We start from the raw sequence: 107379 nt of genomic DNA on the forward strand, positions 1-107379 counted from the left end.
TGAGAAGCCATTAATCATTGAGTGCATATAAAAATCTGTGTCTTTAAATAGGCAGAAGTGGATAAGGCAAGCCCATTATTGGCATGACATGATTTAGAATCACAGAATCTTAATAGGGAAAGCAACTTGAGAAAAATAATGTAGTCCAACCTCATCTTACAGATGACATTCAAAATTGCGAGGGGAGTAACATGTGGCTTAGTGATTGAAGACACAATGGGAACACGAATGGGGGACCAAGTTCTAATCCTGAACCTGGCCCTAAAGAACAATGGCGCAAACCAACCTGACTTCCTCATGCATCCTTGTTTTCAAGGATGATGGATGGAATCCAGGGTTTGCTGAGGTGCCTCAGGGGCCTACCTAAGGAGGAGAAAAGAGGGACACAAAGATAGACCATGACACCCACCTCCTACCCATTCAATTAGAGCAGTTCTACTTGAATCTGGTAATGATTTAAAAGGGAATTCATTGGCTTTGTTCCCCCACTTTTTAAAGTTTAATGTTTACTGATGTCCTCTCTCCAAGTCTTAGGATTGGAGTGAATTGATGAAATCTCTTATCTGCGGCTTGCTGTGTCCCTTTTTTCATGCAGCAACTCTTCACTGAGCACCTTCTGTGCTGGTTACTGAGTATGCAGTGGTTATAAACAACAGGCTCTGCACTCAAAGAGCCCACAGTCTGTTGCAGAAGAGAGTGGTGATCACTCTGGAGAGTTAAGCCCAGGGAGCCCTGGGAACAGATAGGAGGGGCAATCAACCTGTCAGAGATTGGAGGAGGAAGAGAGGGTAGGCCTTCCTTTTAATGTTCTTTACTTTCTTTTCTGTCTTTAATAAAAGCTACCAGGAACTTCTTTTAGAAAAAGATGAGAAACTAAAGATTTTTTTTAATACTTTATCTATTTTTAAAAAAATAGGCTCCTTACCCATCATGGAGCTTAAACTCACAACCCCAAGATCAAGAGTCGCATGCTCTACCCACTGAGCCAGCTAGGCACCCCAAGAAACTAAAGTTCTCAGAAAATTGTTGAACTCTTGTCACTCGCTGACTGTAACCCTAAGCAAACTGCATAATCCGTATGAAACTCCACGCCAATATCTGGATATACAAGACTAGTAATAATAGAATGTACCTCAAAGCATTGTCACAAAGATTAAATTAGATGATGTATGAAACAGCACTTAGGGGCGCCTGGGTGGCGCAGTCGGTTAAGCGTCCGACTTCAGCCAGGTCACCATCTCGCGGTCCGGGAGTTCGAGCCCCGCGTCAGGCTCTGGGCTAATGGCTCAGAGCCTGGAGCCTGTTTCCGTATCTGCGTCTCCCTCTCTCTCTGCCCCTCCCCCGTTCATGCTGTGTCTCTCTCTGTCCCAAAAATAAATAAACGTTGAAAAAAAAATTAAAAAAAAAAAAAAGAAACAGCACTTATAAAACCATAAAGCACCATAAAAATGTTGACTGTTATTGTTGCTAGCACTTGGCTGAAGGCTTTAATTCCAATTAACCTACATGATCTTTCTCCACTAAACCAAGATTCTGGTCCTTCAGAGATTTGGCTCATGGTGAGCAACTGGGGAAAATGCCATTTCACAATATGTCACAATTAATAGCAATAACACTTTTGAAATCTTCACTAAAAGCAGATCGTCTTGAGTTTTAGTACAAAGAAAATGTGTTCGATTTCTTTCAACCACCATTATATCCAACTCTTGGCTAACTTATGATCAAATGGTTGGCATAACTTCTCACTGTTTGTGGGTCTATTTAGAGGGTTCCTCGTGTTCTTCCTTCCTTTTATGTTGGGGTTCTCCAGACCTCTGCCCTTGCTCAAACCCCACCAAAGGTCAAAACATCAGAATACATTAAAGATAACTAAAACAAGTGAAGTGGGCAGGCCAGTGAAGGGGGAGTACATACCTCACCTGATGCAGGAGGTCTTGCTCAATGCCAGCCTTCCCTTGAAGGGCCTTGGTATCATGAGATCGTCTGTATTTTTCAATGGAATCTAATTTTTTTTTGATGTGGGTGTGAATTATCCCAGTTTGTAAATGCTCCACCTTTCGTCCACTTCCTAACTCAAGTCTTTTTCACTTAAAGGATTTGGATCAACTCAAAATTTAAAATCACTCTTGTGCTTAAATCCTGTGCCTCCCTCTTGCCTAGGAATAGAGTTCAAGTTCTTTAATTTGACATCTTGGATCTTCTGGACATACAATGTCCAGACCACTAGCCAGGCACAGCTCCTTCAAGAAGCTCTCAGTCTCTTTGGGAGAACCTGGTAGAAACAGGCCCCAGCACAGAATTCCCAAAGCTGCCTGTGGGGTTCTCCCCTTGCCCACTGCATAAAGATTGCAGACATGTGTGTTGGTGGACTCCTTGAGGAAAGGGACTGGTGTTTGGAGCACAATACTTGCTCAAGATTTGCTGAATGAATGAATGAATATGATAAAGGTTAATTATAAGCCACCCCTAGAGTTGGGTTTTTCAGGCTTCATCTGGGTTTAAAATAAATCCAGTCAGGGGTGCCTGGGTGGCTCAGTCAGTTAATCATCTGACTCTTGATTTCGGCTCAGGTCATGATGTCACAGTTCGTGGGTTCAAGCCCCACATCAGGCTCCATGCTGACAGCACATAGCCAGCTCGGGATTCTCTCTCTCTCCCATTCTGTCTCTGCCCCTCCCATGTTCTTCCTCTGTCTCTGTCTCTCTCTCTCTCAAAAATAAATAAAATAAACTTTAAAAAATTTCTTTAAAAATAATATCCAAGTAACCACACTTCACACCAGTTTTTTTTGTTGTTTTGCTTTTTATATTCAAACCTAAGAAAGAAAAAAATTCAAGACAAAACAAAAGACCAAATACCAGTTCTACCTCTACTGTTACTATATCTCTGGTATTTCTACCAGGGTTAAATCAGGTCCCATTCATTGTCTTAACATTCTATAATTTCCAAATTATAGGAGAACTGACACTCCTTATGAGGATCCTTAAAACATAAGCTGTTTGAATAAAGGATGATAAAATCTCTTATGAAACATGAAATTAGAAATAAAAGTGGAGGAGCGCCTGGGTGGGTCGGTTGGTTAAGCGGCCGACTTCGGCTCAGGTCGTGATCTCGCGGTTTGTGCGTTCGAGCCCCATGTCAGCTGGGGTTGACAGTTCAGAGACTGGAGTCTGCTTCAGATTCTGTGTCTCCCTCTCTCTCTGCCCCTTCCCTGCTCACGCTCTGTCTCTCTCTGTCTTTCAATAATAAATAAACGTTAAAAAATAAATAAAATAAATAAATAAAGGTGGAAAACATTTGATAAAGGTTAAAAGATTTTCTAATCCATTTCCTTTTCCAAATTCCAGAATATCCTTTCCTTGAGTGCTGAAATTTAACCGTTCTGTACTATGCTACAGCACTTACTTGTTAGTCATGATCCTTCATACATCAAACTAATGAATGGAAACAGTCCATTTAAGAATAAGTTAGATTTGGTGGTCATTACGGTGACATTTTCCTCAAAAAAAAAAAAAAATAATAATAATAATAATAATAATACGTATAGCATACTTTGTTAATCGTATGTTCAAAGAGGATTCCTGGAAGATTTTTCAAAAGGAATGGTGTTGCTACATGTGGTTTGTTTGTTTGTTTGTTTTTCACTCTGGAATACCAAAATTAATATGATTCCCTGGTTCTGTGTCTCCTACCCAGAGTAGCTTTAAATGAAGTCTGGCTTATAGAGGTTTATTCATAACTTCTTGATCTTTCACTTATTGCATATTTCTATGAAGGAAAAAGCTGTTTTAACACTTAAGGGTCTTATTTATGAAATATGGGAAAAGGTAGAAATATGTGCTGAGGAGACCCAAGTTGCCCCAAGGGCATTATTGCTGCAGATTTCCCAAAGAGAAAGTGGGACTTAAAAGAAGCAATTCTCAATATTTCCCCCAGACTTAAAACCTTGTAATTCAGATGAACTCTGAACTGAGACTCTTTGCATCTCATTTTCTCATTAGGTTTTATTACAGCCAACAAAACTTTCAGTGGTGAATTACTTCCTTCTCAGGGGTATACCAGACTCCCATCATGTCTGCACAAACTAAAATAATGAAATGGTTTATAACCAAGCCTTAGGGGAAAAAAAAAAAAAAAAAGAAGAAGGAAAAAAAAAAAAGAAAGGGCAGTAGGGCCTTCTTATCTCTATGCTAACCTAAGTGTGGTTTTTCTAGTCCTTTCACTTGCCTATTGAAAAAACAGAATTAAAAAATGGAAATGCCACTTGGCTTGAAACACCATTTAAAATCATTTAAAGATTTCTCTTTTAAGTTCCCTTAAAAGACAAGTCACTTCCGCAAGAAATATGGACAAATTAGTCTTAAACCCATGGCTCAGATAGGACTTAAGGTAGTAAATACATGCTTTCAAATGTGGTCATGGTGTTAAGAAATGATGTCTGTTCCACGCACCTAGGTCGGAAGCGCCAGCATAAAAACAAATACTTTTGTTTTAACACAGAAGGTTGAAAAGCATTTTGTTTCATACTTTTATGTTACGTTCTGCATTTATAAGAGCTATTTCATGTTTACTATGTATCAAGCATAGGACTGGTTCTTGCCCTCAAAGAACTTATAATTCAGTTGAGAAGCCAAAGCTTAACATGATTTTAAAAAGAAAGGATTAGCAGAAAACAGAGTGTAATTAAGCGTTAAACAATGTGGTACAGATGCTAAGTGACCTAGGAGATCAGAGGAAGAGAAAGATGGCTGTGGGCTGGGACTGTCAAGAGTATATATTTTCCATAAACTCTTAAAATTATGCCACGTTTAGAAGTTGTTATGATTGCTGCTCATTTGTAATTTTAAATCATTTGCATGATTCACCATTGCTTTCCAACCAGTAGCTGTTCAAAAGGGCTTAAAAGAAACAGTTGATGTTGGCAGGAGACGTATCTTTAGCAAATCTCCTGGATTTGCCAATGAGGGAAAAACATACCTTCCTGTTGGATAACAGACTCAAGAACTAAGCAGATCTTGCATGGAGAATATGCGATTCAATGAGCAGGAATACAGAACTCTGGCTGCAATTTTTGGTATGCATTTTTGTCTCTATTAAACTTTTTTTTCTTCATGCTAAACAACTTCTAAGTTTTGGAGCTGAGTTGAGCTTTTTCCTTGTTTAGATCTATTTTCACAATATATTTTTCTTTCTAAGAAAAGTGAACTAAAACTGCAATGAGAATTTTCTAATTCCTAAAAATAATGGCACTTGCAGGGACGGGGGTGGGGGGAGTGGGGGGCGTGGGGGCAGTGGGGGGGCGTGGGGGGGCAAGGAGGATGTTTAGCTTCCTTTAAAACTGAAGCATCAATATGCACAGGAACTTATCTTTTGAAATCACAAACCTTCAAGTGTGCATTTACACTCTTGGTCCTAAAATGCTTTTTACTTTATAGTTCAGAAAAGATCCTGGTCTCTGTGCGTTGCTTTTTCAGTCTTTGCAATGCAAAGTTGGAGCTAAATTAGATTTGTTATAACAGAATTTAAACTGCTAACATAGAGGCATGTCTCATCTTGTGTTTTGAGTAACTTTAGGCAACTTTAGAGAATAGTAGCAAGCACTTTTCCCCCTCCATACTTGTTGCGTTCTGGGTCTTCCCAAGAAATGTCAGTTATTTCCCCCAATTCTGAAAAGAGGGACTCTTTCATAAGTGTACAACCAGGCAAAAGAGCACTCTCGTGTTTCCTTCAGGGGGAGGAAACCTGTAATAATGCGAGATAATTAAATTTCGTCTTAGAAGAGTCTTCTTTGAAACGTTCTAATCAAGACTTCCAGCTTTCTGAGTGTGTGTGAGCTTTATTTTGCAATTCTTCCTGGTCCCGGTTCTGCATTCCTAATGAAAGTGAACTGACAAAGCGTGAAAGTGGTCTAAGGAGCAAAACAGAGCCAGCAAGCATGCTTCTAGTGAGCCAAGATTAATCAGTATTCCAGAAACCTCGGGTTTGCGCCCTCCTTCCCTGTGGTGTTTTCATTTTTCCCCACTCCCCCTGTCCCGGGCGCAGACTCCTCCCCTTTTCTTAAGTTGCCCCGATAGTAACTTGCAGTTTCAGAGCGCATGCATGCCGGGCTCGTGGCGTTCGTTACTCTTCAGTACCTGCTGCGGAATTCACCTTGTCATTGCCTGGGGTACCTTCCATCCGTTACAAAATCCGAAAAGGTAAGTCTGACGTCCTGTCTTGCCGCCGGGCTTCCCCTCTCCATGCACGTCTCCGCCGATGGATTTTGTTTCGCGAGCAGAGGAGCAGCGAGAGTGAAAAGCTAGCCATTTTGGTAGATAAAGTCCACGTTAGTAATTTAATGTAATGAGCGCATGGTGTCCGCTTATGCCGTGTCCGCTCTTAACTCGGAGTTGAGTCATTCAGGGTGGACTGGGGGTAGATTGTGGTTCGGGAGCTAGAAAAGAATCAAGGCTGAGCTGGTCTGTTTAAAAGTGACTGGAAAGGGAACCAGAGACTAGTTTAAAAAAAAAAAAAAACTGGTCTCTCGTCTGTCCCCTTCCTCACTTCTCCCTAAACTTCTAATCTGCCGTGACGTCTTCAACAAGCCGTAGGTCTTATTATCACTGTCCCCAAGCTGCAATTTTATTTAAAAGTCACAACTGTTAAGACGAGTCTCTTTTTCCACACTTGGATTTGCCAAAAGCTCCGGAGGAGTCTTTTGCTTTCCACTTACCTCCCCCGCGGACGCACACGCTGGCTGTTGGCGTTGCCATATACACACGTCCACAGGCACCACTGATTTTTACTTGGATTGATCTCGGGAAAGATTGTGGATTACAAACCTTATACAACCGGAGGAATCCTTTGATTTTTTTTCAAAAGAACCGATTTCCACCCGGGAGAGATTGACTTAGATATTTGAATAACCTAGGAGCGCTTTAAAGAAACTAGAAACCACACGCTGTAATGTTTGGAATGAAAATTGGATTCGCCTCATCTGTTCTAGAAATTCTAAAATTTTGAAATACCCAGAAGTCGGTGATGGTTTCCTCAGGAGACTCCGATATGATTGCCACAAAGACAAATGCTATTTTGCACTTATACTTGTGATAAAAATGGAAATAAATGAATTACGATTACAGATAATGCGTAGATAGGCTCAGAGAACTTTGCTTGTTTCAGAGAAAAAAATTAAAAAGTTACCTGGCAAAATAGTCAAATATATTTCCCAAGTCCTGTGCATATGTTCTTTTCATTGCATTCTTTTCATGACCATATTTATTAGCTGATATTATCGTGGGTTTTTTTCCTTAATGAAGAAAATCTTTATCATTTAAAACAGAAAGCCCTGAGGATGAAATATCAATATCTTAATTCATTTTATTGACCTGGTTACGCCTTCACCGGGTACACAACATAAGCCAGCAAGTAATTATTGAGCGCTTCCTGTGCATTCAATTCAATTAGACATTTATTGAGGGTGAACATTGTGCAAAAAGCACTTGGCTGGTTCTGGGGGAGACTGAGGGGGTGGGGGCTGCTTAGTCACACTCGGCTCGGATGAACCCTTTTACAGCCTCATTGGAATAGGAAGGGCAAATTTTTAAAAATAGAACACACATTTCTGCTGGTAGATTCTGAATTGATGCACATTTCTCACACGTGGTCCTGTAAAATATGCACCTCCCACCCAGCCTTGAAACCTGGCATTGCGGCTCTCTAGCTCTTGATTCCTACTGAGATTATGCAGCGTGCCAACAGCTTGCCCTGCTGTGGGGCAACCCTGATTTCTCACCCCTGCAGGCTGTAACTCTTGTCTCTCCTCTCCTTGTTCTAGTTGTGTTCTCTAACACCAAAGAGGTCTGGCTTTCCGGGGGTGATTCCGAGACGTTGAAGTGCAAAGAAAAGACATTCCTACAGAAGTACAGTATGACTAAAACCAACGGAGAAGAGCCCAGGATGGGGGGCAGGATGGAGAGATTCCAGCGAGGAGTTCGTAAGCGCACACTCTTGGCCAAGAGGAAAGTGCAGAGCATCACAAAGGAGGATGTTAAAAGTTACCTTTTTCGGAATGCTTTTGTACTGCTCACTGTCACTGCAGTCATTGTGGGTAAGTCATTTGATAACAACCGAAAAAAAAAAAAAAAAAAGATCTTGTTTCTCTGGGGCATCTGGCTCCCTGGGTGTATTATCAGATGGACTGATTGATTGTAGGTATTCAAAATAATAGTCTAGGCTTTTTTCTCCCACTAAATGACAGTCTGTTGGCATGTTTGAAGCAATATATGGTAAACACACCAGAATCTGAAAGAAGCATCATTTGGCATTATGCAAATCAATCGATTGTGTGGAGAAGAGAAACAAATCAAATGCTTTCCCATCTCATGGAAGCATAAAAGAGTGACAATTTAATCATTAGGCCTGAGCAGTTAAATAACAATAAAAACAAGCAAACATATGCTAGATTTGGCCCAAATGTAATCATACAATGTCGCTTTCACTTAAAGCTAATTTATGCAATTAGTACATGAGATACAGGTTCCTAATAGTAATTATATTCTAACCATTCTAATGGGTGCTGACTTGAAACTGTGTATCATGCCTAGAGGTAGAGACTTTTACGTGTTTGCATCTCCCATCCAGTGACTGGAAAAGGTAAATTGAGACAAATGTTAACACAGATCTTTTTCATTCATTTCTTGCCATAAATAACTATCCCTTCTCTGCAACGTTGCAGCCTCTTACAAACTTAGCATTGTTAACAGCAACCTGTACTAATAAAACATTGTTTTGTTTGATTTATTGGAATCTGAAATTATTGTTTATTATTTATGGGTGGCAGATAGCTGAAAAAACTACTTACTGGGAAATTTTGACTGAACAAATACAGAAATCTTTAGGCTGGTAAACATGCAAGCTAATGCCATGTTATAAAAAATTAAATTTCTACTAATCCGACCCAAAAGGGCGAGGGGGCATTAGTGTACAATTTTAATCTCTGTCTTGGAGTTTGCCAAGGTCTCTATCAAATATAAAGAGGTAACGACAATAAAAACTAAGACAATTTTGTGGCATGTAAATATAACTGTATTCAAAAAGATAGGATTCTTAAATTGCAAATAGGAATACGACAGAATAGTTTGTCGCAAGACTTTCAATATATTCCATCTCAATATCTTTTGCTCCTTTTAGAAATTGTTGGTCATCAATGACCGTTCAATTCATTTTAGAGATGTTCAAAGAGAAAATGTCCTGATTGACTCAGGGACATAATGGCTTTCTTTAGTAGGTTCCCAGGTTTAAATACATTCCTGAAGGAAGTATTTCAGTGCTTTGTCGTTGTCTTGGAAGTTGATGTAACACTCGGCAAGCTCAATTCATTTTTTGCTTTGAATTACAGTCGTTGCCAAGCCAAACAATAGCTGCCAAATAATAATAATAGTGAACACTGATGGAGTACTGTTACAGCTGCTTAAGTAGTGTTTTGCCTAGATTAGCTTACTTCATCCTCAAACAAGCCTATGAGTGAATGGGCAGGAATGATTAGTATGATCCTTATTTTAGAGATGAGAATACTGAGCATGGAGAGATCAAACAACTTGCCCAAAGTCATGCAGATAGTAAACGCTAGAGCTCAAAGTCAGACTCAAGCTATCTAGGCCCGGGGCCATTCTCTTAAACACTTTGCCATCCTGCCTTTGTGCTCTGCAAACTAGTTGGCATCTTGTGAGAGATTCCAGGAAGAGAAATGCTGCTATGTCTTGGTAGAGGCCAATTAGCAAGCAGTGCTACATGCATTCACATAGCATTGTCATTTTACTATATGATTTACCCAGTCAGACCCACAGAAAACTTATAATTCTCCAATAAATGATTAAGCCACATCCCTGTCATGCATTTAACAAATACTCATTTATTCTACAATCCTGTACACATCATAATAGAGCTCAGTGATACTGGAGTATGTTTGCAAAAGATGCAGAAACATTTATTCAACATGGTGTTCCAAACACAAGAAGAGTTCAATTTCTAGAACAGAAATGTTTCAGTTAAAGAATAAAGGAATGGAAAGTAATAAAACCTGCACATGGAAAGCAGATTGATGGAGAAGCAAGTTCCTAAGTGATTACAAAGACATATCTCTAATAGAAGGAAGATAATGCCAGGACTTAATGGTCCATTTTCTCTATGAGTTCTGGGATCATTTCCTAGCCCAGCGAGGACTTTCCTAAGATTTGTGAGAATTGCAGTGAGTTGGCTGAGCTGGGGTAGATAACTTGGCAGGATGTCCTCATGGTTGGCTTTACTAATGGAAACTGAAGAGGTAGAAGTAATAAGAAGAAGGCACTAACAAAGAAACAAATAAAAAGAGCTCATTGACAGTCAGAGAGACCACTGAGTCTACACCAAAGACTTGGAATGGCCAATAGACCACTTGGTAGCAAACAGACTTAGGAGAGAAGGAAGAACCCTTCAGTTATCTCTTGGTGTGTCTTCCATTGAGGACCCAATGGAAACAAAGGCTCCATTTAGCTTGTCACTGGGTACCATGTCTACATCAGCCCTAAAAGAATAATAAGAGCATGTCTGGACTTCAGCTGTCTAATTCATTTGCTGCAGCATTGGACAAAAAATGGAAAGATGCTAGCAAGGAAGAAGAAAAGTTCTTTTCCCCAAAGAAGAGATGAGAAGAACCAAATTCTTAGGTTTTAATAATTGTTAATACAAAAAAAAGCCCTATATATTGGGTAAATTCCATCTGTTTTGTCTTTTTGGAAAAAAATAAATGTGCATTTAGTATGTTGAAGTGGAAACTAGAAAAGTATTACAGAGGAGGAGTAGATACATGTGAAACCATATAGTCAGATTAAAGTAGAGAATTGTAAATATTTCAGTATTAATTCCTCTACAAGCACAGGCCTAGAACCATGTGTGCAGTTTGATGTCAGTTCTAAGAAGTGACATTCCTAATGCCATTTCTAAGTGATGTCACAGTCCGAATATGCCATGCTATGTCAAAGCCACGTAATGAAAGCAAATTAGCAACCTGAGAGAAGGCAATGCCAAGTGTTAAGTCTCTTTAAGGGGGTTCATTACTAAAGCATTAGATAAAGTGTCTCCCAGGGCTGTTGCAGACATCTGTCTAACAAAAACCACACTGAGAAGAGTGGTTACTATCTTTCTTCCTCCAGGAAGCACTTTCTCGTTTCAAACTGTGGTAAGTGGTATGAGAGTGACCTTAGACATCTTGCTGAAAGAAAGGGAAAGTCCTTTGTCATGTTTAAGTCATAGAATGCCCATCTTTCCACATCCAGGGAGCAAAAAGCACAATAAAAATGAAATCTCAGGCTAAAAATTTTTGAAGAAATGGGTCATAACATCAGCTACGAGGGGAAGGAAACTAAATAGAACTGCATAGAACTGGATGGTGGTTTTACCTGAGGGAGTTCACAAACAGCAACTAGCATCTTTCTCTACACACACACACACACACACACACACACACACACACACACATGCACGCATGCACCTTTTATGTTTGGGTTGTCCTCTATATGGGTTTGAGAAAAATTGGTGACTTTTCAGAAAAGAAAACATACTGGCTACATGTGTATAAAGCATTGCTCATCATTACCTTATAGTCTTTGGCAATGAATGTAAATGGCACTACAATTCAGCGCAATTCAGTACTATCTCTGAAAGATATACAAGAAACTGGTCATTGTGGCTGCTTCTGGGATGAGAGCTGGGTGTCTGGTAATGGGATGGAAGGAATATTACTTTCCTCTAAGTTTTTGTATGGTTTGAAGGCTTTTCACCACATTCGTATATTATCTATTATCTATTATCTGCTGAATAATTTTTTTTTTTTTTTAAAGAAAGATTCAGTGCTATTCAGCAATTTAACACATACTAAATGTTGGGTATCTGGTCTGTGCTATGCAATAGAGAATCTTTGCCCTCGGGTAGTTTAGTAGAAGAGATAAAAATGGGATGACAAAGGAGTAGACAAATTTCAGAGGTAGTAATAAGAAGGTTTTTGTTTTGGTGAAGTTATGTCACCAAATTATGTCAACATTTTTTAAGTGAGATCATATTATCCATACTGTTGTATATAATATATGATCTTTGTGTTGATACTTTAGAGGTTGTACTTTTCTTGTTAACAACCTAGATGTACCACGTGGGAAAAAAGAATATGGCTTTTGATGAAGCATCGACTGGATTTATATGTGAACTGTATCATTTAATAGCTGTATGATCCTAGAGAAGGCGTTTAACTGCTCTGTGCCTCGGTTTCCTCATCTATCATTACACATATAATATGCATTGCAAACACTAACACTGTACCAAGCACTGTTGTACGTGCTGTTAATACATTGGCTTTATTTAATTCTCAGAACAAATAAGGCAGGGAGGTATTCTTATTCTTATTTCACAGATAAGGAAACAGCTCACCAACTGGGATGCAAATCCACTGTTCTGGCTGGAAGTTTATACTCTTACCCACCACACTCTTCTGAGTGCTGGTCCCTGCCCTTGGGGCATGTCCATTCTTGTTTTATGACATCAGTTAGCTGAGGGTGTGCACTGACCCAACAACAGAAGCGATGGAAAGGACACATGGAATTGAGACCTCAGTCCCAGGGGCACCCTGCATCTTGACGATTGATTGATGGCACGTGAGCATTGACAGAAGAGCCGGACGGCAGCCTGTTGGGTTGGTCCAGTTGCTGACTCGGGTGACTGAGGGTGCCGGTGCTCCCAGTAAAGGTAGAATACAGGAAGAAGATTGAGGGGGAGTGGGAAGGATGATTTCAATTTTTTGGACATGTTGATTTGGGGATGTAAACGTTACAACAGGAATACAGTGCAAGAGGCTCAGGGTACGTAGAGATTTTGAAGGTATTCTTTTGATGTCGAGACTGAACAAGGACAGTTCTGTCTTTGAAGGTTAAATGGATAATGATCCATGAATCGGGTTATCCTCCTGCATCAGCTACTCTGTAAGTGAGACCATTCTCAGAACACAGTTAACTCTTCTTTATGAGTAAAGCAGTAACCTCCCAGCAAGACCAGGTGTTTTGTACCTTCCACACGTACACAGTATCTGGCCGAGTCAGCCAGTTCAGTCAGACAAGTTTACCCATGTGGTTAGCCATCCGCTGCTGCACTCAAGTGATCGGTGATGGGACCAAACGAGCCAAGGGTTTGAATGGGTGCTGTGGGTGTAGAGCGGCACCCATGCACCTGTGCGGGCAGCCTCCCGGCTCACCAAAAGAAGGGAGTCTCCACACAGTTGAACAACAGGAACCCAAAGAACGGTGAATGATTCCCGGGCTGAGATTTATGGTTCCTTCCACACTTCCTGGAAGTAAGAAGAGAGAGAGGGAGCTTCAGGAAGCTTCTAGAAAGGGTGGCTCCTGAGGCAGGCGCTCCCCGGGTGCTGAGCTCCTCTCAGAGGCTCCTGGGGACAGAGGGCTGGGAGGGAAGTGTTAGGCCTAAGGAGCTCAGAAGCAGTGGATTCACAGTGCCATGCTCTGGAGAAGGGACACAAGGATAGGGTGTAGGGACTAGTGATGTTCCTCTGCTTTGTCTTCTCCCCCAGGGAGCAGAAACACAGAAAAATTGTCAGGGGCAGCTATAACAACTACCTGACATGTGCTTACAGCTCACTTGGATCCCAGCCCTCAGTTTCATTCTCAAAAAGCATTCCAAGGAGCTGCCTCCTATCCTGGGGTTTAAGTCTGGCACAGTATAGGGGAGTGGATCAGAGCTATGGACTCTGGAGTCAGACACTTTGAGGTTTATGTCCCAGTTCTGGAACTGAGCCTCCGTTCCTTCATGTATAAAATAGAATAATTGTAACCCCTCTCTGCCAGGATTTATGTTCCAATTCTGCCGCTTACAACCATGTAACTTTTAATAATTTCCCTAAGGGCTTGGCAGGTAGAGTATCCACACAAACTGTAAACCCCTCATCTTTTGCCTGTGCCTTTGCTCAGGCACCAAGTGGAAATGCACACCGATTCGCTGATGCTTTCTGCTACAGGACTGAGACCCAGCGATGGGGGTGGGGGTGGGGGGACAGGGACTAGGAAGGGGAGAAGATGGTCACCTGGTTTACGGGTAGGAGAAGTGGCTTCTATTTCCTTGGCTAGAGAAGAGAGCCAAGCAGAGTTGTAGGAAGAGATTTAGCAGTTGTAAAGGGCTTTGAGAGGCAGAGCTGAAAGCCTCAGAGTAAGTAATACTGTCATTATCTGTCCCTTACCCACCTGGCCTCCGAGCTGAAGCAGAAAGTAATCCCCTGGCACAGCCCTTATCATAATACCGACTGCTCGATGGAGGGAGTACCTGGCAGTAGATGTCTTTCTCAGGAAAGTAAACTTGCTGAGAAAATGTTCTCAGTCAATGTTTGAACCTTCTCGGTAGCGCACTTTGTTCATGCCACTTGGGACCAATCTGAGAGTCAGGCACCTTCCTGGTTTCTCCTTTTTTCCAGCATTTTGGTGTCTGCCACTCCTTAACTGCCACCCCTACCAGAGTTGGGCAGGCCAGATGAAGTCTTCTGGAAACCTGGGAGGAGTGTTGCTGGTTTCTAACAGAGTTGGTCAACATTCTTCTGAAGTATGGGGCAGAGGGCTTGATTTGTTCTAAGATTGTCTCTGGATTTTTACTTTGCTGTCTTCTTCCTGTTCATTCAGATAATGAGGAAACTGAGCAGGCAATTTCAAATCTGTTTCTCTTTCAAGTAGGTGATCAAATAAGCGGGTGTGCTCGGAACAATTACCTGCAGTAATAACACCTTCCACCGCGGCAGTGTTACGGTTTACAAAGCGCTTCCAGGGTGCTCTCTCTAGCACCGCAATCCAGGGCCAGTCCATCCTCCTTCTGAGTAGTGTCTGCACAGGTCTGTGATGCAGCTGAGAAAGCACGGAGAGTCTCAAAGTCCTGGTGACAGAGCCAGCTCTGCCATCCACTCACTCACTTTGTGATTTAGGACAAATCGCTGGGCCTCGTATTTCCTCATCAGCAAATTACATTGGGACTAATGTCTGCTTCCAGCTCCACAGTTCTATCACTGAACATCTGATTTGCCCTTCTCTAAAGCAGAATGAAGGGAATAAGATACATCAGTGTTCCCTGTTCCCTTTCTACTCCTTGATGCCATACAATGGCAGAGACCTTTTTCCTCTACTGTTGACCTCCCAATCCATCCTCGCCAGTCAGCCTTTCCCATCAACAAGCAGCTAAATTCTTGAGGACCCTGGAGTTCCTGAACTCTGGGTGTGATAAACCCGTGTTGGAGCACACAAATGAGGCATGCCGCTGCAGAAGCCACCTCTGCCCAGCACTCTTCTGACCGTCTCTCATAAATCAGAGGAGGAGAGCTGTGAGTCCCTGTCCTTGCTACAGAGACAGCAGAGCTATGAAGAGCCTGCGGTATCTGGAAAAGGCAACTGGAATGAAAGCACTGTCTTTTCCAAGTTGTACATTCCAGGTGTTAGAGTACTTGATATTTATTTATGGAACACTGGGGTGCTATCATTCGTCAACTATTTGGTCTGGCAGCTAGGTGAGCTGTATCATTGCTACGAGATGAGGAAACACACAGAGCACTTCAGGGCACAGAGTTTAGCCATTGTCCTCACCAAGTATAAAAATTAAGCGTTTTAGGTCAAGCTTCAGTGCTGTCAATGTTGCCCAGAGCTTACTCCCTAACCCAAGAATATTTCCATCACTATGCCCAATCAAGAGAGGTCCTGGAGTGGTTTTGAAAACAAAAAGAGAAGAACAAAACCCCCAAGACTAGATAAAGGAAGATATTCCCTTTGAATTAAGACAAGCGGGGAAAAGGCACTCCTTTTTCACTCTGTGTATCATATCAAAGATTCAAAGGTAAATTAAGGAGCAGCTAGTTAAAAGGCACACTTAAGTTTTGAATTTCAAGACTGAGTTTCTGTCTCCAGAAGGGACAACTCCATTCTTCTTGTACCCAAAGAGACTTCTCCAGTTCTCCAACAATGATTCCAGGCCATAAACTGCTTCTGCTTCCCAGAGAGAAAACAATGGGCTATTAGCGAAAGATTTTCTATTCAGAATCTTGTAAGATGAAGCTCATTTGTCCCTAATGAGAGTAGAAATGGACAATTGCTGCCCTTCACATACTGAAAAGAAGGCCCCTGCCTTTAGACACATTGCATCCCTTGAAATTTCATCTTTAAAGCAAGTAAGGCAAAACCCCAGGGATACGTGTGCTTGCTGGCACCTTCAGCTTGTTGATGAACGTGAAGGTAAAGGCATCAAAAAGAAAACTGTGAGTCTTTTAACAGACTGCCTATGACCAAAGTTATCTTTTTGTTTATTTACTTTTGTCTCCTCGAATTTGCTTTTTTAAGGCAAATGACATAGTCATATAAAAAAGCCGAGATTCAGTGAACTTTGTAAATTCTGACACCGCGATGCTTCACACAGTATGTTGGATGATGAAAGAGTATGATGTGAAAGAGCTTTACACAGTATGATGGATGTTACCTTTGTCTGGTAGTTTCCAACGTGACTTTGCCGCTTTGGTGTACTTGTAACTCCAAGGGCTAATGCGTTGAAGCAGACATGATCCTATCATGGTGGAGTTCAAAGTTTTTTCAGATTCACTTCCTTGTCTCCAGGAAAAAAAGAACTGTTTGGTCAGAAAATGATCCACTCACTAGAAATCTGAACGCAACTAGCGACTTTCCTCTCCGTGGCCCAAATGAAATACATTCACTGTTAGAGCAAATTAAAGCAAGGTTGAGGAGAAACCAACCCAGACCCAAAGTGAATTTTTAGAAACATCCAGGCATCCAGCAGAAATGATGTAGTTTAGAATTCAGTCAAAAAATTTTTTTCAAGTCTTATTTTTATTTATTTAAGCAATCTGTACGCCCAACATGGGACTTGAACTCATGATTGCAAGTTCAAGAGTCACATGCCCTTCCAACTGAGCCAGCCAGGTGCCCTGAATTCAGTCAGATTTAAAGATAAAAAATGTGAGCCAACTTTTTTTGCTTATTTATTTTGTTATTTTACTTATGAAATACACTTACATTGCCCAAAATAAAAAATTACAAAAGGATATAAATACCTTGCTATCAGTTTCTTGTGTGCCTTTAGAATTATGAGTATAAAAATAAATACATATCCCGTTTTTTTTTTTTTTTTTGGCTTTTGTATACAAATGCTGGCATAGATTATATAGCCTGCTTTATGCCTTACTTTTTTGACTTTACAATATGCCTTGGACATCATTCCTTATTAGCACAAAAAGAACCTCCTCATTCTCTCTTGGGGGCGCACTCTATGCATGTACCCTCATTTATTGAAGCAATTCCCAATTGATGGCCACTTAGATTGTTTCCAACTTTTAGATATTTGTTAAATGGTATAAAGAATAATCCTGTACAAAAGTGATTTCCCCCAGGTATAGTGTATCTGTGGGGTATATGCCCAGAATTGAAATTGCATTCATGGTTTCTATTTACTCATAACAATATTTTATTTTTTACCAGAAAGGAAAGCAACGGGTGTTAATGATTTTAGTGGGATATTTTTCCAACGACCATGGGGTGGACATTTAAAAGACCTGTAGGATTATTTGTAAGTTTAGTTAGCATTTCGCATAGCCTATGTCAGTGCGCTTTTAGGAAGAAAGCACCAGGCTTTTCAGGGCTCCTCAGGTTCTTCTGATACAGTTGTCTGCCAGAGTTGTATGCCGCGTGGACTTGGGTCTGCGTTAGTTACCCAGAGCTGGTGGTTCGCCTGGGCTCCGCTGGCAGAACAAGGCTGGAGCAGGTATTTCCACCTCCAGCAACAGGAAATACCAAAGGACAAAAGACTGAACGAAGCCAGGGCCCAACACTCTGAAGGATGTGGGAACAGAGGGTGGGGGAGGGTCGAAAGGTTGCCTCAAACCCAGTAGCTTCTCACCAGGAAATGCCTGGAAGTTTGGGGTGAAACGGAAGACCAAGACCAGCAGACCTCTTGGGCAGGTAAATTCACCATTATGCCCTTGCCCTTCTTGTTAAAAATAAACTAATGGGACTTTATGTCCACCAGCTTCGGCAGGTTTGCACGAGACGGACTCACGACTTCTCCAGCTTGGGCTACACGCTAGCCAAGTTCTAAAATAGAAACTTTTATTTGATCTTTAAGAATTATTTATTGTCTACCTGCCGCAATAACTGTAATGGCCAAGTTGACAAAGCATTTTTTGATGTATTAAAAAATGCTGTCCTATGCATTATCCAGGACGTTTGAATTCGTTAGGAGAAACGAGATGAATTCATAGTAAAGCAGTTAAGATTTATAATGCTTTTGGTTTACATGGTTCTTGTAAAATCAGAACCTTTAGACGAGAATATTAAAGGTCACGAGAATTTTATTTTTTTATTTTTTTATTATTTTTTTAATGTTTGTTTTTGACAGAGAGAGAGAGAGAGCGCGCGCGCGCGCACGAGTGGGGGAGGGGCAGAGAGAGAGGGAGACACAGAATCCAAACAGGCTCCAGGCTGTGAGCTGTCAGCACAGAGCCCGACATGGGGCTTGAACTTACAGACTGCAAGATCATGACCTGAGCCGAAGTCAGATGCTCAGCTGACTGAGCCACCCAGACACCCCAAGAGGATTTTAGATATTGCCTTTTCTGACCTATCCTTCCCGTTTTGTGACAAAAAAAAAAAAAAAAAAAAAAAAAGAGGTCCAAAGAGATTATATGATTTGAAGATGTGGGCTGTGGAAATAGGCAGGCCTAAGTTTCAAACCCCATTCTGCCAACATCAGTTACTGGTCATGTCGCCTGGAACAAGTGGCTTACTCTTTCTCGGGTTCAGTTTCCACATCTGTAAGATGGTGATATTAAATCCTGTAGCTTTGATATGAAGATTAAATCTTTAAAGTCCCGACTGACATAATTTGCTGGCAGCGTCAGGCCCAGAACCTCATCCCAGATTCTCAGTCCATGAACTTTCTACCGCCTCACACCCACTGTCTTTTATATTCAAAAAAACAAGCCTTGTGAGAGAAACAGGAATCAGGAGCTATCGCTCCTAGTTTGTGAATCTAAAAACCTAAGCCATATGAGAAATCGTAGCTCCGGTTGAGATCCAGTTCCACAGATCACGACAGAGTAATCACAGTTTGGAGGAGGGGATGTCCCTGAGGGTAGGCTTCTCTGCTCACAGAATGCAGTGGGGAGTGGCATTTGCTGCAAAGCACAGAGCAAAGCGATTCCTCCATTCAGAAATGTGTTCAACACGGTTCAACGCGAGCCAGGCCCAGCGCTGCTGGGCACTGGTCATCTGAAAGAGAATTAAGTCATGCTCTTTGTTTATTCATTCATCAATATACCGAGCACCTACTGTGTGCCAGGAACTGTGTGCCAGGAACTGTGTGAACAAACATACAGCAGGAAAACCAATCTTGATCTCTCAGAACTTATATTCTAGGAGGCAGAGACCACAATGAACAACAAGCATAATAAGTTAGAAAATTATACTGTGTTTTGGAAGGTAATAAGAACTACTGAAACAAATTAAGGCGGCTGAGGGAGAAATTCAGGGTCGGTTCCAATAAGAAGATGACATTTGCACTAAGTCTGGACGCAAACCTGGGAATCTCTGAGAAGAGCATTCCAGGCAGAAAGAAGAGCCAGCACCAGGGCCAGAAAGTGGGATCATGTCCGAGGTGGTGGAGTGATAACAAGGAGGCAAACGTTCTCGTTCTGGCTAAAGATCTGCAGGCCACGCTTATTCTGGATGGGGGTTTGAATGCCCTCTGACTGGTTTGCAGTGTCAATGTTAGAAGAGCTAGTTAGCTCATCCTGGGTGGGCATTTGGTGGTATTCATATGGTGGCCTCAGAATATAAAGTCTTCCTCTAAAATCAGTGCCACTGTTACTTTTAGATACCCTTTTGTCATCTGAGCTCTTTGGGGGCATCATATCTTCTTCTGAAGAATTTAGTAGTGTGAGTAGTAATTCTAGAAAGCTGTGGTCTGCCAATCTGTCCATGACAGTTTGGAAACAGGGTAGAAACTCGAGTAAAATTTTACTATTTCAAACTGCAACATTTACCAAAAGTTAAATTGGGTGAATTGGTCCGAATTTTACTTCAACTTGTGCCACGTTTTTCTACTCTTAAATATTTTCTGGCTTAATATTTTCTGTAATTTTATCAGATTAAATATGGACCAAATTCTTTAAAATAGGTCTTTAGCTTTTAATGTGCTGTGCGTGTTTGGCCTTCAAAAGGAAGCCTGTGGTGGTGTTCTTTCTGAGGCTCTAGTGTGGACCTTGTGTCTTTAGAAAAGTGAAGTGGTATTTAATCTTCCAAAGAAGTGTTTGTTGTATAGGCTCTCTAGGGGAAACAGTGAACCCCTGAAGAACTCACTTCTTGAGCTTTCTGTGTTAGAAGAAAGTATTTAAATAAAAATGCATCTTGGTTTATAGCATTCAACCAGCACTGTTAATTTTGATCACCTTAAACATTCCAGTTAAGATATTCCCTAGATTCCAGAAATCTTGTAAAATACCAAAACAGGAATGCTAGAAGACTCTTGACTGAGAATGAGCAATCTGAATTGAATTGTGACATCTGTGTTTTCTTTAATGTCACCAAGATGCAGATTGCAAAGTTTGCTTCAGCTGTAACAAACCCATTGGGAAGTTATTCTGATTTTTATGGTCATTTTTGCAGAGTAATCAATAATAAAGAATCTATTCTTTTGCATTAAAGGTCTGGAGGCCATAAAGGTTTTGATTAGCTCTGGGAACATCAATCAATGGGCTTCAAGTAAGGTAGAGTCCTCAGCTCTGTAAAGGCAGTGAGTGGCTTTACCAAAGTGAAGAAAACCACCCCGCCCTGCTACCTCTAATTGGTCAGAAGGGCAGAGAGTAGAGGGCTCTGAGAAGTCTGTTCTTCAGGACGTGAGGATGGTTCAGGGAAGGCTTTTTATCGTTGCTGGGCTGTGTAATCAGAAACCTGAACTGCTTACCCAAAAAAGCAATCTTCACGTTCAGAGCATTTCCTCTGTATTTGACACTGAGAGCTGGCTGACCTTATCACACTGGCCTCACCTCTAATATTGCCCAGCAGAGCAAAAGCTGAAGAAAAATGTCTTCTGTTTATTTATTCAACAAATGAACTGCAAAAAGCTAGATGTTGACTTCGTTAAGCAAAATCAACAAAACCTTTGCCCAACTTAGGCTCTATCTCAATTAAACTAACTCAAAATGGAATGAAAAGATAGGCAAAATATTGTGTACTAACTTAGGCTCTTTGAATTAGTACCATGACTGTTGAGAGGCCATGAGTACAGCATAGTAGGTAAGAGTCTGGGCTTGGAGCTGAACAGCCTGGGTATGAAGTCCACCTCAGCCATCCCCCTGACATTGGGGAAGCGGCTTGACTGCTCCCTGCATTGACCGTGGCCCCAACCTCTACTAGCTGTGAGGTTTCGGCAGTTTACCTACCCTCTCAATGACTCCAGTTCTTCATGAGAAGTGAGGTGTAGGCTCTATTAGTCCTGGCTTCCATGGTCCTGTGAGGCAGTGTGCTTGGAGGGCTTGGCATCTTGCATGTACCCAATGACTGCTGGCTGTTGTCATTAAGCGTGGGACCCTGAAGCATGTTTTCATTTAATGTCCTCTCCAGCTTTGTTACTGATGGTTTCCAAGGATTAAAATGTGTGCGGTGGGGCAAAAGAGGCAAGCTATTTTAATTAAAAGTTTTATATAAGTTTAGTTAAATCATTCCAAAGAAAGGGATTCAGTGTTACCATTTTAAACAGTGACTTAGCACTATGGTAACCATATTGTAAAGGGACCTGTGAAGGGTTCCAACATGTACTGGGTGCTTCTGGGACATTTCTAGCAGATCCGAGATTATTACTCAAGTGCTTCTAGAGTTTAGGGATTAGAGATGCTGAAGACCCGGGAGCCAGGGTCAGGCCTTGACTATAAGGGTATATCTGTGTTTGAGAGGCATTAAAGTGTAGTAGAAAGAGAAGTGGGTTTTCTTTAGAATTCCCAAATCAATCACTTACTAACTCTGTAGACTTGAGCAAGTTCACTAGCTTTGAGCATCAGTGTATTCATTTTTGAAAATAGACATGATCATATCTACCCTCATAAAGTTGTGATGAGGATCATGCCACCTTGAGCCCATTAAGGGTTCAATCAGTATTGCCCCTCCCAACATAACCTCTTCTTTCCTAGGAGTAGAAATGGCTCACTTGGTAAACCCCGAGATAGTAAACATACCAAAACATAGTCAGGAGCATCACTGACTCAAAGAGTATTTGCAGTGTGCTATCCCTCTAAACAACCCTTCTCTTCAAAGCTTTTGACCTGAAACTATCCCTTTTCAACATATAAATGGTGACTCCTGTGTGCTTTCCCCCTATAAAGAAGAACTTTTAGAAAATGTGGGTTCCGTATTAGAGAATGCAAAGAAACTGAGACATTCTAGAGGAGCTGATGCCAGAACTACACTTCCAAGCAAGATCAGCTTATTGACTAGAAAAGCCTTTTGAGACTTTGCCTCCTGGCTATTTTTCTGCTGCTCTGTTAGGCATGTATCTCCCTGGTAGACTGGAGTTAAGAGATGTCATTCGCCCACTGCCCAAGACTCACTCACTGAGCTGGCTTACTTTCCCTCCTAGCACCTAGATGAAAATTGGTGGCACTGAGTAAATGTGGGATTTGATGGGGAAAAAGGGGAAGAGGTACATGGAACCCCCAAGGAGAGACTGTCTGGATACAGCTGGTGTGGCTGTAAGAGAGAATATAGTCAGGTTGGCAAGACTTAGACTTTGGGAAATGGGGTCTAACGCACATAGGTTTGGAAAGAATAATCCCTTCCTTCATCTTCACTGGCTTGTGTCTACCTGTATCGTTGATAGAGCAGCTGCTCTACCGGTTTTTTCCTAAATGATAAATAATGTAAATTTCTTAAACAACTTAATAATTTAATTAATAAATAACTTTTGGACTAGCCAGGATCCTACCCATCTATGGAAATATTGTTGTTTTTGAGTTAATGCATTTCTAATAACAGCCAACTTAGAAGTGAAACTTGTAAAACCAAGTCTGGTCTTGTCATTTGGGAGATGTCTAAAATTCCTAATAGCTTGATATGGTCAAATTCCAGGTGACGAAAATGAGTATCTTGTGTTTATTGCACCCATTTTATGTTATAATTGAATGACAAATGTTTAAATGTGTTTTTAAAAAGATCAGAAAACAATCAATTCCAGTGAAATTACATTTGATTGGAAGTAAAGTAAGATTTATAAATATTTATTTATTTACTTATTATAAGATGAAGCACTTATTTCAGTGTGATTTGGCCTTTATATGAACAGGCAGGAAAGCACCAGATATTACCAGAGCCTTTTATAATTCCTATGTGCTGGTGAGGATACTGTGTTGAATAATGCACACTAAAAATTGGAACTAAATGCCTTACCTCAAACCAAGTTCCAGGAAGACTAAAGGTTCAATATTTTCAAACAAAGCAAGCGACCAGTCAAAGAAGGAAAAAGGAATTAAATATTTATCAAATTTGGGAGGAGGGAAATTAAAGTTTATAACTCTCGAAAAAATTACCTAATAAAAAAGGTATGTGGACCATATTTTATAAAAATGCAAAATACCTGTATATTTTAGAGTATTAGAAAAATAGTTATAGCAAATATGTTACACATAGGCAAAGGATAGTTATCTTTATTATGTAAAGAATTTATATCAGATACATACATACACACACAACACACACACATGCACACATAAATTCTTAAACTACTAGAATTTTTAAATGCTTGGAGAAAATACAATTAGGAGAAATGGTCAACATCATTAGATATTAAGTAAATTGAAAGGAAATAAAAAATACATACTATATACTCATCACATTCACAAATGTTATTTGTTTTAATAGTTGTTATGATAATTCTCCCCATATAGATAATATTAAAGCCTTCTCATCCACTAACAGAACATTAAACTGTTGGGCCAACCCACTAGAAAAACAATTTGATAACATGAATCAAGGTAGTGATATTCTTTAATGCACTGGTTTCCTTTCTCTAAACTACACTAAAAAATATTTCTAGTTATAAAACAGCCTTCATATATTTATCATAGTGCTCTTCATAAAAGCAAAAAAATGCTAACCAACCTAACTGTTCAACAACAAAGGAAGTATTAAGTAAATTATGGTACAATCATTAGATCTGGTATCATGAACCCTAAAAGTGATGCTTATGATAACTACATATGGAAAAGTATATTCTGTGTGATTTCCATATATTTAACTCCGTGTGAGAACATTCTGGAAAGAAACTCACAGAAGCACCAACAGCGCTTGTCTTTGCTCTATTGGAGACGTAGGAAGTACGTGTGAAGGTCACAAATGTGAGCTCTGAGTCCGAATGCCTGGGTTTAAATCCCAGCTCTGTCACTTGAGTAACTTTTTGACTTTGACACTGAGTGGCTATTGGAGTCCAGCAAGTTTGAAGTTCACCATAATTAGATTTCCCCATCAGTACACTGGTGGTAAAATAGTACCTACCTCCAGGGGTTTTTGTGAGGATTAAATATAACGCAAGTAAAGCACTGACAATGGCTGGCATGTGGTAAGAGCTCAGTAAGCATTAGCTATTTGCTATTTAAGTGAGAGACTCAATAGAGGCAGGCTTCTGCCTTTTCTTTTGCATATCTTCCAAATCACCTTTTTCTGTCTTGAACATATTACTGTTATATTTGGGAGAAAAGCGATAACTATTTTCCTAAAGGCCCTGAAAACTGGATCAGCCAGATTTTCTAGTCACGTAGATTCAGACTCTTAATTGCAGTATCACAGTATATAATCAAAGAATGGATACTTCACAGTTGCTGAGACCCAAGAAATGAAATTGGGGTTGCTGTAATACTTGAAATGAACTTTGTGTCTCATTTCTTAAGAGAAGGAGCCCATTTCGTAAGAAGTTAGGATGAGCCTGTTTCCTTAAAGGACTGCTTGCTTCCTTTGGAAAAACGTAGGTTCACCCAGTGTTCTCTCCCCCTACACCGACCTCCAGCTTCTAGATAACTCAGTATTTCTCTATAAGGCACATGTTTTAGTAACAGCAAGGCAAAAATTTAGAAAATATTTACAATAATGGAATAAATAAATTTTCCTGGACAAGGAAAGTAAATTCGGGAGAGGTGGGGGGGAGTACATTGATTCAGTCAGTCTGTTGATTTCCAAACACTTCGAAAGCTACTGTGTGTAATTCAATTTACATATAAAGTTCTTTTTAAAATATATTTTAAAGTCCCAGGAGCAGAAGGAAAATGAAGGGGAAAATTGCTTTCTCTTTCTCTTATTCCCCCCCCTGCCCCCCCCTTCCCCCCCCTCCCCCCCCCCCGTTAGTGTTCAGGGAAAATTTTTGGAAAAAGGTCTCTGCTCATTTTGGAGTCTTCTCTTGCCGGCAAGTAACAAGTCTGTACAATACAGTTGCCAAGGCAATATCGAGACCATGTAGACAGAAAGCATGGTGTACAGACAGGGAGGTGATGGAAATGGATTAACAATGTGAACAAGAGGAATTTTTTTAATTGGAAAAAAATAAAATCATACTGCCCTTTAATAAGTGCTTGTGCTAGCCGTCCTAATATCCGTTGTTACAAAGGAAATTCATTATAAGGGGTTTTTTTTCTACATTGCCTTGTTCATGGATACATGATTTGTCTCCCAGTCATGCCCCTATCTTTGTAACTCTGTACCGAGCCATGTCAAACTTGGTTCTACTGCATTTAAGTTCGACAAAGGCATTTTTCATTTGCTAAAGCCAGAGACGTTTTTTCTCTCAGTCTTACTCGAAGCCCTGGATTCAGCCAGACCCTGGCAGACGGAAGAGACAGGCACACCCCTTGCTCCTAAAGCAGCACCAATATTTGCTGCTTAAATAAATGTACTCTCGTCAGACAGGAGTGACCACCAGCCAAATACTTCTTCATTTTCCTAGGACTGTTACTTCAGTTTTTAAAAGGGCTCAAATTTTCTCCATCTTTTCTTTCCCCCTTCAGGTACAATCCTGGGATTTACCCTCCGACCATACAAAATGAGCTACCGAGAAGTCAAGTACTTCTCTTTCCCTGGGGAACTTCTGATGAGGATGTTACAGATGCTGGTGTTACCACTTATAATCTCCAGTCTTGTCACAGGTACCATATGCAGTGTTGTTTTTTTGTTTGTTTGTTTGTCTGGTTTTTTTTTTTTTTTTAAGTGTGCTTATTGCAAAAGATCACTTAGAAAAGCAAATGCTTTAGGTTTCTGCTGGATGCATGCTCTGTTCTAGAAAAAAAAAAAAGTCCCTTCAAAAATGATGGAAAGGAGGCTTTAGTAATGCATGAATGATTATAACTCTCGTATTTTACCAATCACAAGAGGAAACGGATTTAAACAACCACGTAATCTAGTCTGCCTCACTACAAAAGAGGCACCCTGCTAAACCCTACACAACCAGCCTTCTCTGACCACAGCAATATAGTTGACAACAGCGTACAACAGGTCTGTTTTCTCACCCTCTTATCCCACCCAGATAACATCTGGTTGGACAGCCTATTAGCTATTGATGCAAGAATGCTTGTTCTCAGAGCCACCAGGACTTGAGCGGGAGCCTTCTTGGAAGCCTCATCAAGAGGTAATACCCACAACGCACTCACCAATTCTGCTGCCACCAACACTTTATCTTTTCCTGGTGAACCCGCATGATTTCATTTCCTTCTCCAGTTGTCCCCCACCCCCGTTACCTATGAGGCTGGTGGGAGAATGGGGAGGGGGCAGGGGATTTCCCCATCTGGACATTTTTGTCAGCTGACACTTGGATTCTCAAGGAGTGGAAGCTTTGCAGGGTAGGGTCTATTTTCTGTGACAGTAAGATAACAATCGACTCCTCCATGGGAAATGCTTCAAGAGTCATTTGTACACGTGACTGGCGAATACAAATGGAGCCAAAAAGAAAAAAAAAAAACAAGGTTACTATACATTCCTTCCTGCCCACTCTTCTCTTTCCCCACAGCACACCTCTGACATGAAGAAAGAATGTCCATAGACACTGTCCCGGCAGGATGGTTTCTAGGTTTGTAGCTAAAGCCCAGAACTCAGGTATTACTGACCCTGTTCTCTTCTCCACCCGTGGCTCACTGTCCCTCCATGGGTACATCTCTCCACCTCTATGTGAGCTGGCTCCAAGCATCTTTCCCCTCCCAGGGAGTCCTCAAGGATATTTATAATCTCTTCTCAAGATCTCTGTGTAGTAAGAATTTCATAGAACAACTCAAAAGTCATAGGGCAAGATTCTGACTGCTGCATGCCTGCGAGGGCTGGCCTAACTTGGACAGGAACTATATCAGCTCTTCCCCCAATGCCTTGCGGATCTCTACTGGCTTCCACTTGTTCAGGTCTTTAAACAAGTGATTGCATGTACAGGAGGCTCCCATTGGAGGGTGAACTGCCCATAAAGCAATCATGTAGGCAGGATGATTGGGATGCTTGTTTCTGAAACAACCTGGTCCATTGCTGACCAGGGGGTAATCCTAGCAGTCCGAATTCTTATCACCAAAGCTAGATTCATGCTGACAGGACCTTACATTCTCATTTTATTATCCACGTGTTGACATTTTTCTGCGAAGCAAGTTCTTGCAGTAGTTCTTAGAGGACAGAACTCACATGTGCCATTTTATTCAGTGGGCAAGTGTCCCTCTTCACCATCCCTACTGGCCAGTGTCTGACTTGAGTCCCTACAGTCTTCCTGGATGCAAACTTGAGGGGTTCTGGATTTCTTTATACTGTCTTTCAGTATAGTATCTAAGTCCCAGTATCTAAATATTGGGACCAGTATTTAGAGGTTTCTGCTTTCTGATATTTGTGCTGAAAACCCACATGTTACCCTTCCAAGAGGAAAGCCCTCATTTGGCACAATTAGAGAAAATATTATTTCCCCTTAATAGCGATCTTGCTCGACAATTACCTCCAAGTGGAATTTCCTGATATTTCTAATACTTAGTACGTCAGCTTCACTGAAGGAATACAAGCTTTCACTGAATAATTGTGCAGGAAAAAAAACCATGATGCGTCTCTTTACATGGTTAAAAAGAAATTTGTGGGAAAACCTTGGAAAAACTAGCAACATTTATAATATTGAAAGGAATTATAAGCTGCAAGCAACCAATATAAAATAAACTTTTAAAATGTAACCTACTTGTACGTTGGGGATGCTGCCGCTTGGGACCAATAAGAGAGTCTCAGCCCTTTTCCAGGACTATGTTAAGGCAAGGGATATATGGGCACTGGGTGGCTCAGTTGTTTGCGCATCCGAGTTTTGATATCGGTTCAGGTCGTCATCCCAGGGTCTTGGGATCAAGCCACGGTGAGTGTGGAGACTGCTTGAGATTCTCTCCCCGCCCCCCCCCACCTCATCCTTCTCCCCAATGTGTGTACTCTCTCTCTCTCTCTCTCTCTCAAAAAAGAGAAAAAAGGGGGGGGGGTATATAATTTAGTTTGCCAAAGATCTTTGTAAGGTATTAATCTTAAAGATTAATTTCGAAGCTACATAATAATTTGGATACTTATGATCAATTACAATGAACGATTGATTCAATAAGACTTTCCTTTAGGGTTTTAAATACGGTGATTCCAAACCAAAAAGGGAGCAGGGGGTATGACCCATTGGGAATGAGGAGGAGGAGGAGCCTCTAAAAATTACATACATCCCTGGAGGACCTCTGTGTGTGTTGGGAGAAGCTCCTGGAGAATGTGTTGTCTAGGGAGGAAACAGAGTCAGGTCCATTATTTTAGAACGGAAAGGCATACTCAAATGCCTCCTGTGGCCAAGCAGGTGCTGATTATATATGAAGCTGCCCTTTCAGGGTACTTTTTATTTTCTTTCTATGATAGAGAGAAATATCTTGTGTGTGTGACAGGGGAAGTAACAGGGACAAGTGTGATGACGAGTGGAAAGTGATCCAGCTGCACAATCAGATAGACAATGGGAGGCAAGGAGACTGTGGTGACCTGAAAAGTATCCGCTTCAGCCGATTGTTGCTCTGTGTCAACAAGGGCCAAATCTTCTGATTTTTTTAAGAGGGTCCAGAAATCTAAAAAAATTTAAGAACCTCCTAATTTTTCAATGTTGATACAATTCACAGAACAAAACACTGCAAGCCAAACAAAGCTCCTCTGCAGGCCAAGTCCAACTCTTGGGCTACCAATATAAGAACTCAGGTGTGAATGTCGGTGTCATTCATTGTAAGAAATGCACTGCTGAGCTGGGGCACCCATGGAGCTCTCACTGGGTTTCCCTTACGGCCTTATTCAAGTGTTGACAGTTCACACCAGAGCTGGAGTCAGTGTGCTGTCACAAAACACCGCATTTATTGACACTTAAACAAATAGCTATTGGAAAACCTGTCCTCTTCATCTTCTGTGTCACAGTTGTGCTGATCTTTCCTGCACCTGATAGGAACACCAGAATAAGAACTCGGGGGTGATGCTCCCACAGAAAGTATTTCCCAACGGGAAAATGTTTGACAGACTTAATGTTTTTAAGTCAACAAGTCCCAGGGTCTTGACAGACAGAGATAGAAATGCATGAAGCCCTTACTACATGTGTTGGATTAGGTATTCTGTTTTAGAAGACTCTGTGCATTTTATTGTGCTAAAGTCACATTTAAACTCAGAAATCTAGGGGTGGCTGGGTGGCTCAGTCAGTTAAGTGTCTGACTTCGGCTCAGGTCATGATCTCACAGCTTGTGAGTTTGAACCCCACATTGGGCTCTGTGCTGACAGCCTGCTTCAGATTCTGTGTCTCCCTCTCTCTCTCTGCCCCTCCCTCTCTCTCTCTCTCTCCCCCTCAGAAATAAATAAACATCAAAAAAAAATTAAATTCCAAAATCTAAGTTAGGTTTTCGTATTTGAAACATTTGTGTTTGTGAATTGTGGCTCTCAAGCTCCCATAAGCCATGTTCTCCTTTCCCAAATTCGAAATTCCAATCGTTCCAAATATCCTTGGTGTGTATTAGCAATTCCAGAAGCTGCCAGAGAGAAGCTGGGAGCAAGCCTAATGGCTAGATTTGTACTCAAGTACCTGTGTTTTTGAAGAGGAAGAGTAAGTCTGTGCCAACACACCACACAATAAAATGGGGGGTTGGCACCAATTTCTATTGATTTGGTCAGCAGAGGCAGCCAAACTAGATATTTCATGCCAGAAATATGAGTTGGTTTGGCTGCCTTAGCCTGATTAAATTCACTAGATAGTAATTAAACTCCATTTCAGGTTGTACTTTGTAGACATAACTATCAGAAACCTAGTGCTTTCTTTTTCTCATCTCTTCTTTTCCTCCTCAATCACTTACCTCGGAGGGAATCTTTTGTGTCTCCAGTTTTCTGGAAGCCGGGAGCACCACTTGACAAATGATCTCTGTGAGTTGGGTAAGAGTGTAAGTAAAGGGGAGTGGTAGGGGAATGTCAACAACAGTAGCAGCAGGGTCTGGGGCCTGTGGTAGGACACCCTGGATTTGAGATTATAAAACAGGTGAAGTTTATCTTTTCACACTCATTCGTCCATTAACAGCTATTTTTTGAGTTCTTGCTATGTCAGACACTGAGCTAGGCACAAGAGATACATGAATACAAAGATATGGTCCCCAAGAGGATGTATGTTGGGTGGAGAGGGAGAGCTTCCCTGCATCTCTTAAATCACACAATATACGTAAGCAAATCCTAATTCCAACTGTGAGGGGGTAAGGCTGGTCCTCTGTTAGGTGACCTCTTGTTAGGTGGCCACAGGCTGCACTCTGAGCCACCAGTTTGCTGCAGCTGATACAACGCCTGACCCAAACCCAGCCCGTATTAGCAGAGGGTTGGCTCCAGGTCACTGTCCCTAATTAGTCATGTGACCTCTGGAGCACTGGGTGCAATTCTGGGAGTGGAATAACAAGGGAGGGCAGCCAGGGCAATGAGAAAGACATTTGACTGATTTTAGGAACATGATTCCAAATCTGATATTTCAAGTCATGGCATCTCCATCCCAAAGTTACATGGGTACCACTCCTATTCTCATTTACTTAGAATGTTCTTGAAATCCACATGCGTACTTTTCTTCCAATGTTTCTAATCATTACAGAAAGTGGAAACCTGTTACTAGTCTAGTGAAGGAGATAATAAATTACAATGTAATAAAGTTCTGGATTGCTTCTGTGCCTGCCAAAGGTCTTGGGAACCTGAGATCTGTGCTCTCATTGTTTAAAAAGGTGTGTGTTTTGGAGGGGGGGGGCGGGTGTTAATGAGGTGTTAAATGCATTTTAGCACCACAATAAGACTTGTCTTTCCTGTAACACAAAGACTAAGAGAGAATTGAAAGAATGACTTTCTCACTATGTGATTTAATATTAATTAAGGAGGGGTTTCTATCCCACCAGAACAAATAAACACCACTGTATTTACCCCACTTTGGAAAACACTGCTCTGGTCCGTCTAGCCTCACAGTATCTCCTCCAATTTATTGTCTACCTTCTGCCTAGACATTACCAAGGACAGGGGTGCCTGGGTAGCTCATTTGGGTAAGCATCCAACTTCGGCTCAGGTCATGATCTCACAGTTTGTGAGTTTGAGCCCCGTGTTGGGCTCTGTGCTGACAGCTCAGAGCCGGAAGCCTGCTTTGGATTCTGTGTCTCCTTCTTTCTCTGCCCCCTCCTGACTTGTGCTCTGTCTCTCAAAAATAAATACATGTAAAAAAAAATTTTTTTAACTTTCCCAAGGACAAAAGATCTTTGGAACCCATTTGTCCTTGGAAAACTAACAATTCTTTTTGTATGCAAAATCAAACTTTTTTTTTTTTTGAGAAAGAGAGAGAGTGCGAGCAGGGAGAGGGGCAGACGGAGACAGAGAGAGGGAGAATGAGAATCCTAAGCAGACTCCATGCTCAACATGGAGCCTGACGCAGACTCAATCACACGACCCTGGAATCATGACCTGACCCCAAATCAAGAGTTAAGAATTGGACATTCAACTGACTGAGCTACCCAGTCACCCCCCCCCAAACAAATAGTTTTAAATCCAGAAAAAACAAAACATCACCTGCCTGCCTGTAATTCCTCATCTGTGTGATAAGCTCTGTGACATAACTCTGTCACATATTCCTTAGGCAGCATCCTTCCAAATCTGTTGACCAATGTACTTGGTGGAACATGGGACTTAACTATAGTTAAGGCCAAGAAGCTGCCATCACCAACAAAGGACTCTTTTGCCTGAGAGAATAAAAGAACAATAAATGTACCTCAAAGTATATCCTTTCGGTTTCAGACAAATGGCAGGTACAATAAGAATAACCTAAAGTTTTATCATTTCTTTGAACATGAGAGGGCAAAAACTGAGCTAGACAATGCCTCATCAGTTACTTAGGCATATGAAGGATTTGTCAAGGGCTTGCAAAAATGAAAGCCAAAATCACTTAAGGAAAATTCAACATTTTAAACTATTGATTGTCATGGCTCTGGGTATAGATGACGCCTGTTTGAAATACCCCAGGCATTAATGTGTGAGAAAAGCGACTGTAGATGTCTCCCTTTTTCCCCACACGTACATTTTGTAGAAGAAACAAAAGTGTCTGTCTTGGGTGGGGAGGAGGTTCTTGGGGCCTCCCTCCCTTTCATTCTCTGTAAAATGAAGGTGATAACAGTACCTATGTCATGGGTACCTATGTTGTGAGCATTTATGCCTGGCACATAGCATGTGCTCAATTAGTGGAAGCTTTTGGCAGTAATAGCATCAGTGAGAGCTGTCCTGGTGGTCTGCTTTGTATAAATCAAAATTCTAGGGCAAGAAGAGACAGTTTCAGTTCAGAGGCAGGTAACTAAGCCTCCAGACTGCACATGCCTCATCTGTGATCCTTGCAGCCATCACTTTCCTATTAAAGGTAAATTGAAGAGGGGCACATGGGTGGCTCAGTCAGTTAGGCGTCTGACTTTCGGCTCAGGTTATGATCTCACCTCTTTTGAGTTCAAACCCTGCATCGGGCTCTGTGCTGACAGCTCAGAGCCTAGAGCCTACTTCGGATTCTGTGTCTCCTCTCTCTCTGATCCTCCCCCACTCACACTCTGTCTCTCTCTTCCAAAAATAAACATTAAAAAAATATTTAAAAAAAAAATAAAATAAAATAAATAAATAAATAAAGGTAAATGGAAGAAACCATGAAGTTAATCGAGTAACAACATGGGAGCCAGAGAGAATTCCTTCCTCACCGCTGGAGGGGATTACTTTCTGCCCTGCAGCATGGGATGTGATTACCTTATCACAGCTGCATAATTCTAAATATTTTCATTGGTTATACAACTCTCCATCCCAGTCTTTCCTGAGACACTGGGGCCCAGTGTGTGGCACCCTGGAATCCACAAGGCAGCGAATTCCACACGCAGTAAGCAGAGCTTTTCCTGCAAACTAGACCTTTAGACAAACTGAGTCTCTGTCTCAACACGTGAAAAGTCTTTGTGGTGGCCTTGAAAAAAGCCAGCCAGAAAGAAGCTTCAGCCCAGCTCATCTGAAGCCAATAGGCTTGTCCTGCTTTATTTTCTGTCTAGAGCTGCTTAGAAACATTGGAAAGTAGGCAAGTAATGTCCATCTAGAAAAGAAAGTGGTAGAATATAATGGGAAGACCCATCCATGGGGTAGAGATCACCTGGCCTTTTTCGTTTGTTTGTTTGTTTGGCACCATATTGAAAAGAAATCTAAGTAATTATTTTTAAAAACTTATTTTAAAAAATGTTAGTGGATTTGGGGTTTTGTTGAGATGTAGACCAAATCATTTAAGTCTGGCTACCTCAGAAAAAGTCTACCTTTCTATTACAGACAGCTTCATCCAGTAAGCATTTGTAGAGGCTTTTTATGTGCCAGCCACTTTTCTAGGACCTAAAGATACCAAAATGAAGACGACAAGGCCCCTGACTTCAAGAAGTTCAAAGTCTGGTTGGGAGATAGACTTGTGACTGCAATATGAGGAGGCAGTGGTGACCCAGGCAGGATGAGCCCAAAGTATGCAGGGAGTAATGGGAGCATCCCTGTTCCAGACTCTCCGGTGTTCCAGAAATGAGTGCTCCCTAGCAGGAAACCAGTGCTCCCTGGCAGGAAACAACTCTGTCAGCCGGAGAGAAGGAGCATTTGTTAATTGCTGTTCCTCATTGTTTTCCTCACACCTGACTCTTGCACCATTAAATGCAGTAAGAGCCAGGGGTGGGGCCCTGTTGTTCCCAGTAAAAATCACCCCCTGGGAATGTGTCCTCACAGATGGGAAGTCTGAGAGAAGAGTCTCCTGACAGGGTTTTGACCACAAAAACTTTCCCTTTCAGAGGGGAGCCATTCAGCTTACAGGAGGCGAGCCAGGAGACCTGAAGCTGTCCTAGCTGGAAGGCAGGCAGAGGGGACACCACACAGCCTGGCATCCAGGGTGGGAATCCCCCATCCACACCTCCAGAAGGTGGCTGTCAGCTGCCACCTAAACATTCCACTCTCAGATGGTCCAAACTGTTGAACTAAAATCTGTCTCCTGTGAGGTCTGCCCACTAGTCCTGATTGTGCCACATGGAACAATGAAGGATAAGAGTTCTTCCAGTCAAAGGACCCCTAAACACAGGCCAAGTGTCATAATTCTTCACCACTCTGGTTGCCCTCCCTTGGACCCCACCCACTCCCAGAATTGAACTCAGTGCTCCACATGTCATATGACTGGGTAGGGACAGGGACATGGACCTAACCCTCTGATCATACTGGCTGGGTTTTGTTCAGCTGTTGTATCAAACCATTGGCCCAGAAGAGTTCAGCCTGTGATCACCTAACCCCTCAGAAATGAATGCCTGTGAAAATATGTTTGTGGTAAAAATGGAACAGTTCTTGAGCTGAAAGATCAGAGGCCACAGGCTCAAGGCTCTGTGTCAGATGCAACTTTCCAGAAGGCTTGGGTCTGCATGAGATGGGAGCTCTTATCTATAAATTGCAGCATTTTCAACTTAATCTGTGGTTTTGATCAGTTCTGTGTTGTCGGAAATTTTTGAAAGTCTCTTTTAAAAAAAAATTAAAAAGAAGGAAATTTTAAAAGCTTCCTTTAAAATTGAACCATTCTCTAAGAAAAATAAGATTTTTCCCCCTTATATTACCAATCTAATGATTTCCTCAAACCACTGTAGAACTATAGATCTGTGGGAGGCGTTGGGAATAGATGTTTTTCTTCTGCTCATGCAATCAATAATGGCTTCCAAGAGAGTAAGTTACCAGATAAATGCTGACTGGAGATTTATGGTCAAGGACTGGAAGTCATGGGTGGGGGCTGGGGGCAGGGGTGTTTCCACAGCGACATGCCATCTTATGCACCTCTCACTTCTGCAGTTCACATTCTGAGAGTCTGTACTGTCCCATCCAGGTTAATTACACTACACGGGACGTAGTCCCCTGGCCATCACCCACCCGTACCCTCCCCGCAAATTCTTCAATTAATTGGTCTGAAATGGGGCTTGAGAATTGATGTTTCTCTATAGTGCTCCAGGTGATTTTACTGGGCACCCAGGGTTGAGGACCACCGCTTTACAGTTTTTCTAGAATCGTTCTTTGCAGGTATGACCACTGAGGCTATACCTTATTAGTTCAGATACCCCATCTTCCAGGAAGCTCTTTCTGGTTTTTCCCTCACCCCTACTAATACATGCTCCCAAAGACATAGGTTCATTATTTATTCCATATGATTTTAGTTAAACTCATTTAAATAAAATGAACGCTTACCATTTGTATGAGCAAAACAATATAGAAATATACAGAGCAAAACATGAAAGTACTCCCAAACACAAAGACACTCAGTCTATTGATTCTCATTTGAATAGACTTCTGCTAGGAGAACCGCATACCCTGAAAATGTTTGGGTACCTGTGTTCCATTATGAAAGACTTGTCTGTGTCCCAGAAAGCCAAGTAAAAAGATGCTGGAATGTCTATCAACAGACACACACACACACACACACACACACACACACACACAGAATTTCTACAGCCAGACAAGACTTTCTGTGACAATGTCATGGATTGTATGTCTCCAGGGCACGCTAAGTATCCTGTCATCTCTCTGTTCAGTGTTTAGAGAGCATCTCCTGATAAGCAGAAAGAAGATTTTGTGATGGGATTACTCTCTGCTGGAGGATTGATCTGCCGGAATTATCTAGCCAATTTTGTTTCTGGCTGGAATCTAGTTTTATGACTTTTCCAGAATTTGTTTTTACGTTTTAAAACCTTTTTAAAACTTTTTAGCTGCCTCATGGAGAAATGTTTGCAATAGTCTCAGATCCCCAGGTTGCAAGGCAGCACACAACCATGATCACACTTGTCTTACTAACCCATCAATATCTACAATATCTGTGTAACACTGTTTTCAAATGTTTGTATCCAGGACTTCCTCATGTGCGGAAAGAGGTTTTGCCATCTGTGTGTGTATGTATGTATGTATTTTAAACAATTGCTTGAGTTTCTACCCAAGTTTTCTTCAGAGGAAAGAAAATTCCCCTAAATTACTAAGGGGGTTTCCTTTCACAGGGTACTGCAGGAAAGGTGGCCAGTGTCTGAGTTCTTTGATTCTAGAGATGAGTAAACAAATCAGAAGGAGCTGTTGGCTAATGTCTTAGGAAGAATTCTACAGGAAGAGCAAGATAGGTCTCCTAGATCCAGCCTGCTAAGACAGCATCCATATTACCAGAACTTGTCAGTACTTTCCGGAAAAAATATCTGTATATATACACACACAATCTCGTTTCATCTGTAATATCCCTGGATCCCCTCCCCGATCTACACTCTGTCCCACTACTGGATTATTTTGAAGCACATGCCAGAAATTTCATTACATTTCTGAAAGCAAAGAAGACATAAGACAAGTATAATATTTTAAGATGATACATATTTTATGTTTCTTTAATGTCCTATGCCATCCCCCAACATACACACATATACCCCAAGAGCTGTCAATCACTTGAAGACAGTTTTGCCAACCAAGCTCTTTACTTTCCTTCCATTCGTGGTACAGACTTCTCTACCGGTGTTTTACATGAATCACCAAAACCCTTCTGCAGCCAGAGCGTGACACGTCTTTAGTAGGGGATGATGCAGTAGATGCTTATGCTATGAAATTTGGGGGCACAATTTTTCCTTAGAGCACAATATGAACACAATATGTATACATGCACACATAGCTTTGTATGTTTGTTCTTTTTTCCAAAGTCCTTCTAACTCAAAAAAGTACTGTAGTCTTACAGTGCCTCAACTGTTGGTAACTCTTTTAATTCACAACTTTTCCAGAATTTGTTTTTCTACTAGATTATTTGTAAGTAAGCTGTAATGTGAATGCAGTGTTCTTAAAGGTGTTTGTGCTAAGAGGTGAAGTTTCATTATTTTAAAGCCATTTGCCTAAAAGTATGTCACAAAACTTTCCCAAATTATAATATAGGGATACATAACAAGAAAAAAATCCTTAATATCAGTGTACACACTAAATATTTAAGAAAAAAATGGAAACATTAGTAGCTTCCATCCTGGACTCTTGCCATGTTTTTTTGTTTGTTTTAGAATCAACTTCAGGAGTCTTCTCTTGAGACATATGCTTAATGACATATCTGCAAGCATTCCTTTTTGGCATGGACTCTGAACATAGTTTTAGAGCCAGGCAATGTAGTGGTTCTTAATCACATTTAGAAATAACAAAACGAAAATTCATAACGCTTTTATGGGCATGTGAAAAATGTTTACATATTAAATTCTATATGATTTAGGAACACATTTACTATGAGATAGTGTGACTCTTATGCAGTATAAGGGCAAAACTGTATGGGGCGCCTGGGTGGCTCAGTTGGTTAAGGGTCTGACTCTTGGTTTCAGCTCAGGTCATGAACTCACAGTTCGAGCCCCACGTTGGGCTCTGTGCTGGCAGTGCAGAGCCTGCTTGGGATTGTCTCTTTCCCTCTCTCTCTGCCCCTCTCCCACTTGTGCTATCTCTGTCACCCTCAAAATAAATAAATAAACTTAAAAAAAATTTTTTAATAAAAAATAAAAATAAAAAACTAACAACATATTTCCATGTACAGTATAAGCTATTAAACCTAAGCATGATTGGCAATTTTAAATCCTCTAATACCATATAGATATAATAGTTTATGGTTTTCAAGCCCTTTTATCTGCTAGCATTCAGATCAGTAGAAGTTAAGAAAGGCTTAAGAAAACTTTTTGGTGGAAAATCTTAAAACTGAGAGAATTCAATCTATGGACTTTAACCTGTTCATTGCTTTTCCCTTTGAATTGAGCACCCAGCAGCATTTGATTTTAGGAGAAAACATTCGGGTTTAGCTTACAACACAGGTATCCAATGGGAACATGGCTTGAAGTCTCTATATAATTTCCTATCAAATAAACATCTGAACAGTAATTTAACAACTACCAAGGGAGGTTAGGTGCCTGAGAAGTGCTGCATATACACGTAGGCACACTTTGCTTATGTGAAAGACGGTTACATCACAACGTGTTATCAGACTTTCAACTGCTAGAGACTCTTGCTGCAAAACATTACCACCCACCACTAACCTTCTCCTTGTTCCTTAGAATGAGAGGAGCTAGGGGCATCTGGCTGGCTAAGTTGGAGGAGCATGTAACTCTTGATGTGGGGGTCGTGAGTCTGAGCCCCATGTTGGGTGTAGAGATTACATACATACATGGGTACTTATATACATAAAATGATAGAAGCCATTTTATGAAGGGGGTTCTTTTATTTCTATGAAGCCCCTAAAATTACTTATTGGTATTGGTAGATTTATGCTTATCTTATTTCAAAGTGACACTTACTGGTTTGTTTTTTTTTTTAAGATTTTATTTTTAAGTAATCTCTACACCCAACATGGGGCTTGAACTCATGACTCCAAGATCAGGAGTCGTGTGCTCTTCTGACTGAACCAGCCTAGCGCCCCTTTTAAGATGGCGCTATTTTTTTTTAATAGTTTTATTGAGATGCAGTTCATATGCATGCACTTTGTGTGTGTAATTCAATGGCTTTTAGTGTATTCAGAGTTGTGCATCTATCACCATAATCCATTTTAGAACATTTCATCGCCCCAAAAAGAAACCCCACACTCCTTAGCCATCATCCCCTAATTATCCCATTTCCCCAGCCCTAGGAAACACCAATCTATTTTCTTTCTCTACAGATCTGTGTATTCAAGACATTTCGTTTACATGGAATTTTACAGTATATGGTCCTCTGTGACTGGCTTCTTTCACTTAGTATATCTTCAAAGTTCGTCCATGTTGTCACATGTATTAGTATTTCATTCCCTTTTATGGCCACATAATATCCCATTATATGGACATACCACAGTGTCTTTATCCATTTATTAGTTGGTGGACATTTGAGTTGTTCACTTTTTTTTTTTTTTTTTTTTTTTTTTTGCTATAATAATGTTGCTAACGACATTTATGGGCATATGTTTTTATTTCTCTTGGGTATATACCTTGAAGCAGAATTGCTAAATCATATGGTAACTCTGCGTGATCTTTTGAAACACTGTCAGACTGTTTTCTGTAGTAGTTGCACTGTTTTACATCCCCGCCAACAGTATATGAGAGTTCTAATTACTCCACATTCTTGTCAGCATTTGCTATTCCTTGGGTTGAGGGGGTGGGTTTTTTGTTTTTTGGGTTTTTTTTTTTGTTGTTGTTTTTTGCTTTTACCTGTAAAGATTCATATTTTAGCTAAAACTTCTGAAGTCATAAGATATGTAGTCTGGGCATTATAATTATGCATTTTCATTTCAAAAAGAGAAAAATTCAAATATTAAGTCTTTGGCTATGTTAAAATATTATTGAAATCCCTTAAAATGTATGTAGACTAATCAGTTATAACTTTTGGCTACATTAAAATACAATGTGTTAATTTCTTGAGTTATAGTGAATAAAAATAAAGTTAATTTTTAAAATGTCAGGTGACACAACAATGTGAATATACTTAACACGACTGAACTATATATTTTCAAAGAGTTAAGATGGTAAATTCTATATGATTTTTAACACAATTTAAATTTTTTCTTAAATCAGATGTAACCTCTTAATGTCAATTCTTTTGGAAGACGCACTCTAAACGGTTGTTTGCTCCTTGTTCTAACCTACCACAGCTAGAGTTTTAACACAAAGCTTTGAACAGACTGCTTGGGTCAGAGAACTTTCTCCCCATGCCTAATTTTCACTTTTGGAGATACGGAGTATAGATACTTGGGTGAGCACAATGTAAGTTCTCCAAGGCAGTGATCAGATAATCTCTCTAAATCGACACATTCCTCAGCCACCCCAGTGGTTGTGCTGAAGACGTGGTTGGGGGTGAGGTTGAGGAAGACACAGACTGAAGCAAGAGAACCTCTGGATGACAGAGTCGAGCCCCAACCCCCCCACACCCCTCTCCCCACCGACTCAAGGAGTGCAGACGCCAAGACGGAGGTGCTGACACAACCCCCTAGTGTCAGTGGCCTGGTACATCTTGATTTACAGAATCGCCTCCTGCCCCGGTGGTGAGAATTGTGTTTAGATCTTTTACAATACTATTGAATTACATATTTCTTATCATTCTTTTGACTGTGAGCTATAATTCCAGGTGAATTGTTTTCCATTCAGAAAGTAAATGTTTGCTCTCCTGAGGTGTCTGCACTTGGGGGATGCAACAAGAGTCCCTGTAATTGTGTTTTGGGGACACCCCCCTTTGTCAAGCACTAGTGAGATCTCAAATCCAAATCTTAACTCTGCATCTTTGAAGAATTACTTCTCCTACCTCTTGACCTGGAAGAGCCAGAATGAAGTTTGCAACTGGCCATTCTCAGTCACTTGGAGGATTGTTTCATTCAGCTTCCACCTAATTTCTTGAACTCCCAGAAGTGAGTTTTACTTTTGCTTGATGAGCTGATTTGTCATGATCCTGATTATTGCTAACTTTTATGCCTGAATAGGGTTACAGCCCAAGCAACTTCTTGTGTTGATGTTGACATCCTTTTCCAGATGTGGACATAATGTATGAGTTAGTTGTAAGTCATTCCTTTGTGTTTCATTAAAGAAACCCCCTGAAGACTCTTTGGTATAAGTTAAATTTAAGCCACTGAACACTTTTTACAAAAGAATAAAACGATATTTTTCAAGGAAAATGAAAGATGGTTGGGTCTTTTGAAGTTACCAGCAAGAAGGGCAACATGGGTGCTGCTGCTGGACACAGGGTGGATTTTTGGTCTGACCAAAGGAACTCTGGAATTGTAAAGAACACCGATAGAGTATTACATGAACTATCCTTGATAACAAGGGCTGGGTTTTTTTTACTAACAATTGGTTTCCTCTGTTTATTTTGCTGTTTCAGATTATCCTTTCTGTGTTGAAATCCACACAAGGGGCATAAGATTAAAACCCTCAAAAAATAAACAAAATATCCCAAGCTTTTTGGAAATCTAAATGTTAGACATTGTTCAGTAATGTCTGCCCCCTGTGGTTGGACAAAACCACACTCTGGTATGTGTGTTGGCTTTATTCTCCTGCCCTGTGATTTGCTTTTGGTGGCTCAGAGCCAGAGTGGCCTCTCCAAATGCAAGCTTCATGAAGGCAGACAGTGTGCCTCCACTTTGATTAAGCTGCGTAGTCAGCCTCCTCTGTAGGTGTCCCCGGTCCCACTCCCCCACACAGTGCTGTGGAGCAGTTGTCCACGTTGACAATGACAATCTAACCTGCCTACTGGGAAAGCGGAATTGAATATTAGAAGGAAAACAATTTGTGGCATCATATTTGTGGTCTCTTTAAGGAGAAAATTCCACCGAGTGGTTCCTAAGTCTTCGAAAACTTTCTACTTCAAAATTTTTTATTTCAAGAAATAGAAATTACTCACTTTACTCATGAATACTGCTCAAAAAAGAATTTTTGAGGGAAAAAAAAGATCTCTTGAAACTCTGCAGGTACAAGTAATTCCTGCAAAGGGGAGTACAAATAGTGTCCGCGAGGGAAGCAGAGGCAAAGGCAAAAATTTTAAAGAACCACAGATCACCCCGTGTTCATTGTGCTATTGGGATAAAAGACTTAGGGATAGAACTGGTCCCATGGGGTGTTTCTCACTGAAATCATCTCTGTCCACAGCCCAAAAATGCATCTATTCTGATAAACTATACATCCCAGATGACATCATGTTATAAAATACGTATTCGTCAAGAATTGTGATGGAATTAGACTCTGCCCACATCATACTCACACAAGAGATGCAAAGAAAGCTGCATGATTCTGCATGGCTAAGGTTTAACTTTCATTTGTTTTCTTTAATTAGCCTATTGGAAAAATGTAGTTCTTCCGTGGTAGTTTCAAGTAAGAATCTAATTTGATCATTTTCCTCTGAAAATATTTTATGAATCCTGTGAGTACTCAGCAAACACTCACTGTTAACCAATTTCCATTTTCAGCGACATGCCAGTCATAATACAACTTTGTAAGGGGACTTGAATGAAATAATTTAATTAATTTTAATGCCCAAAAGGCAAAATTAGCTGCCATGAATTTCTCTGGAGCGAAGCATACTCAATCCTTCCAAATAAATGTTTTCATTTTTGACATTCAACCAAGATATACTCAAATTCAAACGTATCTTTTGTTAAGTAAACATTTTCTTTGGCATTCAGAATTCCAAACTTTGCTCAGCAAAGAGAGAGAGAGATGAGAGAGAGAGGAACAGAGATCAAATCCATTAAGGCAAATGTAATCAATTTTACTTTGGTACAGTATTCCTGCCAATCTACCCATTGGTCCACTTACACTGAAGAGTATATAAAAGTTAAGGTAAAATCAGTGCTTCTTTCATGGAAAGAGATTTTTGGTCAGCACCAGAAAAAGGCAGATTGTGGTCCAGTTTTGACCAAAAGGCTATTTTCTGAACAAACATCCAGACTCCAATTATCCATTTTATTTTATTTTTACAACTGAAATCCGTTTTTGAGAAAAGGCAGCAGTCATAACCATTATTATGTGGTACAAGAGAGTGGTTTCTTTTATCACAATGTATCACAGTAACTTCATGGCTTTTTTTGTTTCTTGTTTTTAATTTATGCCAGCCTTTATGTGGAGAAGGCTAAAATGGGCTCTGAGAGCTATGGGTTTATGGTGAGCATTTAGAATCCTGCTATTTGAATTGTCTATTATTTTCTATAGCGTTATAAAATTAGGATTAATGTATGATATTCTGCATTTCTGTGTGATCGCTTAGAATTTTCTTTCAATTAAGGCATTAATCAACTTCAGACTTACCATTTGGTTTGTATTTATCCTTTTTTATTTTGAGGATCAAACACATAGATATGTAGGAAATAGTATTTTATTCCTCTAAATACCTTTCCATCATTAAGTTTTTAAAAATTAATGCACTGTCTCCATGTTGAAATTTTAAAAGATCTGTATATTTGATCATTTTATATACAGACGAGACTAGCCACTCTGAGCAACAAATTTAAGTTTCAAAAATTTAATTTAGAAACTTTTCAAGGAATTTTGAGTTTTGTGTCAATAAGAGATTTTTACTGATGACTAATATAATTTGGAACACATTAAATTAATTTGAGCCTGCAAAATCTACCATTTTTGCTCCCCATAATTAATCAGATCTTAGAACAACTTCCCAATGTATTCTGTACTGTATCTCATACTGTCTCCCCCTCTGTGCAATCTGAGTGTTTGGCTTTTACAGTGTTTGGTTCCCCTGAGAAGGTATTCATGGTTTCTATGGGCTTTGTTCACAATCATGGCATTCTTGGAGGATAAACCCTTTGGCCTTCTTGTGACACTGAGCTACTGATACCAGCCTCCCACATGTACAGATAGCTGAAATCCACATTCAAAAAGTGCGACCTCATCAGGAAAGGGGCTTGAAAAGAACTTCTTTAAGCATGAGCAGGCCCACTGTGTTACTGGTCTTTACAGACGAGTATTCTCTCTCTTCTTCCTTTCAACCACATACATTGTCGAAAGACTCAATGTCGAAAGTGCAGGATTTGATCTCTCATGACTCCAGCTGCATAAATGACCTGTGGTTCAAGGGTTACTAAGATTTCAACAGAAGGAAAAAATATGAAAACAAAAAACCATTCAAAAGAAACACCGCAAATATACACTTTTACATACATATAATGAACAGCCCTAATTGTACAGTTCAGTTATTATAGTCTTTATGTGTGTTTAATTATAAAAGTCACCAAGTGAATCCTAGCTGAATGAACTTATCTAATGAGCTCATGGGTAAAAGAGTCTCTGTATTTTTTATCTCTATCAGGAAAAATGGACAATTGGCTTAAATTCCTATTTTAAGGATTCTCGAAGAAAAAAACAATCCTATCTTCTGTTGATTCCTAAGATCGAGACTGAAAAGTGTCACAAAGAACAGGGCTCTAGCCTATCTGTAGTTCATTATTTGTTAAAAAAAAAATATATATATATATATATATACATATATATATATATATATGTATATATATATATATATATATATATATTCCTCCTATCTCCTTCAGGAACTTCATTCCAGTAGATTTGTTCTAAAACAATTTCCGACTGTTGAAAGATCAAGGTAGAGTTCACTTGGAAAAAATATCCTAAAGGAAAGTCCAGATGAATGGTTCTCAAAATCTGTCCAGTTCCAACCTACTTGAGGGATAAAACTCGCTCTTCTTAGTGATTAATAGTAGCTAATATATTTGTTTGTTTTGTTGTGTCTGTTTTTGGTGTGGGGAGAGCAGAAGGAGCTATGTAAACTTGTGTAGTTTAAAAGGGCCCTAAAGATTTTTCTGATACCTGATATTCATTTTCTCCTCTTCCCGACCCTTGAGAAAGATGTGCCTTCCCAATTGAGAATAACTGTGCACTTTTCAAAACTAATGAATTATAAAATGCTCCATCATGGATTACTGTAGTGCATTTAAAATTTACTTCAAAACCTTTAGGGTTATTGATTTCACTTTCAGTTTCTTTTCAGGAATAAACTACTGGGTAAACTGAAAGTCAAGTCTAGGAATGTCAGCCTACCTCACTGTTTTTATATGGGGCATGCAAGTCTTAGTGCAGAGACAGGTGGGGAAATAAGATTAAATGTTAGATGAACTTGTTCACTTTTTCTACCTTGACCTCTAGCTCTGGGATGAGAACGAAAGACTTTTCTCCTTGATACAGGATAGGGACTTTCTATAGTGTGAGGGAAAGTAGTTTCCGGTAGAATCACTTACGTCTAAAAAGAGAATTCTGGGGCGCCTGGGTGGCGCAGTCGGTTAGGCGTCCGACTTCAGCCAGGTCACCATCTCGCGGTCCGGGAGTTCAAGCCCCGTGTCGGGCTCTGGGCTGATGGCTCAGAGCCTGGAGCCTGTTTCTGATTCTGTGTCTCCCTCTCTCTCTGCCCCTCCCCCGTTCATGCTCTGTCTCTCTCTGTCCCAAAAATAAATAAACGTTGGAAAAAAAAATTTAAAAAGAGAATTCTTTGCCCAAAACATAATAATGCCCATTATCATTTGTTTAGAAATTAACAATAATCTCTTAATAATATTATCTAGTCCATTTTCAAATAGCCCCATTTCTTTTCTCCCTTTCTTTTTCCAGTTTATTAATTTGAATCAAGCCACGTCTTATGTTGGAAATGTTTTGTATCCTTTAGATTTGTTTTTTATGTTTATTTGTTTTTGAGAGAGAGAGAGAGAGAGAGAGCGCGCGCGCGTGTGCATGCACATGCGCACGAGTGGGGTAGGGACAGAGAGAGGGAGACAGAGGATCCAAAGTGGGCTCTGTGCTGACAGTAGAGAGCCTGATGCAGGGCTCGAACCCGGGAGCCCGGAGATCATGACCTGAGCTGAAGTTGGACATTTAACCGACTGAGCCACCCAGGCTCCCCTGTTTTGTATCTTTTAAATCTCTTGATCTATAGTTTCTCTCTCTCTCTCTTCACCACTCTCTCTCACTCTCTCCCACTCTTTTCTTTTGCAATTTGTTTGTTGAAGAGACTAGATTGTTTGTCATGTAACATTAGCTTTCCACATCTGAATTTTGCTGATCATATCTGTCTAGTGTTTTTGACTTCTTTCTCTGTCTCTCAGACCATGATTTTAGGTCAAGAGATTCACAAACAGGTACAAGCACTAGAAGTCTATAACACAATAGAGGCCTTGAAGAGCCTTAGTGACCATAGCTCTTAGGAGCTGGTAGAACTCAGTTGGCCAGAGAATATTGAGTTAGGCAGGGCTACCTTTGAGAATGCGATTCTTTCATTTGTTTCAAAGTGGGCATGAGATGGGGCTCAGCCACCTGGGTGGCTCAGGTCATAACCTCACAGTTTGTGAATTCAAGCCCCTCATGGGGCTCTGTGCTGACTGCGCAGAGACTGCTTGGGATCTCTCTCTCTCTGCCTCCCTCTGCCCCTCGCCCGCCTGCACACAAATGTGTGCATGTGCTCTCTCTCCTCTCTCTCTCTCAAAACTAAATAAATAAAACTTAAAAAAAAAAAAATGGGCATAGGCTACAGAATGAGTTACCAGGTATGTGCATAACTAGAATTGTATACAAAATAAACTTAAAGGCCCAGTAAAGACCTCATAATTCTAAGCTCTCCTCTCTGCCTAGAAAGGACCCACAGGTCCCTTCCAAGTTACTAAGATTTTAAAACGGCTGGTTCATTATTATGAAGATGGTGAGTTCATGTAGAATAAATTTATTCCTGGGGGAAGAATGTAAATATTGGAGGGGGAATTCAGCAATTTTCAATTTAGAAAGAAAGAGAAGGAAAACTATTATAAAGGGGTTTTGCTGTTGTTGTTTTATCAAAGTGAAATGTAGAAACCAGAAGCTACAGCAGAAACTTAGTCTCCTCTGGTTCCTCCCCATCTCCAGGCTTGTGGATTCTACCTCCTTAACTCTGACTTCTGCCTCGGGCCTCCGCCCCCGCCCTAGGCCAGACAAAACCGGCTCAGTCCTAATCTACAGTATCAATTCCCCTGCTCTGTCCCCCTGCCTGCTTTTTTGCATGAAAACTATAGGGTCTAACTAAAGAGTTGAGTAACTGAGCTTACCCCTCACATTGCTTTTGGAATAAAGGTCAGTTGTGCGTATGTCTTCTATGGCTTCTGCCTATCCCTTTCCATCTCATTTCTCACCTCCCGTGTCAAATCGTCTCCAGCCTCTTCACCCTCCTTACTCTCAGGACTTACCTGGGATGTCACTTCCTCCAGAAACCTTTCCTACCCTTGCAGTGTGACCAGCTGGCCCCACTGTCATTCCCCACTTCCTCCAGCCAACTGTAAGTTTTATGGAAGCAAGGAATCATTTTGTTTGGTCCTCATCCCCCGGGAGGCTGGCAACAATCATTTTCGGAGATCCCAGAGTTTTTTCAGTTGTGTTAGAAAGTGTCATGAAAGTCTCCATTTTCATGTGAAAAAGGGTTATGCATTGTATGTTTTTTGGAGATGTCAACATAGAAGGGAAGAAGGGTCAAAATTCCCAGGTGACCTAGCTGTTCCGGAAACTCATTACGCTGCTTTCTTGAGTAGTGTCAGGACAGAAAAGCCAACATTTGGACTCTTGACAGAGAAATATTGCACCCAACTGCCAATTTATGAAGTTGGCTTTCTTTTCTTTCTTCTTTCTTTCTTTCTTTCTTTCTTTCCTTTTCTTTCTTTCTTTCTTTCTTTCTTTCTTTCTTTCTTTCTTTCTTTCTTTCTAAAAAGGCAGAGTTCTTTGCCATGCTATTCCTGGAAAGATTCACTGATTCTATCTTTCAGTTAACATTTGGTGGAGAGCCTGCTAACGCCATGGCATGCGGTTCTGCCCTAGGACACGAGAGCGTGTGCCGGCTGAGACAGTGAACATTACATGAGACTTTTCTGGTTGCCAGCTAGTTCGCTCCCCTGATAGGCATTTCCGGATGTGAGGAAAGATTTATTTTGGCACCTCCAGCCCCCACTGGTATGCACGCGCATACACACACACACACACACACACACACATACACACACACGCTGCATATTCCCTCTCTCTCCTCTATCTTGGAAGTTGGGAAATAGAGTTTACACTACAGCAGGATAGTTGGCTCTTGGTAACTTTCAAGGGGAGAAAGGGCACTTTCCTCCCCTGGAACTGAGTACAACAGCTTAAAAATAGAACAATGTGTGTTTGGTGTTTTCTTTTCATCCTCTGCATCAATAACAGGTGTACAGTTACAGACACAAAGAGCTAGATTCACGTCTTCTGCACACCTCCAGAGAATTCCCAGAGTTACCCAGGGAGTAAAACTGGGCCTAAAACGTTCAGTAAAAAGAAAGTAACCCAATATAGCTGTGTGTTACTAACACTGCTGCATCACATGGTTTTTTAATTCTCCTCCCATAGTGACTCTACGAGTAGATGCACAGTGGAAGAAAATGTCACCAAAAATGATTCTTAGGAACCAGCGAATGAAGTTAAAACCTCTAAAAGCTGGATTAGGGAAACTGACAAAGCTACTGTAAATTGCAGGCTTTGAAATGGATAGGGAGAGGGTACTGAAAATTGAGCAAAGGTTCAGCTCCATAAACCAAATGTGACAAGTCAGGCTGATGTCCTTGTTGGCTTTTTAGTGCATTCAGTACCTTTTGTAAGATGTACTTCTCAAATTGTTTTACCACCTCTTAGAAGCATTGACCTCACATGTGCTTTGTGAGCGAGTGCATCATCCGTTCTGCGGCATGTCTGTGGTCAGCAGTGGTGTTACTTAATGAAGAAGGTCACACATAATTTTACGGCACGAACGTGGCATCCCTTGCAAGCACACTTCTTGGCAGCTTCTTGCAATTCTTTCACGTTCCCTCCCTGAGGGAATGGCTCATAATAGATTTGAACAGATGCTAGGTGTTTGGCGGCCTTGTGAGGGGTACTCGTTTTCAAAATTCGGGTTATTTCATGTCTCATAATTAGAATTTCAACAGCCTTTATGCCTTCGATGTGTTCCAGTGTTCACATAAATACCTAACCTCTGACTCCACATTTACCCCTCGCGAGTTCTCCTAACCCATTCATTGGTTCTGACAACATCACTACTAAATCCTTGGCTCTCAGAGTCCAAAGCGGTAAACATGCACGGGCAGATTTGATTTGGCAGTAAAATTGCTCCTTCTCCCTAAATGTGCTTTTCAAGTTGTCCCCGACAGCAAAATTAAGTGTTGCCAGAACTCTGGCTTATAGGTTATTACTATTTCCCAAATCCTTTTTCTCCAGGGTCCCTCTCTTCTTGTGCCTCACACCCATCCCTTCTTTCCCAGCCCCCGGTCTGAGGCTCACCCAACACTGCCCTGCCTGCCCCGTGAGCACTGAGAGCAAGCACGAGGTTGTATTTCCCTCTGTAGTTCTGTGCCTGGCATTTACTAAGTGTTCAATAAATTTATCTCAAGTTGGCCAAGCATGGTTAGCTAAGAGAAAGGAAAATGTTCATTATTTTCTTTTTAATCTGCTTTGATGTCAGCCTCCAGCTCTGAGGGGGTTCTTACGGCCCTGCTGGGGCTGCTAGGGAGCACACAGAAAATTGCGCGTATAGAAAATCCACAATGAGCTGGAAAAGCCGGTGAAAATGTTCTCATGCCTCAAAACACTCAGGGGTAGGGGAAGGGGTGTGTTTGTGTTTCTTCCATACCGACTCCCCAACTCCCCGTGGATGGTTCTCCCATGCACCTCATGTCTTTGCAGAGTTTATCTCCCTACTTGAAACATTTTACACCTCTACACATTGGAGAGTTACTCCGCAAGTATTCATGAGGCATTTACGTGTGCTGTGGCCTCTGTAAGACCATCGATACACAGGGGCACAGACTGCACCGTGTCTTTTATTTCCCTTGTCAAGCCTTGTACAGCTCTGTGCTTTCACTGCGTACGCAGTAAATAGTGCTGACAGCCTCTGCCATATGTTTTCATGCTTCATTCCCTCCCTCGTCCGCACGGCATTTGTGCTCCCGAGTCATGCACAGCCGCTATTGTCGAATTGAGGTTGTTGATTCATTCAGTGTTGAGCTCCCTCAGTCAGCCGTGCTAGGTGCCAGCGAAGGCAGTCGCAGAGCTGTTACACTCAGACCCCGGGCCCTGGATCTCCTTCTCTGCAAGGACGAAGTGTTTACACTGAGAAGTTGAAGAGGGGCCAGCTGAGTAGGGCAGAGCGTCTGATCAGAGAAGAGTTGCCTCGCTCTGCCTTTATGTATTTGTGGTGATCCCTGTGTGGTTCTCAAGAACACAAACCTTGGGGCTACCCGACTCATTTCTATACCAGTCACGGTACTAACTCGCTGTGGGGAAGTTGCTTTGGCGCTCACGGCTCGTCTGTGGAGTGGAAATTGTAGTGGTGATAGTAATAGAAATATTTGCTATCTGTGCCACCCAGGGGACCCCAGGAGAGCTCGGCTCAGATGGTGGCTGTGAGCATGCTTTATGTGAATTGTAGGCACTAGGGTCCTGTTAGTGAGCGCCACCCCTCAGATTCCGCTTCACTACTATCAACATCAACTTCGAAGGCCCTTTTGGCTTCCTTGCTGGGGAGTGTCAGGTGCAAAGCCCTTCCTTGCTTGTGCTTATAGGGTCTGCCCAGAGAGGATCGGTTCCTCAGTGTTGGACCAGGTCATCTGAGACATCCTCATCCACGACACCTTGGCTTTGTCACTAAACGGTAACCAGTTTCGGAGCTCCTGTCACATGTGACCTCACCTCTTTTCAGCTGACTGGATGCTTCCTACATAATGCCCTCAGAAGCGCTTCTCTGCGTTTCTGAATGAGAAAACTGCCTGTGGGTGAGCCTGAGTGAGCAATTGAAATCCCTCTATTTTCTTTTCTTTTTTTTTTTTTTTTCAACGTTTATTTATTTTTGGGACAGAGAGAGACAGAGCATGAACGGGGGAGGGGCAGAGAGAGAGGGAGACACAGAATCGGAAACCGGCTCCAGGCTCTGAGCCATCAGCCCAGAGCCCGACGCGGGGCTCGAACTCACGGACCGCGAGATCGTGACCTGGCTGAAGTCGGACGCTTAACCGACTGCGCCACCCAGGCGCCCCCAAAATCCCTCTATTTTCTATGTTAAAATAAAAAACCCACTGGCCAAGAAAGGTCATGACCTTCCAAGATGGGGAAAATGTGACGTGTTATAAACGGAGTTTCAAGTTGGTGTGCTGTATGGCAAAGCTTTAAGCCATGTCGCATTAACAGAAGGCCTGGTGAAACTGTCATTCTGCGCTGGCCTCACCACTAACCAGTAATGGCATTTTGTACCTCACATGTATAAATCTTGGTTTCTTGGCCTCACTCACCAAACCTGGAGGTCCTCAGCTATGACTTAAGCCCCAGTTTTAGGCATTTAATTTTGGCTTTTTGATAACAGACTTGGTTTCCAAGGTTGTTTGCAGATCCCCTGTGGGATTACATTCTCTACAATCAAGTTTCCATAGCATTAAGATGTGTGTAAATTAGAGGCAATGCTACATGGTTTACTTAGCCTGGGACAGAGCCGGGCACATGGTAACTCCTCAATAATTAGCTAAATAATGTGTGGTTTACACGCTAAGCTGAAAATATCTGAGAACATTGGCATCATCTTTCAAATTGTGTTTACTCTCACCTTAAAGTGATAAAATGATTGTCTGCATTGCAGATTTATTCTTTGATTCATCAGTGACAATTTTTATTATACCTGCCATAATAATGACTAGCAGTTATTGATTATGAAAGACACAGCAGGCATTGAACACACATATTTGTTATCCCTTCTGCAAGGTCGTTACTACTATCTCCACTGTATGGACGAGGAAACTTCCCAAGGTTCCCCTGCTAGGAAGTAGCTGAACCTGTGTTCAAACTCAGATCCATTTGTCACAAAAGCCCCCTCTCTGTAGTGCCTTGTGGCCCCTATTGCAGGGTGGCCTCTACATTTGTACTGGATCAATTTATAATGCTAAAGTGTTTCTGTTGCCTTAATTTCACTGCTTACGATAAAGTCTTTTCTCTACATGAACTGAACATTTTCCACAATTTTCCCATTCTTGTGCATTTAATTCTTTGTCATATATGGTTGAACATTTGATTATTTGGTGAGAATATGACTTGTTTACTCAACAGAAGATCTCCTTGGGCTTAGGAACTACTGTTTATATATCTGCATCCCAGGACCCATTGCAGTGATGAGCTCCCGTTATAGTAGATGCTACATAAATAACTTCTTGATTTGTGGATGGAGTACAGTAGCTTATTCTCACCTACTGAATTTGCAGACTATGTCATTCATCATTCATTCACCAAATATCTATCGAGTCTCAACTCTGGTAGCCACAGGGCATATAGCAATAAATGTGGGCCATTGTGTATATATTTATAATTGAAAGATGATAACCTGGAAAATCACAAGCTGATATGTTATCATGGAAGAAGTAAAAGCAAAGATGAATTAAAGGCACTCAGATAATGAACCTTTCGATGGTCAGTAGAGCACATCCAGAGTTTTTTTCCCGATGAACTATCCAATAAACTTTCCTGAAGCTTAAAATAATTATTATATCTTTCTCATATGAACAACTCACGTTTGTATTAATTCTTGGTGTGTTTGTATCTCTCCCCAAATAATATTACATTCCCATTTAGTAGAGAAAGATATTTATCAGTGTATACCTTTCTAGATTGATACCACTGACCCTTTCAGGAAAAGAGAGTTATTTCCTAAAGCTACGAAGTCAGGCTTACTGGATTCCCAGAAAACAGTTTGTAATAGTTGCATGTTCTACAAGGAATATATTGTGAAATTACTCTCTTCCTATAATAACGTTTAGTGTGGAATTCCTGTCACAATTTGTTTGGGTTGTTCTCAAATTTTTTGAATCTCTAGTACTACTTTTGACAATAAAACAGGACCTAGTAAGACAGTGAAATCAGTTTGAAACTGGCTGAACATTTACACCTAAAGAGTGTTTAGGAGCCCATATCAAGCTGGAAAAACCTAGTGAAGTGCAGTGTTGTACTTTTTAAAAGCCCTCTCCTGTTCACATTTTTATCAACAACTTAAAGACCTAGAAGGCACCTACACTGGGTTTTCAGATGACATAAGCCCCAGAAGAATGGCTTCTACCACATATGCCTAAGATCATGATTCAAAATGACTTCAATTGGCTGCAGGGCTGGATGGAAACCAACAAAATGAAGTTGAGCAGGGGATAAATGTATATTTCTGCTTTCAGATTCAAAAGGCAATTGTGCAATTACAGGGTGGGGAGAGACTGAGCTTGGCACCAGTTCATGTGACTAAAAGCTTAATATGAACCAACAGTAGGATGTGGTGGCGAAAAAAGAATGAATATAGTCGTGTTTACTCAGTTATAATTATTAATAGTTCACTGTACTCTGCGCTGGTCACACTGCATCAGGAGTAATTTGTTAATTCTGAGCACATTCAGGAGTGACTTTGACAAAGCAAAGTAGCTATTAAGAGGGTGCTGAATCCATTCCAAGACACATTTATTGGGCTCCTGTTTTGGGCAGGCACTGTGCTAACCAATGTGGGGAATAAAGGTATGAAGAGACATTGCCAGTCTCTAGCCTCAAGGAGTTGAACATTTAAATGGAGAGCGTAGGGGTGCCTGGGTGGCTCAGTTGGTCCAACTCTTGATCTCAGTTCAGGTCTTGATCTCAGTGTCATGAGTTCAAGGCCCCATGCATGACTGTAAAACAAAATCGACTATGAAACTCAAGGCTCAGCTAAGGAACACTGAGAATTCTAAGTTGCCTGGAAGAATGGGGTAGGCCTGGGCAGGCAACAAAGCTGGGCCAAGAAGGTTTGGACCAGAGCATGAGGGCATTGACTGGTAAGCAGTGAGAGGGATTACAGGTTGGCAATCATCTGGAAATAATGGTACATGAGGATCCGTTGGAGAAATGATGAGTATTTAGTCTGGAGAAAAAAGCCCAATGTCCCTCTGATAAATGTGAACCAGACTTGCTCTGTATTCCTCCAGAAGGAAAATTTATCTCAAGAGAAAAGTGTTATAAGGAACCAGATTTTGCTTCTTCCTAACCACCATTTTTTAAAATTCAAACCTACCCAATAGAGAAGAGCTAGCCAAGGAGATGGTGAGCGCCATCATGGATAGACTCAGAGAAAGTTCCATAACTGATACTCTAAAGGGAATGGGCGGGGGGGGGGGGGGGGGTGCGGTGCAGCTTCACCAAGAGACATGAGAGTTCTAGGAATTTCCTAAGGCCTTTGCAGTGTGAAATTATCCATGGTTGAGTGTTCCTCCTTTCTCCTTTGATTTAAAATGTACATGGTATATCGACTTCTGAATAAAGCCTGCATGTTAGGACTCCCCAGTTCAATAAGATCTCAGACTAATTCTAGTGAAGGCTGCTCAGTGCTTGGACAGTAGCCATTCATCACCATTGCTTGACTTTTCAACATGTGCATGATCCTTTTTTGTTGTGATGTAGAGCATCCATTCAAATATGAATTTAACAGATTTTTGCCAGAGTTCCCCATTTAGGTGAATCAAATGCAAGTCAACAATTGATACAAATCCAGTGCAAAGACTTTATCTCACAAAGAATCTCCAGGGCTGTCAATGTAGGGATTAAACAGAGAGTTCTGGAGGCAAGGAAACTTGAGTTCACATGCCAGCAATGCCACTTTTACTAACTGTGTGATCCTGAGCAAGAGATTTAATCTCCCTGTGTCCTAATCTGTAAATGGGGTTGACCATTATTAATGACCATTATTAACCTTGCGTGTTTGGGAGGATTTAATGAGATAAAGCACTTAGCAGGTGCCTAGCAGGATGGGGTCTGATTTTACTGATGGAGTTCTCACATTTTATAGTCATGTTCCAAGGAACCCTTCAGAATTAAAAATATTTTTATAAAACAAAAACATATGCGTCATCATCATCGTGGCCAACTTATATGTGTCAGATATCTTTCTAAGGCATCGTACATCAAACTCATTTATTCCTTGGAATGACCCTGGGAAGTAAATACCATTATTATCCTTCATTTACTAAGACACTGAGAGGTTACATATCTTGACCAGTCACAAGTGATGGAGCCAGGATTCAAAGCAAACAAACTCCGGAGTTTATTACAACCATTTCCTTCTAATACGTACCAACAGATTTCCCCGTTTTCCTCCCAATTCCATTCCAAATCATTCTGCTGGATAATTTATGCATTTTACTTGTTCAGGGCTGTTTCACAAAAATATATTTTAAAATTTTACATCTACTAAAATGCATGAGGACCCTATCAATCATGTCTTTGGCCAGAGTATTGAGAAGGTCCTTCATAAAAGTTGAATAAATGCATGAATAAGTGAAATTTTTTTCATTGTAGAAGCAATGACTATAGCCACTTTTATTTTTTTTTTAAATTTTTTTTTTTTCAACGTTTATTTATTTTTGGGACAGAGAGAGACAGAGCATGAACGGGCGAGGGGCAGAGAGAGAGGGAGACACAGAATCGGAAACAGGCTCCAGGCTCTGAGCCATCAGCCCAGAGCCCGACGCGGGGCTCGAACTCACGGACCGCGAGATCGTGACCTGGCTGAAGTCGGACGCCTAACCGACTGCGCCACCCAGGCGCCCCTATAGCCACTTTTAAAAGAAGCAAGATGGGGCACATGGGTGGCTCAGTCAGTTAAGCATCCAACTCTTGACCTCAGTTCAGGTCTTGGTCTCTCAGGCATGATCACCATGGTCCTGGTGGTAAGATCAAGTTATCCTTACTATACCCTTACTATCCTTAGTATAACTTCACTGCCTTGCTACCTCTTTCCATTATTTGTGATGGGGCCATGGTAGCTATTTGAATCATTCATTTGAAATCATTCATTTGAATTCAGCTTTTTTTTTTTAAGTTTATTTATTTATTTTGAGAGGGAGGGAGGGAGAGAGGCAGTGGGAGAGAGAGAGAGAGAGAGAGAGGAAGAGAGAGAATCCCAAACAGTCTCCACACTGTCCAAGCAGAGCCCAACATGGGGCTTGAAATCACGAACCATGAGATCATGACCTGAGCCGAAATCAGGAGTTGGGTGCTTAACCAATTGAGCCACCCAGACTTCCCATATTCAGTTTTTCACTTTGCTTTCGCTTACCTTATTTATAAATATTTTATCTCATCCCCCTTTTTAACAATGTTGCCAGTTCACTCTCCCCTCTCTCTGTGTTTTTTGTTCGTTTGTTTTTGTTTTTGTGTTTTGTTTTTTGCCATCTAATGTTACCAGATTTTACTCAATGACCCATCCAGTAGTTGTTTTTTCCAAACACTGGCAACTGTATTGTTACCCACCCTATCCTCATTTTCCAAGTTAAAGAATAATTTTTACAATCCAATCCATGCAACATCAGTGCCAAATCAACCACACACCATCTCCACTCCCTGTCTCTGCACCCTCCTGGATATCCCTGAAGTCTATTCAGGATAAGTGGAGTTGGAAGGGGCTGCCCCTAATTTTCTTTGGAGAACATGTGGGAATTTCTAAATACCTCTTTAAAAAAATCAAAGTATGAAACTGAGAAACACACAGAAACTATGTACAAAGGTTGCAAAACTAAGGTAGAATATGCAGAAACAACTCCCTTTTGTAGAAGGGAAAAGCTACAAAAGTCTTGCACCACTGCTGGTGGAATATATCAGGAATAATTCAGTTCCATTGTCGCCCTTGGCCCTGGGGGCAAAAATGCAGCTTTTCCTGTTTCAAGGAGAGACTGTTCCCTTACTATACTTAAGGCAGATGTAAGGGAAGCCAACCCATTCTAGAGTTTGCCACAGTCTTTTTCACTGGGTGAAATGATACTGCTTTATTGTTTAGGTCAGGTAGCCGGGAGCATAATCTCCCCCTCCTTGGGTGCGACTATTCCTTTATAGATTAGATAAGAACAACTGATGAAGTTTTAAATGCTGAGAAAATTAATCAGAACTGAAAAGGGGTGTGTTGGCCACTGCCCAAGAAATATGCTGACTGAGATAAAGCACCTACTGAACTTTTTCTCCATCCCATGCTTCTCTGCTTGGTGGTCTCCCTTCTCGTCTTTCTCTCTTCTCTCCTTCTGTCATTCTCTCAACCCCTTGTCTCCATAATTTTCTCTTCCTTCTCTGTTCAACCCCAGTTCTGTCCCCAAAGACTTAACTGTCACATTCTTTTAACTGGCCAGAACATGGACTGAAACTTTTGAAAATTTATTCTTGTATATAGTATATAAGGTCCTACATCCTAGATTTAATTTCGAGAATAGCTAAAGTGAACACATTTTATTCTTATTTCTTTTTTTATATATAAGAAATGTATCTTTTTAGAATATGTTCATTTCAGTTTCAATAAACAAACTTAACCTCGGTCCATTTCCAAGTTCTCAGAGTGGTGATGATTCCAGAATCTTTTGATGGCAAGGAATGGGATGGATGTCGAGTTGCAACTGTGGGTATGGCTCCTTTGGCCCCAGGAATCTCTGCTGCTTCCCAACCTCATTTCAGCAGGTGGAGACACACTCCTGCCTCAACTGTTCTGGGAAGCTGGGCCAGGTCGAACTGGTTTTTAATGTCCATATGTTGCTTTCAATTTCCATGCGGCTTTCAATTCCTTTTCTTCTGTGAGGGACAGGCCTTCCGTGGGAAGAAAGGGAACCCCTTGAGCCTGACATGTTCTGCAGTCAGCTTGAGATGCCTTTTGATTAACTTTGAACGAGTCTGGCCCAGTTGTGGAATTTAGTCCCACTCAGCATTCTGCCAGCAGGGAAACATGCTGTCTTGACCATCATCTTCCGAAGAAAGTCGCATGGGACACAGGACATAAAGGTCTTTTCCACAGCCAGTAATTCAAAGTAAAGAGGCTGCTTTGGAAATTGCAAGCTACTCATCTAGTGATTGGTTGTAAATCATGATTCTTTTGGGGAAAAGGCAGAAGGGGCTGGAGCTCTGGCCCTCAAAGAACTTCCTGTCATTAAGCTGAAGTAATTTGCTGCTCTCCACACACTCTTTCTACTGTGAGGGAAGTCACCTACTTTCCCTGGTCACATAAGTGGTCCTGGTGGGTGCTGTTGATGGCTGACTGCATGTTGGCACATCTTTGTACATGATAGAGGTTTCTTTTCAAAGCCTAGCTTCACAGGTATAACCAGGAGTTGGTCTGATCAGCCCCTTGTCTCCATGGCCCAACCCACGCTTTTTCTTTTAGCTGCTATTTTCTGTGGTCCTGGGTTTCTAAATCTTGGCGAGAAGACAATCATTCCTTTGTGCTCGGCTGTTACAATGAGGTAACCAAAGAAAGGGTCTTGGTCTGAGGCTGTCAGCTGTTACTAATCACTACTCCCCAGCTCATCATGGGTCCTGCTCGCCTCTCCCTCTTGCTCTGCTTAGCACACATAAAGAAGATGAATTACTCCCTGGTTCCTCTTCAGAAAAGCATATTGTGCAGCACATTCCAATATCGTGAGCAAAGGATGGGCTAATGTGAAGGGTAAATGGGTATCCAAATCACCTCTCAGTGGGTCTTGTGCCGGCAGCTTGTGGGCCTGTGAGAAGTGAATCTCAGAGCTGGCTCTTCAGAGGTTTTCTTGAAACCTTGCTGAGAGAGAGAGGAAGTCCCCATGGCAGGTTCCCCGGCAGACCGTGTCACTGGAATGATCACAGGGCTGTGCTAGGCTGTAATGAGAGTCTGGTGGATGGTTAAGACTAGTGTAGAGAAGAGCGACCTTGACCACTCAGAGGACCTCACCAGCTGGTAATCCAGGAGAAGTATTTATTCCCAACCAGAGGTCAAGGAGGCCACTGGAAGGCCTTTGATATTGGAGGTAGCAGCAGTGAAAGCTGGGTCTCAATTTCCCCTCACTGCTTCCCCGTATGAAAGTTCATTTTCAGAGGATGGCTATAGCCAGAGGAAAGGGATGGCTGCTTAGTCCTAGAAGACTGGGGATAAAAGGTGATTTGTGTGACTTTTTCTTCCACTAAATAATATTGTCTGTTCCTTTGAGTTTACTCTTTACCCATCTTTCAGAATAGAACGTTTCCCTTTTGCCTTTCCACACTTCATTTTACTAGTAAACTGTAGAACTAGAAGAAAGACTTTCGTTGACAGTTTTAAGGGTCGAATTAAAAATCAATTTGCCTGACAAATTATATGCCATCACAAGCAATAAATTTGTAAAGAAGCTTCCTTGTCATTCTCATGCAATATAACCTCATAAAATGAAGTGGTATTATAGGTGAATGAAATATGAAGTTTTGTGATATTATGAACAGCTACATGGGAAGGAAACTTTGGCCAAGGTGGAACACCCCTGGGAAGATACTTGTGATTTACTTGACTGTGAATTTCACAAAATTGTTCTCAGCTGCTTATAGAGGTGGTTTGACTCTTCTTCACTAAGAATCACCGATGAAAGTAAATGCCTCTTTGCTCAAAGTTGCATGAAGCTAAATCTCTTCTCAAAAATGTCCCCTTCTTAACAACGTCTGCAGAATTTCTGTTCATTTCAACTGACCATATGTTAGAGATCAGCACCCTCGTCTCCTTCGTCTCCACTAGCAAGATGACATACATTTTTGGGTGCTGTGGGCAGCCCAAGGTCATAGGAAGTGAAGATGACAACGACGGAGTCCTGACTCCTTTTTTAAACGTCTACTATTAACTGAATGGGGGCATCTACCAATGTTTGGAAGCTACTTTTTTTTTTTTTTTTTACTAGAACCTACAAATAAAATACAAATCTATCCCAAATAGGAATATTTGGATATTCCTCTCTCTCTTCCGTTCCCTTTTCTATGTTTATGTTTTCACTTATTCACTCGTTGTTCTGTTAACATGTGGACAGATAGGACTTCAGCAGTTACTTATCTAGGCTCATCTGCAAGACTGCATCATGTTAGTAAAAGATGGAAAATTATATAGGAGTGGGAGAGGAAGGGAAAGAGGAAGTTTCATGTTAGTAAAAGATGGAAAATTATATAGGAGTGGGAGAGGAAGGGAAAGAGGAAGGGTGCTCCTGGTAGTGAATAGTAGAGGTGTGCCAGCCTTCCACCTTCCTGACCATCCCAGGGACACCTTGCTGTGAATGACCCCCCAGTTCTTGAAATGAAGCTCCCAGGTAACACTCAGCCACTCTTTCCCCACCAGATCTGTCTCTCCCTCTTCAAGATAGAATGAACCTCACTATTTTGGATTAGTTGGGGGAAGAGAAACTAAAATTGATGAATCAGAATTACAGAGTATTTTAAACAAAAAGCAACTTTAGTACTTGTAAGTCACAGTAACCTAACCTAAATGTTAAAAAAAAAAAATGTGTGTGGCCGCTACCCAGCATAACAACAATAACGGTGATAAGAATGATTATTCGAGTATTTATGGGATACCTTCCGGTGCAGGCACTGTTCTAGGCACTGAGGCTACATCAGTGAATAAAACAGATGGTTCTGCCTTCTTGGTACTAAAATTCTTGTAGAGAAAGACAAATAATGATCATAACTAGCATTTGTCAAGAAGCTGCTTTGTCTGGATTCTTTATATAAGTTTTCCCTAAGCTTGCAAATTTTACAAATATTATTAGCTTCTTGTCTAGATGAAAGAGACTTAGAGAGGGCAAATAATACTTAGGGAATAGATTGCTTATTACTTATAAGCTTAATTAATAATAGCAGCTAACATTTGTTGAGTCCTTACTATGTGCCAGGCACTATGCTAAGTGCTTTCAATATGGAAGTCCCTTTAATGCCAATGAAAACCCAGTAAGGGAGCTTTCGTTATTCCCATACTACAGTTGAGGAAACTGAGGCTTACAGAGGCTTACAGAGGTCATATGCTACCAGAGCCAGAAGTGAAATCCAGGTCTTCTCACGTGAAAGCCTAAACTCTTAATCACTGAGCTATAATTTTTTTTTTTTAAAAGAATATGTTTCCAAAATACCTGAGGTTGGCCTTAAGCAGTTTGAACTATTGTTTAGTTACTTACTGGTTGTGATTCAAAAACTGTGATACAATCATTACCAACCTTTTCTAAGCTTTTATTGGAAAAAAAAAAAAACAAAAACTTTTTAAAGATTCTTTGTCCCAGAACCTGTAGAATCATAGAACTTTACTTTTAACTTTTTACTTTTTAAAGATTCTTTAAAGATTCTTTTAAAGATTCTTTTGTCCCAGAACCTATAGAATCGTAGAACTTTACTTTTTTTTTCAACAAACTAGTCTGTAAAGGGGCCAGAAGGAAATACTTTAGGGAAGAAAAATTTAACATAGTTTTAGATTTAAAATGATTTACTTTATCCTTACTCCCCACCCCCGCCAACCTCCTCCCTGCCTTTCCTCTGAGCTTTTGGACCCTTTTGCTCACTCTCCTTTCAGAGGGTTCCAGCGTGCCCCTGCTCCAGCAGTGGGTGGCTGCTTTATGACACAAGAGATCATTTTTCAATCTATAAATATGAAGTATATTGTACTCTTAGAATTTAACTTTCTTATTAACAATTCATCACCTTTAGTCTAATGACTATGGTACATGCTGGAGCTCATCCTTGGTTTCCTTGTTGTAAGTGTGCCCATTTTGAAATTCTAGGAGGATGGAGAACAGGCGGCTTTCATTAGATGAGTATTTGAGAAGCCCACTGTGGAGAAGGAGTGCATCTAAAATGAAATAAAAACTGAAACAGACAATATTCCTGAATCAGCACTTACCATCCCCCAGCCTCTTCCGTTCTTTCTGGGCCTGATCCAGCAGCCCTGGAAGAACAATGAAACACCATGAGAATGAGTAGTAAGACAATTCATCACAGAAGTCTTCTTCCTTAAATTTCAGTTTTTAAAAGCAGAGACAGGAGTTATTGGGGGCAGTATAAAAAGACACATGAATGGATAAGACACAGATTTTTAGCAGATGGGAGAATAAAATCCATGCAAATAATAGAGCCTTGAGAATTGACATTATTTATATGTTATCCTTTATACTTGGCTTTATACATACTTCATTTATCCAAGAAGTCATACCAAACAATATACCAAAAGAAATCTAATTTACAACATAGACGTATAGAGTTCCACATACATATTTATGAAACACTCCCTCCCCCCTCCATCCCCCAAAACCATGAATTTGGTGCATGTTTGTTAACTGATTACCAAAAGACTGTCTTTATAAACAAAGAGGTAAATGCGTATTTACCTATTTGCATTAAGAAACTCTTTTCTTCCTTCCTCTCTGTTCAAAGTGACTGCTGCCTAAAATACTCAGGTATCTGAAGCAAAGTCTTAATCTTCTACATTCTGAAAAACATCTCATTTGATCTCTTTTATTTTTTTAAGTGTTCATTTATTTATTTTGAGAGACAGCTCAAGCAGGAGGAGGGGCAGAGAGAGAGGTGAGAGAGAATCCCAGGCAGGCCCTGAGCCATCAGTGCAGAGTGCAGTGCGGGGCTCAAACTCACGAACTGAACCGTGATATCACAACCAGAGCTGAAATCAAGAGTAGGACCCCCAACTGACTGAGCCACCCAGGAGCCCCTCGTTTGATCCCTTTTAGATGCTTACCTCATTGGTGAACATGTAATAGGCAGAAATGATCAATGGATTGCTATCTTGATGGCTGATTCTTGATGGGTTGATTTTTAGAAAGGAAAATAAGATTCACATACCCACAGCCAGCAAGTATCCATGACCCTTTACATTCCATTAGAACATGCTCTTGGCTGCTTTTCTAGGAATGGTGAGAAATGTGTACTAATTGATTAATTCTCTAGCTAGTCCTTCCGTGATCAGTGTCACCCACTTCCTCTTAAGGTAGGGAATGCCGAGTAACGTGCCAGAGTTTCTCCACAGTTACCTACCTCTACAGAATTTTCCTCCAGCCAGTTGGCTCATCTCAACATTGAACCCAGATGCAAGAGAGTCAGAGAAAGCTAGCATGGATAACAAGCAAACGAAATGTGGGTGACTCTTAGCTTGTCCATAAGAAGAGAGGTATAGTGGAAAGAGTGATCCCTTGGGAGTGTGGATTTGAATTCTGCCACTGCCGTTTACTAGCTATGCAACACTGGACAAGTTACTTAACTTCTCTGACCTCCTGTGTCTTTACCTTCGGAATGATATCAACGACATCTACAACATAGAGTTGACATGAAATTAGATGAATATCTGCCATTGATTGGGGGTGGGGTTTTGTGAGTAAGTTAGTGAACTAGCACCAAAGTTAATTCAAAATATATAAAGCATATAAACATAACAAACACGTCTTTATCATTAGAAGACCAGTCATGGTGCTTGTAGCAATTGTACGATATAGTATTTCTTGGGTTTCAAGAAGGTCTCAATTCTGATGGCAGAATTGCCATTCATAATAAAGATGTAAAGATGTCTTGAATGGGTCTGGTTTAGCTAAACCCAGCTCTAATGAAGAAAAAGAGAGCAGTTGAGATCATTATCTTTACTACTTGCTCAGGAATGTGTTTCTCAAATGTATGTTTAGACAAACACATAGTTGTTGTAACACAGTCCCATCAGTACCTACATACCCGAGTGACCTCCTGTCTCCCTTGCCGTGGTGCCTTTTACTTCCACATATTTTGAAGTGACAAGGTTCAGTTAAAACTTTCCCTTTCCAAACATGTAGGGCACTTCCTGCCAGAGTTTCCTTTTCTACAAAGTGATTTAGTACTTTACCCTTGCCCCCAGATGATCTGACATGTGTGTATAGTCTCTGATGTAGAGCTTTGTCTCAGATTTCAGGAGGCTGGGGAACAGAGATGGTCACAGAGTTTGGGTAAGGGAGAGAAAGAGTGACACTGCCCATATTGGGTTTTGTCTTCCAGAGCTCGTCCTCCATTTTCCTGGTTCCACCAGTATCCGGGCTATTCCCTGCATGTGGCACACTGTCCACATCCGTCCTGCTTTTGCCCTCCTGACGGTGTGTGGCCTAGTCCCCAGTCCCCTTTAGTTTTACAAGCCTGTCTCAGGGGAAGGGGAATGGTCAGGGCTGGTGGGTGGTGAGGAGGAGATGGAGGACCAGGGGCAGAGGTGGGAAGGCCAAGCCCCCTTTTGGGAAAGGACCTACCTGGAGAATCAGCTAATGAAGACACTCCCCTCACCCCAACACATACACAACCCTCTTTCCTTGGCTGAAATAATAGCAGCTGTTGCTTTATCCTCTTTCAAAGGAAAAGGGCCAATATACAGAGGAAGGTGAGCCCTCTCATTTGACTGTGGATTCTCCTTCTGGGCTCACTGCTAAAAAAAATGCCTTGGTGGTTGTCTATTTCAGAATTTAAAAGTATGGAGAAAATACTTTTATATTGGTTTTCATTTTTAAATTAAAAAAAAAATCCTATAACTCATTTCTTTGAGTTGATAGCCTTGTAGCTGTGGATTCCGGGATAACTTCAACCCCTACCCCATGGTGGGAGGGAGGGAGATTTAAGCCCCCTCCTTTGTTTGCCACTTTGGTTTCCAGTGCTCTGCCTTGACCACTTAGCGCTCTCTCTGAATAGCTATAGGTCGCGAATAGTGGGCAGGAACGTCAGAGAAGTGTTGGCGTGAGAACGGAACAGCACTACAGAATAGAAAGCAAGAGGGAAAGAAAGCATCTCAGAGGAAGAAAATACTGCTGCCTGGTACCCCCTAGCAGAGATATCCGGCCTATTGTGCCCACACCACTTGCTGCAGAAGAATTTCAGGCTTCAGTGGTGACAAGCTCAGGCTATAATGGGCAAGAGAGCAGGCCCCTTCTGAGAGAAATTATTTCAGGCACAGGAAGCCAAAATATTTGAGATGTGATTCAGACCTGAGGATGAAAATGGTGGGATGGGACACTTTGAGAACAGATTGGCCCATTTTGAAGGTTGGTGAAAGTGTTGAAGTGGCATCATCTCAATAAATGGATACTCAGCCCTGGGTTTCTTGAAATGCATGGGGAGGAGAAGTTAAATTCATGCATTAAAGCCAAAGTTGGCCTTGTTGTTTGTGGGAGCTGCAAGTGGTTTTCTCAGAGGCAGAAAGTACAGGAAGATTATTTACATAAAAGCAAAGTTCAAGTTCCCACTCCATTTTATTTGTTGTTAACTAAGACCTGAGACAGTCACTTAAGTGTTTTTAAATCTGTGTTACAGGTTGTTGTTAAAAATAAGAATGTATCATAAGCATGATAATAAGTGTTTATTATGAACGACAGGGTTCAAATACAAATGAAATTATAAATTGAAAGCTCTGGCCTCAATCCCCACATCAGCTCATTACCATTCTATCATGTTTTTTTGGGCAAACCCAGCCAGTTATCTGGCAACTGTGGATACTATTTTTTCCAATACTTTACCTTACTCTAAATATGTTGGTATGAACAGGGTCACTACCTAAAGATTGAACCACTATTAGAATCTGATACTGATCATTGGGATACAGTATAACCTTTTAGTACAATTTATAAAAACACAATTTTAAATAGTAAAGAAAATAGGCCCAATTCATTATAATTGGATTGTACTATAATTGGATTTTAGAGTTTTAGTGTGATTCAGGAGGGGAAAGAAAGAAGAAAAGTGGGGAAATAACTAGTGAAACAGAAGAGCTCATATTATTATAATCTAATCTTCTGAGGGGTTTGTATCATTTCCATTTTTTTCCATCCAAGAGGCATTAAGATGTGTTCCATTTGCTAGAGTAGTAAGGGAAATCTTGAAAGTCACGCCTCCTTTTTTACCTAGGATAACACCTCGCCTGAGGTAGACTTTGAAGAATGTCCTGAAAACAAGGGGGTGAAGATGTTTAACATGAGATGAGGTACTCCATGCCCAGGGGATGAGGTGGAAACATGAGAAGAACCCTACCAAAATAAAAAAAAAAATTTTTTTTTTATAATTTTGATGAGATGAAATGAAATGAAACCACAGAGAAACTGTTTGAGAACTTTGGCTTTATAACATAATGTCTAATTTAAATGCAAGTTGAAGCTAAGTTAGTAGGTGATCATAATAATGGCTTCAATTTTGCATAAAGACATCAAAAAAGAGCTCCCAAGTACTTATATAAAATAATAATTCTTGGAAGAATATTTAGTGCCAGTTAATCCTTGCGAGACACCACAGTGAGTTGAAATATGCTCAAGTTATCCTGCCAGAAAATTGTTCTAAGTAACTCTTCATCTACAGATACACACACGCTACTCGCTATGTACACTCATAGCCTCCCCATCCAGTAATAACGTAGGAGACAATTTAATGTCCCTTTCATATTATTAGAGAGCCATGTGAAATCAACTCTTGAGGCAAGAAAAGGGTGATCAGGTGTTTACTGACACAGCTGATGACTAGCTATTCTATGGCGCTTTTTTTTTCACCTTTTATGATGCTTTGACTAAAAATGATGCCAAGTTCTCATAACTTATGTAAAATTCCATTGCCGGGTGGAATGAGGGCAGGGGGGTGTAGAAGGAAATACTGTTTCCGTTACCCTCCACTGGAGAATTCCTTGGACTGACTTCCTGAAAATCTCCTTCTGTTTGCCTTCACCAGGAATGGCGGCCCTAGATAGTAAGGCGTCAGGGAAGATGGGAATGCGAGCAGTAGTCTATTACATGACTACGACCATCATTGCCGTGGTGATTGGCATAATCATTGTCATCATCATCCACCCCGGGAAGGGCACAAAGGAAAATATGCACAGAGAAGGCAAAATTGTACAAGTGACAGCTGCGGACGCCTTCCTGGACCTGATCAGGTACGTCCTTGCAAGCCCATCCTTTGGGTATGTTTTGACCACCCAACCCCTCATTTGGGGGAGCTAATCAAACCACAAAACAGGTGTCTAACTGAACCAGCCTTGCTGGGCTTTGCAATGAAGGTCACATCTTTACTTCTTTCTAATAGAAATTAAAGTAAATTTCTATTTTCTGATCTAATGGGAAAGAGGTGAGAAGAACAGAGAGAGGATATAGATTTTGAGTGCCCTGTTTTGAGGATTCACTGATCACTGATCACTCTGTTGTCTGATCCCTCGGTTCTCCTTTCAGCTGTGCCGCTTACCTTGGAATATTAATAAGCCTTACCCTACTTTTTTCCAGTTTTGCTGTTTAAGGTTAGCTTGTGTTCAAGTATAGCCTGTGGATTGGACTCTTCTAATTTAGAATTTGTCATCTGTATAATCATCCATTATACACAACAATTTCTGTCCAGAAGGGACTTTAAAGATCATCTGGTCATACTTGTTCTAAGGTTTTCCTTTTATACCATTTATGAAGAAAGGATTTGGCAGAGCAGCAAGAAAAGATTAAAGGGTGGCTTCTTTGGCATTGTTTTGTATATAAACCATACACCGATTGCAAATGAGTCTTATCTGATTCTTGAAAGGGACTTGATGGCAGAGTCATCTCACACAGAACTGTGAAGTAAACCAAGGTTTGATCCTGACACCTTCCTGTTTGTTCTCTCTACACACCTTCGCTTGCATCAGTCAGATCCTGGCTGGAAGCATATTGCATATTCAAAAGGATCCCTGAGAGGGCTTTGCAAAGGTACAGACAGGGTTAAGGGAGCCTACAAGGGGTGGTAAGGCACCAGGGGACTGAAGGCAACAGGAAGGTGTTTTGTTGCCACCCCAGCTCTGAGGGGCAAAGGGAGGAATTCAGGAAGAGCTGTGGTCTTGGGAAAAGGCCCTGTGACAAGAATAATAGCTCTAATTTAGAGGGAGAGCACTGCTGCCCAACCTGTCAAAGAGAGAGCTGAAGAATGTGCATATCCACTTCCATGTCCCACTACCCTGTCATCTGTCGGCACATCCCACTGTACAAACCCAAAAGGAAGCCGGAAGGCAAGAGAGCCCACATGCTACAACCCAAGGGGCCAGACTCCCAGAGTACAGAGCAGGATGGAGAGTGGGTCTAGAAAGACAAATGGAAGATACCCCAGCACAGGCCTCTATATTTCCCACCTGGTTGGCATTCCTCCACCATGTAGCCTTCCCAACCTATCCTCCCCAAACCTGGCCCTTTCCTCCCTACTATACAACTTTCTTACAAAGTGACTGGTTTACCAATCCTAGATGCCTACCCCAAAGGGTCGCCCGTTGATCATCTGAAAGAAAGTCTTCCTAGGGACTTGATTTCACATGCCATCTCAAGGGATGGCTCTGTGGCAGGTAGATTTAGCAGAGATTTGAGCAACAAAGGCTCTCTTCAGCAGCACTTCTGAATTTCTACCATGAATGACTTTGTACCATCTGTTTGTAAGAACAACCCAGCCCCATAGATCCTCTTCTTAAAAGCCCTTTCTAGGAGTTAATCACAATTATCTGAAGGTAAGAAGCCATCCTATATAACATTATTTTATACAAAGTTGTTACCTGATAGCTATGATTTTATTTAGTTCAGAAAATTAATTAAGGCTTTTCACCATTTTTTCATGAACTTTACCATTAGGTAGGTTAGGAGTATTTTATTATATTCTCTTTCTGTATAATTTCTACTCCTTGTTTAAAGAATTGGGATCTTGTCATCTCAATTCTGGTTGATCCATCTGAATGCTGTGTGTTTTTGCCTCTCCTTGCCCGCCCCACTGGTAGGCAGGTGTATGACTAACCTATCCCCACCCAGTCACTTGGCTTGAGCACTTTTCCTGAAATCTCCCAAACCCACATTTCTATCAAGATTTATAAAAACAGACTCACAGAGCATAGATAGGAAGGAAAAGCAAATAGGATGGTCTAGGCAGTAAGAAGAAAGGGACTAGAGTTTTTAACCTTAAAATATGACTTTGATAGCACACAACTGCTGGGATCTCGGGCTCTGCAACTGCCTGGGCCATGTCTCCTCCCACAGTCTTCAACCTTGGAGTCCGAATGATAGTTTAATCCAGTCTCCTCTTCAACAGATAAATCAACTAAAACCTGAATAGGTGCAGTGACTTGGCCAAGGTCACACAGCTGGTTAGAGACTCTCCGGCTAGATTGTTGTCCCTTGAACTCTACCATGAACTCAAACACTGCTCTGAGAAAGTGACAAACTTTGCTACATGTACCACAAGTTTAAGTTTTGTGGGCCGTCTCCCTGTTGGTTACCAAGGAGTCTCAGAAGCTCCAGTAATTCAGAGTAAATATCCCATCCCCCAGAGGGCCTTTGGGAGGACTCTGTAGAGAACAAAATTCAGCAGTCTGACCATGGCATATGATTCAGAACATTCAGTCCCTGGACACATGGCACAAAACCAAAATGGCCACTATTCAATAATACCTCAGTTTACCAGAACATGTGTAGCCAAAGCTGTTTCCATTCTCACTTTGGTTCTTCCTGGGAGCGGGATTTGAAGATACAATGATGAAGTGAAAAATCCCATTGTCTGACAAAAGGACAGAGGAGTTGAATTTGAGATTTCCCTGGAAAATATGAACTACATGGGCCCCACTTAGGGATAACCATATGTCCCATTACAAGACATAAAATCCACCAACACCTTTCTTTTTTTCCCATATGCTACTTAGTTCAATACAATCTTTACCTTAGACACAATGAAAAAGTGTTTAAGAAACAAACTTATTATTTGAGAACTTTTTCAAGTGACCATTATTTTCTTTGCAGGAATATGTTCCCTCCAAATCTGGTGGAAGCCTGCTTTAAACAGGTAAACACTCTATAGCCACTAATTCGCTTTTGAAATTCCTCTTTGGCATACCAAACAGAGTGGGACCTCCTTATCCATTTTGTTTTATTTTTTTTCCATTTCTCTGCAGTAAGAAACACTCTTTTGCCAACCAGACGGAAAGCACTAGGGTTTTCTGGGGGATTTGTAGGGTGTGGGGAGGTCTTACCCTGTACTAAAGGCTTATTAGTTACCAGGTACTAAATGTGTCGCATACGAATAGCTCATCCAGTCTCTGTTAATTGTTAAAAAGGCCAATCAGGAGACTCCCTCCCTCTTCTTGTCCCCACATTCCACACACAAAAGCCCACCAAGCAAACAAATTCTAGTAGAAGATACATTTACAATTTGCTTTAAACATTAGAGAGATTATTCAAGTTTCTGGGTTTAATGTAAAAAGTGAATGGGTTGTTTTTTTTAAAGTCTCCTAAGAGCCTTATGGATTCTATGTGCCAAGCACTAATGTTATATTCAGTCCTCACATGAATATGATGGGTATCATTGTCTTCATTTCATTGATGAGGAAACTCGTCTATGATAATTCAGGATTGTCTAATAGGCACAAGATCTTACAAGTAATAAATGGTAGATCCAGAATCCAAACCTACTGTGCTGACTCCAAATTCTATCCTCTTTCTGCTCCTACATTCTGCTTCCTGGAAAGGTTTGAGACACCTCCCTGGAGGCTATAGTGAGGTCCAGTTCCTTTTCCTTTTTGCCCATATCCAAACAGTTCTTGGCTGTCTGTGTTGTGGATACAAATATACTTTGCTGCTAGGGATTAAAGTTCATTCTAACTTCACCTGAATAAAAAAAGCTTTGTGGCCCAAAACATTAAAAGGAAAACACTTAGACATTCTGGGTTAAATAATAGTTCCAAAACATTTCTCCAGATGGTGTTACTTGACCCTAGTTGTAATTCCCTAACCCTATCTGTAAAACAAACAAAATAAAACCCCAGCCTTGTGGAGGACTAAATTTTACACATACAAGTCACCCTTTGTCCCCCCACTTTTTAAAATTTTTGTTGACTATTTTTAATAGGTAATGTGTGCACACGCTGCAGGATTCAAACAGAATCCCTTCTTTAAAAAAAAGTTTAAGAAGCCCAAATTGAACCTTCTTTATTCAAAACCAACAATAACCATAAATAATAAACCCCTTTCAATCCAACAAGCCAACCCCAGCACCATGGGGCTGACTATTCCAGTTAGTCAGCTGGCACTGGACAACATCAAAAATGCTGATTTCTAGCAGCACCAGGAAAAGTGCAGACTTAAGCAGATTTATTGTATTTGGTTTGGGATTGCATTTACAGGATTTTGAAAGGGAAGCAAAAGTATCTTCCCAGATCTATTTGTCTTAGGCCAGAATGCAAACGAGGTTGCTATTTCTGTAGGCTACAAACTGTGTCTAAGGGGAAAGAGTTGGAGGCTTAGGAAAGGCTAACCAGGATTGGAAATCTACCCTAGACAATCCATAAAATGCATAAGCATCCTGATGAAATAGAGATTTGAGAGTTGATGGGAATAGGACACCAAAAAGGGCCAGTTTCTTTGTTACTTAGAATTACAAGCAGTATCACTGGTTGTTCAGAGATGTGTCCACAGTATTGACAGCTGACCGTCCTTGTTTGAGAATAGTGATTTCCTATTGGACAAAAAAGTCTCCCATTCACTCTTGGTAGAGAAATGGCCCAGCACTTCATGTACAGCTGTGAGAACCAGTCAACATCCTTACATTATTACTCTCCCTGATCCTTGACTACCATCAACACAAAGGCCAGGAATTCTGCTCTCATTAAAATCATAGATGGATGGGCTTAATTGTTTTACATGGTCACAATCATATGCTCACATCTTCTGTCTGGGGCATCTATGCAGAAGCTATTAGGAAAACACCATATCTTGAAATACGAAGAGAAATTCCTTTATTGACCTGAGAGTTAGGTTGTCATCCTCAGCTATTAATGAAACATCTATTCTTAAGAATAATATTATCAGAAGTGCCTAGAAGACCTTTGTTGGGGAATTTTTAAATTGTTTTAAATTTTGTTAAGTTTTTAAGTTAATTCCAGTTTAGTTAACATACAGTGTTTATTAGTTTCAGGTATACAATATAGTGATTCAACAATTCTATACATTATTCAATGCTCATCATGATAAATTCTCTCTTTAATTCCCATCACCTATTTAATCCATCCTCCCACCTACCTCCCCTCTGGTAACCACCAGTTTGTTCTCCATAGTTAAGAGTCTGTCTCTTGGTTTCTCTCTCTCTCTCTCTTTTCCCTTTGTTCATTTATTTTGTTTCTTAAATTCCACATATGAATAAAATCATATGGTATTTGCCTTTCTCTGACTGACTTATGTCACCTAGCATTATACCCTCTAGCTCCATCCATGTTGTTGCAAATAGCAAGATTTCATTCTTTTTATGGTTGAGTAATATTCCATTGTATATATGTACCCCACATCTTCTTTATCCATTCATCAGTAAACAGTCACATGGGCTGCTTTTATAATTTGGCTATTGTAAATAATGCTGCTATAAACATTGGGGTGCATATGGGATTTAAAAATTTTACTATTCAATGAAATCCCCAGCTAAGTCTAGTCCCTAAAGGGTTTTGTTATTAAGCACCATTAACCAATAGTAGTGTAGTACTTTAAAATTTACAAGATATTCTCATATATTCTGCTCAATTTGATCATCACAACAACCCTGTGAGGTAGAACCACCACAGTTCTTTCTGTTTCACAGCTGCAGAACATGAGCTGAAGGATGTTCAGTGATTTGTCCATGATCCCATAGCATGATCCTATAGACAGTAAAGGGACTATTGTGAATGTTTGGATTTATAGTTCTTAAAAGCCCATTATAGTCATTTTATTAGGGTTTCAAAAAAAAAAAAACCCTACTTCAACGTCTTCAGCCAGATACCTCTTTCCTGTTAAGATATGCTTTATATTTGAGTGCGTGTGTGTCTGTCTGTGCTGAGGAACTGGTAGGGGTTCGTCACAGATTAGATGGATAGATGATAGATACCTTCTATAACACTATTCTCTGAGTGCAAGGTATTGTATATGATTATAGAAAATTTGGACAACAGAAAAGTTAAAAACAGAAAACAAAAATCACCTTTAATCCCTGTTGTGCCTTTTCTTTTAAAGTTTAAAACCAACTATGAGAAGAGAAGCTTTAAAGTGCCCATCCAGTCCAATGAAACACTCGTGAGCGCCGTGATAAACAATGTGTCGGAGGCCATGGAGACTCTTACAAGGATCACAGAGGAGCTGGTCCCAGTTCCAGGGTCTGTGAATGGGGTCAATGCCCTTGGACTAGTTGTCTTCTCCATGTGCTTTGGATTTGTGATTGGAAACATGAAAGAGCAGGGGCAAGCCCTGAGAGAGTTCTTTGATTCTCTTAACGAAGCCATCATGAGATTGGTAGCAGTGATAATGTGGTACGTATTTCCATTGGCTACATATGCTGTATCCAGATGCTTATTACCATCAACATGTGTTCTGTACTGAGGAAGATGCCACCAGGCAGGATAGCCAATTGCAACAATTCCACGTGGGTAAACACAAGAAAATCAATGATTTTCTGGGCCTGTAGTGGCCTTGAACCTGTCTGCAAGCCTCTCTTAATAATTTGCTTCCTTGTTTTTGAAAGGTGTCTACTTCTTCACTCCGGTGCTGATGGGATCCCATTCCTCATTCCTTCATTTTATATCTATTTAGTCTATATCTATTCAATATATGTTCATTAAGTGTCTACTATATGCCAAGCATATAATGCCAGGTACTCTGGACATAGCAATGAAGAAAACAGACGAGGATGTCCTAGAGCTTGTATTCTTTTAAGGGACATAGAAAATAAACACACAAATCCACCATGTGCTTTAGTAACAAATACTGTGAAAAAATAAATAAAACAGCAGATTTTCTTTTGTGTGATCTGATATGATAAAAGGCAACTGGGGAAGAAGCATAAAATTTGCCTTGGATGGTTTGAATGGTTCACAAAGGCCTCTGAGGAGGTGAGTTTGTTGCTAAGATCTGACTGACTAGGAGAAGCTAGCCATTCAAAGTGCCAGGGGAAGAGCATTCTCAGTGGAGGGAAAAGCAAACATAGAGGCCCCTTGACCTTCAGAAAAAGTGAGATTGCCTCTCCTCCGTTTCAGCCCTAAGAAAGAGACATCAAATGGCAATTTGGTGGACCGCCTGAAGGACTCATGGGAAGCATTATAGAATGCCAATCCACAGTTTATAACAAAACTTCCTTCAAATAAAGTTGAGAGTAGGGTACAAATGAAAACACTAAATCTGCAAAGGAACATTGACCTTGGAGAGTAAATTCTCGCCAGCTGGGAGAGAACCGTTTGATTGGTTTAGGCCTCATGTAGGGGTTACTTTCCCTTTGGCCTTTATTTTTAATCCATACTCCTTCTTGGCACTGGAGGGACGGAGGCATCCATTTCTAAGAAAAGCCCTCGCCAACATGATTAAAAATATCCTTTGTCTTTATTGCCTCCAAAGCCCAGAGAAATCCATTTTTCAGGAGCTTGTACGAGGTGGATGTGAACTTGGGCACGAAGACTGATCAGAATGTGGTCTCCACAGGAGCCCTTGATTGAAATCCTGGGGCCCCTCCTTTGAAATCCTGGCAGAGCTGAAAGTGGACATTTATCTTCATATTATGAAAATGCCTCCACCTTTCACCTCTTTTATGAAAGAAGCCCATTCAAGGCTGCTGAATGAACCTCACATGTAGCTTTTCTAGCTGTACATTTGCCTGCACATTCAGCCTTGAGTTATTACATTTCTGAAAACAGGTACTCTTATAATTTCCTGGCCTGTGTTTTTAAAGGACGTTTAAAAGAAGCATTGTATTTTTCAACTTGAAATAAGACCTCCACAGCTCCCAGCAGACCCTTCTCCTTCAGGGTGATTGGCCCCTCTGTTTTTGGTAACGTGAGTTTGGGCATAGTTCACTGCATACATCAAAGGGAGTTGAAAGCAGGGCAGAGGGATCTTGATGCAACAGGGGTTGCTATACATACAAGTTGTTTTGTGTCTCGTTTGTTCATTCTTGCCAGGCTACAGGGGAAGATCACAAATGTCAGTAGCAGCGGGTGGGTGACAATTACTTAACTAGAACATCTGTAACCTGATCGTGGCGGTACCTGCATACACATTGTTAATTTGAATAGCTTTGGATTGATTATATGGTTGCCTTCGATCTGTGGGAAATGGTACTAGTTTTCCATTGCCACGATAACATGAAATTTACTCAGTAAATTTATATAAAAGTTGATTTGAAGACTAATACTGAGTGATAGTGTAAGTGGTATGTAATATGGGGAAAAAGTAACAAAAACGGACTTCGATTAAGAGAGATAACTGCAAATCTAAAACACTGAAATGGCATTGTGTGTGTCTTGCTTTAAGTTGGAACGCAGGCTCTGATGTGGGAAACCCTCCCAAAGTCTGGATATTGGTTCAGTGGATTCTGGCTGTGCAGGGTACTTAGAGAACAAAAGGCAGGGGAGTTGGGTGGCATCTGAGGACCGCAAAAGTGACTCAGATGAGGTGAAAGGAGAATGATCTAGAAAAAGACGTGAGAAAAAAACCAAAAAACAAAAAACACCCCACAAAACCTTTGTACCTGTCTTTTATCATAGGCTAAGGAGAAAAAAAAAATTGTGGCCTAGCGAAATTCTGAGAGGAAAGCCTGATTATGCGCTATTTATATTTAAATTTATATTTAAAAAAGAAAAGAAAAGGGGCGCCTGGGTGGCTCAGTCATTTGAGCATCCGATTTCAGCTCAGGTCCTGATCTCCTGGTCCATGAGTTGGAGCCCCACATCCAGCTCCGTGCTGACAGCTCAGAGCCTGGAGCCTGCTTTTGATTCTGTGTCTCCCTCTCTCTCTCTCTCTGCCCCTCTCCCACTCACGACATGTCTCCCCCCCCTTTCTCTCTCTCTCTCTCTCTCAAAAATAAATAAATAAATTTTAAAGAAAAGAAGTTCACAGTTTCTGCAAGTTCTAATAGTCTCCTGGGCACAAAAAGTGTGGAAATAACCCTCACATTTTCTTGTCACGTGGTAGTTTCTTTGGAATAGCTCATTGGAGATCAGGCTTCCGACTGTGCGTATGTTGCTTCTACATAGGTACGCCCCTCTGGGCATCCTCTTCCTGATTGCAGGGAAAATTGTTGAGATGGAAGACATGGGAGTGATTGGGGGGCAGCTTGCCATGTACACGGTGACGGTCATCGTCGGCCTGCTCATTCACGCAGTCATTGTCCTGCCCCTCCTCTACTTCTTGGTAACTCGGAAAAACCCTTGGGTTTTTATTGGAGGGTTGCTGCAGGCACTCATCACAGCTCTAGGAACCTCGTCCAGGTATGTATGGATATATGTGTGGCTTATTCCTATCAAGAAATGTAGCTCAAACTTAACTTTAATCCAGAACCCTGGGAGGCAGATGGGGGGGCAGGGGGTGCGGTTCTGGGTTTTACACTTCCAGGCATATGAATTGGCCTTTTCACTCAGGTGCTAATCAGACCTAGTTGGGATTGAGGGAATGGTTGGCTCTCCTTTGGGGAGACAAACATATCAGCTATTCCTTTCCTGCCCACTGTCATCTCTCTCTTCCAGTTGACCTTTGCCTGAGGGAAAGATGGCAGAGTCACTCGGCACAGGCCATGAGGATAGGGGATAATCACAAGTGATGCCTCACAGAAGAACCCAGGAGCAGGAGAGCTGCAAATAACCCAGTGAGGGGACCCACACTGTTGCTAACCCTAATCCCCTATTTATACAAGTGCTGACTTAGTTCCCTTTAAATTAGGACATGGGAGAGGAAGGAACTCTGTCCAAAGTACCAAACACAGGGTCATGGTCTAAACCATCTGGACGATCAGCTGACACACCTTTTTTTTTTTTTTTTTTTTTTTTTTTTTTAACCATTCTCAGTTCTGCTACCCTACCCATCACCTTCAAGTGCTTGGAAGAGAACAATGGTGTGGACAAACGAGTCACCAGATTTGTGCTCCCAGTGGGGGCAACCATTAACATGGATGGGACTGCACTCTATGAGGCTTTGGCTGCCATTTTCATCGCTCAAGTTAACAACTTTGAGCTGAACTTTGGACAGATTATTACAATCAGGTATGAGGAAAGTTCTACACACTTGCTTAAGAATGACTTTACATGATGAGACGGTGATCAGGGATTGGATGAAGAAACTTGTTGGAAAGCAGATCATACATAAACCGGAGGTTGGGGTTTGTGGCAATAGCTTTACTTTTGATATTTAGATATTTTTATTAGTTTTTTTAAATTGCAGATGTACACATTTATTAATAATGAAATTCTAATAATATAGAAATGTAGATAGTAAGAAGTGTAACTTACCTGCCACTATCACCCCCCCCCCATCTTTCCATAGGTGACCACTGTTAATGTTTGGGGTACAAAAACCATTTCTAGTGCCTAGACACACACACACACACACACACACACACACACACACACTTTTTTTGTAATTAATGGAATCATACCATGCATACTGCTTGTCACTGGATTGATTTATTTATCAATGTACCATCGATAAAACATCTCTTTTAAAATCTACAGAATATGGGGTGCCTGGGTGGCTCCATGGGTTAAGTGGCCGACTTCAGGTCAGGTCATGATCTCACGGTCCGTGAGTTCAAGCCCCATGTCGGGCTCTGTGCTGACAGCTTGGAGCCTGGAGCCTGCTTTGGATTCTGTGTCTACCTCTCTTTGCCCCTCCCCTGCTCGTGCTCAGTCTCATTCTATCTCTCTCTCTCCCAAAAATAAATCAAAACATTAAAAAAAATTTTTTCAATAAAAAAAATAAAAATAAAATCTACAGAATACATAGTATGGATATTTCTTTTTTTAAAATGTTAGATTATACTTCAGTTTTAAATAGCATTAAAATGCATTAGCTTTTACTGACAGTATTAAAAAAATACACTTGAAAAACTGGATTAACATTTTCTCTTGGGTTAATTTTTAGGCACTATAAAATAGAGGAGAGGCCACATGGACAAATAGATTGAGAATTTTATTTCCGTGGACTATTTTTTAACTATTACATTTGAGGTATCTGGTGAAAGGTAATTTTCCTTTCCACACCTTCCCCTAATTTTTTAGCTTCCTTCTCCAGAGGCAACCACTGTGGCTTGCTAATTTCTTTTATATTCTTCTGGCACTAGCCCATGCATATCCACGTGCATATGTGATTGTAACCCCCCATTTTTACTCATTGACAGTCAGTTATGCACAACAGACCAATAAGTGACTGCAAGAGAGACTCACAATCCAGATCAGACCCTCCTCTTCAGTGTGTGTGTGTGTGTGTGTGTGTGTGTGTGTGTGTGCATGAATTATTATCAGCAATTTGTTTTGGATATCAAAATAGTTTTTTTCACTTTTCATTATAAAAACTCTCTTACAAATGGGAAAGTTGAAATAAAATGATGACAGACATCTACCCAAATCCAACGATTAACATTTTACCATTTTTTGCCTCTTTCTCTGCCTTCATTACATTTCACATATACAGAGTCCAACATAGATCTCCTGAGAATAAGAGTCATTTTCTACATAAGCACAATAGTAGGAATCTTTAAAATACTTCCAGAATACCCACTCTGTATCTAAATTTCCCCAGTTTCCCCAAAAATATCTTGTGTAGCTTTTTCCCCTAGACCACAATATAATCCATATCTATGGCTTGCATTTGGTTTTTATGTCATTTTAGTCTGTTTTCAATCTCTCAATTCCCCCACCTTTTGTGTGTGTGTACACATATGTTTATTCGGAAATAAGTTATGTTAGACTCCATATATATGTTTTGAGTTACTGGAAAATAATAATAGTCGTAGGATGCGTGATGATTAAAAACTGAGGCCGATCATGGCCAGAAGTGAGTGGCCTGGGTGTTCTGGGAGGCCTGAGCACAATCTGACCACACTGGGACTGGGAGGTCAGTATCTCAGCTCACCATAACCTATTCTTGGGCATACTCTGGTATACTGGTTGAAAATCCCTGAGTTATAAACAAAGGTTCAGTTGCATGTGGCAGAGTAAAAAAATAATAATAACAATAAGAATGACTTCAAGACAGAACTGCATTTTTTCCTCATGTGGAACAGCTCTGTTCCACAAAGCCCTCAAGGCTGGTAGGTGTTTTACAGTGTAAGGGACTGGGGTGTCGTTTCCATCGTCTCTGGGGTGTCACCCTCATCCAAGTGGTCCAGGATGGCTTATCATCACCTCCAAATCTTAGCCACTGGGAAGAGGAGGAGGGCATAGCATGCAAGGTACTTGGTCACTTTCATCCATATTTCATTGGCCAGAACTTAAGCTCCAAGGGAGGCTGGGAAACGCAGTCTTCATTCTGAACAGCCATTTACCAACTAAATACTCTAGTACCACAGAAGAGGGACAATATGAGGGAACCATATAGTCTCCTCCACAGACGTACTGCTTCATTAATTCCACTTTATATCTAGGTAATACTTTACTATTTATAAAACATTTTCCATAGTGTCACATCAGCCTGAATCAAATAGGTATTTAACAGAGTCCTAGACAGGTTGTATGCCTTACAAATCAGGTCTACGCTGCCTCCATAAAAAATATTTATAGTCATACAGAACTTTGTTCATAAATCATTTGCTTTTGCATTAATAACTTTGATTTGTTTTTTCTGACCACATTAACCTTACAAGTTCAGTAGCTTTACAATCCTCTACTTGGACAGAATTATTGGAAACAAATTGTTATTGTAACTATGCAGTCTTTTAGACCTTGGAAAATGTTTTCAGGTATGTGCAAAAGTACATAGCTACCAATTTCTTCATTTAAAAATGGCTGTAGTAGGGGCGCCTGGGTGGCTCAGTCGGTTAAGCGTCCGACTTCGGCTCAGGTCATGATCTCACCGTCTGTGAGTTCAAGCCCCGCGTCGGGCTCTGTGCTGACAGCTCGGAGCCTGGAGCCTGCTTCGGATTCTGTGACTCCCTCTCTCTCTGACCCTCCCCGTTCATGCTCTGTCTCTCTCTGTCTCAAAAATAAATAAATGTTAAAAGTAAAATAAAATTTAAAAAAAAAAGAACCTCTTCATAAATACTGGTTAACGTTATTGTTAGCTCCGCGGGTTTTTTACACTCTCATCTAAAGTTTTCTAAAGCACATCCTCTTCTGTTAACTTGGCAAGTCAGACATCGCCGCTGTGCATGGTTTTTCCAGGGCCTATCATTTGGGGAGATGTGTACAAGTGTTTTACGTTTGGGGAATTCTTTTAACAGCATCACAGCCACAGCCGCCAGTATCGGGGCAGCTGGGATTCCTCAGGCGGGCCTGGTCACCATGGTCATCGTGCTGACATCCGTGGGCCTGCCCACCGACGACATCACGCTCATCATCGCCGTGGACTGGTTTCTGTGAGTATGCTCCGACTGCCTCCCGGCTTGCTGTCGCAGGGACCCCCTCTGTCTTCCTTAGGAACCTGGCAGCTGGGCACTCCCACCAAAAGGGCTCCAAGAGCAGGGGCAGCTTGGCGTGTAATTGAATTGTCCTCACCGCCTTGTCCCTGCCCTTATCTGGAGGCCAAGTCCCAGACGCCAAGCGCTCTCGCTCCCTTATCAGCCCAGGGGGCACATCTGGCAACTACACTTCTCACTCCATAAAGCCATCCGGCGATTGGGAAACCGGCTGTCTGAAAGCCGACATAAATCAGCAAGGCATTTTCTGAATTGCACAACACGTCCTCGTGGTGGTGAGAACAGAACTACAGGCCCCACACACTGGCTCAGGCCCTTTTCCTTGTGCTTCCCATTCCAATGGCGTAATGCAGCACAGATGTGCACGTCTGAACCCAGCGGGGAGAGGGGCAGCCGTGCAGTGGGAGAACTAGTGAAGCAGAAATGACTTTTGGCTCTGGGGAAAAGGCACCCCCCCATCCCCTCAGACCCTAATTTGGGGGGCCCAGCCCTCTCTCATGTTCCCCTCACCCTTCCAGCTGACATTATCTGCCTCTTTTCTCTCATAAATTCCCTTTCCGTTGCAAAAACATCTTTTCACAGGCTGCCCAAAGCCAATGCCTAGAAGGACACAGTAGATGCTGGAGTCAACTGTATGTTGTCTTCACTAGAAGGGTCACGAGGAGCTGACGGGTGTGCTCAAGGCACGATAGGTGGCAGCAGGGTAGGCAGTTGAGAGCATGAGTCCCACAGTCACTTGGATCTGTTTGCATCCCAGCCCGGTGTGACATTGGGCAGCCTCACCAGCCACCCCAGTTTCCACCTCTATAAAATGGAGATGATAAAGGCCATCCACCACCCACTGGGGCTGCGAGGATTAACTGCAATGATGCACGGAAAGCATTCAGCCCACTGTTGGGCCCACGGTTGGCACTCAACTCCTTGAGCACTTTTATAGTGTAAAACTGTGATTCTCAAAGCTTTTACCCTCAGGACCCCTTTATACTTAAAAACTACTGAGGATCCCAAAAGTTTTTATCTATATGGATTCTATCAATATTTATCATATTAGGAAAACAGACAGTTTTTTAATTTTTTATGCTTTTATTTTATTTTTGAGAGAGAGAGACAGAGTGCGAGCGGAGGAGGGGCGGAGAGAGAGGGAGACATAGAATCCAAAGCAGCCTCCAGGCCCTGAGCTGTCCGCACAGAGCCTGACACGGGGCTTGAAGTCATAGACCATGAGATCATGACCTGAGCTGAAGTTGGATGCTTAACTGACTGAGCCCCCCGGGCGCCCCGAAAACAGACGTTTTTAAGTGCTAAATTCATTTAAAGGTTATAATAATAAATTCATTACATCTTAACATAAATAATATTTTTGCAAAAAAGTGTCATTTACCAAACTAAAAATTTTGGGAAAAGAATGATACCCTTTTATTTTATTTTTGGAAATCTCCTTAGTGTCTGGCTTAATGCAAGACAGCTGGGGTCTCCTAACTGCTTCTGCATTGAATCTGTTGTGGTATCTTTTGTGTTATGTTGTAGTCTTTACAAAACCCCACTAGGCTTTCATGAAAAAATGGAACAAAAAAGGGCAAATAACATCTAGCATTATCACGAAAATAGTTTTGGAGCATCTGGGTGGCTCAGTTGGTTAAGCATCTGGGTGGGCTCAGGTCATGATTTCATGGTGGGTGAGTTCGAGCCCCAAATCGGGCTCACTGCTGTCAGCACAGAGCCTGTTTTCGGATCCTCTGTCCCCCTCTGTCTCTCTGCCCCTCCCTGTTTGTGCTCTCCTCTCTCTCTGTCTCTCTCAAAAATAAATAAACATTAAAAAATAAAATAAAATAGTTTTGACCACAGGCACCCCCAGGGGTCTCTGGATCACACTTTGAGAACTGCAGATATAAAGGAAGGTGAATTGTAGGAAAGAGAGGCAACGAGAAATTTTAAATAAAAGGGGAAAGGGAAGGGTCATTACCCACCATTAAGACTGGAACTAGTAACTGAAGATTGGTAATCCTTATATCTTTTTGTAACTACTATTATAAATATTATGGGTATTATGTGATGTTGCAATTGGTGGATACACCAAGCAGAATTTTAAAAAGATGCCTCTAAAGACTTAGCAGCCGGTTCACAATACGAGCTGAGATCACATGATGTTCACAGGAGCCCCATTTTTCCTCCCCCACACCCACACCCCCAGGGACCGCCTACGCACCACCACCAACGTGCTGGGAGATTCTCTTGGAGCCGGCATTGTGGAGCACTTGTCAAGACACGAACTGAAGAACCGAGACGTAGAAATGGGTAACTCGGTCATCGAAGAGAATGAAATGAAGAAACCCTATCAGCTGATTGCCCAGGAAAGCGAAAGTGAGAAACCCATGGACAGTGAAACCAAGATGTAGACTAACACACAAAATGCTTTCTTGAGCAGCAGGTGTTTGCAAACCATTGTAAAATGTTTCCATCTCGTTACAACTCATTCTGTCCAGTAAGCCCCTTACCTCCCTTGTCCTGCGTTAATACACTGATAGGATTGGGAAGTATTCATCCAAAAACAAGGGAGGATTTTGCGAGTCGGATCAGATCTTACAAGTTTATGTGGCACACAAAACTGTAAATGTGGTTCTTTTATAAGGTAGAGAGTCAAACAAATAGTAGGCTAAAACATGCTTTTAAATCAACCTGCAAAGTTTAAAAATCCTTCAGAATACAATTCAGTTTTAGTATCAAAACAAAACAACTTGATAAACCACAATCGGTTATCAAATGGGACAGTAGAAGGGTTTGTTCCCCTTTCTCTGCCGGTTTGTGTTTTGATTTTATTAATAGCAAGACAATATGAATACTCACCTAGTGCACCTGTGAGGAGGCACATAAAAGTGAAATTTCCATGTGGCCATGGGCACGTTACATCTCCTCTAGGCCTCAGTGTTCTCATCCGTAAAATCAAATGAGTTCCCCAGATGCCTTTATGGTCTCTTCTAGCCCAAACATCCTGTGACATCACGAAGAGCCTCCCCTCTATTTTCCCTTGGAACATCCTGTCCCAAGCAGGTATGATTCCATGGACCATGGGACTTTCAGAAAGGACGTTTACTAGGAATGAACATTTCTAAGTAGGGGACGGATGGCTGTGCGGTTTAACCAGGTCCTGTGGCCAGAATATCAGTCATGCAAGTCACCAGGCTGGAGGCCATTTCGGGAGCGGAATTATTCACGAAACTCTGCTCGGTCCTTCCCAGTACGGGAAATAGGCCCTTCTTTCCTATTCTTCCCAAACCGAAGGTACTTCTCTGGGCAGGATGTCTCCCACCACTCCTCAACTGACTATGGACTTTTAGGAAGTAAAATGTAAGACTAGCAACTAGCAGGCATGCTCATAGTCTTACTATGGAACACTAAAGAGCCAGGTAGGAAAGAATGGAGCATGGTTGACGTTACACAGGGGATTTTGAGACACCAAGATTTATAGATGATCTTTAAGGAAGAATTTAAAAGGAGAGGTTCTTTTTTTTTTTTTTTTTTTAACCTGAAACACTTTGTCTCTTCAGTTCAAAATCATCCCCCAAGGAGGTCCGCATATGAAAATATGAGGTCACTTCTTATATATAAAGAAGTCAAATGAATGAGCTCTCTCTCTAATAGAGGTCCGTGAGCTGGGTGGGTGGTCTCTTATTTGAAAAAAGTTTTTGCCTATAATCAGAAGTTCTTAGAATAAGAGAAACAAGATATTTCTTTGTGTAAGAATTCCACATACCAAGTCATTCAAACCCTTCGGCCGGAGTGGGGTTTGGTTTTATTTTGTTTGTGTCCCTGAGAGAAATGGTAGAAGATGAATCAGTATAAAGACACGGTCAATGGGGTTCCAAGAAAAAAACAGCAGGGGCATTAGTTTCAGGCGAGGCAGCTCCCAGGTTTAGAGGAGATTAATTTTTTACCCCCTAAGGAGTATTCATTCAGTCAAAGACATGAAGTGGGAACTGTCAGACAATACCAGCTGTGTTTGAGTCTCTGACCGAAAATGGTGAAGAATGGGTTTAATTATGCTAACAGACTGGATATCTAGACATACACCCTCTGATATACAGTTAGAGACATTTTTTCTAGAGATCGTGAGCATCACGTGTGTACAAAAGTTAACGTTAGGCTGTGGTGGAATAACCATTTAATGCCAAGGCCTTATTTGGGAGATACACTCTGAAGGTTAATGTACATGGCTGTCGTCTCACGACACCAGTAGAGCAAAAATTAATCATGTCAAATTAATTCTGTTACGCCGTGTGATCTTTTTTTTTTTAATACTAACCATTTCTTATGGAAAGTAAATCCTCTAGGACGATCCTCTCGCCAGCCCATCACAGGCTCTGCATATAACATGCACCCCGTGTGGACTGAGAAACATTACTTTGTAGATGTATTTTCAATAAAGAAAAAAAAATAGTTTTACATTATAATTTTGTATGTTGTTGTTATTCCCATAAAGTTCCCATTCATGGAAGTATTGCAGTAAGCTCAGGCCAATGCCGGGAAGGGATCCCCTCCAGATCTCTGTAGGTTTTTACTAGGCAAAAGCTTGGGAGGACCAGCTGGGGGAGCCAGTCACAAGAAAATGAGGAAGGACGCCTGCTCTCCCGCCCAAGTCCTAGAACTAGGCTTGGTGAGGGAAGCACTTTGCAGTAACAGCCCGCCCTTACTTGTCCACATAAATTTCTCAGAGAAATTGAATCATTTCCACGTGGGGATTAGAAAAGTGTAATGCCACCGTTGATTCTCCCCAAAAAGTAATTTCCTGCCTGGCCTTCAAATTAGGTAGATTTATCTATGTGATTACTGCTGCCATTTGTGAAAAGAGCTGAATAAGATCTCAAGGGATGTTTCAGAAGCAGCCCCCGTGCTAGTAAACCCTTCTTTTCATAAAGAACAACTTGTGGACTACTGCATTTTCCCCTTCGGGCTTTTTAATAAAAAAAAAAAAAAAAAAAAAAATTGGCAGACAGTATTATGGAATGCCCAGGTTGAGGTTGTGTCTGGAGACTCTTAAATGTGACCCTCTACCTGTAGGTAACAGTCAGAGGAGAGGCTCTTAAGTAGGGTCTGGAAACCCTTGGGTCATGGGTTTCCATGTGAAGACCTCAGTGGGTTTGCATAGCCCTTGAAATTGTAGGGAAGGCTTTGTGCATTTTCTTTTTTCTGGGGTAGAAACTTTAATTTCCATCTGTTTCTCTGAAGCCTCTTTTGACCAAAAAATTTACAAATCAGCGTTTGATCAATAACACATCCTAACTTATTTCAAGGCATCTGTGGTATTCACATAGCTGATTGGGGAGGTTCACAGCCCGAGGGAACCAAACCAGCGCTGGCCACCTTGAGGAGACCCATATCTGGACATGTGTGAGGACATTCTGGGCACAGAAGCATTCAGGGAAGTGCCACAAAAGATCAATCCAGTACTAGGAAATGCTTCCTGCTGCAATCACCAGGCTTTTTCTCACTTCTGCAGTCTAAGCTGGGTTTTGCACCCTTTCCAGAGTGCAAGCCTGAGAAGCTGGTCATCCTCCTGTGGGAGGTCTGTGGAGACATAGCAGCTCGGTCAAGGTGTGACTGTATGGCCCGTTTTGGGGGGCGGGGTGGGGTGGGGATGCAGAAGATGATGGGGAAGGAAAACATAGATCGTTAGGCGTGGTCGTCACAGATCTGTTCACAATATAACTGAACATTTTTCAGGTGAACTTCTTAAAAATGTTTCTGATAAGTAAATACATTTCTAACAAAGTTTTTAAATCCTACACTTTGAGAAGCTGGGGGGGGGGGGGGTCTGTGTGTTCCCTTTCTCATATTTATCCTTTCAGCACCACTGTCTTGCCCCAAGCAGGATTCCCTTTCCCAAGTTAAAAAAGTCTCACTCTCCAAATAAAATCCTTTTTTGTTGTCTTTATTCATAGGCACCACGTTGAAAACAGGGATTTTCGTGCTGCTAATTGCGTGGGTCTGAAGGGAGCTTAGAGGAAGGGTTCATTTCCTTGGGAGCCGAGTGAGGAGCGTCCTGCGGGGCGGTGGGGGGGGGGGGGGGTGGAGGAAGGGGGGGGGTTGGGGGCCGGGAGCCCTCTTTCCGGGCCGCCTCTGGGCACTTGACCCGAGGCTGCTGTCAATCATCCGGCCTCCGCCACGGGCTCGCAGCCTCAGCTCCCACCCGGGTGGTCCCCCGAGCTGGGGCAACAATGACCAGCTCTGTGTGGCCTGTTCCCGGGCGCCAGAACAGTTGGGAGGTGTCACGTCGAAAGCAGGCTCCGAATGAATAAATAAACCGACAGAAAAAGAGCAAGGCAGGAAGAGCGAAGGAAGCTGATGGGGAGCTTGTTAAGAGGGAAAGTGGGAGATGAGAAATCTCTGGGTTATAAGAGGCCCGGGCTGGGGGAGCGATACCCAAGACAGCCAACAGGGGGAGCCCGGAGCTCTTTGCGGGACGGCGGGAGGTGGGGGGTAAGGACTGAACTTCCTCTTAGAACTTGCTTGGATAAGCACCTAAGGAATTCCAAGGTCTACAGAGCAGAGGGAGGATAAGTATAAGAAAGTCATCCAGCTGTTTAAAAGTTTTCAATGCCCCCATTTCTGTTTTCGCTCTAGTCTTTCTGCTTCTCCAATAGCCTCTCCCCCAGGGACCCCTTCCTTTCTGGGTATTCTCCTTTTGGTCTCCGTGTGTCCTGCCTCTCTCCCCTCCCAACGCTTTTTTTGCCATCCTGTTCTGAATTCTCATCTTCCTTTTCCGTCACTTATGCTTCCCAGGCACAGAAAGGAACTCGGAAAGCGTGATGGTAACATTTTCCAGCTGATCTTTCCTCATCATGACCACAGAACTCTTTGTCTCAACCTTCAATTTGGAAAGTCACTTCTACTGAATCTGCACACACAAGTAGGGTGGTCGGATAAAATAAAAGACGCCCAATTAAAAGTAACAATGTCTTAGTATAAGTATTAAATAACAATGTTTTAGTGGGGGTACATCACAAATATTGCATGGGGTAACCTGTAATTTTATTTGTGAATCTAATAACCCTACATACAAATGAAATGAAGAATTCAAGACAGTTTATGTTTGCCTCAATGAAGTGATACTACAGATAAAAGTTTGTGTGATTACTAAAAATAATCATCCTAACTTTAATTTCTCTCTACAAACAACACGCTTTAAAAGGCAGTCCAGACCTGGGATATTTCCCACTATTTATTTGCTTTGGGGACATTATCACTCATTACATGATTGTAAATCTTGTGGCTGCATTTTAAAAGCCTGATCAATCACCTTTTAGACTTCACAGAATAGTCTTAAATAAATTAAACAGTACTTCAGCTATCCATGCTTGAAATATTTTAAGATTCACATCTGTTTTTCTTTTCTTCTCATTCCTTTTTTCTCTCCTTTCTTTTTCTCAATCCTTCCTCCTGACCACCACCCGCTCCCCCCCCCCCCCAAACAAAATATTTTCTGTAATCCATTACAGGGCTGAAAAATTTGGCATCCACATACTGTTTTCCACTGGTGAACACATTTTTTTCATTTGGGGTGCTCCTTTTAGGAAAGCGCCCATATTTTTTTCATATTGAGCTATTCAAAGGCCATCACTTTGCAGTCATTGTAAACTTGGGAATGAGGCATTTCTCAAAGGTTTTTTCAGGGAACTTCCCCATCTGTGGATGGGCATCATTCCTACAAAAGCCCCTTCTTTAAACCCAGGCTGAAGCATATGAAAAGCAGGGCCCAACTGATACTGCAGAAGGACAAAATATGCCCCTAAAAATCATAAACTGTTTCCCAATAATTGCACATGCGCATGTTAAAGATAGCAGTGAGTCTCAGAGAAGATGGTGTCAGATGACTTTTTCAACTCTGCAGGTTCAGGGGATCCTAAGAAGGCCTGAAGGCAGCCAGCCTGGAGTTTACAGACACTGCAGGAGAAAATAAAGACCATCCAGGAAGTCAGCTAAGCCACTAAAGGAACTGATGATGAGTCTGCCCTGGGGAGAACTTAGCACTTAAAGATTCTGTCACCAAATCCCACTGCCTTGGCACCACAGGGCCTCTGTGAAGCATTGTTTCATTTAAGTTGATGATGAGCTATTTGCCAAAGAGGTAGAAAACAAACTGGAGAAAGTCCATGTGGGAATTAGAAAACTAACACAAGTAGACTAAAACTAGCTGCGTGTGTCCTAAAACCCAAGGCCTTCGGCTTCAGAGTGGTGGTGGAACCTAAACTTGTCCGCAGCACTGGGCTGAATCCACACTTGTTACACCTGAATCCTCGAGCAGTTTCCCCAGGGTCCCAGGATCGTCTTTGTCAACCCTGGAACGTAATCCATTGACTTCGTGGTAATGGCAGTTCTAGAACAGCTTCACTGGACAGGTCAAGTGGAAAGCAGACTTAGGGGAAAAGGAGGTTTAGTCTCTCACTTGGTTTTAACCACCTGTGGTTCCTTGACCTGGTCGTCCAGCGCCCTCATCTGTACACGTGGGGGACTGGAGGAAACCTGCAGTCTTCAAAGCAATGTTGGTATCAGGCTTCTACACGTTGGCAGAGGTGTCACAGCGGGCTTCTGGGGTCAACTAAACTTGACGCACGAGAGATTAACCTTCAGCTTCCTCATCCTCAATGAATATAAGAATACTGTCTTCATGAGGATGTAAGGAAAATGAAACAGATGATAATAGAAAACCCCCAGCACGGTTTCTGGCACTTAGAAAGATTCTTAAAATGTTTAGAACAAAACCGGCTCAGTGAAGGAGGAAGAGAGTGGGGGTGACACTGCAGAAGGGGGGAGTGTTTTCCAGCTCCATCTGTGGGCAGGACGGAGGCCAGGAGGCCAGGAGGCCGCAGACCTACATCTTCTGGGAGGGGGGCTGTCGCCCCTGGAAACCGGCATCATGAGAAACCCTCGGGCCTCCTCACAGAGGGGCCGGGGCCTCTGCGCCCGGGCGGACCAGCAGCCCTGCCAGTCTCCTCCGAGGGCTTTTGTTAGGCTGGGCTCCCGGGAGCACCGCACTGCATGGCGGTTTTGTGCATGGCACAATTTGACACTCTGAGGAGACCACCCAGCTTCCTCCTGAGTCTCTCAGAGAACAAAACTGCCCCTCTGTGTGCCAGTGACCTCCCCTTCTGCTAGGCTCCCTTCCATCCTCTGCCTCCCTGCCAAGGGGAACCAGAGAGGCGGTCAGGCCCTGGCTCTGTGGGAACCCAGGGGATGCTGTGCTAATGAGCTGGCCCCAGCAAGTACCTGCGGTGCTGCTGCCACCCCGTGGCAAAGGTCTCTCTCCGGGCTCCTCGTGGCCACTCCAGACCAGGCTACGTGGAAACAGCACTTGCCTGAAACTCATTACTCAGTGACGAAAGCAAGGGCCACAAAGACAGAAAATAGTTCAGAAAGCTGAAGTAAAAAAGGAAATTGAAGCATTCTGTGTCTACAGCAGTGATGCCCAAGGTGTGGTCCCCAGACCAGAAATATCAACATCCCTTGGGAACTTACTAGAAATGCACATTCTCAGATTCCCACCCTAGGCCTACCTAATCAGAAACTCAGAGGGTTTAAGACCGAGCCCTGCCATCGGTCTTAATAAGCCTTCCAGGTCGTTCTGCTGCGCACCAAAGTTTGAGAACCACTGGTCTAGAGTCCAAAAAGAAACAGACTTTGGCGTTGACAGACTGTCCTAATCCTGGCTGTGCCTCTGAGCTGTGTGACCTTGGGCGAGTTACTTAACCTCTCCATGCTTCAATTTGCCCAATAATCAATCCTATTTTCTAGGATTGTTGAAGGCTAGATAAGAAACAAAGGTAAAGTCACTGACATATACACATGCTTGATAAATGGTGCTAGTTTGGGGTGTTATTATAATGGGAATACATGTATTCACAGTACCACTAGAATACACAGAGAAAATGAAGTTCTTTCCTCTATTTAACGTATATTTATAGAGCACCAGCCATAGTAATGGGTAATATAGTCACAGGGATGTACAAAGAAAGTCCCTCCATTCATAGAGTTATATTCCAATAAACATGCACTATGGACTAAAGAGTGTACCCTCCAAAATTCATGTGTTGAAACCCTAACTTCCAATATGACATATTTGGAGATGGGGCTTTTAGGAGGTAATTAAGGTTAAATGAGGTCATAAGAGTAGGGACTTAATTCGATAGGATTGGTGGCCTTCTCTCTCCATGCACATACACCGAGAAAAGGCCCCATGGAGACACAGGGAGAAGGCTGCCATGTCTAAGCCAGGAAAAGAGCCAACCATGTGGGCACCCTGAGCTTGGACTTCCAGGCTCCAGAACTGTGATAAAATAAATCTCTGTTGTTTAAACCGCTCAGTCTGTGGTATTTTGTTATGGTAGCCCAAGCTGACGAAGACATAGGGTCAAGTTGGAGCGTCTTGGTGACTCAGTTGGTTAAGCTTCCAAATGCTTGGTTTAAGCTCAGGTCATGATCTCGTGGTTCATGAGTTTGAGCCCCGCATTAGGCTCCATGCTGATAGTGCTGAGCCTGCTTGGGAATCTCTCTCTCCCTCTCTCTCTCTCCCTCCCCAGCTCACATACTCTGTCTCTCTATCTCTCTCTCTCTCAAAATGAATAAACTTAAAAAAAAAAGACATTGGGTCAAGTTGCAATCACTGTTATGAAGAATGAAAAAGCTGGGAAGAGCCTGGAGAGGGATCGGACCACTATTTAAATAGGATGGTCAGGGAAGGCTTCCTGAGGAGCCTCTGTTTTCGGAAAGACGTGAATGGAGTGAGAGAGCAAGACTGGGGATCTCCAAAGACCTCCAGTGTGTACTCCAAAGCTGTGTGGCAGAAACAGCCAGGAGGCCAGGAGGGCTGGACAAAGGGGAGGGGTCAGAGAGGGACTGAGGGAAAGCCCTCTGGTTGGGTCTTGCAGCCCATGTGAGGACTGTAAATTTTATTCTAGGCGGGGTGGGATGCCTCTGGGAGTTTCAGAGGCAGGAGATCCTTCTTTGTCCTCTCAGATTAACAATCCTAGTGCTTGCCCATCTAAATAGTCTCCTTTGGGTAACTCGGCTACCTTCAATTTAAATGCTTGGTATCTTTCAGGGCAGTCCTCTAGACCTCCCATTCTCTCCCCTCTTCTCCACATTCTTCACCCAATTCTGTAATTCCCCATCAGACCTAATGGCTCTCAACCTGACATGCACACCACACAGGAAATGAGAGAGGTCTTAGGTGCGGCTCACACCTTCTGTTGGTGCAGAGCAGCCCAGCACAATGAAGGAGGGGGCTCAGAGCTCTCTGCCCATGGTGTTCTCATCAGCTTATGCAACACCTGCCCTCATGTCCTCCCTTCTTTTTCCAGCCACACCATGGATGGAAAGGATGGGTGTTCTGCCACCCACTTCTCTTCCTGCATGAACCTCCCAAATGAAAACGCTATGGTCTTGTTTGCTGGCCTTGTTCGCTGGTCTCGATAAGATGAGGAAGGAAATGAGGGAATTTAGAAAATCTCTCTTCATGGTGCCTGTTCTCAAGTCTATTACCTTGAAATAAGACCCTATTTTGGAAATCAGAATCTGAATACTATCAATTTCTTTCTGCAGTAACTTCCCTAATTTCTTAAGGCAGATAAGGGCCCTTGGCTGGAGTGACAGAAATATACTTAGAAAAGCAAAAGAGAAAATCATGTCAATTTTTCCCATCAAAATATTATGTAATAATAATAAATTATTATTATTATAAAAAATGAGGCAGGGGCAAGGAAATCTTCACTGGGGTTCTTTATCATTTGATGGATTTTTCCACTGCCTTTTCAAAGACTGATTTTTTTTACTTCTACTTAAGAAGAAGTCTTTATCCCTCTGAGATTTATTCACTTATGAAATGAAAATTAGTTTGGGCCCTTATGTCTGGCCTTGGTTTTTCTTCCATTTTCTCCTCATTTCCTCCATTTGTCTCTCTCATGAGAGACACAGGTCACACTCCCAGGTCACCCTGGACCTCTTCACTGCACTTTAGAGGCCCCCTGAGGTCCCATGGGAGAAAGACTAAGGACCCACACTTGGAGAAAAGCTGAGGAGTTGTAGGGCTCTGCCACTGTAAAGGAACTCACCTTATGCCTTCTGGCCCCTGCAGGGTTGGCCTGGATCAAGTCCAGACATTTCCCTCAGGCAAGAGCCCTCTTGAGGTGGAAAGAAGACTTGAAGTATAAATAATGGAAATGTTTTTCAAATCTAATCTACCACCCCCCCCCCCCACCAAAATCAAGGAAAACCTTGACATAGGGAAGAAGTCACCATTTACTATGTGTTTCCTGCACTAATGGAAATCAGAGACCAAGGGAGCCCTTGGTCTCTCAGAGGCCCTTGTTGGAAAAAAATCAAGGAGTCATTCCAAGAACAGAAAAGGCTCCCTTACCCACTCATCTCAAACTCTCAGACTCCAAGCAGATGCCCCCTTGTTCCTGCCTTGTCCCAGCTCTGTGCTTATGAGACAGCAAACCACCTCCCCCACCCCCCACCCCTGCCCCCACCCCACCCCAGAGTGGTTGAGCCTGACCATGACCTGCCAATTCAAACCAGACTCCTTCACCTAAGTGTCATGTGCCCTTGGGACAGTAATGTCACTTCTCTAAGCCTAACTTCTCCTCCTCTAGTGAAGTATTGTGGGGTTTTGGGGTGTTGGTGGGGTCTGGCCCTGACCACCTAGAAAGAGTTCTTGAAGACGCCTTTGGTACAAAAAGGTGATTTTTATTAAAGCACAGGGACAGGACCCATGGGCAGAAAAAGCTGCACTGGGGTTCTGACATGTAACTGATTATATACCCTCAGGTTGGGAGGGGATCAGGGACAGTGTAAATCTCTAAGGAATTTTGGAAGCAAGGTTTCCAGGACCTCGAGGGGCTAGCTGCTATTAGGAAAACACCATTTATTACCACTTAGAAAAGCCTCAGTCATGAGACCCTTCAGATGTATATCAGGGGGCCATAAGCTTGGAGTATGATTGCCAGCATATATCTTGGGGAAGTTGAGATAATGCAAGTTTCCAAAGGAATTTTTATATTTTAAAGTAGATTTACGGGATCCTGGAGGTTGGGATAATGTTAAGCCAAGTTTCCCTTTTGCCCCTAGCAAAGTGTCATCATCAAGGCAGCTGAGCTCCTAGAGGGAAGTCACTCTGTCTCTTTCAAGGACTTGGCAATGGGCTGTGGGCAGTAAAGGAATTTAATTTTTCATTTGTCTTTGTTTCCCACATCACCATGGCAAGCACTTAAATCCCCTTACATCTTGATAAGGGTGATATTAGGGCTCCAGGAAACAGAGTCTATGGGTTTCTGGAGATTAGGCTATGGATAAGATTGCCTTTTTCTTGCCGTTTACTAAGTTATCTGTAAATTGAAGGAGACTCCTGTCCTGCATGACTGTGATCTCTATCAGCCAACCATTTGCTTCCTTTCCTTTCCTCTGTTCTTGGGCAGCCAGGAGCATCCAAGGAATATCACACATATTCCACCTGGTGGGGGGGAGCAGGTTGCTGTTAGCCTGTACTTTGCCTTCAGCTTGCCCCATGCTCCCTCATCAGTATCATCGGCATCATGGAGTTTTTTGGGTATTTAATTAGGTAATACCCAGCTGATGCCCAGCACATACGTGTGCTCACTACACTGTAGCAATTTCTGGGGCTGAAATACAGCTGAATATCAGTGCACCAGGACAGCCACTCCAGCTATTTACTGCTGTTTTTACTTCTGATTAGTCAGCATCCATGCTTTAGCAATCGTAAAGTAGTTTTACTTTCACCCCTGGCTACTGTTAGTACTGATGTTATTATTACTTTTGTTTCATACAGTGTGTGTAGGGTGGCTTTATCGAGAGAGAGAGAGAGAGAGAGAGAGAGAGAGAGAATCTTGCCACATGATGGCAGCAAATAATCTCCAAAGTCTTTGCTGTCTTTTCCAGCTCTAAAGTTTCATGGGTCTGTGAAAATGCTCTCTCTGTAGCTGGAATGGAGTCAGGCCAAAGAGGATTGGGTTGTAACACAAGTCTGTTCTCAGAGCCAGAAGCATTGGTCTCTGCTCCTTCCCATCGAGGCAGGAATCCACAGGTGTCTTTAAGTGAGTCTGGGGCTCTGTTCCTGAGGCTCAGAGCGTTTCTCCACCTCCCTGTCTTACTTCTCTTTAATCCTCTGCTCTCCCTTTGATGAGGGAGCATAAGGCAGGCTGAGGGCAAAGTACAAACTAGCATACCACCCCCCACCTCCATGGGGTATGTGTGATATTCCTCAGGCACCCCTGGCTGCCCAAAGACAAAGGAAAGGAAACAAATGGTTAACTGATAGGGATCATAGTCATGCAGGACATGAGTCTCCATCAGTTTACAATATCTTAGTAAATTACAAGGAAAAGGGCAATCTTATCAATAGTCTAATCTCCAGAAGCCTATAGACTCAGTTTCCTGGAGCCCCAACATCACCTTCCCCTCCATTGTGATATGAGAAACAAAAGCAAGAAGAAAATGGCAGATGAAATTAAATTTCCTTATAACCTACAGCCCACTGACAAATACTTGAGGCTGGCAGAGTAAAATGTTTCTCCAGGAACTCCCTCCTGTCTTAATGTTAATGCTTTGCTAGAGGGAAAAACAACCTTAGTTTGACAATAGCCAGGCCTCCGGGATCCTGTGAGTCTTCTTTAGCATATGAAACTCACTTTGGAAACTTCCCCTGGGATTTATCTCCCTCAACTCCCAAGTATGTAACCAGTCTCTCCTCATGGTCCCAGGGCAGCTCTTTCTGCCCACGGGTCCTGTCCCTGTGCTTTAATAAAATCACCTTTTTGCACCAAAGATGACTTCAAGAATTCTTTCTTGGCCGTCAGCTCTGAACCCCATCACCCCAAAACCTCATCACCGTGACTGCATGTAATCACTGTCTTTCTTTTCCTCTCTCTCTCATCCTCTCTCCCTCTGCCTAGTCCTCTCACCTAGCCTCAAAAGGCTTCCTGGTTTTCCATTTCTAGTCCCCCTAAAGCATCATCTCTCACACCACCATTCCTCAGGCTCTATGCTCCGAAGCAATGCCCCCACCGACCAGGCTCAGGATCCTGAAATGCTCTATTCCAACCCGGAGCTGGACAAGTTAGTCTCCCGCTTGTCTGTAAGGAATCAGATCACAAATTCCTGGGTCTACCAACTAACCAACCATCAATTTGTATTTATCAAGTGCAAGCATGTGGAGGCCATGAAGAAGGGAGGTGCCATGAGTGCTGTGGGTATGTGCCCAGCTCTGGCCTTACAGGGATGAGTTTGAATCCTGGCTCTGCTATTTCCTAACTGTGTGACCTTGAGGAATTGTTATACCCTCTCTGTGTGTCAGTCCTGTCATCTGTAAAATGGAGATATAACAACCTCTACGTTGCTATGGTAGCTTTGAAGGTAAATGATCATGCATACATAGAACAGGTAATCACACAACAACAGGCATCATCATAAAACAGGTTCAAGGAATTTACAGTCTAATGGGGGAGGAGAGATAGAAATACATCACAAGAAAACAATGCCAATGGTGGTATGGATTCTTATGCCAGATGTTCTGGGTCTGTTCCTCAGGTAACAGAAGTAGGAGGCTCTCACAGACTGAAAAACAACAATAACAACAACAACAACAACAACAAAACAGAAAACAAACCTGTCTAGCTCCATTATAAAGCAAATCACAGCATCCTAGTGATTACTATTCATTACCTTGAAAATTAAAAATTCAGTCTTTCTAGCTCCTCCCTCAGTACCTCACAGGGATTCTTGGCTAAATTCTTCAGATGAGAAGTCTGACCCATAATCTGCATTAATTCAGCAATATTTTGGGCACCTACTGTTTACCAGCCAAGCACAGTTCCTAGCAGGGAAAATCATTAAATGAGTAATAACATGCATGCAATAAGCACTAGGAGAAGGTCAGAGAGAGGAATTCCAGTGAAAGCATCACTGTAAACTGGACACGTCTTCCTCTCCCCAAACCTCCGACAGGTTTCCTGCACTCGGCCTCTGAATGCAATTGTGCCTGAACTCCACGTGCAGGATTACTCTAGTCCTAAATCAGTGCTCTTAGCAATAATCCCCTTCCACTTCAGAATGCCCTCATTTACTTTAACAGTAAGGGACTCTAACCAGGTAGAAGATAAAACCCTTCCAGTACAGAAGGGGAAGGCATATGTTCAAAACCTGCTATGTGCCAGGCAGCTCACAACAGTTCTGTGAGGTGGCATTATTACATCCATTTTATATACAAGAAAGGTGAGCTTCAGAGAATAAGTAACTTAAAAATAGTTGTAGTTGGAGTCCAGGTCAAGCAGTGGCTTTCTCTGTTAGAATGCTCTAATCCTGGAAATTAATTCTGGTCAAGCATTGCAAACCCAGGACTTCATCTGAAACACACTGTGGGATAATCTCCTAGGTCACTGTTTTTCAAACTATGGGTCATAAGTTTTGTGGGTCCCAACTAGCATTTTTAAAATGTTTATTTATTTATTTATTTAGAAAGAGAGAGAGAGAGAAAAGAGGGGGCAGGAGGGGCAGAGAGAGACCACCTCAAGCAGGCCCCATAGTGTCAGCACAGAGCCAGATGCAGAGCTTGAACCCGCGAATTATGAGATCATGACCTGAGCCAAAATCAAGAATCCAACTGAGCCACCCAGCCACCCCCACTAGCATTTTTTTTTCCTATTTTCACTTCTTTTATTCAACATTGTCTTGGATGTCTAGCCAATATAACAATGCAAAAAATGTACATTTTTTTTAATTTTATGTTTTATTATTTTTAATATTTATTTATTTGTGTGTGTGTGAGAGAGAGAGAGAGAGAAAGAGAGTGAGCAGGGGAAGGGCAGAGTGAGAGGGAGACTCAGAATCTGAAGCAGGCTCCAGGCTCTGAGCTGTCAGCACAGAGCCTGATGTGGGGCTCTAACCCACAAGCTGTGGGATCATGACTTGAGCCGAAGTCAGATGCTTAACTGACTAAGCTACCCAGGCACCCCAATTTTATTTTTTATTTTTTAAAATTTACATCCAAGTTAGTTAGCATATAGTGCAACAATGATTTCAGGAGTAGATTCCTTAGTGCCCCTTACCCATTTAGCCCATCCACCCTCCCACAAGCCCTCCTGTAACCCTCTGTTTGTTCTCCATATTTATGAGTCTCTTCTGTTTTGTCCCTCTCCCGGTTTTTATATTATTTTTGTGTCCCTTCCCTTATGTTCATCTGTTTTGTCTCTTAAAGTCCTTATATGAGTGAAGTCATATAGTTTTTGTCTTTCTCTGACTAATTTAACTTAGCATAATACCCTCCAGTTCCATCCACGCAGTTGCAAGTGGCAAGATTTCATTCTTCTTGATTGCCAAGTAATACTCCATTGTATATATATACCACATCTTCTTTATCCATTCATCCATTGATGGACATTTGGGCTCTTTCCATGCCTTGGCTATTGTAGATAGTGCTGCTATAAACATGGGGATGCATGTGTCCCTTCGAAACAGCACACCTGTATCCCTTGGATAAATGCCTAGTAGTGCAATTGCTGGGTTGTAGGGTAGTTCTATTTTTAGTTTTTTGAGGAACCTCCATACTGTTTTCCAGAGTGGCTGCACCAGCTTGCATTCCCACTAGCGTTTTTTAATAAAAGAATAGAATAGAAAATATCAGAGCGTCCTACATGTTGGATTGGTTCAGGAAATTTTTATTCTAATCATGTATGTATGTGTATAGGCCTGCATCCTGAATAAATTGCACTCCATGATTTAAAAGTTTAAAGCTACATTTCAAAGACTTTGCTGAATAATAGCCAATCAGTAACTCACGAATTCAAGGTTTTAAATGCCTTTTGGTTTCCACAACTGACCACCCTCAAGGAACTTTTATCTTTGAAATACAAGTTTTTCCTTAGGAAGTGATGATTTGGACTTCTATCTTCAAGATCCAAGTGTTCAACCATTGCCCATTTTCCAAATTCAGTTCTGGGTTCTGCTAATAAATGTGCCTCTGACCCAGCCCTCCAAAATCACTCTACACATGGATAAATTTGAAGGTGGATTCCATGGCAAGGTTAAATTTCCCTTAGAGAGACGTATCTGATGGTGCTTCTTGCCAAATGAAGATTTAAGTCTACTCTGGCACTTAGCTCTAGAAACAGAAGGAAGGGGAGAAATTCCTTGTTAGCACTGACATCTGGTGGTCATCAAGAGGCTGGCACTGCAGTATCTTGAACTTGAAAGCATTAACCTGGGAACTAGGTACCAATTCTAACTGCAGCTGAATTAATGCCTCATGTGCCCACACCCCCTGCATCACCTCCCTTCTGTGGCTGGAGACAGAAAGGAGGAGGAAAACAACAGGGGCTTACAGGCAAATATAGCCAAGGGCCCATCGCTCATCATGAGACCCTGGGTAAAACTCTGTAAGACTCGGCTGCAAAATTGGGATAAGAAAACAACCACTGACAGTGGGCATGGGGGTATCTTATTTTATTCAATGCTCAAAACAACTCCTTTGATGTTCAGTTACAAGTACTTATTAAGCATTCAAACAAAATTGCTTCTCTTGTCCCTTTCATCATTTTATATAAAGCACTCATTAATTGTCCTTTAAAATCTAGATTCCTATTTCATTCCTATCATTGCTTGCCTGCCTTACTCCATTAAAATTATAGTAAAGATTCTTGGACAGCTTACTATGTGCCAAGCATTGTTCTAAGAGATCTACATGGTTAAAATCAAGTCACTTCGGCCCTTTGAAGTGGAGACTATTATAATCCCCCATTTTACTGATGAGGAAAATGAAGTACGGTGAGTTTAACTAGGTTTCCCAAGGCCACAAGCTGTGGGACTAACATTTTTAATTCAACAGTGTGGGTCCAGCAGGCGCACTCTTAACCCTTCAGCCAAATTTAGCTCTTCACCTCCCTTATAAAAAGAGCAAACACTCAGTGAATGCTTATTATGTGCTGGGCTCTTTATACACATTGTCTCATTTAATCTTTATGAAAACTCTGAAGGTAATTATTATCATTATCCCCATTCTACAGAGGAGAAAACTAGGTTAAATAACTTGCCTGGGGTCACAAAACTAATAAATGGTAAAGTTGGAATTCCAACTAAGATGATTTGATTCTAGAGCCTTTGGTCTTTTTTTTTTTTTTTTTTTTTTTTTTTTTTTTTTTTAGTTTTCTTCATTTTTGAGAGGCAGAGAGAGACAGAGTGCATGTGGGGGAGGGGCAGAGAGAGAGTGGGAGACACAGAATCAGAAGCAGACTCCAGGCTCTGAGCTGTCAGCACAGAGCCCGATGGGGGGCCCGAACTCACGAACCTCGAGATCATGACCTGGGCCGAAGTCGGATGCTCAACCTGCTGAGCCACCCAGGCGCCCCTAGAGCCCTTGGTCTTGAACACACTTCTCCTTCAGACTTTCATACAATTCCAGCCTCCCAAACTAGCTTGTGATCTCAAAGGCAGAGCGGTCTCTGTCTGTAGGACCTACTCCCTCTCCAGGTGGTTGATGATGGTGGTGGTGATCATGGCCAAGGGGGTAAGGGAGGCTGGTCCAGCCTGTGTGACTCATCACAGTGCAACCCCAGGAGAGAGATAAACAGAGAAAGCCCAGGAGACTCTCAGTGTGTTTCCTGTCAGTGTCTGAAGGCAAGGGGAGTGTAGAACGAACACTAAGCAAGTTCTCAATTCAATGGCAGCATCTTTAACTTGATGAATTCCAAACGACCAGTGTTAGCATCTGTTTGAGTACTATCCTCTTCCCTTTTGGTGTCTCTCGTAGACAGGTTACTATTATTTCGGTGAGACAAGCCATCAACGACTGCCCTGAGAACTATAGGCATGGGGCATCCCGGATTGCTGACACCAAATGTTGCTTGTTCCCCCACCCCTCTACCTTCTCCACCACACTTCCCCATTTCCCACCCTCCCTTTCCTGTTGCTGTGGCAACCAAAAATACCCTCACACTTTTCTAAATGTCCCCTAAGAAGAACCTTCCCTGGGTCAAGAACCAATGTAGCTAAGAGGTGGTTTTACTCTAGATGGAGTATAATTTCCCTGAATCAGGCATTCACAATGTTTCTGGAATTTTGATATTCTATCTCTAACACCATTGCTTGTCAGTTACCTATCATGGTAAGCTCCTTTCAGCCTGGCACCGTGTTCCATCTGTTTTCCTTTATGAAATTAAAAAAAAACAACAAAATTCGCTTAATTTTGCACTACCTTCTGGGACTTTCAGTAGCACAGATACGATGTGTATGTATTTGTATACATATATTATATGTATACATATATATGTATATATGTAATATAAACAAACATATACAACACAAAAACAATTCAATGACCTTTTTAAAAATTGAGAACTTAGAGGCACCTGGGTGTCTCAGTCAGTTAAGCATCCAACTTCGGCTCAGGTCATAATCTCACAGTTTATGGGTTCAAGCCCCACATGGGGCTCTGTGCTGACACTTCAGAGCCTGGAGCCCACTTCAGATTCTGTGTCTCTCTCTGCCCCTCTCCTGCTTGTTCTCTCTCTCTCTCTCTCAAAAATAAACATAAAAAATTTTTGAGAGCTTCATAACACCTTTTTTTTAATGTTTATTCATTTTTGAGAGAGAAAGACAGCACGATTGGGGGGGGAGGGGCAGAGAGAGAGGGAGACACAGATTTCGACCTCCAGGAAACCTCTCAGATGATAGTGAACTGGAACTGCCCAGCAATAGCATTGTCACCATGGGTCTGCCCAGGATAGGGATGGAGGGTGAGGTGAGGAGGAGGAACCCAGAGAAAAGAAAATGCTACTTACATGGCCAGGGCAAGCATGAGATAGTATCCTTCTTTTTTTACTAGACCTACTCTGTGAAGACAATAAAACCTCTTTCTGCTTTTCCATTATCCATGGTTAACATCAAATATACAAGCAGTAGACATCAGGTCTGTGTCAGAGCAAATGGCCAGCCTGAAGAGGAAAGCCTTATGTGCTTTGAAGATGGTGCTGGGATTGAGGAGACTTAAAAGTTGTGTTGAATATTCAACATTGCTCATACCCAGTTGGATTGAAAAAGCAAAAATCCTTAAGCGATTAGCGGCCTCAGTTTCCTCCTCTGCAAATGAGGATTTTGGGGGGAAAATGCCTCTCACTAACTGGATAGAGCATGGAGGAACCTCAAAAAGTTTCCTTAATGAATGGGCCATTCATCTTTCTATTTTGAAGGATAATCATGGCTTACCTCAGGACTTGTGTTTTAGAAATCAGTGTCAGCACATGAAAGAGTTATGTAAAAGGCTTGTAAAACTCTATTGTTTATTTTATACTTATAGGCCCTGATCATTTTAATCAGCTATAAGACACCTTGTTGAAAACAATTAGCTTTGGCAATACATGGATATACAGAACGTTACATTCTAAACGTGTTCATTTTCTTCTTCCCTGCCACAAGTGGTAGATAATCCAGATAAGAAAAGCAGGTGGAAGATGATACTAAGTAATCTGAGGGCATTATTACAGACTGAGGCTGGGGAGATTTTTGTTCTTCTGACAAATTGAAAGAAGCCGACAGAACAAATCTTGTTTCCGGAGTGCATTTTCACTTAGCTGTCCTCTAAGTGGAAATGCATTACCCCTAGAAAGAAAAATCAAAGTTCTGCAACGGACGAAGATAAAATGGCCAATTTGGCTCCCAGCAATACATGCTTGATAGCTACTAGAGTTCCAGGAAAAGAAAACAAAAAAATTAAATTTGACAGAAATGAAGAGGAGGAAAAAAGAAAGAATTTTTTTCCAGTTAGTGTCTCAATGCCTTTGAAGAGACTTTAGGGCAATTCAATAAGAGGTCACTTAGACATCTCCCCCATTTATCCTATAGACAAGAGTGTTAGTTTCATGGAGCTGCCACCCTACATACCACAGGTGTGTCTACACATGTAGACCACGGATTGATTGCATGATAACTTACTTGAGACAACCTAAGAACAAGCGTGAGCAACGACTTGCCTGGAAATGAATTGTACAGTTTTCCATCGGCTCTCATTTCTCTACCCAAGAATGCACTTCTGGGGCACCTGGGCAGCTCAGTCACTTAGTGTCCGACTTCGGCTCAGGTCATGATCTCACGGTTTGTGCGTTCGAGCCCTGCGTCAGGCCCTGTGCTGACAGCTCAGAGCCTGGAGCCTGCTTCCGATTCTATGTCTCCCTCTCTCGCTGCCCCTCCCCCACTCACTGTCTGTCTGTCTGTCTCTCAAAAATAAATAAACATTAAAAAAGTTAAAGTAACTGGGAAAGATATATCAAAAGCCCCAAAAACACCCATAGCCATTGACTCAGTAATTCCTCTGCTAGAAATCTTTTTCAAGGAAATCATCAGTAAATGGTCAAAGATGAGAAGCATAAAGTGGCGGTTATGGAACATGGAGTCTAGGTTCAAATGCTGGCCACTCTACTTACCAGTAATATAACCTTGTGCAAACTCCTGAACGTCACTTGCCACATTTGAAGATAGGGATAATAGTATTATCCATAAGATTCCTGTGAGGCTTAAATGAACTAATATGTGAAACACTTGACACTTGGTAAACACAAAAATGTTAAGGAGTTATCATTACAGCAAAAGAAAATGCAAAAACCTCTAGCAACAGCATGTGGTGTCTAGAAGCAGTATGTGGCCACACGAAGGGTGGCAGAAACTGCTAGTCGACCCTCAGTGTCAGTCTTTTCCTTCTACAGAAGGAGAACCTAAAGAAGTAGAAACACTGGTTTTTAGCAGGGCAGAGAATCACCTAGAATAAATACATTTCCCGTCCTACCTTGCAGCTAGTTAGAACCAAATGACCAGTCTCGTCAATGGGATGTGAGCAGGAGTGATAGGCCTACATTCTGGGTTGTGTCCTTAAAGATTAGGGGTGTGTCTTCCCTATCTGCTTTCCCTTCCTTCTTGTGTTCACATAAACGGGGTGGTGAGACAGCTTGGATCATGCAGATGAGGGCCACCCCAGGGGATGGCAGAACTATACAATAAAGGAGCTGAGCCTCGGAGCCACTGGCTTGGAGGGCCACCACAGAGACACAAATTTCTACCTTGGTGAGCCCACTCTTATTTTGTGTCTCTTTCACAAGAGCCAAACCTGTTTGCTATTAGCACACAGAAATATTATGCAACTATTTTAAATGATGCTTTGAGGAGCGATCTGAATGTCACAAAAGAATGTTTATGATACAGTAAATGGGGAAACACTGGATACTAAATTGTATATATAATATGATCTCAGCAATTCTTTAACAAATTCATGGTTAAACACACCAGAAAGAACCATGCCAAAATAGACTTATGTTTGAATATTTTCCTTCTACTTGTCTATACTTTTTCAAATTTTCTGCGGTATGCATCCAATATGTTGATAATCAAGAGAAGATAAGGTATAAAAATTCTAGCCACCTGTATTTCAAGACAAAACTGCCCCAGCTGCCAGAAATACCCCCTCCTCTTCCGCACTCATGGGTCATTTCATTCCTGGCTCTGTTATACTGTAAGCAAGCACCCTGTCTTTTGTAACTTTGTGCTGCTCGGAATTTCACCTCTGATAGACAACAGGTATTTGATGGATGAATCACAATTAGAAGGGCTACGATGTTTATAAATACAGCCAACTTAAAGCAATAACTTGGCTGCTTTATTTGTACTTTACTTGTCTTACCAGCAAATTAGTCACAATCCGCTGTATCTAGTTTATCTTCCGATATTAAACTTAAGAACAACCACAAAATTAATGTAGCTGCATTCAAGTTTTGCACATTTTTTTTCTTAATATTTACCACCACCCTACTAAGCACGTATTATTATCCCCATTTTACAGATTTTGAAACTGAAGCTCAGAGAGCTTATTTGCCCCAGATCATGGAACTACCAAGTGATAGGGCTGAGATTGTAATATCGACCTTTCTGACTTTACCGCATTATCCTACGTAACATCTTTTTATCCAAACATTTATTTGAGTGTATGCTTTTAACGTTTTACCTCATAAAATAGCAGTTCCGGTAATACATAATACCCATGCAGTATAGACTAAATGCTAAATAATGTCCTAAACAATATTTGTATCTGCATACACATATGTACTCTTTTAATACTGACAATAATCTACACAAGTATTTTTATTGTACTAATAATATATTCCCTTTTCTATTAACTAGTTTTTAATTGAAAAAGGAAAACATGCCACAATCTAATCATGAGAAAAACATCATAAATCCCAATTCAGAGATATTATACTGACTAGTAGCCACTACTGACTAGTACTTACTGAAACTGTCAAGGTCATCAAAAACAAGGAAAGTCTGAGAAACTATCACAGCAAAGAGGAGCCTAAGGAGACAGGACAACTAAATGTAATGTGAAATCTTAGATGAGATCTTGGAACAGGAAAAGTACCTTAGGTAAAAATGAAGGAAATTCAAATAAAGTACGTAAATACTGTATCAATATTGGTTCATTGTGAAAAATGTACCATATTAATAATATAAGATGCTAGTAATAGGAGGATGTGGATGTAGGTATATGGAACCTCTGAGCCATATTTGTAATTTTTCTGTAAATCTAAAACTATCCTAAATCTAAAAGGTTTTTTTATATTTTATTTAGTTATTTACTTATTTATTTATAATTCCAGTATAGTTAACATACAGTGTTATATTAGTTTCAGGTTTACAATATAGTGATTCAACAGTTCTGTACATCACTCAGTGCTCATCATGATAAGTTTACTCTTCATCCCCTTCACCTATACGCCCGTCCCCCACCCACCACCCCCCTGGTAACCATCTGTTTGTTCTCTATGGCTAAGAGACTGGGTTTTGGTTTGTCTCTTTTTTTCCCTTTGTTTTGTTTCTTAAATTTCACATATGAGTGAAATCATATTGGTGTTTGTCTTTCTCTGACTGACTTATTTCACCTACCATTATATTCTCTAGATCCAACCATGCTGTTGCAGATGGCAAGATTTCATTCATTTTTCTGGCTAATATCTCATTGTGTATATATGCCACATCTTTATCCATTCATCTACTGATGGACACTCAGGCTGCTTCCATAATTTGGCTATCATAAATAATGCTGCAATAAATATAGGGGTGCATATATCCTTTTGAATTACTGTTTTCATATTCTCTGGGTAAATACCGAGTAGTGCCGTTTCCTAGATCATATGGTAATTCTATTTTTAACTTTTTGAGGAAGCTCCATACTGTTTTACACAGTGGCTGCACTGGTTTGCATTCCCACCAACAGTGCAATAGGGTTCCTTTTTCTCCACTTCCTCACCAACACTTGTTGTTTCTTGTGTTTTTGGTTTTAGCCATTCTGACAGGTGTGAGGTGATATCTCATTGTGGTTTTGATTTGCATTTCCCTGATGAGTGATGTTGAGCATTTTTTCATGTATCTGTTGGCCATCTGGATGTCTTCTTTAGAGAAGTGCCTATTCACGTCTTCTGCCTGGTTTTTCTAGTTGGATTATTTGTTTTTCTGGTGTTGAGTTGTAGAAGTTATTTATCTATTTTGGATACTAACCCTTTATTGGATATGTCATTTACAGACATATTTAGTAGGTTATCTTTTAGTTTTATTGATTGCTTCCTTTGCTGTGCAGAAGCTTTTTGTTTTGATGTAGTCGTCCCAATAGTTTTGTTTTGGGGGTTATTTGTTTGTTTTTGGCTGTTTGTTTTTGTTTTTGTTTTGCTTTTGTTTGCCGAATCTCAGGACGCATATCTAGAAAAATGCTGCTGTAGCCAATGTTAGAGAAATTATTGCCTGGCCTCTCTTCTAGGATTTTTATGGTTTTGGCCTCACATTTGGGTCCTTAATCCATCTTGAGTTTACTTTTGTGTGTGATGTAAGAAAGTGGTCCAGTTTCATCATTTTGCGTGTAGCTGTACAGTTGACTCAACACCATTTGTTGAAAAGACTGTCTTTTTCCCATTGCATATTCCTGCCTCCTTTGTGGAAGATTAATTGACCATAAGACCATGGGTTTATTTCTGGGCCCTCTGTTCTGTTCCATTGATCTATATGTCTATAAAAAGTTGATGTTTTAAAAAAAGGAATACATGCATTTGAAAAAAGTCTCAAACAGAACCAGAATATATAAAATGTAACAGTAAGTCTGCCTCTTATTTTAGATTCTATTCTCTTGGTTCTCCTTCTCAGAAGCAACCATGGCTGCCAATTTCTCGTATCTCCTTCTCTACAAGCACATGCAGGTTCTGACATATTTTTCAGTAGAGAGAACTATATTTATGACTTAAGACTCTAACTCACGAGGTTCAAGGTAGGTAAGTGTATTAGGTTCCTATGACTGCTATAATAAATGACCACAGACTTGGTGGCTTAAAACAACAAAACTTATTCCCTCACAGTTCTGGAGGCAAGAGATCTGAAACCACTGTCATCACTGGGTCACATCAATGTGTCAACAGGGCTGAGCTCCCTCCATAGGCTCTGCTCCTCACCTCTTCCAGCTTCTGGTGGCCACCAGCAATCCATGGCTTGTGGCCACATTCCTCCAATCTCTGCCTTCATAGTTACATCACTTTCTCCTCTTCTGTGTATGTCAAATCTCCCCTTGTGTCCTTCTTGAAAGGATTACAGTATGATTATGCAAGACTATCTTTCCTTCTCTGGATCCCTAACTGAATCACACTTGTGAAGACAATCTTCCAAAAATAAAGAAATAGTCTCAGGTTCCAAGTATTAGGACCAATCATCTTTGGGGGCTTCTGTTCAGACCACTCCAGTAAGTTGTGGATCGGTTAACATTACAGCTTCCTTTCATAAATTAATGACGATACCTAGAACCCAACTGTTGCCCAGAACTTATTCATGTTAACAAAATGAAGAAAGGCTGATTTTCTGATGAATCTCTAACATCCCTATCACTTGCCCTGTGAGGGACTTAACTGTACCCCTTTAAGCTCATCTTAAAAGATGTGGGATGGTCACAGGTCGTATGCAGCCAGTAATTTAAGTTCAGTGCCTCAAGACATTGTTTTCAATTTCCCTTCCCATCTTCCCCCCTGCAAGGGCCA

At 41.6% G+C, this 107379-nt stretch overlaps 1 protein-coding gene across 1 annotated transcript; it reads left to right on the plus strand.

Moving 5' to 3' along the window:
- Positions 1-6037: 6037 nt before the first annotated feature.
- On the plus strand, positions 6038-84720 carry SLC1A3 (solute carrier family 1 member 3). Its single transcript, XM_086677214.1, has 10 exons — positions 6038-6197; positions 7817-8089; positions 26087-26224; positions 66608-66812; positions 69664-69706; positions 72898-73190; positions 75903-76136; positions 76710-76904; positions 80078-80212; positions 82464-84720. Exons 2-10 carry the CDS (start codon positions 7909-7911, stop codon positions 82666-82668), a joined length of 1629 nt encoding a protein of 542 aa, XP_086533340.1. The 5' UTR covers positions 6038-6197; positions 7817-7908; the 3' UTR covers positions 82669-84720.
- The last annotated feature ends 22659 nt before the right edge of the window (positions 84721-107379 follow it).

Source organism: Puma concolor, chromosome A1 (genome assembly GCF_028749965.1).
Source record: "Puma concolor isolate L17-30 chromosome A1, mPumCon1.1.hap2, whole genome shotgun sequence".
Classification (NCBI taxonomy): Eukaryota; Metazoa; Chordata; class Mammalia; order Carnivora; family Felidae; genus Puma; species Puma concolor.

Bases quoted from the DNA above. Each gene is read 5' to 3' on its own strand.
- SLC1A3 (XM_086677214.1), top strand. From the start codon at position 7,909: ATGACTAAAACCAACGGAGAAGAGCCCAGGATGGGGGGCAGGATGGAG. The intron at 69,707-72,897 runs GTAAACACTCTA...TTTCTTTTAAAG, and splicing joins TGGAAGCCTGCTTTAAACAG to TTTAAAACCAACTATGAGAA. The intron at 73,191-75,902 runs GTACGTATTTCC...GCTTCTACATAG, and splicing joins TTGGTAGCAGTGATAATGTG to GTACGCCCCTCTGGGCATCC.